A 144,179-nucleotide genomic window follows, 5' to 3' on the forward strand; every position below is an offset into this window, starting at 1 on the left:
CTGCTTATATCAGGCACTTTCCTATCATCCATTTATTTGAATTCTGGCCAATCCAGCCAGGCTGAGTGGGTGGGACTTGGGAGAAGACTGGAGTGGAGCAGGCTTCATTTCGATCTGCCCCCATCCTATAAAGACCAGCTGCACCTGACCACAGTCTGCCGAAGAACATCCTTCCCTTCCCATCCTGTTAAGTGATGCTGTGGGTTTTGTGTGCTATCATTTTCCTTCCTAGGGTACTGTGTTTATTGGCTTTGCTGTGGTTCCACAATGGTTGCCATTTTTGGAGCCAGGAAGGAATTGCCTGGAAACAGATTGGCCCTGTTTGCAGGTTTTGCCTCTCCCCATGGCAATCGTCACAACTTTGGCGAATAAGGGTGGAATCCTGTTAGTCTAACACAGTGTTTCTCAACCAGTGTGCCTCCAGATGTTTTGGGACTACAACTCCCATCATTCCTGACCACTGGTCTTGCTAGCTAGGGATGATGGGAGTTGTAGTCCCAAAACATCTGGAGGCACACTGGTTGAGAAACACTGGTCTAACATCATGTGGGTGATGAAGTGGTGCATCACCCCCACCTCAGAACAGTGTGATATCAGACTGCATTAGAGGGGTCTAGTTAGAGTCTGTCCAAAAGCCAAGGCATGGGGAGATGGGCCATAGAGCTTCCCGCAGCAACTTGGGAGGGCCATCCATGTAGACCTGTGTCTTGCAGAGGACCCATTAATCCTAGGCTCAACTCTGTCATGGGGCTGAGAGGGATATACACCCAATGCCCAAGCCAAATCCAATCTACATCTGGAATCAATAAAGTTGTGGCCAATTTTAAAATCCCAAACTGTTTGCTGTCCAGTTTGTTCACCTTCATAGGTTAACCCTGGTTCCCTGGGGAGTGGCTCCACAAAATGCATGCAGATTATTCAGACAAATACAACAACACTCTTCATATTAATTTAGGGAATAAGAGTCAACTGAAGACAACAGAAAACAAAAATAGACTTACGCAAATCAAGCTTTTATAATGTCAAGTCTGCTGTATTGAGCCAATGGCCCTTCTAGTCCAGCAGCCTATTCTCCCAGTGACTAACAGGATGCCTAGGGGAAGCATTCAAGTGAAGTGAATAAAATGTTTTTGATAAGTTATGGGGAAATCGGTAGTGCCAATGCCTCTTTGGGGAGGGAATTCCAGAACTGAGGTGGCATCACTAAAAAAGCCTTCTGTTCAAGTTCAAGCATAACGAAACTCTACAAAGTATGGAATTCAGAGAGCTTATCCATTTCCACCAGCGTGGCTGAGACTCATTACAAAAGGATTCGGGTGAGGACGCAAAAAGGATAAATGACATTGAATGTAAAGTTGCCTGTCATGGTGACTTGTCTATGCTAGACTACTGCATCACCCATTCGTACTGGGATCAGTGATCAGTCACTGGCTGAAAAACTCAGGAAAATGCATTGGGGAAGTATCTCCCTGAATTCCATGGCAGTGGTTTACAGAATCAGTCCATGTTCCTACTCTACCTTCTTTCTGTCCAGACTGTGAAGAAAAATCTGTGGCCAACTGAAACTAAACCTCTGATCACTAGCGAGCAAATAAATATTAAATATGACTGGGGGCAGAAATCAACCTTTTGCTTACGTTCTTCTTTCACGATGCTTTTATCCTCCTTTTCCTCCCAACTGGAGGAAATGTGATTAAAAGAAGAGATACTGAAAAAGAATTCATAACATAATGAGGGAATGGATAAACCATGGAAAGCTGAACACTGAGATGAACTTTAAAGATTCTTACATCCTTCCCCTCCCCTCCCCAATTATAGTCATCTTAAGTGTTCTTGGCAATCTCTAAAGATAAGAAACATGACCTACTCAGTGTAATGCTGGTTTTTGAGGTGAAAATTGTTGCTTTTATGTGGTGATCTATTTAATTAACATTCCTGGATTATACAATGACAAGAAGGCTGCTGATCCTTTAGAAATTCAAATGAGTAATATGAGCAAAAATAGCACACCTGACTCAGAAAAAAAACACCCAAACTGTTTTACATACCATCCAAGCCCAAAGAGTCCTTGAAAAGCTGGCAGTTTCAGATTCCAGATATTTTGGTAGACTATTAGACAGGATAAAGAATGGAATAATAAGGCTAAGAACATGAATCATGGACACAGCTCCAGTGCTCCCTTCAACACGGATCTTTCAAAATCTAGAATTAAGTAATTTAGTTCAGTGAAAAAATCAGCACTGTTTAAGGCAATAATGCCATTTCTTGAATTAAGGGGATGGTTTTCTTACAGAAAGATTACAACCAAGAATGGTGCACTCCTGCATATTTTTACAAGGTGTTTGTGTGTGTGTGTGTGTGTGTAGTTGTGTGTGTAGTTCTAAACCAGATGCTAGTTATACTAAGGTCTCAATGAACTCAATTAGACTTAAGTTAGTGATGCAATTATTATGCTATTGAATGAACATTTTAGGTATTTTATACTACAGTCATACCCTGTGTTGTGTTAGGTTCATGTTGCATCTTTTCAGCTTGTTAACACGTGTATACTTCCAGGTTTTGCCATGTGCACATGCGCAGAAGCGCTCTATCACACTCCGTGCTTGCACAGAAGCACCGCTCTAGTTGCAGACTTTTCAGGGTGCAAATGGCACCCTGGAATGGATCGTGTCCACAACTAGAGGTACCACTGTAGATTTTACCCATTTGTTCTTGTCCCAGCCATTGTTGACATATAAAGTGAGATAAAATGCCACAGGATATTGTTTTTCTTCCTTCTTCCTCAGAAGAAAAGTGACCCAGGGAAGCAGATATCTTCTGATATCATACTCTTGATTTTCTATTGAGACATTTTACTACCATGAGGTACACTGGAGTTTAGCTTGAGGTATAAAAATGCCCCCCCACCCATTTGTTACTTATCTTTAATGGACCTGAATTACTGATAAACATTGGTAGTAAGTTAAGTTCAGTTTCATCATTTATTATCTCCTGCTCTTTGGCATAAAAGATGGAACCAAAACAACTTGAAACAATCAATTCACAAGTTGAAATGGAAATAGAAAATGCAAAAGCACAATTACAAAATGTACAGGCAGCCTCGTACCTCAGAAACGCCTAAAGGAACACAGTGTAGAAATTAGCACAACTTCTGGGAAAGGCATTCAGCAAAGCTGGTGGTACTACTCAGAACAAATAAAACAAAACAAAACAAAAGCTCTTAAAAAAGTTCTGTTCAGCACTGAATATATCCTCTAATGGGAAAGCTGGTTATGCGGATTAACTCTTAAGGAGATCAGAATCTTATTTTTTTTAAAAAAAGAAAAAGAAAAGAGAGAGTGAAAAACGCTATAGATTTATTATCCTATATACAGTACCTCTACCAGACTCGTTATCTGAATGTACACTTATACAGCGTTACCTCGGGTTACAAACACTTCAGGTTACAGACTCCGCTAACCCGGAAGTAGTACCTCTGGTTAAGAGCTTTGCTTCAGGATGAGAACAGAAATCACGCGGTGGCGGCGGCGCGGCAGCAGGAGGCCCCATTAGTTAAAGTGGTACCTCAGCTTAAGAACACTTTCAGGTTAAGAACGGAACTCCAGAAAAAAAATTAAGTTCTTAACCTGAGGTACCACTGTATAGCCAAAATGTCACCACACAAAAGATGGAGAGGAATCAGCAGGCTTTAGTGAACCTTGAAGTTTGCAGAACAAAATAAATAAATAAAAATAAAGGGGAAACGTCCAAACTGCACAATGATGCCTGAGCATGCTCAGTGCTCATGGAATGTTGACTGTTTTTTGAGGAGTGGTGGTGGAATGGAGCATTCTTGAAAAGGGTATGGCTGAGTGGCTGACACAACTAGCTTTCAACACTCCATTTGGTAACATTTTGTTAGAAGTCCCACTTGTAGCATGCATCCATGCTGAAATTTTCCAAAATCAATACAGTGGTACCTCGGTTTAAGGACACAATTGGTTCCGGAAGTCTGTACTTAACCTGAAGCGAACTTTCCCATTGAAAGTAATGGAAAGTGGATTAATCCGTTCCAGACGGGTCCGCGGAGTACTTAAACTGAAAGTACTCAAACCGAAGCATACTTAAACCGAGGTATGACTGTATATCATTATATATGGCTCTGCTATTTTCTGTGAACTTTCACAGAAACCACTTAAACCCACAGGAAACTATCCTGGAAACATTTAAATTATGCTATGGTACCTTGATTTCTCCCCACACTACCATTTAGAAGAATCACATTTGCAAGAATCATGTGTATTTTAATGTACATTTAAAAGGAGAAAGCAGGAGAGAGAGAGAGAGAGCACAAACACAGAAGGAACATTCTTCCTAAAGCAGTACATTTCTTAACAAACACAAACAGAAATCTTGGCCAAAGTTGTCATCATTGCTTAGTGTGTCTGTTTAAAGTTTGCAAGGAGTTAGACAGATTCTGTCTAATAAGTAAGTTTCCCACTTTGCTAACTCCTTAACCTAGAAAACAATAAGGAAGAAAGCTTTGACAGTTTTCTGGGGGCAAGGCAACTTCCTTTATTGGGGTCATTGCATTCCTTCTGTCTACAACTGTGATGCCCAATTCAAGGAAACAGTAAATTGTTCTCTTGGGAAAACGACTTTTAAGTATATATAGATATGGGAGAAGATGGGGAGCGGTGAGGAAGAATTTTTATTATTTGTTTCAAGGACTGGTAGGTGCGAGACCTGTCAGAATGATATGGAGCCAACCTACATGTACTGAATTAATTTCCAGTGCTCTGTTGTTCTTAGCTGTTTTTGCTTGATAAGTCAACTTGCCCTGCAGTATTCCCTTTTCGTTTAATTTCATTGTTTCCCACTTTAAAATATTACCTATAATTTGTGCTTTTTTCTCATTAGGTCAGAACCAAGTTACCGAGCAATGTTCTTAGTCAATGAGCATATGCAAACCTGGGGAATTTCCCTTTAATTCCAGAGGGGAGTGGCACATGCTCAGTGTGGTGTTTCTGTTGCCATGGTTTACAGGGCAACAGAAACCAAGAGGTAGGAGCAGGGCTGGCCCCAATACATTTTGGCACCTGAGGTAAACTACAAAATGCGCCCACTAGGGAAGGAGGAGTAAGTGAAGATCTATACCTTGGATCTCAAATGCCTTGGCTCCCGAACAAATCGGCTCCAGAAAGATTGAAACCTGTAAGTGAATGTTCTGGTTTTCGAATGTTCTTTTGGAAGCCAAACGTCCGATGGGGCTTCTGCGGCTTCCGATTGGCTGCAGGACCTTCCGGCAGCCAATCAGAAGTTGCACTTTGGTTTTCAAACATTTTGGAAGTCGAACAGACTTCTGGAACAGATTCTGTTTGACTTCCACGGTACGACTGTTTAGAGAACAGAGGGTGGGTGTCAAATCAATCTTACCTGACAACTGAAGTGGGAATTAAAAGATTGTTGCTTTTAATTTTAACACAGTAGAAGTCACACTCTGAATCATGCTGGGCAGGTGCAGAGCCCAGGAGAAGGCAACTTCTGCCATTTCCTCCCTAGGGAAGGCATGGGGAGACAGCCAAGGAGATGGCAGATCTGACTTCCAGCCACTGCTTTCGCCATAGCAGCAGCAGCAGTAGTGGGTGATCTATTTGTTAGAGGTTGAATCTGCTGCCCCCCGAGGTGGTCACCTCACCTTGTCACATGGATCAATCAGCCCTGGTTGAGACCCATAGGGTGGTGGCATGGCAGCAGGGCCTTCTCAGTGGCACCCCTCTGCTTATGGAACACCTCCATCACTGAGATAGGATTACCCTCCATACTGCTGAAGTTTTGGTGCTGCTTAAAGACACATTAATCTTGCCAAGCACTTGGTGATACTGGTCAAGATCAACAGGAAGAGTTCATTGCTTTTGCTATTGTATTTTTAAAAGTGGTTATAAATTTGCTGTCATTTAAATGTATTTTTATGATATTTGTATGTTGTTATAACATTTGTATATTTTTTAATTGTTGTTAGGCATCCTGGGTATTTTAAAAGTGTTGGAAGTTAATTTAGGGATCTTATTTCTTGTTTTATCATTGTATTCTTGCTTTGGCTATTGATGTTACACTTCTTGAAATCCAAAAAGAACAAAGCTGGGTACAAAAATGTTTGATATGAAATAAATCTGAAGGAAAAAAGAGAAACATAAAAGCATAAAGGTTTGCTGTACCAAAAGCACTGCAGTAAAACTAGCTCTGAATATTAAACATTGCATCATATTAAGCATAGCACCATTAGTCATTGCAGTGAGAAAAGAGACTGCTTTTTATTTGTTTTAAAAAATGCCATTTTAAAATCAAGAAATGAGGAAGATAGATTATAAACAGGTCACCAGATGATGGACTGCCCCAGACTTGTCATTTACCATTAAGGCATAGGTAGCTGAAGAAAAGTATCAAAATGCAAAATTTAACAGGAAAAAAAATGGATAATATAAATAAAAATAACTGTGAATGGAAATAAGCTGAAAGTAAAACCCAATAGTCATTAAAAAGATCTCAGAATAAGTCTTAAATTTCTGGAATAAAAACCATCTGAATTTCAAAATCAGAATTTATATTTGATTAAGTTTGCATATCTATGCAAATTGAGGGAAAGCCTCCTTTAAAGTTTAAGACTCCGGAATAAACATCCATAGGATTAGTCTACTTGGCTGCAATCTATGGTTGAACTGCAAAGGGCTGTGTTTTACTAAAACCTTTGCAGCATCTTCTATCTACAGGATGACAGTTGTGTATGGTGGTGTGGTCTTCCCAGTTTTTTATTGCATCCTGTACCAGCTATATTTTGGCTTCGTCTGTTGCTGTAATAAACTGATGATATTTTGTTTTGTACATGCCTATTAGTGGTTAATGCGGCTTGGGACCCTCGTACCTACGGGACCGCCTCTCCTGGTATGCCCCGCGGAGGACCTTAAGGTCCACAGACAACAATATTCTGGAGATCCCAAGCCATATGGTGGCTAGATTGGCCTCTACTAGGGCCAGGGCCTTTTCAGTATTGGCCCCAACTTGGTGGAACGTTCTTTCACAGGAGACCAGGGCCCTGCGGGATTTGTCATCTTTCCGCAGGGCCTGCAAGACAGAGCTATTCCGCCTGGCCTTTGGGTTGGACTTAGTCTGACCCCTGTGTTTTCCTCCCTCATGGCTTGCATTTATGGACTACTTAAAATCAGGCTGCATTTTAAATTTTAATACTGTATTTTAATCTGTATTTTAATCAATTGCTTTTTATGTTTTATTGTAATTTTATTGGTGTGAGCCGTCCTGAGCCCGGTTTTGACTGGGAAGGGTGGGGTATAAATAAAAATGTATTATTATTATTATTATTATTATTATTATTATTATTATTTAGTGCCCATTGGCACTAGCAGGGCAGAAATCAGGGAGTAGGTGAAACCAGACCCAATAAGAAGCAGAACAAGCTAAGTCTAGTTTTGTCCTCCTCATCCTTCCTACAGCGTTCTTCAAGCACAGGACTGATTCTAGGGGGGGGGGAGTTTATGGGTAGCTCCATCTCCTGGACTTGAGATTAAGTAAAAAGGTAAGCAGGTAGGAGTTGGCATGTTGATGCTGGTGACATTCCCCCTAATGAACATTTGAATTACCTATGGGATCAGGCCAGAGGTCCATCTAATTCCAGCATCCTTTTCTTACAGTGACCAACCAGATGCCCATAAGAAGCCCGCAAGCATCACCTGAGCACAACACCATCCTACGCACCTCTGATTCTCAGCATACTACCTAATGGACCAGCCTCCTCTGTGAACTTGTGGGAACAAACAATATTTATATCCAAAGGAAAAGAACACAAACAATATGTATCCAACAGAGAACAGACCCACTGAAATCAACAGGCATAAGTCTGGGACTGATCTGCACATGACTTAGTTGGGTATGTCCTAATTATCACAAAATCAGTAAGGTGTCTCAGAAGGTTTCAAATCAATTCACTTCATTACAATGAGGCAGTTGATAATGAAAAGTAGCAGAAAATATGTTGACAGCATGCCAAACAATGGCTGAGCAGTTTGTCTCATGTCACCCTTTAAATCTTTAAATCTAAGCTCTATGGCAGGCATCCCCAAACTTCGGCCCTCCAGATGTTTTGGACTACAATTCCCATCTTCCCTGACCACTGGTCCTGTTAGTTAGGGATCATGGGAGTTGTAGGCCAAAACATCTGGAGGGCCGCAGTTTGGGGATGCCTGCTCTAAGGCATCATCCACCATCATCCACCATCAATTCCTCTGTCTCCTGCAAGTGGCCAGAAAAACATATATGTCCATGATTCTTCCCATAACATGCTCTGAATGGGCCCATGATCTCTAGTCACCGTTAGTAAATGGAGCAGCCTTGGTAAATGGAATCAGGCAGGATTCAGCCAGCCAGCACAGGTAGAAATGGGTCAGGCAGAAAAGCAAGAGGGAGGTTTTGCCACAATATGTGATTAGGATTCTGCCGCAACTGCAGTCTGAGGCAATCCATAAGATTTGGGTGTCAATTTCATAGCTTAATGCCACTTTTTGTTTCCCTCATCTTGTTCTTCTCTTTTATCCTCTCTAATGGTCAGGAAGAAATAACACAATTAAGTGCATAGATTTAAGTTGTTTGGTCCCTTCTCCTTCTGGAATCAATAGGGCTAAATCAGCATAACTAGTTACAGATGGGGCTGCCAGTCACCCTTTCCCCCCCAAGGAAAGTAATCCAATTTCATGTTGCTGGGGCTTTTTTTCCTATTTCTTTCTGAGGACATACTAACTTTTTAAATTGAACTCCCAGAGTGAATGGATCTGAATCAAAAGAGATTAGCTCCTTCATCTGGTAACATAAATTTTAAAAGCAACCAGGAGCCAAAATGAACAGTGAACTTTGAAAATCCTAAAGCAATTGGAAAACGACAAACTATTCCTGAAAATGTAAGCTCCGCAAAGATTTTCACTTCAACGGTCAAAACTATGTAGTGCAGTTCTCTGGAAAATCTCTTTGGTGAACTGTGGGTGACACAAACAATTCGCGATAGAGGGATTTTGTTTGTTGGTTTGTTTGCTTGCTTTTTGCCCCCACAACTTAACAAGCTCTACTTTTTTTATTTTACTTTATCTCTTTCTCTCTCTGTTGGATACAGTTCAGGAAGATGCTGAATCCATCAGGAAAAAACTGAGTCAGATGGCGGGTATGAAGCAAAAAAGGTGATCTTTTAATCATATGGTACATGGTGGAAAACACCGCCTGTGCGATTTGCTCTGCTTGTTTCATCTTCCAATTAGCAGCTCTGCAAAAAAAAATTTTTAAAAAAATATCAGATACAACCTTGGCTATTACATAATGCACTCTGCTTTACACTTTACTGAAGTGCTGATGTTATACAGACTCCCACACACACACACACCCTGGTCTCTCTGAAAAAATTCAGTGGTACCTCTGGTTAAGAACTTAATTCATTCCCAAGGTCTGTTCTTAACCTGAAACTGTTCTTAACCTGAAGCACCACTTTAGCTAATGGGGCCTCCCACTGCCGCCACGCCACCGCCACACAATTTCTGTTCTCATCCTGAAGCAAAGTTCTTAACCCGAGGTACTATTTCTGGGTTAGCGGAATCTGTAACCTGAAGCGTCTGTAACCCAAGGTACCACTGTAATAGCAGGCATTTAAAATCACATTCTCAAGCTAGTCCCTGTCAGTATTTCAGTTGATGAAGACCCTTGTCCCATTTTGCTCAATGAATAAAAGCACTTGAAACTGACTAGGTTGTACATCAAGATTTCTCAAAGGACATCTAAAGGATAAAATGCACCAGAAAGTTACTGTGACATGGTCTAATTTTTTATATTTAGCAAGCAATGAACATTTGAATAAAAAACCCTTGTTAAAGATAAGAAGACAGCTGCTTCAATCCAGGACTGACCTAATTCAGCATTGTGTTTTCAACAGTGGCCAGTTAGATGCTTCCAGGAACAGCACCATTCCTTACAGCAGGTATGAGAAATGTTTAGCTCTCATGATGTTGCCATACCATCAGCTCCAGAAACCATAGCCAATGGGCCAGGGATCATGGGAGCTGTAGTTTGGCAATTTATGCATACCCTCCAACATTTCTTTGATGAAAATAGGGATGTCCCATTCCGTATTAATAATGATTTATACCCCACCCATCTGACTGGGTTATTTCAGCCACTCTGGGTGGCTTCCAACATATATAAGCATAATGAAACATTTTTTAAAAAACACTCCCTATACAGGGCTGTTTCAGACAGCTCTGGGGTCAGATAACTCCATACCCTCCAACATCCTCCAATGAAAATAGGGACTTCCTACCGTACCTTCCAACATTTCTCTGGTGAAAATAGGAGCGCCCTAAGGAAAAGCGGGACATTTCCAGATCAAATCAGAAATCAGGATGGCTTGTGTAAATCAGGGGCTGTCCCTGGAAAATAGCGACACTTGGAGGGTCTGACGTATGGCAGGCCCAAAGTTGCCCACACTTGCCCTACAGGTAACAGGTGATAGTCAGGAGAATACTTCTGCCTCTGAAGGCATGAGGAGGACTGCTGGATCAGGCCAATGGTCTATTCTGATCACCATTCTGCTTCCAATTAAATATATATATATATGCTGGCAGCAAGACCACTGGATAACTGTGTTTAAGGGCAAACTTTATTATTCCAAACTGGAAGTTTTCAGACCTTTTGCAGCCGATATTAAAGAGCTCTGTTTAGCAAGCAGGTCACTTTTGTAAAATCAGCCTCGTTTTTTTCTAATCACCATCATGATAAAATGGAAGCTAAGGTGTATTTCCATGTTTTGGTCATTGTATGGATCCTTTGTAGATAGTCCTAAATCATTAAGATAAGCCAATTAGGTTAATTAGCCATCTTAGAGCTGTTAGCCAGCTGATGTGAAAGTGCTTAACTAGAAGCTCAGCTAGAGAAGAATAGAAACTCAAGGACTCCACAAACTGAGCAGCTGGGATTAGAATGAGAAATTAATGTGAGATGCAGGTTCATTCTTTGGCATTTCAGTTAGGGCTGAGAATGTCCCAAGTCTGAAATTCTGGAGAGCCACTGCCAGTCAGTGCAGATAATACAAAAGTAGATGGATGAATTGTCTGACTCCGCTTCCTATTTCCCACGTGTCTTCCTATCTTTGTGGTGATAATCTGGTTCTACCAACAGGTAGTAATGGGGTTGCCAGACTCAATAGTGGACAGGCCTTCTGTGCCTTTAATTGCCCTGCTCTCTTTTGAGTCTGGAAACCTTAAAGAGAAACCAGCAGACCCTTTGTTTAATTTCCAAGCAAAGGGTCTGCTGGTTTCTCTTTAAGGTTACCAGACTCAAAAGACAGCAGGGCAATTAAAGGCACAAAAGTCCTGTCCACTATTGAGTCTGGCAACCCTAGGTAGTAATCTGAGTAAATAGATCTGGTGCTACATGGGAGTCAATGAAAACAGAGGCTGAAAATTTACCAGGTATTTTCTGTTGTGCAATTTAAAGGGATGGGGGAAGAATAATTATTTGCCCTTCCCTTAATTGATAAACAGCTGCAATAAAATTTGCAGCCATCTAAGTTCTTATACCCCCTTCATGGATCAATGCCTTGTCGTGGCGAAGGGGCTTGAATAACTCAGAGAAGCTATGAGCTATGCCATGCAGGGCCACCCAAGATGGACAGGTCATAGTGGAGAATTTTGACTAAACGTGATCCACCTGGAGAAGGAACTGGCAAGCCACTCCAGTATCCCTGCCAAGAAAACTCCATGGACAAAGACAACAGGCATATAAAAGTTATGACGCTGGAAGATGAGCCCCTCAGGTCGGAAGGTGTCCAACATGCTACTGAGGAAGAGCGGAGGACAAGTACAAGTAGATTCAGAGCTGATGAAGCGGCTGGGCCAAAGCCGAAAGGACACTCAGTTGCGGATATGCCTGGAAGCGAAAGGAAAGTCCGATGCTGTAAAGAAAAATATTGCATAGGAACCTGGAATGTAAGAACCATGAGTGGAGGTAAGCTGGATGTGGTCAAAAATGAGATGACAAGAATAAATATCGACATCCTGGGCATCAGTGAACTAAAATGGAAGGGAATGGGTGAATTCAGTTCGGGTGACTATCATATCTACTACTGTGGGCAAGAATCCTGTAGCAGAAATGGAGTGGCCCTCATAGTCAACAAAAGAGTGGCAAAAGCTGTAATGGGATGCAATCTCAAAAATGACAGAATGATCTCGATACGAATCCAAGGCAGACCTTTTAACATCACAGTAATCCAAGTTTATGCACCAACTACCGGTGCTGAAGAAAGTGAAATTGACCAATTCTATGAAGACCTACAACAACTTCTAGAAATGACACCAAAGAAGGATGTTCTTCTCATTACAGGGGATTGGAATGCTAAAGTAGGGAATCAAGAGATAAAAGGAACAACTGGCAAGTTTGGCCTTGGAGTTCAAAATGAAGCAGGGCAAAGGCTAATAGAGTTCTGTCAAGAGAACAAGCTGGTCATCACAAACACTCTCTTCCAACAACACAAGAGACGACTCTACACATGGATATCACCAAATGGGCAGCATCGAAATCAGATTGATTATATTCTCTGCAGCCAAAGATGGAGAAGCTCTATACAGTCAGCAAAAACAAGACCTGGAGCTGACTGTAACTCAGATCATCAGCTTCTTATAGCAAAATTCCAGCTTAAACTGAAGAAAGTAGGAAAAACCACTGGGCCAGTAAGATACAATCTGAATCAAATCCCTTATGAATACACACTGGAAGTGAGGAACAGGTTTAAGTATTTAGATTTGGTGGACAGAGTGCCTGAAGAACTGTGGATGGAGGCTCGTAACATTATACAGGAGGCAGCAACAAAAACCATCCCAAGGAAAAGGAAATGCAAGAAAGCAAAATGGCTATCCAACGAGGCCTTACAAATAGAGGAGGAGAGGAGGCAAGCAAAATGCAAGGGAGATAGGGAAAGATACAGGAAACTGAATGCAGATTTCCAAAAAACAGCAAGGAGAGACAAGAGGGTCTTCTTAAATGAGCAATGCAAAGAAATAGAGGAAAACAATAGAATGGGGAAAACCAGAGATCTGTTCAAGAAAATTGGAGATATGAAAGGAACATTTCGTACAAAGATTACCATAATCAAGGACAAAAGTGGTAAGGACCTAACAGAAGCAGAAGACATCAAGAAGAGGTGGCAAGAATACACAGATGAATTATACCAGAAAGATATGGAGGTCTCATACACCCCAGGTAGTGTGGTTGCTGACCTTGAGCCAGACATCTTGGAGAGTGAAGTCAAATGGGCCTTAGAAAGCATTGCTAATAACAAGGCCAGTGGAAGTGATGATATTCCAGCTGAACTATTTAAAATTTTAAAAGATGATGCTGTTAAGGTGCTACACCCAATATGCCAGCAAGTTTGGAAAACTCAGCAATGGCCAGAGGATTGGAGAAGATCAGTCTACATCCCAATTCCAAAGAAGGGCAGTGCCAAAGAATGCTCCAACTACCGCACAATTGCGCTCATTTCACACGCTAGCAAGGTTATGCTTAAAATTCTACAAGGCAGGCTTAGGCAGTATGTGGACCGAGAACTCCCAGAAGTGCAAGCTGGATTTCGAAAGGGCAGAGGAACCAGAGACCAAATAGCAAACATGCGCTGGATTATGGAGAAAGCTAGAGAGTTCCAGAAAAACGTCTACTTCTGCTTCATTGACTATGCAAAAGCCTTTGACTGTGTCGACCACAGCAAACTATGGCAAGTTCTTAAAGAAATGGGAGTGCCTGATCACCTCATCTGTCTCCTGAGAAATCTCTATGTGGGACAAGAAGCTACAGTTAGAACTGGATATGGAACAACTGATTGGTTCAAAATTGGGAAAGGAGTACGACAAGGTTGTATATTGTCTCCCTGCTTATTTAACTTATATGCAGAATTCATCATGCGAAAGGCTGGACTAGATGAATCCCAAACCGGAATTAAGATTGCCGGAAGAAATATCAACAACCTCAGATATGCAGATGACACAACCTTGATGGCAGAAAGCGAGGAGGAATTAAAGAACCTTTTAATGAGGGTGAAAGCGGAGAGCGCAAAATATGGTCTGAAGCTCAACATCAAAAAAACCAAGATCATGGCCACTGGTCCCATCACCTCCTGGCAAATAGAAGGGGAAGAAATGGAGGCAGTGAGAGATTTTACTTTCTTGGGCTCCTTGATCACTGCAGATGGTGACAGCAGTCACGAAATTAAAAGACGCCTGCTTCTTGGGAGAAAAGCAATGACAAACCTAGACAGCATCTTAAAAAGCAGAGACATCACTTTGCCGACAAAGGTCCGTATAGTTAAAGCTATGGTTTTCCCAGTAGTGATGTATGGAAGTGAGAGCTGGACCATAAAGAAGGCTGATCGTCGAAGAATTGATGCTTTTGAATTATGGTGCTGGAGGAGACTCTTGAGAGTCCCATGGACTGCTAGAAGATCAAACCTATCCATTCTTAAGGAAATCAGCCCTGAGTGCTCCCTGGAAGGACAGATCGTGAAGCTGAGGCTCCAATACTTTGGCCACCTCATGAGAAGAGAAGAATCCTTGGAAAAGACCCTGATGTTGGGAAAGATTGAGGGCACTGGGAGAAGGGGACGACAGAGGACAAGATGGTTGGACAGTGTTCTCGAAGCTACGAACATGAGTTTGACCAAACTGCGGGAGGCAGTGCAAGACAGGAGTGCCTGGCGTGCTATGGTCCATGGGGTCACGAAGAGTCGGACACGACTAAACGACTAAACAACAACAACAAAGTTCTTATACATGCAAGCAGCTGACGTTACCACGCTGTAAGTTTCCACAGAGGTGTCCTAGGGCATTAAAGGAAGAGCGCAAATGGTTGGAATAGCCAGAGTGCGGAGGATTGATTGTCAATATAGTTTTATGTGCGTGAAATGGAGTGGTCTTTATTAGAACAGCACAAGAAACATCAAGCTGCAGTAAAAATTATCTTGACAACATGGTTAGCCTCGTGCAGACTGTTATCCAATTCCCAAGGTTGTTGCAATAGGCTCTAGGGAGTCTAAAATTAATTACTCCCATTTCATATTTAACAGAGAGAAAAGAAAAGGAAGACTGGAAACAACAGAATCGTGTCCAAGGAATATGAATGCAGAAAGTGATAATTAAACGGTTCGGCTTTCGTTTGACTCTGTACAGTATAATGTATTTTTGAAGTAGCACTCGCATTCAAAATAGTACAAGGGTTTCACAGTCATCCTAGTACCACCTATAAATGCTATTTATAGTGATTGGTGTGTGTGTTAAAAAAAAGTGTGTTGGGATAGTAGTGATTACTGGTGCACACACAACATGGATTTGGGTGCTGTAATATACGGTTCATAATTTCTAAAGCGCCCATTCCTTCTTCTTCAAGGAAGATGGATTGCCCGGGTTATGTGTACTTGTGCAGATATATGAATCACATTATAATTGATATGTAATAGGCAGCAGACATGTAGCCTGTGCTCCACTGCATATATAAGAATGCCAGTTTCAATAATGCTTGAACTGCCCCTAAGTTGCAAATCAAATTGCTTGTTGCTTCCATACTTTTAGCTAACTTAAAAAGGTTAGGAGGGAGCGAAAGTGAGTTTGGTTTGACATTTGAATAGAGACATTTGAATTCCATGGCAGAGAACTAACCCATTAGGTCATTTTCTTTATTCAAAGGGATCTCTGACTAACACAGTTTGGGCTGATAATTGAGAACAGAAATGTGATTGTGTCCCATCAAACCAGGCTTTATAATCAAGTAAATAATACTCAGAAGTCAGCAGCAGGGAATGATACGGAATGTCGAATCCACTGATATGATGAGTTCAGATATAAATTTGGCAGCAGTCATTTTGAAAAGGCATAAATGTAATTAAGTTTGCCTTAAAAGAAAATTGCATCTACTTTCCAGCGTGCTGAGTACAAAGTCTGGATGATACATGGGAATGGTTGAAGTTCAGAGGTGTTCAAACTGAAGTGAAGCTCAGAGTCATTTTCAGTGAATCTAAAAGTTGTTCTGCAGGATACCAGAGATGCCAAACAGGAAAGAATGAATCACCGTTTGTCATCACTCTTGCATATTATTATTAATATTATTATTCCTTTTATTTTTTCAAAAGTGCTTAGTGTAATCTAAGCCTCCAAATTTCAAGAATCCTTCATGCAGCAGCAAAATGTTTGTCTCATGTAGAATCAAAAGCAAATTTTAAGGTTGAATTCTTGAACGGTTAAAACATTTGAGAACCTTCAAAGGAAATCAAAATGTTGAAAAGAGTGGCAATTTCCCCCAAGGTAGGAGCATACGTTCCTACGTTGTGCAACACCCATTGCACACTAGCCTGGAACCATCTGGTACTAGCCATGAATCCAGATTCAATGTTCTCTGATCGCCAGTGCAGGGGCTGTTGTGCTAGCATAAGAGCAAGAATAATGGCTGTGCCATATGAAATCCAACAGCTGCACTAGTGGAAGTTTATCATGCAACAGGTTTCACAACAGGAAGTATTGGAGCTTACAACAATCAGTTATACAACCAGTAATGAGACCCATGCTGACTTCCTGTGCCTTCTCTTGCACAAGCCATTCTGCTACTGCAGGCATCCTCAACCTAAGCCCTCCAGATGTTTTGAGACTACAATTCCCATCATCCCTGACCACTGGTCCTGTTAGCTAAGGAAGATGGGAGTTGTAGTCCCAAAACATCTGGAGGGCTGAGTTTGGGGGGGTTTGTGCTAGTGCAGCTATGACACCACTAAAGGACTTTTGTTTAGTACCACTTTGAATTACTTCCAGGATATTTGATTATGGGTGTTTTGGGGATCATTTATAGCCATGCATCCCCTTTCATAGATCCTTTCCATTTAAAATTATAGATGCTCGTTAAGGTTCTGGTGTGTGATCAAAACAAGAATCCCTGTGAGATTGTACACTTACTATTATACCCAGTTTAGACATGGAGAAGTGTTAATTCACAAAGAAACTAATTTGAGGTTATTCTATTAATTTACAAGGGCCTTAACAAATTGGGTCCAGGATACCTTAAGGGCCATCTGATTCCTTATATCCCTGTCCAGTGTGGAGGAGTCACGCCTAGTGGTGGCTTAGATGCACAGCTCACCTCTATCAGGAGCCATGTGCTCAATTGTGGGCCCAATTCTGTCAAGCTTTCAGCTGAGATCAGACATGCCCCCTACCCCCCAATTCCTGTTGAACTTCTGGTGCTGAGCAAAGACTTCTTTTATTTATGGTTTTAACTGATTTTACCATTATTGTGCTTGTTTAAATATTACTGTACACTTCTTAGAGACTACTGTGTTAAGCAGTATATAAAATGTTTAAATAAAATAAAATGGAAGCTGAGATAGATAGAACCTCCCCAAGACTGCCTGTTCCATTCACTGGATGAACTCATATACTTGTGCACACACTAGGGGGAAATAAGCCAAGCAACATTTAGAATTACTGTAGGAGGCATACCTTTTATGCCTGCCATGTGCTATAACATACTGAAAAATGTAGCTGTGGTGTGTCTTCTAAATACAGGCGTTAGCACAAGCTGTAAAACTATAAAAAATAATAAGAAGAAACATGTTTTTCCTCAATTAAATTTTTTAAGTGTTTGAAATTGCTATGTGCAGCCATGCAGATGGAAGGGGAGAGAAGATAAATATTGCACTACAGATAGTTAATCTCTAGCTGAAGCATTTTAATAAATTGGAGTTACAAAAAAAATCAGTGCACATCAATTGGTTCCAACCAACTCTTGTTTATCTTCCACCTCTGTCTGTGTTTGATGGATGTTGTTCATGCTCTTTGGTTTACAGTAACAAACAGGTTTTTAATTTTTCTAAACTCCATCTCTCCAGTGCCATTCTGTGATGGATGATCTGACAAAAGGTTCTTCAGTGAAGTCTGAATACTAAATAAATTAGCAGTATTAGAAGTAGCGCATCATTCACCCCTGACTGCTTTCCAGTCATTGCTGCTTTTCTCCTCCTTTACTTGCTTAATCTCTGGTGGTACAACTATCTGCTCAGCACATGACAACGGCCCAACCCATATGCCCTAACAACAGATGGTGTGTATGGCAAATAGGGCACAGAGTGTGCTTGCAATGAGCAAAGAAAGCACTGATCTGACTGCTCTTCCATATGTTCAGATCCCCAAGAAAACTGTGTATGAGCTACATGCAAAATATCATGAAGTTAAACCATGTCTATTATCTCAATCAGATCTCACTGCGGTGTGCTTCATCTGCTGATGAGAAAGAAAGAAATTGGGCTAAATCCAGTTTAATCCAGTTGGAACTTTCGAAACAATGGATGAGTTGTTTGTCCTGTTCCTGGTTGCTGTTGATATTTTGAGACCATGTAAAGTCTTACCATTAAGTACTGGTTCATATAAGTATTTCAGACTTCTGGTCAATCGATTTCATACTTCCATATTATTTATGTCTGCATTATTGACGTAGGATTCATTATGAAATGTGTTGGGCCTAATAAACCTTTTCCTCAGCTCTTTAAGGTCATCTTTATTTTTCTACCTGTGATTGGTGTTGTGATATATGGAATCTGTGCCTTCCCATTTGTTTTTCCTGCCCACTGGAATCAATGGGACAGGCTAGTAATGATTTAAGCCCCATTGATTTCAACTGGAAGTAAGCACAACTAAGTTAGTATGGATACATCTCTTCACTTTTAACCCTGGGCCTTATATTCCTCTCCACAGAGATTTGTCAATATCTACCAGACCCAAGAGCAAGAAACAGTATACCTTGTCCAATGCTTTTTGCTGAATAAGGGCTAGGGAGGAAAGAGAGCTATAAGGAGGATTATCAACAAACAAACCCTTACCCTGGAAAATGAGGCAGAAAACATGAGTGCACAACGGCTAATCCAACATATCAGTCAGGCTTGTTGAGAGCAAGGAAGAACTACCACTAATACAATATAAATCATCTGTGGCTCATCACAGGTCAAGGTTTATAACAAATACCTGAGGAATAAAAACTGCTTGTCTGTGTAACTAAAGCGTTGGTAACTGTGGAAGTTAGCCTGTGTGCTTTTTCTGCTCACCTGTCCTGAGATTTTTCATCAGCTTTGGAGTACAGTGGTACCTCGGTTCGTGAACGCAATCCGTTCCGTGGAGGCGTTCGTTCGCCGAGGCATTCGCTCGCTGAAGGCACGCTTCTGAGCATGCGCGAAGCGCTGATAGAGCTCTTCTGCGCACGCATGCGCTGCACAGATCGTGTCTGCGCATCCGACACCGCGGAACCCGGATTTAAACACTTCCGGGTCTGCGGCGTTTGTAAACGGAGGTTTTCGTAAATGGAGGTAGTTGTAAACCGAGGTTCCACTGTACACCATTCACTCAGGATTCAATGGAATTTCTCCACAACCTTACAAACCTCTCCCATAACCCATATTCAAGTATGAAGAGGCTATCCGTAACACAGGAGCCAGTGCCCACATGTGAAGTTGGTCACTTGTAAATAAGAAGGCGGGCGGAAGTGGAATTGGAGGAACCGAGGATGGTGAGGAGGTACCCCATTTGCCTTGATAGAGTAACCTCCACTGTCTGCATCCTGCCAACTGATGTGACATCAACAGAGCCGGTGCTCATACTTGTGTATCCCTGCACATACGGTAGTCCCCCTTCAGACTGATGTTGGTCACAAGTAGGCTGGGGGACATGGCTGGCATATGCATTTTGAGCAACCCCTCTGGATAATATTCTGGATAGCTTTCATATGGCATATAGTGGCAATGCAATTTTCCTAGAGTCACACCAGCAATAATGGTTTCATATAACAGAATCATTTATATGGGTTGTTGTTATTACCACCACAAAGGCAGTATACAAAACCAACAGTACAATACAACAACAAAATAAGTTGCCACTGTGTTCCTAGGGCCTTCACTATATAGTGGGATGTGTAAGTCGGCTTCATACATGTCACTACGAAGATTATACTATGCAATTAGCACTTCTATTAATACATGGATATATCCAGCCCATATGATACATCCCATTTGCCTGCAGTGTGAATAGGCCGTGGGATGGTGACTTCATCACACAGAGCTCTGTTGGGAGAGATGAATATTTGTATGAGTGTTCTATATTCCCTTTCCCCAGTTGTGCCTCTTGGATGATGTTCTGTTGTGATGTAGCCTGTTTCTGCAGATGATTTGTGAGTGGTACAGCACTACTCTATGGTAGAGTCAGCCCTGGTGTGAATATACCCTCTGTGAGCTAAGAAGGAACAATTGACTGACCCAATCAGTCTATTTCTTTCCCAAGGGTTCTATTGTTACTGATCAGTCTAATAATGAATCAGTGTATATCAAGATTTCTTATACACATTTGCTTAAAGCTAAGTTATGTAGTGAACGGTTCACTCAACTCTAATGATGAACACATGCATACAATTCTTGTTCTCCCCTTCCCTTGTGGCCTAAACTTCTCATTTGTGAAATAGAGCCTGCCATAGCCCTTAAATTGAGTCGAGTCTCCTAGTGCTGCTTTGTAGACTAAAAAGCCAGCAATCACAGCTGGAGCCTTCCTGTATACGATCCACTGCTATTCTTACATTATTATTTTTCTGTATTAAGTCAGGGACTAGGGACATAGTCTCTCAGAACAGTTTAAAGTGCCCCAGTTCAATGGAAAATAATAATACTACACAGGCACATATACCCAACACTTCTCCTCACTGTAATTCCAGAGGGAGAAAATGGTCTGTGTCTCATACTGCAAATACATCACTGTACTGGCAGAAATCATGGCAGGTAGCATCCCTCTGCTCTTTGAGTACCAAAGTAAAACAAGTTTTTATCATCAGCATGGAAAAAGAACTTTATATTTTTTTTAAAAAAAATAAGAAAATAACTGCTGAAAGATTAGCAACAGCCAGATTTTTATATTATTTGTATGTTAATGCTGTATAGGAAAAATGGGATTCCTTTCTTAAACTGGCAGTTGGGTCAGAAAAATGGGGCATTGCCATCAATGGTTGTAATGACATTCAGGGCCAAATGCCACACTAACTAAGAAAGTTGCTCCAAATATCTGACAGCTCAGTGGTTCACATCAGACCCAACATCACCACCTAGCATTCCTGGACAGCTGTCAGGGCCCACAACCAATGATAATACCTGCTGATGAGGCTCTGGGCAGCCACCATCTTAATTTTCCCCACATGCAGTGGCCCTAAACATCATATAATTCTGTGCTAACTGGTGGTCCCCACTGTTTCTTTCTGGTGGAGACCTCCCCACTCTCAAGAGGTTGTGGGGTTACAGAACTGCTAGGACAACACATCCTGGAGCATCTAAGGCAGCAGCTGCAGCCAGCGTCCATCGAATTATACCTTGCTGAATGTCCATTACTGCGCTCCTGAAGTGCACCCTAGGAAACATACTATTGACATGCAGGTGATTTGGTCATAGTTAATCAATCTGAAGGATCAACAGTTCAACATGTCAAGTGGAATTCAACATTGCATTTTTACAAATGTTCCAGCTTTGCAAGCATAGCAGCAGCTTCCCAGACGGAAGCTCCTCCCTGTTGCATGCCATCCTAGGGCTCTCCTGAAACCCTCCAAGCCAATTGTAGGGGGTGCATGGGGGGGGGAGGAAAGCCCCATTGCATAAGTGGAATCCCTTGCATAAGGCCTCCATTCACAGGTTTATTAGGTGAATTCAATCTGTTGATTTGAGACCATTAGTTATTAACATGCCGCAGCAAATGCGACTTTGTAGTCTTCTCTAAAAGTTACTTGGATGGTCATTGGTGGTCACAAAGGAGCATATGCACAACCTTGCACTGTGTGGACTTTCAGTGAATATGGCTGGCCATGGAATGAATTAAAATTATATCTGTCATTAATAGACTCTGGACCAAAAGTGGGGGGGGGGGGTATACAAAGGAAATGATGGTAGATGTTACAAGCCCACACAATAACAAAATCTTGTCCCTCCCACCACATCCTAGTACTTCCTATTGTTCTAAACAAACAGAATGTCACCCTACCTGTTGCTTGTTTCAGACTTAATAAGAACTGTGGTTAAATAACCCATACTGAATCATGGGGCCACATGCATCAATCCTGGGTGCCTCCAACATTTACATCCACACTGGTCTCCACTTCTGACATTCAGATGTTTAGTACAAAGGTAAGAAAAGGTCTTCTAGCCATGCTCAGCTGAACATACAGCAATTGGAAGCCTTTGGTAACCAGGGTTCCTAATCACAGGGGACATTTAACCACCTGTAGCTCAACATAGATAAAAGGCCCCTTCAGACCTTCCAACTGAATGCATGAAGGTCAGAGATGTAGCTGTGAGAAAGGTTGCTGGAAAGCAGGACTAGTCCATGAGCCATACAGTTCTGACAATATCAGTATACGGCTTCATTTTCATTGTAATGTAGAGACTCTGCCTTCAGGCATCAAATCTTTCTCGCCCTCCTTAAAGCCATTGTCTGTAATTTCACCAAGGTTGAACACAAGAGGAGATGTTAATTTTTCCATTGAAACCTCCTCTTAACTGATGGCCAAGATATCCAGTCCTCAAATCAAATATAAGGTGAGAAAATAATGGAGGACTTCAAATTAAGATGATATGAGGACTTCAAAAAAGAACCTCTCACAAGGGCTGGTTATCACAAATCAGCCCTGCTGATAAATCTTTGCTGGCTGGCAGGTAGAATAAAATATTCCTTAACTGGCAGCTACCGGTATGTAAGTGACAGTAGGTGTTTCAACACTTGAAAGTGAGACCATTATACAGAGCTATGCAAAGATGAACAACTATTTGCAATGGCTCTGGAAACTAAATTTCACCATGCTACACCTACAGTCTACCAATCTGCTCATGTAAAAAGATTCTAAAATGTATTTACTTTTAAAGATGAAATTCTAATCTTCTAATAACATAGTAGAACTATACATCTGATCATGATGTTACCCATTTTAATATTCACTTTTTTAAAAAAGCAAGCAAAGGAGATACAAGTGACACAGTGAAGAACAATATCCCCCCCCCCAGATAATCTCTTTAAATAAAAAAAACCCAGATGCTGTCAAAGAAAATAAAATCGAGAAACCTGGAAAATATTTCATGATGTCCTTATCTGTTGAAAGAGTTTCTCTAGGAGGTTGAAAGCTGTGGGAGGGGGGGGGGGAATGATCCCTTAAAGGGACAATGTCATCCCACTTAGATCTGAAACAACCTTGCTCAGCTCAGAGATGGCAGATTGCTGGCACCAGAATCAGCAGGAATGCTGCTGCATTTTAAGTTGCAGGGAAGTGTTACACTTCAAATGAAGTCAGTTTTATTTGAGCAAGTAGAATGGAGAAAGATATAAAAAGCTCAGAGGAAGGGATTTGTTAGATGCCTTTTAGATGTGAGCATTGACAGGCTAGCTTGAAAGGGACTTTGCTTCCTGTAGTCCTGTAGTCCTGTAGGCAATGTCTTTCCATGTAGACTATCAGTAAAAATAGATATTTTTTTTTAGATTGTACAGTTTCAGAATCCATGCTAGGAGGGGGGGGGATGGTCAAACTTATGGAATACTGCAAAAGTGTAACCTATGTAGGACTTCCTCTAAAGCAGGATCCTAATTACAGTATGCCCTGAGTGATTGTTGGTTGTCATAATGCTCTATAGCAGGCATCCCCAAACTTCGGCCCTCCAGATGTTTTGGACTACAATTCCCATCATCCCTGACCACTGGTCCTGTTAGCTAGGGATCATGGGAGTTGTAGGCCAAAACATCTGGAGGGCCGCAGTTTGGGGATGCCTGCTCTATAGAAAAGTGTCTGTGTGAAATGAAGAGGGAGGGAGGCAGAGAGACTCTGAGTATATGCAGAATGCTTTTCTGTCACTTTTCTCTCACTACCAAAATGGATTTGAAGGTTGGCTCTCACCAGCTGACTCTCACTGTGAAAAAAATGAGGCATATTGTATGCTGTAATAAGGGACTGTAAAAGACAGAGGTATAGTCTTATGTTTTACCAGGAACTCAGTTATCCACTTGTGTTACTCTCATTACTTCTGAGCTCCTTCCTCCACTTTTCCAACTATGTTTTGTTCGGTTTTGTAGCCATTTCTGACATTTCCAGGATATGCTTCTATAAGAACACAAGAAGAAGAGTTCCCTCTGGATCAGGCCAAAGGTGCATCCAGCCCAACATCTTGTCCTCACAATGGCCAGCCAGTTTCCTGTAGGAAACCACAAGCAGGATCTGAGTGCAACAGAACTCTCCCCTCTTGTACACCTTAGTTACTAGTGGTCTGTGGCATACTGCCTCCGGCAGTGGAAGCAGGATACAGCCATCATGGCTAATAGCCATTGATAGCCTTATTCTCCATACAGGTAGGTAGCCGTGTTGGTCTGGCCGTAGTCAAAACAATATAAAAAAATTCCTTCCAGTAGCACCTTAGAGATCAACGAAGTTTGTCATTGGTATGAGCTTTCGTGTGCATGCACACTTCTTCAGATATTCTCCATGAATTTGTCTAAGCCCTCTTTAAAGTCATCTAAAGATAGATTAGCACAATCCTCTATGCCTGGTCCACACAGACTCTAAAGCTCACTGGTCTCTTAGCAAAATCCCTACTTTGTTCCTTGAAGCCTTCTCAGACTTCAAAACTTCTATTTTCATGCTGAGAACCCTTGATCTACTTTCTTCCTTAGTTTGCCTTTCTTCAAGTTAACTCTATGCTCCTCAAAAATATCCATGCTTTTGCCAGATGCAGCAATGCATACAAGAAAGACATACATTTCCCCAATATATACACAGAAACATATGCATTCCTATGGCCTATACAGGCTGTTCAGGACAGGAAAGCCCCATTCCATCACAATTGGTATATAGCAGCCATAGGGTGAAATCAGCAATGACATTAATTCCATTACATAGCACTAAGCCTTTGTAGAACCGTGTGCTATATGCCTAAAGCAACGTGTTACTGTGTGGGTTTTAATTTGCATTGCAATGGCCCCAAAGCTGGAAACATTGAACAGCTATTGAAACACCCAGTGTGTCAGCAGTCCCATTTCATTTTGTAGTTAATGTCACAAAAAATGGAATGTTACAATTTATAGGCAGATTTTAGTTTTGACATATTTTGACAAATCGTTGTCATCGTCGGATTTAATAACTGCTATTCTGCTTCCTAGACATAACATTTCATCCATAGTTCCTTCCTGATGTTTTACTGCAACTTCTTTCTTGGCAGAATTAATATCAAATCAAACACGTTTTGTTTCTTAGTTCATTTAGATACAACACCAAACCATGGTTTGACACTAAAATTGAGTCTCATGTCAACATACATTCTGCTGTCTTTCTGCTCTTGCTGAAATGCAGATGCAATTGCCCCAGAAGAACTGTGGCCAGATGACATGCCATCACTCTAGGGCAGGCATGTCAAACATGCGGCCCTCCAGATGTTTTGGACTACAATTCCCATCTTCCCCAACCACTGGTCCTGCTAGCTAGGGATCATGGGAGTTGTAGGCCAAAACATCTGGAGGGCCGCATGTTTGACATGCCTGCTCTAGGGATAGGAGGGAGAAATTCAATTTGCATTTAAAGGCAAAGTTTTCCAAAACAATATATGTACTGAAACAGCTGTGTCTTGAAATTTGCAGTTCTCTGAATTCTGCATTATTTACAGAGTTATTATTTCTGTAAAACAACAACAACAAGCATATTCTACACTAAAAGTTAAAAACATGTAATTAGATATTTGGATGCCCTTGCACAACAAATTCACTTTAAGAAAGGACCTGACTTTTCCTGTTAAGAAAGTGATAGGGAAATGAACTGAAAAATGTGGGAGGAACAATTGATTAATGGGAAGAAGTGTAAACACTATATAAGCAAATCACTATGAGTGTTGATTGCCATATAACCCCAACCTCACCATAACAAATCAGAACAAGTGCTCAATACAGACCAAGCATAGTTCATTGTCCATGCAAGCTTTGTTCAAGCAAATCAGGAGTTTGACATTGCCACAGGGGAATAAGCTGTTCTCTAAATTTGGAGAAATAAATGGAAATCTTGGAATTCAGGATGCATAGAAGCTTAAATGCTGGATCAGGGCATTTCCCTATCCTCCTTCTCTGCTAACAAGCAATCTCTTATCACTCAACTTCACTGTTTTGCAATCTGTGTAGCAGCAAATTTGGAATGAAAGACATGATTCAGCTTAGACCCTACCCCTTCCTTGAATTCAGTTTGTGGGTTTTTTTTGGGAAATCACTTGTCTTTATTTAGCCCACCACTTTCAACAGTGGCAACACAAAAACTTCTGGGAGGCTGACAAGCAGTAAAGAATGAACAAATGTATCCCTTTGTTGCTTGTCTCCAAGATCTTCTCTTCAGAAGGATACTGCCTCTGAACATAGCTGTTACATTTTGCTATTGTTGCTGATAGAAATGGTTACCATAATGGGAGAAAGTATGTTTGGTTGGGTGAAGACAAATCTAGGGATGGTAGGTTTCTGCAGTCATTCTTTATCTGTGTCCTAAGAAGCAGCTGAGGGTGGGGATAGAGGGGTCCTGGAGAGTTAATGAAGTCTGGTATTTGGCGCTTGAGATGTTGTTCAGAAAAAAATGATTGAGAATACATTATGTGGAAGACTCTGACTGGTTTGGAAAAAAAATAGAATTCAGCAAAGCAAGGCAATGTTGTGACCCCAGCTGAGGAGGGACAACAGGGAAGGGGCTGAGTGGGAAGGAAAATGATGGGGTAAATGAGTCAAGGCCACTGGCAGAATTCAAGAGCAGGGCCCATGCTAATCATTTGCTATTGTTAGCCTGCATCATAAAGTGCTTGGCTTCCAGCCCACAGTAAAGCTTTTTGTATCAGAAGCCTTCAACTAGGACAGGGTGATTGTCAGTTTGAACCTGCAGAACCTCCTCCCCCCATTGGAAAATGTTTGTGTGTGTGTGATCTCCTCTAAGAACGTCATAAGATGATTAGTAACCAAACCCTCGGATAGAAGAATCCCTTCTTCCCTTGTCTCCAACTAACACTTTCTAAAAGGGGACAGGGTGCATGAATCTCTCAAATTTGGGTTCTCTCAGTTTCCCATTTTTTAAAGAAGTTCAATTCTCCACGTTTCTGCATCAGATGGTGAGTTATTTACTGTTTTAATCAGGAAAATTTGTCAGCATTTTAGTGCACATATCTCCTAATTTTAACATACTGTATTAGTTTGCAATTTTGCCTCAACTTACCTTTTGCAGGCAAGTTTCCCTAATATAATGCATTTTATTTTATTTTCCCCACTAACTTACACATTTTGCTTGCATCGGTTGGAGAACTATCACAAATTTCAGCAAAGTGTGACTTTTGAATGGTAGCTGTGTTTCATGAGGGTCATCTAGCTCAACCCCTGCAATGCAAGAACCCCACACACGTTGACTGATTTCATCACACACACCCCACAAGATGGAGGGTGCGTTTGTGAAGCAGAGAGCTTCCTGTACTTGTGCAGGTTCCCCACATCTTTTAAGCGTGTGTGTGTGTGTGTGTGTGTGTGTGTGTGTGTGTGCTGCATGCTCATCTCCAGTGTTCTCCTTTTTTAAAAATCCACATTAAGAATGTCTGAAGGGGGATTCAGTGCGTGTGTCTACAATTCTGGTCCACAATTTGGTTCATTCATTTTGCTTCATAACTTTTCCATGGCTGGAGCATCTGCTCTTCATTTGCAATACTATCTGCCCAAAGGGCAACATTATTATTTCTTTACAGTAATAGTCAGAAGCCAGAGGGTAGTGGTCAGGTTTAAAGCATGACAATGCATATCTAAAGCCAGCCATTAATTTGCCTTTGCAAAGTGTCCTTACATCAGTAAGACTACTGTATATTCCAGCGTATAAGACGACTGGGCGTATAAGACGACGCCCAACTTTTCCAGTTAAAATATAGTGTTTGAGATATACTCGCTGTATAAGAAATACAACCCGGCGTATAAGACGACCCCCGACTTTTGAGAAGATTTTCCTGGGTTAAAAAGTAGTCTTATACGCAGGAATATACAGTATATTGAACTTTGTCAAACATCATTACAAAAATTCTGTGATGGGAGGAACTCTTTGACTATTGCACAGAGACCTTCCATGCTTCCTAGTAAGTTAAGGATCTTCAATATATATATATATATTATGATGTCATAAATAGTGTCAGTTATATGCCTGATGTCTTGCTAAGTATTACATCAGTCATGCTGTGCAGCTGGGACTCAACCAAGGTTGTGTGAAAAGCCATTTATCTCGTTTGGAACAGGAGGGCTTCTTTTTTAGAGTCTGGTTTCCCCTCTCTTATTTATACTTAAGACTTAACTTTGTCAGTGAAATAAAGAGCCATGGGGGCAAGATATTTATATGAATGACCTATCTTAACTGAAAAGCAAATCTCAGCCCCAGATATAGCATATGTGCTTCAATGGAAAGACTCTGAATGGATAAGTTATCGCCTCCCTGGTGAAGTGCAACGCAATTGGACATAATGTATTGCCTTTTCTCTGAAGCAAATCTCGCTTACAGATTCTATGTTCAAGACCTGTTTTTGCCTGTAGCAGGGAGTACGGTTGTTAACTGTGTACCATGGGCCTTCAAAAGTATGTTTCCTCCTCTTTGTGAATTGATGCCAAAGATGAAAGTAAAGCCTGTTAGAATGCAAATAATTGAGAGAGATTCTGTGAAGCTGTTATGTTTTGGTGTGTTGTTTAAGGCAGAAGATATATTTTAGATTTCACAAGTTCTATGATGCTATGTGATGCCCCGGAGTCGGAACATTGTAGGAAATGTTGCATTGCTAGATTTATTCAATTGCTCAACTGGTGAGGAGAGAGATAGAGATGCCATGTAATAGGCTCCTCACGATGTGAATCAACTTCATCTCTGAGCTTCATGCTATAACAGGCTGAAAATTCAGCGCAAACTCATCAGGATAATTATTTCTTTTCTTCTTTGTGTGAGAGGAGTGTCCTGCAGGGTGGCCATCTCTAGTGTGATCACTGATTACATTTGTAGTCATCCATGCCTGTGAAACAAGTGTGGCCAATCTATTGCTGTGCTGCGTCATGCAGAGCCCCGGTTCCTGTCCTCAAATTTGTCGCTGGTGCGGTATATAAAAAGGAGAGAAACCCTCATTTCCCCTCCTCACTCCAACTATTTGAATTGCTCCAATTTGTCCTGGTAATGGGCACCAGATGTCAAAGTATAAAAGGAAGCTGGGCCCGGCAAAAAGATTGCCATTTTGACCTTCTATTGAATTCCAGAACTCTTGCCCTTTTTATTTTTGCGGTTTTTTCCTCCCCTGTTCCTTCCAACCAAATCAAGCATGCACAAACATGCTGAATGGAGTGGAAAAAACAGCTTGACTTTGGTGAAAGAAGTCACAAAAGTTTGCCACTTTTCCTGTCAGGGTGACATCTGCCACTGTTTGCTGAGATGTCTTTTGTGGGTTGGGGGGGGGCAGATAAATAAAAAGATTAACCTCAGCAGGCCTGTTTTTCCCCCTTTGCCTTTAGAGCTGTTTTATCCCTCTCTGGAATGGCTTTTGTTTTGGCTTCAGTCTATCCTTTAGGAAAGATGAAGGCTGTGTTTTCGGAACCTGGTTCCCCCGCCTCTAACCACCCTTCTGCTATGGCTAGAGCCTTGACACAATTCCTCTTCTTATACAATGAGCATTTAGTTTATTTACCACTCCATTTGTCTTGGCAAAGCAGGTTTACATCTGTAAAAATGCTCAGCAGAGTAAATCAAAGTGAATACAGCCAGATGCCTGCTAGCATTGATAACAACCCTGCCTCATGATAAAGTCAATCAGCTCCCACACAATTTATGTCTTTTAGCCTTTACACCACATTTCTGGGATAATGGATCTCTGATGTGTGTAAGGAAATCTATGCAGGACTATATATTTCTGTTTGTGGATAGAGATAAGGTTTAGAATAGAAGGATTTTATTATTATTATTATTTCTCAGTTGCTTTTCACATTGTTTCCATTACAACACCTCACTGTAGAGTTTAAATAGGAGAATAATAGTAGAAAATAGTAGAAATAGTAGAATAGTAGAAAATGTTTGAAAACAAAAAGGGTTGTGACCCTTTGGATAAAGGTAAAAGTAAAGGTACCCCTGACCGTTAGGTCCAGTCGTGGCCGACTCTGGGGTTGTGCGCTCATCTCACTCTATAGGCTGAGGGAGCCGGTGTTTGTCCGCAGACAGCTTCTGGGTCATGTGGCCAGCATGACTAAGTCGCTTCTGGCGAACCAGAGCATGAAACACTGTTTACCTTCCCGCCTGAGCGGTACCTATTTATCTACTTGCAGTTGACATGCTTTCAAACTGCTAGGTGGGCAGGAGCTGGGACCAAACAACGGGTGCTCACCCCATTGTGGGGATTCAAACTGCCGACTTTCTGATTGAAAAGCCCTAGGCTCTGTGGTTTAGACCACAGTGCCACCTGTGTCTCTGACCCTTTGGATAGTACCTGGTTAACTGAGCTCATGCTAGGCAGTTGTTGTCTTCAGCAGTTGCATGAAATAAAGTAGTCTGACAATGAGTTTTCATGTTATTAGGTTGTATTTTGCAATGTATCAGGGAAATCTGTCCAAAGAATGTGGCAATGAGCAGCAGCTCAGCCTAAATAGCAATGATAGACAGTGGCTTAACCAAAAAGAATATAGTAGAAGGCTCTATGTGTATCAACAATATTATCAGGAATTTTATAGTGACTGTAGGAATAAAGTAACATAGATATTGCCTTGCTAGATCAGACCAATGATCCAGCATGATATTTTTTTCTATTGATCACACTCCTGTTACTTGTGCAAAAATCCAGCAATCATTATGTAGAAGCTACAAATGAGGTTTGTTTTATTTTTAAAAGCGACCCAGGTGCTATCCATACCCAGCCCCTGGTATGGGGCAGGGTTAGGATGGCACATAGGTTTATGCTAGTCAGTCTCCACTGACAGAGAGATGCAGCACTGGATTTCATCTTCACCCTAGCAACTGGAACGCAGCCATGGCTGCTTCTCCCGCTGACAGTTGCCTGTGGTAGACATGGCAAGAGGGCACTTTGAGTGGGAGTGAGACACCGGAGGCTTTGGAATTGTTGGATCTAAAGTCCCATGGTTCCCCTCAACTACGATTGTCTAGAGCTGTTCTCATGAAAATGACAGAGAAAAGTAATCCCACCTTCCACCCTGGCAAGCACATGCTGGCAAAGCTTTGGACATGGCGGAGAATCTACTGCTTTAAATGTCCCCAAGCCCTCCTTAGGATGGCCTAGAGGCCACCACTCATTGCACTAATAGATTTCATAGTAAATTATGCAGCATGTCAAGAAGTATTTGCTGCATAACCTCCTACCAGTTGTTTGTACTCAAGTCTCATTGGCTGCTGGTCATCATTGGTTTGAATAGGCAACCAGGGATTCCAAAGTAGAATCACTGATAGGTCAAAAAGAAGACTTGTGGGGCAGGGAAGGGAGTGGGTGACTGATGCTCTTTCATGCACAGAACTCAGAGTGAAAATAAGTCTTTTGTTCCTTCTGTATAAATAAAATATTGATTTTTCTGCCTCCTGTTAAGGAGAATGAAAACAACACAGGAAGCCAAGGTTTAAGTTAAAGACAATTGGGCCATGCTCCTTTTTAGCAATTTAAGAAGAATAGCTTACTGTTTGGACATTTCACACAGTAATTGTGATGGCACTTGCACATCCAGTGATACAATTTGGAAGGCTTGTGTTTCTTTGCTTATCTGTATCAATCTATATTGAAATGATTTGTCTGTCTTCTTTTCTTCTGTGTTGTCAAAGAGGCAAGAGTGGCTTTATATGTAACCATCATAGGTATGGTTTACACTTCTTCTATGTGCAGCACAAGGGAATCATCAGATAACTGTCTGGCAAACCCCACTGTCTGTGCAGATCAAAGGCCATTGTGTGGTAGCAGTATTTATCCCACTTTGTTGTGCAGCCTCCTATAGGAAACTTTTTGTAGACTAAGGGCAGTATTCCTGAAATATACTCAGAGTTGCATAGTGATTTCATGCTCTTTATTGCAGCTTGTAAAATAGTGAATGAATCCTCCCCCCCCCAACACTCTGGCTTTATATACATTATTTACACAATAGGTCCCATCTGATTGGCTGATTCTGCTTCCTTCCTGGAGCCTGATTGGGCTGCTCCTGCAGGACAATCAGTTGTTGCATTCTAGGATCCTACCTGCCTATTGTTCTAGGATCCAAACAATTCCCTTGTGGGGCAACCTTTTTAGGATCACATACCAGTTTAGCCAAAGGCGAAAGTAGACAGGGGAAGGGATGTGATAGTTATTCATTTATTTGTATAAAAATATTTATACAAATTTGTACAACCTTAAAGCATAAAACACCACTAAAGCCAACACAGATCATCATTAAAGTGACTGGCTAATAAAATTAAACTGCTGATAAAGCCTGTTGGGAATATGCTATGCTCCAGCCACACAAAAGCCAGAGGTTCTTATGACCTCCCTCCAGACAAGTAACAGACAGTATCACAGTTCCAGGACACATTCCAGCCAGGCAAAAACACTCAAGGATGGTGTGAAGCAGGGCTGGTGTGGGTTGTGGCCTGGGAAGAGTCCCAAGGACTGAGCAGAAAGGCTTGGAGGACTTCATTTTGCTCCAGAGGTTGAGGTGCCCAACCCCTTCTATAAGACCATAACATATTCTAAAAGTAAGAGAAGGGATAAGAATTTCCTGGTTAGCTTTTTTTTTTTTGGTCAATAGGGTGCTGCTGCATATTTTAGATGAGGTTTTGATACTGCAACCATCTCCAGAATTTGGTGATCTCATGAACCCCATTTGCCTTTAGAGGGCTCCTTAACTGCGACATAGAGTAGGGAAGAGACAAAAGCAGAGCCAAGAAGAATGGTAGCACAGATGGAGAGAGATATATTCCCAGTTTCCCACTCTCTTAATATTGCAAGTAGGGACAGGGACAGAAATTCATTTGTTTTCACTTGAAGGTGAATTTATCACAACTTTCCAAAACAGTACCTGAACCAAGACACAGTTGTCTTTCAAAATTCACAATTGCACAAATATTGTGATGCATGAAGGGGAAAGTGTTCATGTAAGCGAATGTATTAGTGAAAATACCACAGAAAATATGTTCATGTTCATATTCATTTCTTGAAGACTCTATCTAGCCCTACCAGCAAACAAAAGAGAATGCCCAACTTGAAAAGATACTTCTGAAGAACTGTAGTTTCCCAAAGAATCAAATAAATCATCACAACTTTTAACCAAACACTGGGGAGGGAGGGAAAGAGCTTTATCAGCTTTATCTTGTAACAATTAACATGACAGAGAAATACCAGAAGGAGGAGAAAAGCTTACTCATTAAAAATAACCCATTAAATCTTCATGAAGATATGTTGTGGAGGAGTCATACATCTTTAGGGATGACATAAAAAATAATCTAATGTGATGCGCAAATTTGCTCTGATATCTCTGATAGTAATTTTTCTTGATGCATAGCACTTTAGGATATTCAATAAGTGGCACTTGGCTATTTATCTTCAAGCCAAAATATGTAAAAGGTGGGGGACGTAGGCAAAATTTCTCATTTAAATCCAATGAACCTGTACTTTAGATTACATCGAGCTCCTGAGCATTCAATTTGTTTTTCACCCAGAAGTATTTCATGCAAATGCACCAGTGTTTACACATTTGCACATTTAAGGGAATGCTTAAGAGCAAATAAATCTTTCTATTTCCAACTTGATATACGGTGGAATCTGTACATAAATAATGGCAGTTCATCGCTGTCTGACAAATCACGTAAGCAGTCAACACATTTGGATACCATTTTCATTTTGGCAGTTGAAAAATGAGGTCCAATGAAGTCGTTGTCAGTTATTGTTTTTATGCACAGCATCATCAGAATATAATAATACAATGGGTGAGATAAAAGAACAGTCAAGTACTCTTGTTCTTAGACAATGGTCAGCCAGATGTCCCAAATATGATTGCAAGGCAGGGCAAAAATGAGCAGACCAGCCTGTGTTCGTCTGGCCTCAGTATCCGACAATGAGAAATGTGCTGGTTTTGATCATGGATGTTTTAATTCTAGGTACCATCAGCTATCAACAGAGCCAGCCTTCATTAATAGACACACACAATGCATATAGAGAGAGCTTTTGAAATCCTTGACTGGGTTTATTTTGCAAGAATATTGACTACCTCTCTGGTATGTTTGAACCTGTGGAAGCTGGATGTATACAAACCATGTGTATACTGCGATCATAGTACTCCATGGGCGGCTGGGAGCAGTTGACACCCCCAAACCATAATTTCAAGATCTCCTTCCCACCCTATCTGGTATTCTTCTTCTTTTTATACTGAGTGTAAATGATCCTGTGATCCTTGGATGAAAGGTGACGTATACATTTATATTCTCATTCTATTGTTGTTAGGAGCTAACATGTTTGCCTTTCAGTGTTTTACATTGTCTCCTCCCTTGGGAAAAATCCTGTGAACCCACATGACAGGGATTCTGTTGATGTAATGAGAAGCTTTTGGCGAAGTGAAGGGTAACTAGCTTCATCTCAGTAAACTCTGGACCCTTATCTTCAGTAGGAAAGCAACCCCTTGGGAAGGAGGTACAACTACAAATGCCCGTTGCCAAATATAATATATTTCCAGACTCCTCTTTGACTACTAGAGATGAATATCTTTGAGCAATTATTTTGTTTCTGCCAATGAAAACAGTTGCCATTTACGAGTAACTTAAATGCACCAGAAGCATATTTCCAATAAAACGCTTAATTTAATAGTGACTTGCTTAGTATAACATGTTCAATCATTAATGTGGAACGTGCCCTAGTGAAAGATGTTTAATGGAGGATTTGTTTTGAGGCTGAAATGCCCAGTAAAATTAATATTGGGAGTATAATTTGGACAACAGCTGAAATGTCTATTTATTTTTGTTCAGGAGCAAAATGTATGCTGGAATCACATCTGGAATACAAAGCATTTTACAGCCAGAGGTAAGATGAATTTGTCCAGTGACATGTTGTGATAACATTAAGTTCAATGGTAAGATTGCCTATTAAAACTTGCTATGTTTCCCTTTTAATTCAGCTACAATTACCAGGGGACAAAATAGATAGCTGAAGTGATAAGGTGGAGCAGAGACGTAAAGGTAAGGCTGATGCTTCTAATTTTCTTTTTAACATTTGTGCTTAAACAGATCATTAATTATGCAATTTTGCTACCTTTGGATTAAAGCACCGCTAATTGTGTGAGAAGAAAAAGTGCCACTGTGAAATTTGTCAAACTGTCATTGTTCATTTTCTGACAGAAACCGACCCTCTTTCCCTCTCCACTGTGGCCTTCACCACCCCACTGTTCGGCTGTCTGGTTTGACAATTGTTCAGCTGTCCACCCGCAGACGCCTCTTTCACTAGCTTTAAATTGAGAGGCAGTCAGTCTTTATAGCAGGAGGGGGCAACTCTAGCTCACCGTACAGGATTTATTCTGATGAATGGCTGCTAGCCATTTCAGTGGGAGAGAGGCATGGAGGCGTGCTTTTGCGGAACTGAAAGGAATCACCATTTCGGCAGTATGGTGCTTATAGTCTCTTAATTTTCCCATTTTCAAAGAAAAAGAAAAAAAAGGAGAAGAAAACTCAACCTTCTAATTGACATCATGAACAGTGATTCACCACTCATTTTACACCAACAACTTTAGCAACAATGCAAAAGGCTGGGGTTTGATTTGGTGTGTGTCCATGCAGTCACAATTAAGAGGAACATGACACTGAGTCACAAGAGCTGTTATCTGCTAATTCGTCAGGCCATTTTATTGGGCCATTGACAGCGCTTTCAGAATGTCGTCTGTAAATTTCCTTCCCCTTAATAGAGTTCTCATTTCCACAGTTTCTTTTGAATTAAAAGATGAATTGTACTATTTAGAAGGTTAATTTAGTCCATACATCAAAAATACACTCGATTGAGGCAGTATAGAACTTCAGACTCCTCACCACAACCCATTCAAGCCGAAGTGTTTATACCAATGACACTTGGTATATCCTTTATTCAGCTGAGAAGACAGCGGCTTATATGCAAACCCTTCAAAATATCCAACATATGGCTAAAAAGGAACAATGTATAAAATAAAAATAATAATCAAGGTATGAGTCCTTGCAATGCCACCAAGAGTGCAGTTTGTGTATAGGAAAATGTCCTGATCCACCGTCAGTTACACAGATTCCTATGGCTAATGGGATATGCCATTCCTAAACCCAACTTGTTCTAAGTGCCTCTCCAGACAGGTGTTTCAGTGCAAAATGTTCTTAACACAATAATAGTGCATCAGTGGTGGATTTTTTCTGCTTTAGTTTCTGTGATGCTTCTTTAGTGCTACAAAATTATTGCTGTCTGAAGGGACTGTTCCACATCAAAAGCAGGACAAAAAATAAACTGAACAAATTGGGCTGCTTCCAAATGTTGCAAATGCAAGCAAGGCAGATCCTGTTGATTGTTGCACACCCTTTAATCTATTTATTAGGAAGTTCTGTACGGAAAAGGGAAAACTCTGATGCTAAATCTCCACTGTCTTATGGCTATAATCATTTGTTAGAAAGGCTTCAGGAATAAACTCTGAGGAAAAATCTGTACCCACGGTCTTGCAGGACACCTTGGGGAGAAGAAAAGGCTAAGGAGTAAAGACTACACAAATTCAGCCAAGATGGTGCCAAATGTATTGCTTTCCTTTCCTTTGGACCACATCCGTGAGGCTGAGTGTGCGGTCTTGTCATCTGAGCAGCCCAGGACCTCCATACACACTGCCCGGGTTTGTGCCCTGGAGTGGTTACTTGAGGTGGCACTGCAGTCTAAACCACTGAGCCTCTTGGGCTTGCCGATCAGAAGGTCGGTGGTTCAAATCCCCGTGACAGGGTGAGCTCCTGTTGCTCGGTCCCAGCTCCTGGCAACCTAGCAGTTCGAAAGCATGCCAGACAGTGCAAGTAGATAAATAGGTACCACTCCAGCGGGAAGGTAAAAGGTGTTTCTGTGCTCTGCTCTGCTTTCAGTGTTCCGTTGTGCCAGAAGCCAGGGGTGTAGCAAGGGGGGAGCGGAGGTGGCGGCCTGCTTCTAGCTCTGTCTTTTGGGGGGCAGTGCGAGCAGTGCCACTGGCATCCCACTACGTAGCGTGCATGCTCCGCATTGCTAAGTAGCGACGCATGCGTCGTACGTAGTGACGCTGTGCATGTGCGCTACATAGCGACGCCCTGCCCCCAGGTGCGCTTCATGTTTGCCGCTCTGGGTGCCCGAGTGGCTTCCTACGCCAGTGCCAAAAGCGGCTTAGTCATGATGGCTACATGCCCTGGAAAACTGTCCGTGGACAAACACTGGCTCCCTTGGCCTGTAAAGCGAGATGAGCACCGCAACCCCAGAGTCGTCTGTGACTGGACTTAACTGTCAGGGGTCCTTTACCTTTGCCTTTACCTTATTGCAGCAAAAACAATGTGAGAGGCAGCAGTTATGAGTTACCAATCTCTGCAGTGCCAACAGTTTGACTTCACCCTCTTGAGACAATGGATGGCAACAAAAGTTCTACAGCAGAACTCATTGCTGGATTATGATCCTTACCATATTGAAATGGGGATGACTGTAACCCTTTGCAATTATTTAACCACTAGAAAGATAGAGCAAATTGCTATACCCAAAAGTGTAATGGTCCATTTGACCTAGTAATATGAGTTCCAGTAGCATGAGTTGATTGACATTGGGTGATGAAAACCAAAAGCTTTGCAAAGCACCCATGGGTGCCCCAGTGTCCATGCACCTGTAGCTTCTGCTGCAGCAGCTCCCTCCAACGATGGAGTGGATTGGAGCTCCAGACTCAGCTTCCTCCTTGAAGGCAGGAGGCAAAGGGCAGCCATATAACTCAGGCAGCCTAGTGGTTTGAAAAAACGTCATTGCTTTGATGGTTTGCTTTATCGAGTGCTATTAGAAACCACTTTGATCACCCAGTGGTGAAAAATGGCTTACAAATGGTGGAATAAATAATGGGTTGTTATCTAGTGCTGCAGTTCAGCTGCACAGCAGACTTCCACTTGCATCATGGTACTTTCCCCTTGTTTCTCATGGAACCTCCCAGGCAATCTCAAAATCTGCTCCAGATGGTTGGGAGACTTAGGTAAATTTTGGGGAGGAGAGGGAAGGGAAGTCTTGTAGCATGAGTGAAGCACTGCTCATGCCACATTAGATAAAGTCCAATATAAATAATATTAAATAAGTCAAAGTTTCATATGAATAAACTCAATTTAATTTCTATTTCTTTGAATTTATAACCTGCTTTGCACCACAAAGTCCCAGGAAAGGGCAAGTACTGTTCCACAATACAGTTTTAAAATAATAAAATAACAGTTGTCATCATAGTTAAGATGGTAACCAGCACCACAACACTGCAGGAAGGGTGCTCTACAAGACGGTCTATCTCCACAGGACCCTTCAAAAGTGGCCCAGCCCAGGCACAGAATTACTTCCTCAGTAAAAACCTGAGCTGTTTTTGACGAGTTTCTGGTTTTGAAATCACAAACTGCCTTTCCTCATTTTGATTTCTGGGCTGGCTCTTCCAGGAAACATCACTATGAACAAAGATAATTAAAATGTAGAGACATGTTTTCTTCCATTCTTGCATTTTATTTATTGCACCACACATCAGTGCAACTCTATCTAGTCTTAATAGTACAATCTACAATTGAATTAAACTGTAATACTTATATATATAAGCTACTGGGATTTTTATCCTAAGCACATTTTGTGGAATTATGTCCAGCTGATTTCACTAGGAAGTTAAATGCTAAATGAATTTTAGGAATGTCGAGGAATTTAATGCCCCAGAATTGAGTCAGAAGGCTCCTTTTAGCTCAAGTAATGAGAAGATGTGATAGTGTATGAATGAAGGGGGGCAATAGTGACCTTCTTTCTATTCTTTACTGTGTGAACTGAATTTAGCCGGTCAAAGCCATACATTGTATATGACGTTTTTACAGCCATTCTAGAAATAGTCTTCTGGGGCTGAGCTACTTTTCACATCCTCTTATTTTAAACAAACTAAGCTATTTCAGCACTCATCAGGCACTCTCCTTCAGAGGCTCCTATGAGATATTTCACAGCAAATGCATTATTGTCACTGAAGAGACTGTTTTGACAGTGATGTCTGAACGTTTATTTACTTGCTGGTTTGAAGCAAGTCTTCCCCCTTCCCTCAAAACAACAGAAATGAATTTCCTGAAAGATGGCATGGCTGAATAGCTGGAACCATGACCAGATACACTCCTTAGTGTGGCATTTGCAGGTGTTTACCCGAACACTCTTAAACTGTATTTGTGGGCATACAGGCCCCCTCTCCGAGTTCTCATGCACATTGACTTGCACTGAAACCTTCCTTGTGTCGAGAGTGAGTTCCAGTTGTGAAAAAGGCAAATTCCAAGCTAAGGATAATAAAAAAAGAGGAAAGAAATAGGGGCTGGGTTGGTTAACCAGTTTGCATGCCTCCCCTCTCAGTCACAGTGCAGGATGCAGCCGGTGCGATCACTTATTAACACTAGTTGGGTAAGATATATAAGCTAGCAGGTACTATATTTGCAAATGACTGCTTCTGGTCTAACAATCTGCTTGCACTGCTAATACCTTCCAAAAATGTCTTAATTTGCTTGTTAAAGCATAATTATAACCTACTGTACCTTTAGGCACCTTTGGAGTTTGAAATTCTACCATTTTGCTTGTTATTTTGCTTAGTGGTCAAGCTGTTCTAGCAATTGCCTGGCCCAGGCTGACACCCAAATGGTGTTTCCATCTGGCCAGTGGGTAGCTGGTTCCAGAAATGATTGACCTTGCTGCTGGGCTTGCCAACACTTGATCTAACTGGGACTTTGCTGTTTTGCCTCTAGGATAATTTCTTTTCCTCTTGTCTGCTGGGTAAGCTAGTTCTTCAGCTGGCGTCTCGCCAAGCTAACCCAGTTGCAGCTTTTCCATCTGGTTTATTCTTGGAAACATCAACTGATGTTGCTTCTCAATTATAACTCTTTCATTCTCAGCCCTTTTTACATATATCCTCCGTCTACTGTGCACTGCCTTAATCCCTTCCTAAATGCAGAGCCTGAGCCTTGTGATATAACCTCCTGTGCTCCACACCTGTAGCTCTCCGTAATGTTCTGCTTTCTTTATCTTCATTGCCACACTTTCCTTGCGCTGTGCACATCATTTTTATTCCTTTCCATTCCACAACAGACCTACTTAGAGTACAGAGGCAGCTAGTTCTATACTGCAATGCATTAAGAGATGCTGTGGGATAGTGATAAAGTCTTTGGCAACAAACGACTGAATTGATGTGATAGTTTGCAATGTATGTGTACATTCCATATGCTGATAATTTTCAAACTGTATTTAATGTGGTTTTCAATATGAATAACAAAGATTTACATTAACAGAGCAAATGATGAAATATAAACTTTGTTTCTTTTTGTAAAAAGAAAACCCAAGCTTAAAGAATATATGGTCAAATCCACACCATATAATTAAATACCATTTAATGCACATGTAAAACATGTGGGGTCCCATGAACTGTAATTTGTCCCTTACAGAGCTATAATTCCCAGCACCCAGTTACCACAATTATCATTATTTTTTGGTGGGGGGAGCCATATGCATTGAATGACTTTTAAATGTATGGTGTGGATGTGGCCTATTCATTGCAGCTGTACACGTTCAGAACTGGGGGAGTGGGAAGAGGGTGAGGGGCAAAGGGGAAAGTAAGAGCAACGATTAGAGCAGAGAGTCCTATTGCATATATTAATATTGTGCAACATGAAGCAACTGGATGCAGAAAAGCTGACTCCTTTTGGAATAAAATTGTCCAGACCCATAAATATGATTCAGAACTTTACTAACCAGAACATCTTCAAAACAGGTAGAAAACAATCAGTGATACACCCAGAAAGTTGTATAAAGCATAAGCATAACCAGGCATAAGTTCTTCTTCTTAAATGTATAACGTAATTATGATCCGGGCTAAAATCAAAGCTCTGTCTGTTCCAAAGCTTACATTAGCAGCTCCTGGAGAGGATAATTTTCACATCCTTTTCTCACTGTGACTGGGGAATCAAAAGGCCAAAATGTAGTTCTCTTTCAAATGGAAAATTTGCAATGGAATACCTTAATCATGTGATCTAAGGTTAAACACCCATGTGAAGGCTAGCAGACAACATTAACAGTTAATTATCAACTCAGCTCGAAGCTCAGAGACCTCTTTCTAGCTTAGAAAACTCTAATGAAATTTCCCAATGTTAAACCCTTAGCAACATACACAATGTCATTCTCCATTTCAGTGTGCAATTAAACAATTATACAAGTTCTCCCAGAAGTAGGCTTGAAACCCAAGAGAGGTTTTTTTTTTTTTACCTTCAACAGAAGAGTTAATAAACAGAAAGGAAAACCATATGGCCTCAAATGAGTCTGATTTAGGAAGCTCCTTAAATAGCAAAACATTCTGGTTAACTTTTCAGAGAGTGCAATCTGTCAAATGTGATTATGATAGTTGCTGATGGAGAAATTTTATGGGGATAAAATTAAGTAATAAAAAGTTTGTAATGGTCCGTGTTTTGTGAATTGAGATGAAAGATCAGTTACGCTGAAACACACACCCTTGGATAGGTGTGATTTGTCATTATTATCATCAACATCATCATTAGTGTAGATCCCACTCTTACACTAAAAGTCCACAGAACCATGTGCAACATAATTACAAAATAAAAAAAATCAAATGCAACAACCAATTTTGAAAAGCAATAACAAAGGACATAACACAATCAACACTTACAAATGAAACAAAGCAAAAGCTTAACAGCAGCCAGGGTAAATGGTATTACACATTAAAATTGGGAGCAATAATATGAGGTGCTAACACATTAAAAGCCCATTGAAATTAAAGTGTTGCCTAGCAAAAGAAATAAAAAGAGGGACTCTGACAAACCTTGATTGGGGGGACATTTCATGAGGATCAGCACTACCATTTAAAAGCCCCTATTTCACATGCCAGGTGCCAAGAACAAGTGTTAACTTCTGAAGCCTAATTTGAAATGTACCTCTTATAACGATAACTTTAGTGAATGCTTACACACTGTTTAGGCATACCTTCCCATGTTGTGAAGGTTTGTCAGAAGCCTTAGTGTTTTTGTGCTTCTGTAATAAGACACAATGAGGTGACTGTCCTGGTGTGTGGAATGTCCTTTTCCATTGCTCCTTTCTCCTGTCCCACAGCTAAAATCCAAATGGCACACCCTGCCCAGCTGTTTTTAACCAAATAATAATAATAATAATAATAATAATAATAATAATAAACATTGGGAGATATCACCACCAACTTCCCATGTCACATTTAATTCCACCCTGATACAGCACAGCATCTTTTCCACAAGTATCTGTGATTAAAGTCACAAACATAAATTTGGCCTTGTTTTATGAGGGAACTGGCAAAGGGCTTTCCTGGTGATTGCTTGAAACAGTTTTGTGCTGATCCAAGCTCTTGCATGCATCTCGTACTGTAAAGTACAAAATGCATCTTGTACTGTAAAGTACAAGAGCTAAATTTCATTGCACACTGCATTCTATACAGTTCATATATTACAAAATTTTGCTAAAAGCTATCAGGCCACCCGGCGGTGTCAAATTCATTAGCTTTCTCCTTCTCTTTTCTCATGACCAGTATTGCACCATTGAGTGAATTTTTGTCACTATGTTCTTTTCCAAGAAAACTAAATTGAAATAATAGATGGAGTAAAGACCAAAAGTGTATCAGAAATAACTAATTTCTGCAGTCCACTGAAAGGTCAAGCAGTTCCTTGTCATACTCCACATCTAGCAACACGATTCTACTGTGATATTTTCCAAAGAGGGAGCCATGGTAGTCTGTTGAAGAAAAACAGCAAAGAATCTTGTATAACCTTAAAATAATACATTTGTGCATCAGACATAGGCAATGCATCTGATGAAGCAGACTCGAGCTCACAAAGCTTATGCCATAGTAAATTTCTTTCTTTCTAAGTTGCCACAAGGATCTTTGTTGTTTTTAAATATTTGTGGTTGTCCATGTGTTTAGTGCTACTAGTAAAAGCTATAGGCAATCAGTTGTGCAGTACATTTTTCTTCCTTTATATTTTATTGGATTTCAGTGACATGCTCATTCTAGTTACAGGTAGGCAGCCGTGTTGGTCTGCCGTAGTTGAAACAAAATAAAAAAAAATCCTTCCAGTAGCACCTTAGAGACCAACTCAGTTTGTAATTGGTAAGAGCTTTCGTGTGCTTGCACACTTCTTCAGATACAGCACTACTATAAAAATACAGGATGGACGTATAGACACCACCTTAAACTATAAACCAATTGACTGACAAACATATATACATGCTTCTAGCTACCATCCCAAGCACACCAAACAATCCATCGTATACAACCAGGCCCTACATTACAGCCACATCTGTTCCAACTCTACAGACAGAGACTCTCACCTAAGAGATCTACAGCAAACCTTTTTAGAACTAAAATATCCACCTGATGAAGTTAAACAACAGATCAACAGAGTCAGACTGATACCGAGAGAGAACTGGCTGCAAAACAGACCCAAAACAGAAAATAACAGAACACCACTAGTAATCACATACAGCTTCCAAGTTAAAACAGTAGAATGCATCTTCAGAGATCTATAACCTCTCCTAGACAATGACAGTTCTCTTTCTCAAGCTCTAGGAGGAAGACCTTTCATTGCCTACAGACAGCCACCCAATCTTAAACAACTCCTCAACCACAATAATACAACCACCAGACTTAACATCGACACTGGTACCAGAGCCTGCAATAAACCCAGATGCCAACTTTGCTGCCACATACACCTGGGCAACACCATTACTGGCCCCCAACAACATCAAACATACCATCTCAGAACTATTTAATTGCTCATCTTCTAACATTGTGTATGCCATCAATTCCCAACAGTGCCCTTCAGCTCTTTATATTGGACAAATGGGCCAACCCTACGCCAAAAGATAAATGGACATAAATCTGACATCAGGAATCACAAGACAGAGAAACCAGTAGGAGAACACTTCAGTCTCCCAGGACATTCTATACAAGATCTCAAAGTAGCTGTCCGAAAAGAGAAGTTGCTGAATTGCAACTTATTACCAAACTTAAAACCATGGAGAGACCTGGTCTGAATAGAAAATTGGATTCTTATCTCATTATACATGATTAAGCTATTTTTAGCTATCTCACCCCTTGCCTAATTGCAGTCGTTAACAGTTGTCAACAGGTTTACCACATCTATTAGCCAATCACCCATTCCTACCACTCTTCTGAGTAATACCCCTCCCCACCCTCTCACTATATATAAGGGTCTGGAGACTTCTGTTTCAGTGTATCTGAAGAAGTGTGCATGCACACGGAAGCTCATACCAATGACAAACTTAGTTGGTCTCTAAGCTGCTAGTGGGAGGATTTATTTTTATTTTTATTTTACTACGGCAGACCACCTCGGCTACCTACCTGTAACTATCCCTTACTTCATATTACTTTTGTAGCTACTGTAAAATGATCAATTGTTTTCTTAACATCTATGTGGAGGGTATGTCTATTTCATTTGCAAAATACTCACACAGAAAATGACTCTTCTCTTTAACACATCTGGTACTTGCCAATAAGTTCTTTTTCCAGAAGAGAGAGAGAAAGAGAAAGAAAGAAAATCCGTTTTCATTTTGCTCACTACATCCGTCTTGCATCATTTCAATGCTGGGTTCAGCCTGAACATCAGAGAAGCATTATGATGTTTTGCACAAAAGAGTCTATGTTTTACTAGGAACACCCAAAATAGCAAGCAGTAAGCAGTGACATACTGTGAGTTTTCAAATCCCAAAGCATAAGTGCCTTTTACTGGCAGGAAATTGTTTCTTCCAAAAGCTTTCAGAAGGCTCTGAAGTCAAAAGAACTTCTCCTTTCTTTCATCAGACGTTTAAGCCATTTTTTTTGTATTATTCATTCTTCAAAAGCTAGGAAGGCCTGGTGCCGCACAGGTAAGTTTTCAATACCTTTTTTTTTATTTAAAAAAGAAAGAAATATTTGTACTTGTTTTAATAAAAGAATAAAATCTAAAATGACTTCAAATGGGAGTTTTGGAAAGACCAGTGCTCCAGTTCTGAATACGTTTACTTGGAAGTGACATCTTTTGATTGAGGTGGACACTTTACACTTCAAGAAATGTATTTTGGATCAGAGTGGAAATCTTGTTATTATTGTTTACAACAATAGTGGCTGACAATCATACTGCTATTTATTTTCTCTCCAAGCAACCTGGTAAACTCGGTTACACAGAGAAGTAGTGCTTTGTCTACAGGGATGCACCAAGGTGGAGCCAGATGTGTTATACTCAAAGTTGTACATATATTTCTTTGGCCTCATTGTCATTTGAAATCTATGAAGTGTTTTTAGGTTTTGGAAGCAGCATTGAAAAATCTTCAAAACAACTTTGAAGCAAATACAGTAATGGGATGAAAAATAACCACATTTCATGATCATATCATCATTATCACAGCAATAAAATAAATGGATTCTTTTCTGCTGAGGAGAGATAGAGAATGGGACTGTTCTGTAATTTCTCCAATATAAATATCTTATTTTGTGCAAACTTGTTCAGATATTCTTTTAAAAGTTTGGTAAATGTTGAATATGACACCAACAATGCAATCCTAAGTATATTTCCAACTGATTTCAGAGGGAAATAGTTTCTAGTCATTGAGTGTGTGTTTAGGATTAGTTTTCCTTAACTAAAGCTGCAGTCCTAAGAAAATCAAATCAGAAGTCCATTCCAATGAGGGAAGTTTCTACTTTTGTGCCAAAGAATGGTTAAAGCATTTATCTATCTCTGCTCATAGAAGGCACCAAAAATTGATCAAAAATGCATGGAAACAATAGACTTGTGTCTTTTCATTTAGAAGATCTTCATTTGATTTTGTAGTACTGCAGAGTGTACAGTTCCCTGATTCCTTCAGAAACAGTTTCATAACTAATTTGTTCCATAATTCAGCAGCTTACTACAACAGCGGTCAACCTCAGCAATTCACATTTCTCTTTCATTTTGGTTTATAGTTTCATACAACATGTTCAGGTAGCCAAGACCTCCATGACAAATTGCTATGACTTTCTTGAACTGCAGATTTGAAATTGTAGTATGCCATGAAAATATTACCACTAACACTTTCCTTTAGGAAAGAGCTATTGAAAATGCTACCCAAATTAAAGCTACAGGGATAGTTCTGGATTTATTTATATGCAAAAGTTTGGTATTTTTGCATGGGAGGAGGCAGAACTGTAACAGCAGAAAAAGTTATATGTGTATACAGAATGACTGGAAGTCTATAAATTAATGCAAATATGGCTCTAGAGTAAAGAAATATACTTATCTTGGAATATTTTTAAAAATGAAAATCAGTTTTTGATCATGCTGATTATACTGTTCAGTTTATTTTAAAAATGTATTTTCATCTACAGCATTATAATACAGCATTATGAGCAAAGAATCTGTTTTAATAATTTAATTTTAAAAAAATTGTGATGGAAAAACTGCAGCTATAGTTTGAAGTTCATTGTATATTTTAAATGGTTTAACAAGGAGCAGTTGTTGTTTTCAAATATGCCTTTTGCTGTCTTTTCTTGAACTTGTAGATAAATTGAATAGACTGAGAAGTTCAATAAAAGACTAACCTTATACTGAAGACAAGTGGAACATTAAAACCTTGAAGACAAAGACATAATTCAGCCAAAGTTCAATGTGTTCCATTTGTTTCAATGAGGGAGAGAACTAAGCAAGTGGTAATTTTGATGGATTTTAGTTAACCCAAATAGCACAAATAACTGAAACTCTTCAAAATAGGTGGCAGGAAGCCACTGTGAATGGAGTTATAGGCCAAAATTCAGCTTAACCCTGGCCATACAAACAGAATGTTTCACCCTAAAATGCTAGCTCTTGACTCTACACCCACACACAAATTGTTTTCCTTTAAATTTTGAAAGATGAAGGGTTTTTATTTTATCTCTTTGACACTGTGAGATTATTTCAGCTACAGTATGTTTTTAGGTAGGTTGAAAATAGATTCCTGTTTCTCAAGGTGTCTAAAGCGGAAGAAATGGTCATAGCTCCATCAAACAAAATTACTTTTACTTTGAGAAAGATGAAAACACCAGCAGTTAAAAAACCAACAACTTTTCCTCTCTTGAAATTTCTTTTCTGGTTGAAAACTCTTCTCCATTTTAAAGCATGGTGGGTGCTGTGTTTTATTTTAAAAGGATACTGACAATTTCTGTATTTAAACACTTCAAGTAAAGCATACAACTTTTGTACCATTTGAGATAACCGATTTGGAGCTGAATTGTGTCCTAATTTTACCAATGAGCTGATGAAAGATAGAAAGAAAAGAACTGTATGTAGCTCTTGCATATTTCTGAAGACTAATTTACACATTCATGAACAGAGCTTGTTTTTCTCATCACTTGAATGCTCAGTTATTGAAGCAGGTTCACATATGCATGTTTGCTTCTTAATTACTACAACATCACATATTGACATGCCCAAATACCTCTATTCTCAATGCACATCGATCAAGGGAGGGAAAGCTCTGTATTGCATGCGTATGTTATTATATCTGTCCATAGCTCCCACATACGTAGCTGTATGAGTGGGAGACATTGATAAATGTTCAAATTATCATGCATAAACTGAGAGCAGAACCTAACATCATTTCAGTCATCTTGGATCCCTAGCTCCTGAAAAGGAATTATGAATGGCCCACTGCAAATGTAAAGCCAAAGACAGAATAATTTTGCTTCACATAATGCTGAATGCACAGTGTCTTACAATGGCGTTAGTTCTCACAATCAGCCACACAATGAAGTGTGTATATAGCAATGAAGTGCCAAGAAATTAAGCTGTTGTATACAAGGCTACCAAATCTTGCTGGCCATAAACGAATTTATAGACCTATATGTGTGAACTAGCTCAAAATGATTAGATGTCAGTATAAGAATATTCCATTGTACCTCTCTTGCATTTACCAGACAAATGAGGCACATATTGGCCACACCCTCAAGCACAAATAGGCCTGCCTGCTGCATCCATTGCTGCTGTGGTCATATATCTGTCTCAGGGGACAATAGAAGAGTGTTCCTTTGGGGTAAAGTCAAACTGCTGGTGAATTACAGCAGCTGCTGTGGCTGTAGAGACCGATATGGGGGAGGCATGTGGTGTTGCAGGGTGGGGCAGATGAAGGTGTCTGATTTTGCTGCTACAGGTGCATCTCTGCGCTTCTCCCAACAGTCATTCCTCCTCTGATCACTGCTGTGGATACATGACCTGACTGTCTGTCTCCAGGCACTGCGACCATCCGCAAGGAATTCCCACATGGCAAGGATAATGTTGTCAGCATTCATTTCACATAGACAGCTTTGTAATGCAGAGAGCTGGTCTGTCAATGGGCCTGGTGCCTGAAGCCAGCACCCTGGAGAGCACATGCTGGGAATGTGCGCTTGGGGGAGTACATCTTTGTTTTGAGACCCTGTCGTGACATGTTTGACATGGCCATTCATTGACAGCCATCCCTTCAGCTGAAGTGTGAAGGGCTGTACTGTACACTGAGAGCCAGTGTGGTGTAGTGGTTAAGAGCAGTAGACTCGGGTTCACGTCTCTGCTCCTCCACATGCAGCTGCTGGGTGACCTTGGGCTAGTCACACTTCTTTGAAGTCTCTCAGCCCCACCCACCTCACAGGGTGTCTGTTGTGGGGGAGGAGGGGAAAGGAGATTGTTAGCCGCTTTGAGACTCCTTTGGGTAGTGATAAAATGGGATATTAAATCCAAACTACTCCTCCTCCTCCTCCTCCTCTTCTGTACAGATGTAGATGTGCAGGCCTTTACTAAACCAATGATAGCTGCGTTAGAGGATGCTTCTGAGTGTACATATGTACTCTTCACTCTTCCACAGGGCATGTGGCCTGGATATGGCATTGGGAACAAATATGTGACCAGGCAGAGTATTGTGGGCAGGCTTTCTGCATCAGCCACACATGTTTCAGGCATCAAGTGATCGATGTGTTTGTATGAATCAGTCCTCAGACAAGACATTTTTACATTCCTTCCATTGGCTACAGGCAGTCATGTCTTATATTAGGGCTAATCCACAAGGGCACAGAGGGTATGACTGGTTTATTTTCTTTGTTACCTGTCTTTCTAATTCACTTTAGTGAGTGGGTTGATTTCTGGATTATGATGGCTTTGCCATCAGTCAACCACTTTTTTGAGAGTTCCTTGTGTCATGCCTAATTAGAAGAAGTCCTTACATGACCTGTTTGCTGTCCCAACCCCTTTACTTAGTTCCATACATTGATATACTAAAGGCCAACATGTGATATACTAAAGGCCAACATGAAGCTTTTGCTGGAAAACAAGAGAAATTGATGTTCAAGCAAACACATCTTTGATAGTTTACTCTATGTGATAGATAGGGAATCTAGGTATGCACCTGAGTTGTGAGATTAACAGTGCAATCCAAATTTAAGATCTGCTTCAATGAGCAAGTTTGGAATAGGCAGATATTGGTCTGTCCTGGCTCAAGTCATCTTGGCTGAACTGGATCTATGCTGGTGGAACTTAAGCCAACAAAATTTATGCCATTGTAAATTCCCTAATGTTATGCATTAACAAGGTTTTTGTGCCAAGCGCTCTTCAGCTGACACCATTGCTGGTGCCACTGAGTTAGAGAAAGTCTTCTTGTAATTAAATTAGTAGACGATACTCCTCAAGCAGAGAATGGCTGATAAAATTACAGTATGTGGAAAACCCAACAAGACTTAGAATAACAGCATCAGAAAACAAACCAAAAACTGACCAATGCTGTTGTACAGAAAGCAAAAAAAACCATACTCAGAGAACTGAACGCAAAGTGTGCTTACTAGTGGTTCCTCGTCATCCCAGAAATAAGTGACAAGTGGGGTAGCACAGGATTCTGTCCTGGGGCCATTGTTGTTTAACGTATTTATAAGCAACATATTTATAAGGAATTGAGGGGATCAAATTTGCAGATGACACTAAACTGGGAGAGGGTAGCCAATGCCACAGAAAACAGAACCAGGATACAAGATGAATTTAGCAGATTAGAGAACTTCCCCTAAACTAACAAAATGAATTTCAATAGAAGCAAATGCAAGGTTTTGCACTTAGGCAGGAAGAACCAGCTGCATAAATATAAGATGGGGACACCTGGATTGCCAGTGGTACATATGAAAAGGATCTAGGGGTGTTAGTAGACGACAAGTTGCACATGAATCAGCAGTGTAATGCAGCAGCAAAAAAGCAAATGCTATTCTAGGCTGCACCAACAGGAGTATAGTGTCCTGCTCAAGGGAAGTCATAGTCCAACTCTATTCTGCCTTGGTCAGACCTGGAGTACTGGGGCCAGTTTTGAGTACCACAATTTAAGAATGATATTGACAACTTGCAACATGTGCAGAGGAGGGTGACCATGATGATCAAGGGTCTGGAATGGTTGATGGAGTTGGATATGTTTAGCTTGGAAAAGAGAAGGCTAAGCAGAGCTCTGATAGGCATCTTCAAATATACAAGGGGCTGTTGCATGGAAGATGGAGGAAGCTTGTTTTCTTCTGCTGCAGATGTAGATTCAAAACCAATGGCTTGAAGTTGCAGGAAAGGAGATTCTGACTCAACGTCAGGAAGAACTTTCTGATTGTAAGAGGTATTTCAATTAAGATTTGTGGAAAATTTGTTGTTATAATTTGAAAATTCAATAAAAATTATTTTTTTAAAGAAGTAAGAGGTATTTGACAGTGGAACAGACTCCTTCGTAAGGTGATAGACTCTCCGTCCTTAGGGGCTTTAAAGCAGAGGTTGAGTGCTCATCTGTCATGGATGCTTTAGTTGAGATTCCTGCAATGCAGGGGTTGGACTAGATGATTCTCTGTGTCCCTTCCAACTCTACAGTTCTATGATTCTATGACGGTTCCTGTTGCTAGTGGTGTGAGAGTGGAATAGAGAATACTGCTGTTAAATGTAAGTTCTAAATTTATTTAAATCACATTTAATGGTGGAAAACATTTATCACAGTATTGCTTTATTATGCAATTTGCATTTTTATATAAGTTTAAAAATGAATTTTCACATGGTTAAAAGTGCTTGTTTGAATTCCTTCCCTACCAGTGAAAATTCATTTTTAAAAGCACTGAAAGTAAGGGGCATGGTGGTGGCAAACAGGATCCTATACTTCTGTGGTGCCCTTACAATTTCCAGATTTCTGTGCCATAGTAACTCCTCTGTAAGACTGCCCCCAACCCCATCTGGCATCTATCAAATGTTAGCTAGGGCAACCAACGAGGGCATGGGACTCCTCTGGATGACCTATTTCCTAAGCCAGGGGTCAGCAAACTTTTTCAGCAGGGGGCCGGTCCACTGTTCCTCAGACCTTGTGGGCGGCCAGATTATATTTTTTGGGGAAAAAAGAGAACGAATTCCTATGCCCCACAAATAACCCAGAGATGCATTTTAAATAAAAGGACACATTCTACTCATGTAAAAACACACTGATTCCCAGACCATCTGTTGGCTGGATTTAGAAGGTGATTGGGCCAGATTCGGCTCCTGGGCCTTAGTTTGCCTACCCAAGCATTCACCCTCGTTTGTTTGCCCAAAGCTCACAGGAGGAGTAGACTACAGAAGTGAGCATTCATTTCTATTTGTTTGTTTATTTTGCAGGTAGATTATAGGGTAATGAGCATTCATCCAGATTTGATTGTGGGGTGGTTATGCCTCTTTGTATCGATCCTTTGTTGCCTCCACACTTTTCAATGCATTTGATGACCACTTTCCTAACCACAAAACGTCTGGGCTTCTATTTTCTTAATGGGCTTGTTGTGCCAGGGTGACAGAGCGCTTTTGTACACTTTAATTAAGTAAACCCAAATTTCCAGTATGCACTTGAATTGTTTCTGCAGAATACTGGCAATCTGAAGGCTACCATAGCAATTGTTTTTCTAGTGCCTTGCCTCTGAGATTTCCAGCTCCTTGTGGAGATGCTGTGCTGGATCAAATGTAGTTTTAGATGTACACAATGTGCATATAGTCCCACAAAGTGAGTCCCAAATGTATCCAATGAAGCTTAGCTCTCTGTATGTTTTTATGACCACAGTCCCGGTCTTCTCCAGCAAAGCATTTAAGCTTTCTTAATTTCTCTGATCTTTAATGAGCATTCTTTCACATATTTTTGACTGAGCTCATCTTCATCTTTCTGAGCACTGCAATATATACATGCGTCATCAATTAGATAGTTCAAAAGCATCTTATTCTCTGTCATTAACGTATTTGTGTGTGTACACACAGAAAGCTGAGCAATCAGCACAGTTTATATCTGCTTAGCATTTCCAAAAGCTCCTGATGGGTTTCAGGGGTCACTTTCTTTAGGAAAATGACCAAGTATTTCAGCTATCTAATGATGTGGCATTTGAATCCAATTCAATTTCTATGTTAAATGTGTTGTAAGGAACCATTAAGTGGTCTGTTAAGGATTCTCCTCTATTCAGAGCGGCACACATGCTGTGTGCCCAGGGGCGGGGCTAGCTGCCTACAGGGGTGGCGTTAGCCACCCACCTACCCGCCCACGGGGGCAGGGTGAGCATCTAAGGGGGCGCCGCCCACGGTTAGCATCCCAGGGGGGGAGGCGTGGCGATGTCACCCCCTTCAGGGATGACACCCAGGGTAAACTGCACCCACTGCACCCTTCCTCCGCCAGTGCCTCTATTTATATTTGTTTACCATCTCCCACCCCCCCATTTTCCAAATGGCATCTTGCCATATCATATAGAAACCTATGCATCTGCATATTATTTAATATTTGACCTGGGACCCTTAATGACTTCAATTATAACAGACAAAACTATTCTCATTTGCTTTCCAGTCAATTGTAGAAAATGTGAGAACAACAGCTTCTGCCAGGGAAAAGTTTAGTTCCCCCCCAACATAAAATTTCAAGTTCCAGATTGAGATGAATGCCATTGTATTTTCTTCCTTGTATAAGAGAGAGAGAGAGAGAGAGAGAGAGAGAGAGAGAGAGAGAGAGAGAGAGAGAGAGAGAGAGAGAGATTAAAAGCTGAATGAAATAGAATGAATATTTCAATTGACTTTTTATCTTAATGTTTATACTTCTATATCAGGCATCCCCAAACTGCGGACCTCCAGATGTTTTGGCCTACAACTCCCATGATCTCTAGCTAACAGGACCAGTGGTCAGGGATGATGGGAATTGTAGTCCAAAACATCTGGAGGGCTGAAGTTTGGGGGTGCCTGATCTATATCATCGATCTATATTTTATCTATTTATCTATTTATATTTTATCTATTTATCTAATTAATGACTGGTTTTTTGTAATTTTAATTTTGAAGCTCATATGCATGCACTAATTTCCCTTCTTGTTCATGGAGCAATAAAATGGTCACAACAGATTGCTCTTACCTAAACTATAAGTCTGTATAAAGCACTGCCTTCTTTCATAAACTCAGGGTTAAATCTACATTGTTCCAAACTACCTTGGCATTCAACTCAATTTAAGGCTATTCTGAATGCAAGTATAATTGGTTCCCACTAATAATATTTTATTTTTGTTCTATCCTTCTTTGTTCTCTTCTGTAGAAAATAGCATAAAACTATTACCGAGCTATTTAAGTGTGAGCCATACTTAAAACAGAAAACAATATAACAAAACACATAAAAGACAATGTCTCCTAAAATTTACCATGAACAACACAAATAGCACTGCAAAGTATAGTGTTTTGATGTGTTACATAGCAATCATAAAGCTACTAGTCTTGGGTTAGTTCCACTTGACTTATGAGAAACAGTCCAGTACATACCTTACACCAGGATTGAAGAATTGGAAAACCAAGCATTTGATAAAACATTGTCAGAAATTATTATTTGCTATATAAATAAATAAAACCAAACCAAACAAATGCAGGCAGATACAATCTGTTCAGGCAGGCAAGAAATCTCCTCTGTCTACCTCTGAACCAAACCACCGCAGATGAATTCCATCACTCACACAGGTGTGCTCATAGGCAAACAGCATCTTCCACTAAAGACTTAGAATGGCAATGTTCACAGGAGCACCTAGATTTAATCTGAAGCCTCAATTGATGCAAGGTCTCCCAACCTTTGACAGGGTAGGTTTGTGGGGAGGTCTTACAGAATGGTCCAACAGAAACTGAGATAAGCTCCTCCAGGCCAATTCTGAATTAAGGACCAAGGATCAAATCTAATTCAGTCTAAATTGCATGTTTGGAGTTAGGGCCATTACAAAATGAATCCATGGGAGCTTGCCTGATCCTACTAGGGAGAATCAATGGGCTGATTGTGACCAAGCTTTGAGTTATTTTATTCTGCTTATTCTAGTGATTATGATTTGTTATTACAAGCCAAATAGAGTCAGAGATCTAAATTTAAAATAACAGACCCTCCAAGTGTCCCTATTTTTCAGGGACATTCCTGATTTGATCCCAGAATGTCCTACTTTTCCATAGGACATCCCTATTTTCACTGGAGAAATGTTGGAGGATATGGAATTATCTGACCCCTGAGCTGTCTGAAAGCAGCCCTGTAGAGGATATTTTTTTTAAAATGCTTAATGTTTTATCATGTTTTTATATATGTTGGAAGTTGCCCAGAGTGGCTAGGACAACTCAGTAAGATGTGTGGGGTATGAATAGTAAAATTATTGTTATTGAATGGGACATCCCTATGTTCATTGGAGAACTGTTGGAGGGTATGAAATAAATGAAAGACATCAGTGAGCAGGAATATGAGTTGGACTGCAGGGTTCTTCAACAGTTGTCTCCAGATGTTGCCCATCATCCCTGACCAGTTTAGTCAATAGTGAGAGATTATAGGAGTCTATCAGCATTAGGAAACCAATGCTCGAAGATCACTCCTGGAGGTGCATCATACTTTTGTAATGGGGACACCGCCACATCTACTGACTTTATTGATTATATTAGCCCTGGGTTGAAACTTGCTCTACATTTCTCAGAAGCTTTCTTTTGCTGCAAAAGAGGCTTCCATTTGTCCTCATCATTTGCAGGCCATTTGGGAATTCCTTAATAATTTCCATGTGGGGTGGGGATGAGCTTACTTTATCACAGGCATAGGCAAACTCAGCCCTCCAGATGTTTTGGGACTAAAACTCCCATCATCCCTAGCTAACAGGACCAGTGGTCAGGGATGATGGGAATTGTAGTCCCAAAACATTTGAAGGGCCGAGTTTGCCTATGTCTGCTTTATCATAAGTTAGTGATGGGTGGTATGTGTATAAAACAGGGATGTATGGGAAGGCCTAATCCCTGTAATATTATTGTTATGGACAGGGGAATGATCAGTCACTACGAAAGTGTGATTAACCATAAACCTTTATATCAGGCATCCCAAACTGCGGCCCTCCAGATGTTTTGGCCTACAACTCCCATGATCCCTAACTAACAGGACCAGTGGTCAGGGATGATGGGAATTGTAGTCCCAAAACATCTGGCGTTTGGGGATGCCTGCTTTATATTATAATGGATGACAGGATTGCCTGGCGTGCTCTGGTCCATGGGGTAACGAAGAGTCGGACACGACTAAACAACAAGTTCAATTATATGGGCATTCCCATTCTTTAAAGTTATTTGAGAATATTTCTATTTAGATCTATTAACATTCTACCAAATGACGAATTGTACTCTTTTTCTAGTCCTTTTACATCTATGCCTAGGGAAGCATTTCTTTCTTTCTTTCTTTCTTTCTTTCTTTCTTTCTTTCTTTCTTTCTTTCTTTCTTTCTTTCTGCAAGAGAATTGTTACTCTTCCCTTTCCCTTTCTAGCTTTATCATTATGTGTAAAGTGATATGTGCTCAACTAGAGCTCATTATATTTATTTAGTTATTTGTTTTACTAACAAAATCAGTGTTGCTTGCAAGAATTACCATACAATGCTTATCAATCCCTCACCTAGGCGAGAACTTGGTCATCAGGCTTTATTTGCACTTTCCTTGTTTCCAGAAGCCAAGTCCAAGGTTGGGTGTTTGTCTGAGCCACGAAAATACCATTATTTTCTGTTATTTAGTTCTGACACTTTCCTTCCAGATATCGCATTGTATAATTCAGACTTTTTTACATCATACACATTTCAACATCAGAGAATAAAATGCATCAAAATAAATGGGACATTTCATGACACACGAATGTGATGCATCAAGTATTTTTCAGGCAAATTTACCTCTGTGTCATACCACTTTTTCATTTATTTGGTCTCCAAAAATTGTATTTGTGAACTGAAGCAGAGAGAATCGGGTTACATAGCCTCATTAGCATTAAAAACTGGAAGCACCAGCATTAGCCTTGCTGTTATTGCCCTTTCCAACCTTTTTTCTTTCTATGTGCAGAGTTTCAAAGTGAGAATGTCTACTGTGTGAAAAGGGTTTGTGGAAGGGGTTGGTTAATTATAAACATAAAGCCATAATGAATGAAAAATGTACTGTGTTCTCCAGCTCTGCCAGATAGAAAAGAGAGAGTTCTGAATTGTTTTTTTCCGGTTCATCTATCATGACTTCTTGATTGCCTGTCAAACTCCAACCTCTATCCCAGCCAGCACAGAGCAATCAAAATGTTAACCCTTTTAAAGAACAGAAATCTATTTAGGATTTATTAATATTTTAATCCTGCAAATGCAGTGGCTCCATGAGCATCAAATTTGTTTTAAAAATGCTAAAATCTCTGGAATTAAGAACACGGGCTGGTAGGCAACCAGTTTATTGTGTGAGTGGAAGAACTTCCCCTTGTGCAATGGGACTTCTGTGTCTACCCCAGGCATAGGCAAACTTGGCCCTCCAGCTGTTTTGGGACTACAACTCCCATCATCCCTGACCACTGGCCCTGTTAGCTAGGGATGATGGTAGTTGTAGTCCCAAAACATCTGGAGGGCCGAGTTTGCCTATGTCTGCTCTTGTTGTTGTTGTTGTTTAGTCGTTTAGTCGTGTCCGACTCTTCGTGACCCCATGGACCATAGCACGCCAGGCACTCCTGTCTTCCACTGCCTCCCGCAGTTTGGTCAAACTCATGTTCGTAGCTTCGAGAACACTGTCCAACCATCTTGTCCTCTGTCGTCCCCTTCTCCTAGTGCCCTCAATCTTTCCCAACATCAGGGTCTTTTCCAAGGATTCTTCTCTTCTCATGAGGTGGCCAAAGTATTGGAGCCTCAGCTTCACGATCTGTCCTTCCAGGGAGCACTCAGGGCTGATTTCCTTAAGAATGGATAGGTTTGATCTTCTAGCAGTCCATGGGACTCTCAAGAGTCTCCTCCAGCACCATAATTCAAAAGCATCAATTCTTCGGCGATCAGCCTTCTTTATGGTCCAGCTCTCACTTCCATACATCACTACTGGGAAAACCATAGCTTTAACTATACGGACCTTTGTCGGCAAGGTGATGTCTCTGCTTTTTAAGATGCTGTCTAGGTTTGTCATTGCTTTTCTCCCAAGAAGCAGGCGTCTTTTAATTTCGTGACTGCTGTCACCATCTGCAGTGATCAAGGAGCCCAAGAAAGTAAAATCTCTCACTGCCTCCATTTCTTCCCCTTCTATTTGCCAGGAGGTGATGGGACCGGTGGCCATGATCTTGGTTTTTTTGATGTTGAGCTTCAGACCATATTTTGCGCTCTCCTCTTTCACCCTCATTAAAAGGTTCTTTAATTCCTCCTCGCTTTCTGCCATCAAGGTTGTGTCATCTGCATATCTGAGGTTGTTGATATTTCTTCCGGCAATCTTAATTCCGGCTTGGGATTCATCTAGTCCAGCCTTTCGCACGATGAATTCTGCATATAAGTTAAATAAGCAGGGAGACAATATACAACCTTGTCGTACTCCTTTCCCAATTTTGAACCAATCAGTTGTTCCATATCCAGTTCTAACTGTAGCTTCTTGTCCCACATAGAGATTTCTCAGGAGACAGATGAGGTGATCAGGCACTCCCATTTCTTTAAGAACTTGCCATAGTTTGCTGTGGTCGACACAGTCAAAGGCTTTTGCATAGTCAATGAAGCAGAAGTAGACGTTTTTCTGGAACTCTCTAGCTTTCTCCATAATCCAGCGCATGTTTGCTATTTGGTCTCTGGTTCCTCTGCCCTTTCGAAATCCAGCTTGCACTTCTGGGAGTTCTCGGTCCACATACTGCCTAAGCCTGCCTTGTATAATTTTGAGCATAACCTTGCTAGCGTGTGAAATGAGCGCAATTGTGCGGTAGTTGGAGCATTCTTTGGCACTGCCCTTCTTTGGAATTGGGATGTAGACTGATCTTCTCCAATCCTCTGGCCATTGCTGAGTTTTCCAAACTTGCTGGCATATTGGGTGTAGCACCTTAACAGCATCATCTTTTAAAATTTTAAATAGTTCAGCTGGAATATCATCATTTTCACTGGCCTTGTTATTAGCAGTGCTTTCTAAGGCCCATTTGACTTCACTCTCCAAGATGTCTGGCTCAAGGTCAGCAACCACACTACCTGGGGTGTACGAGACCTCCATATCTTTCTGGTATAATTCCTCTGTGTATTCTTGCCACCTCTTCTTGATGTCTTCTGCTTCTGTTAGGTCCTTACCACTTTTGTCCTTGATTATGGTAATCTTTGTACGAAATGTTCCTTTCATATCTCCAATTTTCTTGAACAGATCTCTGGTTTTCCCCATTCTATTGTTTTCCTCTATTTCTTTGCATTGCTCATTTAAGAAGACCCTCTTGTCTCTCCTTCGCCACGACAAGGCATTGATCCATGAAGGGGATGTCTGCTCTACCCCCTCCTAAATCTGTTCTTTGGGTTCCCACTGCCTTCCAAAGGAGATCTAAGGATGGTGCAGAGCATGTGGGAGAAGTCCTGTTGCACAAGGGGATGCTGTTCCACCTCTCCAGTTATTTAGTTTAATACCATCCAATATGGAAGCAACCTAGTGAAAGGAATCATAATACTTACAATGGTAAACCTTTGGCCTGGCTGGCTGGGATCTATGAGTCAAGGGAATATAAGCCGCAGCCGCAAATAAACCACACCTTTAAAATTAAAGAAAGGGAAAAAAAAGACAATACCTGAATACAGTGGTACCTCGGTGTGCGACCGCCTCAGGGAGCGACCGCTTCGGTTTCGACCACCGTGGACTCGGCAGTGTTTACATCCGGGTTCCGCGGCGCTCGGATGCGCAGAAGCTATCTGTGCAGTGCGTGCATGTGCAGAAGCGCTCTATCGGCGCTTCGCACATGCACAGAAGCGTGCCTCAGGGAGCGACAAACTTGGGGAGCGACCGGCTTCCCGGAACCAATTGTGGTTGCAAACTGAGGTACTACTGCATAAGCCTCTCGGCAGGTGTGTCTGTCTGAGGTTCTTTCTCATGCACGCTCTTGATAGCCCTCCAGGCCGGTTCCTCCTCGCAAGCAGCACAGGCACATGCTCTCCCACCGCCACCATCATCGCTCCTGCTCCTGCCTTGGCTTCTTGGCTTCCCTATCAGCTCAAGGCGTCCTGGCGCTACTGGAGAGAAAGACTGAGGGAGGGGGATATGGAGGAGTCCACTGCCGAAGAGAGAAGCGGGAGCGCTCCCCAAAGAGGAGAGCAAACTTGGGCCGCTCGTGAGGGGAGGTTTCTCTCTCCCCTCACATACAAAGCCCGCCTTGCCCCACTCACTTGTGGCCCCACTTCTCAGCTCCTTCCCCACCACCCTGTACCTCACAGGCTGCTGTGGTTTGACCACAGCAATTTTTGTAAGGTCACAAATTTAAGCCACACTTTAACTTTTCCCTGTCATAATTTGGAAGGAAAAAAAGTATGGCTTATATTCGGGCCAATACGGTATTAATCAAGTTCATACAAGAGTTCATTCACTAATGCTAACTTTTTCACTCCCTGCCCATTTCATTTTGTGTGTGTTTCTTTATGCATATCCTGATTTACTTCTTGTTTTGTAACAACACAGTGTCTCTAATTCTATTCATCCTTGTGATTGTATATCAAGTGGCACAGGGCAATCAGTATATTCTTTACTACATACAAAGAATGGATTTTATCATTGAGGGAAAGAGGCAGAAACACTTAGCATTGTTTCATAAAAAATACGTTATATATGCCTATACACATTGAGAGAGTTATCAAGGGGGTGGGGAAGCAAATTCAAATGCAGCATGGATTTTTAAAGCAATGTTAGTATCATGACCCCCATAGACTCTCTCCGTGTCTCTTGTGGAAACTTTCAAGGACTCTCATTGTTCTTATTCCATTGCATATGGACTCTGGCCAGCTCAGCAGATTTATAGAGAAGTAGAAACATCTCTCTCTTTCCTTTTCCTTCTGGGCTGCAGAAGGAAGAGGACCCCAGACTGAAAGCCCCAGACCCCTGCTGTTCCCAAGGGCCTGTATTGAGATATGTACCCTGAATAAGCATGGTAAGATGTGGTATTGCAAGCCAATGAAATAAGGGTGGGATGCAAGTATTTCCCCATCTCTCTGTCTCTTTGCCACTCATATATTTACACAGTGGTACTTTGGTTTACGGACTTAATCCATTCCGGAAGTCTGTTCTTAAACCAAAACCATTCTTAAACTGAGGTGTGCTTTCCCTAATGAGGCCTCCCACCACCGGTGCCTTTCCACCTTTCGGATTCTGTTCTTAGACTGAGGTAAAATTCTCCAACTGGGACACTATTTCCGGTTTGGTGGAGTTTGTAAACCGAATTGTTCTTAAACCAGACTGTTCTTAAACCAAGGTACCACTGTAAACAATAATTCAAGAAAACATGTAGGTAGCCGTGTTGGTCTGAGTCAAAGCAAAATAATAATAATAAAATCCTTCAGTAGCACCTTAAAGACCAACTAAGTTTTTATTTTGGTATGAGGTTTCGTGTGCATGCACACTTCTTCAGATACACTGAAACAGAAGAGCCAGACCCTTATGTATATTCAGAGGGTGGTGGGGGTGGGTGGGAATGGGTGATGGAAAGGATAAATGGACATAAATCTGACATCAGGAACCACAAGACAGAGAAACCAGTAGGAGAACACTTCAATCTCCCAGGACATTCTATACAAGATCTCAAAGCAGCTGTTTTATTACAGAAAAATTTCAGGAACAGACTGGAAAGAGAAGTTGCTGAACTGGAACTCATTACCAAGCTTAAAACCATGGAGCCACCTGGGATGAACAAAGACATAGTATTCTTATCTCATTATGCATTCTCAAGCTTTCTTTAGTGCCTCAGCCCTTGCTTTCCCCCCGCAGGACCTATTGCAGTCATCAGCAGTCGTTAACAGCCACCAACAGGTTTACCACTCCTATCATCCCATCACCCATTCCCACCCACCCCCACCACCCTCTGTATATACATAAGGGTCTGACTCTTCTGTTTCAAGTGTATCTGAAGAAGTGTGCATGCACACGAAAGCTCATACCAAAATAAAAACTTAGTTGGTCTTTAAGGTGCTACTGAAGGATTTTTTTTTTATTTTGCTTCAAGAAAACATGTAAATGTATCACAGGTACCACAGTTCATAAACATACAAGCACAATATCATATTGAAGTAGCCAAGGGGAGCAAAGCTCATTCTCATTCATGACTGTTGGAACATAAGACAACCTCTCTGGCATGGAGGGTGATGGTTTTACATTATGTTCGTTTACAGAGTTGATAAATGGAAACCAAATTTTGTCAGACTTCTTATGTTTTACCATTCCCTTTACTCTATGATGACAGCTTAAGTGTTCATAAAGTGCTATGTCCCACACTCAACACCCCTCTTAGAAGGCCCATTTTGGGTTTTTCAGCTTGAGCAACTTCTAGCAATACAATGTTTGAGAGGAATGACATTTGTGATGGATTGTGGGGTTTGTTGAACTATCCACTGGAAAGAGTGCTAGCAGGGGGTCAGAGAGAAGGGGCTAGGTTGACGTTTGAGGGAATGTAAGGTATCTGACCCCCAAACCATCACTACCCGTCTATTGCCATCTGCTCCCTACCATTTTTAAAATTTTTATTTATATTTTTTGCCAATAAGCTGAATTCACAGAAGGAAAGGAAAATCCTTCCTAAACCCAATATAGGGTGGAATTGTATCCTGCCCACTCCACCACTCTGATAATCACTGATAAGGCTAAGTGATATCAAATACACCCAAATGGCTCTAGCATTTCTGAACAACCGTGGCTGAATATCTTTTCAAAGGGAAGAAGCAATTCAAAACAGCTAAGAAAATAATGCCCATGTAAATAAATCTGCATAAGGATGCAAACCATATTCAGCACCCTGATTAAATCATGAATAGTGATGAGGAAGTACCAAGGGACAGTGGAATCTTGGCATTCTTCCAGCAGTTAATAACTGCATTGCCATTCAGGAGCAGTCAGAAATAGTATTGCTCTAGTCTCCGAGAGTCAAATGCCTTGACTTGGAACTAAGAAAATGATTAGTGATGTTGACAAAATTCATAATTGCCTGGTTTGCTGCACAAATTTGTCCAGCTCAAAGTGCTCAGCTGCATTAGGAATTGCAGGTTTCTATTTTTTTTTCCAGGATGTTGTTTTCTGACTTGGAATGTTAAATGAGGTTCTGAACAGGGTTTGCCTGTTAACAACTTACTCTTGTTAACAGCTGTGAGCAACAACAACAACAACAACAACAACAACAACAACAACATTTATACCCCACCCATCTGGCTGGGTTTCCCGAGCCACTCTAGGCAGCATCCAACAAAATATTAAAAATACAATAAAATATCAAACATTAAAAACTTCCCTAAACAGGGCTGCCTTCAGATGTCTTCTAAAAGTCAGATAGTTGTTTATTGCCTTGACATCTGATGGGAGGGTGTTCCACAGGGTGGGTGCCACTACCAAGAAGGCCCTCTGCCTGGCTCCCTGTAACTTCACTTCTCACCAGAAGGCCCTCAGAGATGGACCTCAGTGTCCAGGCTGAATGATGGGGGTGGAGACACTTACTCAGGTATACTGGGCCGAGGCCGTTTAGGGCAGGCACAGGCAAACTCAGCCCTCCAGGTGTTTTGGGACCACAACTCCCATGATCCTGAGCTAACAGGACTAGTGGTCAGGGATGATGGGAATTGTAGTCCCAAAACATCTGGAGGGCCAAGTTTGCCTATGCTTTAAAGGTCAGCACCAACACTTTGAATTGTGCTCAGAAATGAGAGACATGATGAAACCACCTGACTGCTAGGGCTGAGTTAAGCCATGTTGTTGCTGGAGGCAATGAACAAGATAGCCCCCTCTCCCCTAATTCTCATGCACAGAAGTTGACTGGACTAGCAGCTAAATCTTTCTCCAGCACTAGCAAAGAAAGTGTCATCTGCTGCACCTGAGGAAAGCCTGCTGATTGCAAAACAGGACGTGTAGCACACACAACACTTCCTCTTCCACACAACACACATGCAACAAATTCACTTAGAAAATAAAATGGATTTTTAAAATATATATTTTGCAGTTTGAAAAATGACAGGGAAATGCTTTGAAAAAATGTGGGTTGGACAAATGATTAGCTGGAAGTCAGGTCAAGACCTTACAAGCAAATCAGGATGAATGATTATTGCCATAAAATCACCCGATCAACTAATAAGTATGAATGCTCTGTAAAAACAGGACATAGTCTAACCACTGAATCACCTTTTTGCAAGCAAAACAGAATGAATGCTGGGTGAACTTGTCATTGGATGGAGTCCTTATTCTGGGCGTGACTCACATTCTAGTTACTTGGAACAACTAAGTCTGTCAGAGTTCATTTTATCTCATATTATTGGGACAAATATGCTTAGCAAGAGCAAATTCCCATGGTAGGAACACCTGACTCTCAACATTAACTCATTATAAAAAATAATAATAGTAAGGGCAACAGAAGCAAAGATTGGCATGCACTCCCATTTTATAAGTCCCAGCACAATGACTCTGTACATATATTTGTTCAATTGAGTACAAGGACTGAGATACATAAATAAAACACATTTGCCACAGTTATTAAATACCTTCAAAATGAATGCAATTTGGCATAATATCCAATTTTCAGATAAATATTCCACCCCTACACCCTTTCCCTGCTTAGCTTAGTGGTTGCATTCAGATGCAATTTGACTGGAAAAGAATTTTGCTGTGTTCAAGCGTAATCTGCATGGAAGAGAAAGTGAAAATTATTCATGAACCAAACAAGCACACTTCTAAATCAGAAGCATAATCAAATACATTAAGCTTCCCCCCCCCCCCGATTTGAATGGCTGCTAACAAAAGCAGTGTAAACCAGGAGGGATTTGGCCCTGAACACTTCCCTAGGTAGAAAGCTGCGTTTATAAGGTCTGTGCATAAGCTCCTTTGTGTAGCTTTTGTGAGGCACTGCATCAGTCACAGTGCTGACTTGGCAAGCCAATGTTGTAAGCATCCCATTTCTTCAAAACTGGTGTTTAAACATTAGCGATGGCATTCAACTCGGTTTTCCTCATAGCAGACATGTTGAAAATAATGATTATGACTAAGTTGAGTGCCAGTTCCCCAACTGCAGCATTAATATTCCCATTTTTACTCCTAGGACAGATGCACATTATACAAGTAAAGAGTATCCAACACACTTTTATAACACATGACTTCCCCTCCCCAAATCCTGGGAATTGTAGTTTGATACGGATGCTGGGAATATTAGCTATAGCCACAGTTCTCAAGATTCTTTAGGAGAAGCCAAGTGTATGTGTATTGAATGCACTGCAGACGTATGGTAGGATTTGTCCTTACTCTCTTGTCTGTGATTTGTTTACACTGAACTTAATACCTCCCTACTTGTACGCAATCAAAACATGTGTGACTGCTGACATGCATGCCATTTTTGGTGTTGAAAGGGGGAGAGGCGGTGCAGAGACAGAACAGGCGCCACAGCAATGAAGGACTTCTCTGAGATCTTACCCACCTCACCTGTTTCCCATGGTGCAGAGGAGAACAATGGCATGTTGTTAGACTCCAGTAGCCCAAGCACACATGACCAATGGTTAGGGTTGATAGAAGGCCATATGCTTCCCATCCCTGTTTTAGCATCTCTCTGTTGGAAGCTAGGCTGTGTACACACTGCAACCCTAAAGCACATTCAAAGTGCATTATTCTCTCCTTCAAAAGAATTCTGTACACTGTAGTTCACCCTTCACAAAGTTACAATTCCCAGTAAACCTTAACAAACAAGAGTGCCCAGAATTCTGTGAGATAAAGAATGTGCTTCAGATGGCAAAAACGTGTACAGCGTTGAGTGAATGTATCTTCCTCATTCCAGAACTGAAGCGCCACCACTGAAAGGCCTTTATTTCTGATCAGCACAGAAGGTGAGATTACTGAAGTACAGGGTTATGTATTCCACGTAGCTGCCAAGTCTCCCAGTGAAAAATGTGGGATCAGCAGCGGCGCGGCACTGGAAGTCGCTTCTACGCATGTCTGGACATGCGTAGAAGCAACTTCCGGTGCTGGTGCTGCCCAATTTCTGGTGCCCATACATGGGTAGTGCAGCACTGGGAGTCGCTTCTATGCATGTCTGGACATGCGTAGAAGCAACTTCTGGTGCCGCACTACCCATGTCTGGGCACCGGAAACCAGGCGGTGCCAGGACCTAAAATGGAGCCTCCCTGGCAGGTAGGAAATCCGGGGGATTTACGGGATTTTTTCCAATCCAGGCTGCTAGCGGGAATGGTTTAAAATACGGGGGTTTCCCGTGAAAAACGGGAGACTTGGCAGCTATGTTATTCCAGGCAAGTGTCAACTGTGTGCTGCGCAGTCATGCAATGTGCCTTAATCAAATGAGCATAAGCACTAGAGATTACCCAGAATGACATGAGAGTGAGCATAAAGGAACCAGGTAATTCAAAGTGGTGCAGGTATGGGGAGCCTACACAATACCCATCATCTCTGTCCATTGACCAGGTTTGTTAGAGCTGATGGGAGTTCATCAATATATGGAAGGCCAAAGGTTTCTCATTCCTGGTGTAGTGCAATATGGTAGATAAACCCTTACAGAATTGCAGTCAGCAGGTTTCCTTCTGCCAACCCCCATTTTAATACTAAATTGCTCAATAGTCTTGTGAAATTTTCAGCTGAAGTGAAGCACTTTGTAGTGTGATGTCTCTCATCTCTCTTGGAACTAGCTGTAGGGTCTTGTAGTTATAGGGCAAAGCTGAAGAATCACATCAACATAAGAAATACCTTACTTTTTTGTAAACTACTTTGAGTTTTGTTTTTGTGTTTTACGATTAAGCGGCATATAATTTTTTGTAAAATAAATATATTTTTCCTGCTGTGATGAAGCATCTTCCTTCTCTTAAAAAAAGATTTTTATAAAAAAAAATAGAGCTTGATCACAAAACCAGTAGTCTTGAAACTACTTGCTTCTGATGATATTAATGATTTGTGCAACCATCTTCTGTAATTTAATGAACAGCAGCAGCAGCAGCAGCAGCAACAACAACAACCCTTTTAGTCTGCCAAATTGTGTTAAAGGTTCACCGAGGCTCTAAAATGCTAGCAAACTGCAGCAGGGTTTTGGGTTAATAGATTGTTATTTAGAAAATATAAATATAGTATATTATCCTATATTGTGGTTGGTTCATGTTTCAGGACTACTGGGGGGTGGATGGCTGTCAGCTACAGAGAGGTGGACCAGATTTATCTGCTCAGTGGAATAGACCCACCATGCATCTGAAATGCAAGCTAAAAGTACATTTATTTATTTATTTATTTATTTTATAAAAAATACTTTATTGATTGATTGATGCTCAAGGTGACATACATGGTTCTCCTCCTTCCCATGTTATCTTTTCAACAGCTCTGTGAGGTAGGTTGGGCTAAGAGATGGTGACTGCTTCAGGATCACCCAGTGACATATGTGGCTGAAAGGGGATTTGAACCCTGTTATCTCAGGTCATACTCCAACAATCTTAACCACTATACCATATTGGCCCTCTTTATAAATTGTATTTTTAATAAAATTAAAACCATGTTTTGTGTCGGTATGAAATTGGCAATAAAACGGCTAGCACATTTTCAAAGCTAAGCAGGGTCTGGTATGGTTTCAGATTGGATGGGTACCATGTGTTGAGATTTTCTGCATTGCAGGGAGTTGGATTAGATTACTATGGGGGTTCCTTCCAACTCTATGATTCTATGGTCCAGCCAAATATCATTCATGCTGATTTTCTGTTCCAAATGTCTGTGCTATTTTAGTTGATACATTGGATTTATTGTTGATGGAGTGGTGTTTTGTGATGGGGGTGCTCTGTACTTATGGACGAGAAATCCTCCCCCTCCCCAGTTCATTCATGATGTTTTTCTCAAGTCTGATTTGAAGTTGGTGACCCCTACATAATTGTCCATGGCAAGCCATGTACGTAGAAACACAAGAAGCTGTATTATATTGAGTCAGACCATGTCACTCAGTACTGTCTACAATTTCAGGCAAGGAAATCCCTTGTCCTACCTGGAGATTCTAGGGATTGAACCTGGGACCTTCTGTGGTAGGTGCTCCATCACTAAGTGATGGCCCCTCGCCAAAATCAGAACAATGGGGAAATCCTAATGCATCATTTCTAATGAAGATCAGGTAATCCAGAACTAAATAAAAGTAAAAGTCCAGGCATGAATTTGATTGGGAAGAATTTCAACAGTATCTCTGAAAGGTGAGAAAAGGTTCTGCACATTCAGTTTACTGTACAGTAGTTGGCTAGGTTAAGCCTTAGTTTAACTCAATATGTGCCTCATATTTATCAGTGATACATGACACAGATGCTAGTTAGAGACTGTACATGTTCCTCTACTGACGGCTATCTGCTGAGTACCTTCCTTGTGGGATACTTATTTTAGAAAGGTAATGTCATATTGGGTATGCTTATTAAGCTGATAGTGATGTCTGTATCATGTGTCACCAGTGTGCCCTAACAAGCTTCCTTTCACATTGTTCTTTTCCACTGCGAGGACACACTTCGAATTGGTTGTGCAAAGGAATCGTTGCCAAAAGCAGGGGATCAAAATTTCTGCTAATTTATAGCATATATATGTATCAAATCAGGATTCAGGATTCAAAACTGTCTGCTGGCCTGAGGAGAAAATGGAATTATTATATTGTGAAATGGCTCAAATGATACAGTGAGTGCCAATTGTCACTCAGGTTTGATCAAATTCCTTTCTTTCACAGAGTGCAAAAGTAGGATGGATTCAAATCTTTGTAAGTGGTTTGCCAGCTTGAGCTAAAGAGAAGGAGAAATAGTTCAGGACAAATTTATTCCTTATGCTTTGTAAGATTAACTCAGTCAGAAATAAGTAAATATATTTGGTAAATAAGTTGGGTTGAGGCCTGTCAAGATTTCCCCCTATGGTTTTGTGTATGATGTGAGCTTAAGCATAAATATTTTTGTATTGCAGCTTTCCTTGGGCTTTGAGTAACCTTTTCCCTGTACAGTCTCTAACATACATTTATATAGGAAGATATAAGAGAACATTTCCATAGCTGTTGCCTACTTTAAATAGGCACTGCAGGTCTCAGTTAGTTGAGATTTAAATGCTATTGTCAGCCAGAAGGAAGGGATATGGTCCTCAAGTCAGATGCCTTTTACATGGGTCAACTGTATGTTGTCAATACAGAAGAAGCTAATGCCTAGGGCAGGCATTCCCAAACTCGGCCCTCCAGCTGTTTTGGGACTACAACTCCCATCATCCCTAGCTAACAGGACCGGTGGTCAGGGGTGATGGGAATTGTAGCCCCCAAGCAGCTGGACACCCAAGTTTGGGGATGTCTGCCCTAGGGTATACTTGTGTTAAGTGGCAGAGGTGCAATATGAAATGAAGCAATTGGATTGTTGACATAAATGTCCTGATCTGTAGTGATGCCCACCACCATGGATAGGCCCAAGCAAGGATAAGGCCAGTAGTTCCAGTGTCCCACCAGACAAGAAAATGAAACAAAGCAAGATTTGAGAGTGGCCTAGGTGTGGACTTTAGCACCACAGCAAAACATGCAAGTTGCCTCAATGGTGTCCTGAAGCAACTGAGCTTTATAGCCTAGACTAGTTATCCATTGATTGAAGGCCTCAAACCCTGAATGCTGTATCTGTCAGTTGAGGCGCAATGCAACCATTTGCCTTTTCTAGGCCCTGTGATTTCAAGCTCTGAGGATTTCAGAGGATGCCTTTAGAAGGGCTCTGCCAGGTCTAGCCTAGGGAAGCCTGTATTCATGCAAGCTTGTAGCTCCTGGAACAAACACGCATGCAGCCCACAAACACACTTTGTAAATGGGGAGCAGACAGGTTTGCTGCAGGTAGACATGGCAGATCTTTCCTTCTAAGAACTGTAAAACTCTAAATGCCTACCACTGTTAGATTTAGCTGTTTTTCTTAATAAAATAAAAACTTGTGAGTGGATGGGTATTATGAAATATTTTATTTACATCATGGAAGGTGGGAAGCCGTGCTCAGTCATTTGAAGCGTTGCCTCCGATGCCCAGGTTTATTAACCTTGTCTATAAAGAAACCACTCAGAACAAATGCTGATTGTGTACATCTTCCAAAAATGCTTGGCTCACCAAGTGCATCGTTTGCATCATCAATTTATCATTCATGCATTTTAAACCAGGAACTTGCGGGTCACATTTTCCTTTTGTCAGATGAACTGATAGCATGAAAGGACATAAAAAGGTTAAAAAGAAAAACAGAGAAAGAAGTGCTGTATCATTTGTTAGGGAGCTAGTCTTTTCCACATGCTAGTTTCTTCCTCTCAAAAGTCTCTTCCTCTCAAATCACACGAGATGTTGTTATGTTTTCATAAAAAAGACTTGCTGAGATTCTATCATGTTCCTGAAACTCGGGGTGCATATACACACATAAAAAGCACATGACTTCCCCCAAAGAATCCCAGAAATTATTATTTGTTAAGATGCAATTGTAGCACTGTGAGAGGTAAGCTATAGTTCCCATGATTTTTTGAGGGAAGACATGTGAAAATGAAGTTCATCCTAATTCTGCGATACTTTGTTTCTGAGGAGGCGAAAAGATCCTGAAAACCATGTGACTCACACATAGGGCTGTGGGGAGGATCTCATTCTGTTTGCACTTTAATGAGAAACAGCTACTACCACCTTAGGGTAGAGGTGAATTTGCCACAACCCAACTTCCCTGGGAAGAAGACTCAGAATGGCTTTGCCCTTGGAAGGAGTTGGGGAAGGGTCCAAAAATGCATGCATTAATGAAAAAACCAAAACAGAAATGTGCCTGGGTAAAAATTACTTGCAAAAATATGTGTTAAAAAAAACCCAATACAAAACTATTTATTAGGAGAAATTGACTAATTCACTAATGTTGTGGGTTGTTGTTTTTCTCTCTCAAAACAGATTAAAAAATTTGATGAAAATGTGGAGAACTGAATTTAAGATCAGAAAAATGAGGACATGAAATTAGAAGGTACATCCATCTTTACTCAAACATGTGGGTAATAGGCTTCACATGTTTCTGGTATAAAGAGGGTAATTGTGGTAGCAGGGACTACATGGCTCCCTCCACTGACATCATTGCGCCCATCATAACCTCTGCCAATAGGGAGCCTGCTCTTTGCCTGAAGTCTCCTTGCCCATTGTTGAACCCTAAAGGACCAAGGTTCTAAATCATGTATTATTTCTGCTGAATAAGTTATGGTGAATACAGTGACTGAAAAATCAGGAGCAGTGGGAGGCATGTGGATGTGGAGACAGGACTTCACAGCTCCTGCCTTCATGTTTAGTCTCTTCCCATGAGCAACACATAAATGAGACTTCTGAAGTATTTCTTTTCAGAACAGAGAATGTGTATTCCGACCACAATTTTTAGGGTGCCTGTTTCTTGTTGCACTCATTAGAATCAGCAAAAAATGCTTCGTTCATATCCTAGGCACCTGCATTTCAAAATGAATTTTGGGTAGGTAGAATGTGACAATGGAATCTACTTAAAACATAATGGCTTGGTTGCACAATAGGCATTACCAGGCTTAATACGTAAGGTGAATTAACTGAAAGATTATTTTCCTTTATGTGGCAAATGTGTCTGTGTGGCGTTTACACATTTCCCAAACAAAGAAAGGCAGGGGGAGGTTGACTTTATGCTTTTTGTGTTTCTAATCAAAAACCTGTGGCTTTATTCTACTTCCTTTCTTTCAAGAGGAGAAAGTCTTTCTAATGGCGAAAATTGAGCCTTCAGTTTGACGGAGAATCAATATTTGTTCTGCTTTGTAAGAGTTACTTTTTGTCTTCCCACAGATGCATATTGATTGAAAAGGAAATTTCAGCATGCATTGTTACAAATGGCTCTCACTCGCACTGACCCTGGCTCAGCTTGGGCCCTGTTTTCCCTGTACGCACAAGTGTAACACCAATGACTTGGAGCAAGCATTTGTGAGACGTCGGAGAGTGAAACATGGTGGGGTTCGGAGCCTGCTGGTTGTACAGGAAGAACTGATGTTAACACATCCTTTGAAATCAGGCCAGGTACAGTAACTCTTTCTGTGGGAGGTTTAACATCTCACTGAGGTGTTGATTAGTACCTGCTTTCTTTTCTAATTCTTCCCTCAATCTGGCCTTGTGAAAGAACAGTCTCCTTGAAGCCTTTCTTCTGAGATGCGCAGCAATATACACCAATGCCCAAAGAATAAGCGCCATCTTTGCCCTTCTCATACGGTTTAAAGATCTGCTCCATATTTTCAAAGCTGTTTTAGCATCAAAGAATCTGAAAGATCTCCTGACCAGGTTTTACTTGGGACCGGAGCCTCTTTCTGTGCATGTGCTGGACCTGGTCAGAGAGCCATGTAAGGTTCTGTGTTAGGACTGTCAAATAGGCAGGATCATCCACAGGTCAGAATGACAACTCAGGATTCAGTGTGCAGCCAGCTTTTTCATTCAGAAAAGGAAAGCACAGCAGAGTTCACTGAGGCTCAACTGCCCTAGTTGAAGACGTCGTTGGGGCTGGCATCTGCCCCCTCCTTCCCTTTTTAGCCCTTTGCCTCTGGACTCCTCCCAAGCAGACATAAACTATGGTGAGGAGGAGGGACCCCTCCTCTGGGCCTATCTCACCTGTTGCTCAGCAATGTGCAAGGCTCTTCGTGATCTTGGTGTCAGTGGAGGAGGAGAGGCCACTGTAGAAGGCTGGCATCTCCCACCACTCTTCATTATCCAGCCGGTCCTTCAACAGTTTGACACTAAAGTTGGTATAAATAACTTAAAACCATATTTGGTTTAGGCCACTTCTCAGCATTTCCCTGGCTCCTTGAAGGACCGTACAAACTCAGAATTGAATTCCCTATGGGCTGAGGTATCCAATCATAGTAGTATAACTTGAGGATTGGTATGTACATATTTCTGGACTTTTATCTGGGCTGTTACAGCACAGGGAAATGCACTGTGCAATTAAAAAATAGTATCATGCTGTATTGACAAAAGTGTTTTGAAATTCCCTTCCATCTTCCGAAAAGAAAGAAAGGACTCATTTATCAACATCTGGCAACTTGCTTAGGCTTTTTTTTTTTTTTTTTGCATTGCATCAGAACAGACACACTGAGCAGCAATGCAGCTTACCAACACTATTTAGATTGATATTCTCTTACATTAAGTGGCATTTGATTTACCCCTCATTAATTTTTAATGAAGCAGATTAATACTAAATCCTTTTTACCAGTAAGAAAGCACCGGGAACCGGCACAGTTCATTATGTTAACGTGACTTGGGCACAATAAGCAATTATTTTTCACCCTGTTTGAAAATGCATATGATGCCCGGTAATTTTCTTAATGATTCTTTCCTCTTCTTCTTTATTGCTGTTATTTAGTTACTTAAAAAACAAAACCCAAATCAAAACAAGAGAAGAAAAACACACAACGGCAAAGCCATTTTTAATTTCTCCATCTTGCATCCTTTTCCTGTAAGGCAACTTTTGAGCTGAATGAATGGCAAAAAAAAGTTTAACCACTAATTAACGGGCACTAAAATTTAATTGGGCCCAAAGGATGAAGTGCTCAAAATTCATTAATTACTTTTTACAGCTTTTCAAAGCAAAAACTCTGGAAGTATGATGTCTCATTTCAAAAGGAGACAACAAGACAATCCCTTTATATTCTGTGCATCTGCAAATATGGGTCACTTTTTTTAACAGAAAGGTCACAAAAATGTGATCAGCTTTCAGAAAGTTTGCTTTTTAAAACAAAACCAAAAGAGCAATATGAAAAAGCAAATATGGATTTTAATTTGCAGGCTGTAATGCGATGCAAAGGGCCTCTGTTTATAGGAAGCATTTCCCGGGTACCTTTGCCCCTCCTTTCTGTCATCAATGCAATTAGAAACTGCTTCTGAAGTTTCTCCTTAAATATATAAGCCTAAAAAAGTTGTATTGAGGCCTCATGTGCACTGTGCATTCAAAGCAGTATTATAGCGCTTCAAACAGAGATGCCTTCCTCCAAAGATTCATGGGAATTGTAGTTTGCTGATGGTGCTGAGAGTTGTTAGGAGACCACTGTTCCTCTTACACAGGGGTCCCCAAACTTACCCGGCTTTGGGCCGGTTGCCCGCCACGCCGATTGCGTGGTGGACCGGAGGGTGGGGGAGTGCACGCGGGGGCGTGGGAATGCACGGCTGTGTGCACCCATGCACATGTTCAAATGCTATTTCTGGCACACTCCCGACCTGGAAAGCACAGGAAATAGCTTGTGCGCATGTGCAGAAGCCTCCTCCGACCTGGAAGTACACCGCAAATGATGCCTGCGCGTGCACACAAGCTATTTCTGTCGCTTTTCTGGGTCAGAAGTCGGCAGCCACGCCACACCTTGCTGGTAAGAGCAGGCGGCGGCAGCGGGCGGGGGGGGTCCCCGGGGGCTGCATAAAAGAGCCTCGGGGGCCGTATGTGGCCCCCGGGCCATAGTCTGGGGACCCCTGCTCTTACAGTTCCTAGAATTCCATGGGAAGAGCGATTGATTTAATCAAGATGGCTGGTGTTTCTCAACTTTGGGAACTGAAGTTGAATATATAAAGATTGTTTGATATATATTTGGATTTTCATTAGCACCTCATATCATTTGAATTTTCATTAGCACCTCATATCATTTAAATTTGTCATATCTGATGAACTTGCCTTTTTTCACTGATGCCATACTAAGGAGAAGATTTCACCATGCTAATATAGATAATGATGGATACCATATCCAAATACTTGTCATTTGGTCTTCACAAGAATTATCAATCAATCAATTACTGTAATTAATCACACTCCAAATCACCATTTCAAGATTATTTACAATAAAAACAACCAAAACAGCAAATAAGTTTAAAACAAAACTAAAATTGTACAAAATAGACATTTGTGACAAAGACCCATTTATTCAGCTGTTAAAGTCTGTCAGATCAAAAATGCCTTTAGTTGTTTCCAGAAAGTTCTTTCCAGATATTTGGGCACCTTTTGTATCTCAACTGCTAAATCATGGGACATTCGTGAAATTCTGCAACTGTTTCTATTACAAGGAGAAAATTCTGCTAATTACGAAAATAAATTGTGCAGACTCCATTTGCTTTGCAATCAGAATGACATACTACAATCTCATTCAATTTGGTATGAATCAATACATTAAAGGGATTGCTGACCTTATTGGGGGAAACTGACTTGACATTAAATTTGATAAGGTTTGCTTGTTTGAATCCTATCTGGAGATCAGCTTGTTACTCATTATTCTTGCAGCTGAAATCTGATGTAGATAAACAAGACAATTCCCTGGCTGATAATGGACCACATTTCTTGGATGAGCCCTATGAAGCTACTGTTCCCGAAATGTCTATAAGAGGTGCTGTGTGTTGTACTTTAACCTTGTATTGATTCTACATGTGTTTGTGTTTATGAAGTAGGCTGCTGCAGCTAGATTATTTCATATTTCTAAAAAAAATCCAAATTTGAAAAGATTCTGGACTTTAAATATGTGCAAACCAATGTGGTTTCTCTAAACCAGCATTTCTAATCATCACATCCCTCTCATTCCTATAAGCCTCGTTCCATGCCCAATGAGCATGGGATGCCTTTGCCCAGCAATGCTGTGGCCCATAGATTGCAGCAAAATACTGGGCAAAGTTACATAAAAATACCAAATGAGAACACAAAACACAATAAAACAAGCAAACCCTCCTCCCACAAACATATTTAAAAGGCCATACAATCTTTTATCAACCAAAGGCCAGGTTATGGAGTAACAATATGTAATGAAAGGGCCAGAAGAGTAAATTCCACAAATGGGGAGCCACTGCAGAAAAGGCTCTTTGCCACATAAGCTTCCCACAGCCAAATCAGAACAAATGCTCAAAAAGAGTGGACACTGTATAACCCTTGAGTAAGCAAATCAGTACATTGTACGAGTCTTTAATCGTACATTGTCTGTATGAGTCTTTAATCTCTGATTTGGTTTTATTTTTCTGTTTTCTCCATCGGAACATCTCTTTTGGACTAGTTTGCTTCCTGAGATCTAAATTGTAGCTTGTCTAGATCACACCCTTCTTTTTTTGGGGGGGGGTTGCAAAAGGATAGGAGATATACTAATTTAAATCTGGTTTAACTGGTTAAATTAAGTTTGAACTTCTTTTTTAAGCGCTTCCTTCCTAGCACTCAGTTGCTATCTCACATTCACACAGTCTCTTCAGGACTCTTCAAATTATATAGCTTCTCCAGCAAAATATTTAGCTCTAATTGAGCTTCAAGAATCAATATCTGTATTAACATGATTGCACATTAATTTATTATTTAGTACACTTTCTTACTTCCCCACTATAGACAGCATTTACATTTTCTTCAGGTTTTAAATACATGTGTTATACTAAATTAAAGTGTAACAGGAAATAGAGTGGTACCTCAGTTTTCGAACGCAATCCATTCTGGAAGACCATTCGAATTCTAAAACATTCAGAAACTGAAAACTCAATAACTGACAGCTAGGCCTTAGGATCTTGCACTCAGTGGAAGCTGCGTGGCATGTTCAACCTTCGAGGTGTATTCGAAAACCAAAGCATTTACTTTTGGGTTTACGGCGTTCGAAAACTCTTCCACAAATACAATGCTATGATCTCTGTCCCCACCCCCTGCTAGTTGGTACTTTCCATGAGTGTAATTCATATAGTTTAAATGTCTATAGACACAATGCATTTATAAAAATGAGCAAGATTTGAGTGCAGTGGTCATACTTTATATTTCAGTGGGTTTAAGATCTGATTTAAAAATTTATCCATATAGTTTTTCTGCAATTTCCATGATATTCTTATTTATACCACTGTCTAGCAGCAAATTCAGGACATATTTTATTATCGCATTCTTATTCCATTCATGGGATCCATGGTTCTCTCCTTCCATCAACTCTGACAGGTTGTTGTACTGTACCAAAGTCACCCAGTGAGTGATAGTAACATTCCAGTTTAAACACTGTAGCCTGATAGTCACACATGAAATTGCTGTATTTTTGAAATTGCTGTATTATGTTGCCACATTACTAGCATTTTCCTGAATGGCCTTATGAGTCTGCAAAAAAGCTGAATATCCATCTGGTTATTGTAATGCAGATTTCAGAATTGTTCTTCTCGTATTACCTCAGGAGCATATAAACATATGTAAGTAGCAATCCAGTTTATGTGCCATATGTCTAGCCTCATGAGCTATTCAGTGCCTCATAGGCCATTCAAACAAATCACATGATTAAAGCCACACAAAAATAAGGTTATAATAGTGGGTGTTATCTAAGGATTATCTTCTTAGTAGTGACTTCCTTTTTACTTAAACCAAGTCACAGCCAAAATATGCTAGGAATGGGGAAACTGCAGCCTTCCTGAAGTTATTTGACTCCAATTCCCATCAGCCCCAAACAGCATGGCCATTGGTCAGTGATGATGAAAGTTGTAGTCCAACAACCTCTGAAGGCCCACAGGGTAGACATAAATGACTTAAATGATGTGGTCCCACAGAAGATTCCAACCAGATAAATTTAATACTCAGTGCTGCTTTCTTAAGTAATAGTATACAAATAAGTTTGCAGGTGAGATACAACACAGAAGCCATTAGTTTGGGACATTTCTTTTTATGCCATGAAAGCAGCCAGATTCCCTATCAACATATTTACAGATAATGTTACAGCTTTATATAGGCATCTAAAAGTCCTCAGGGTGCTGCTGACTAATTTATCCGAGAAACATGCCGTTGTAGTGGAATGTCTTGGGATAAGATGTGATAATGTGATTCTATGATAGAAAGTGGCTGGAGGTCTTGCGTGCCCCAAGAGAGGTCGATTTGTATTTGTATTTAGGAGTTAGGAAAGAAATGAGTTAGACATAAACACTGCATTATAAAATGAGAAGCTCTGACGAATATTTCCTTCATGGGTATAATCTTATGAAAGGCCTGTGGGGATGGTGTCAGATTTAGATCTAGGATATTGCCAGCTCCCAACCAGAGACAAAATTGTCTTCTCTAGATGGATTGCACTATCTGTTATTCAGTGGAAAATGCTCATTACCAACCTCAAGGATATAAAAAGCTATCAGAATCCTGTTGTGTGTCTTGCCTACATTGCTTGTTTTGAGTTTATTTCTTTTAAGCCGCACCACAGGCATTAAATTAAGGACTGATGCAGTGCTCCTGGTTTGGTGGTGCCGTTGTTTTTAATATGGAGTCCTTTATTAGCTCTTAAACCTGTAGCCAGTGGAAAATTAAGAGAGCATCTCGCATATGTACGTACACATGTGTGTGAAAAACAAAGTGTAAAACAGGAATGGGAGAACTGTGGCTCTCAATATTTTGCTGGACTTCAGCTCCCTTCAACCACAGCCAGCATAGTCAAAGGCCAGGAATGATAGGAATTGTAGCTGAGCAACATCTAGAGGGCCACAGGTCCCATGTTGTTGTTGTTTAGTCGTTTAGTCGTGTCCGACTCTTCGTGACCCCATACTCCTGCTTTAAAGGTATGGCCAATTAAAAACAACTGCAGTGGTTGCCAGCTCATTTCTGGACTGAATTTAAGGTGTTCAAATTAGTGCTTAAAGCCCTAAATGACTGAGGCCCTGAATAGCTGAAGACCATGTCATTCCCTACAGACCCCTTGGTGTTCAGATCAGCATAGGCAGGCTTTCTCAAACTTGGCCCTCCAGATGTTTTGAGACTACAATTCCCATCATCCCTGACCACTGGTTCTGCTAGTTAAGGATCATGGGAGTTGTAGGCCAAAACATCTGGAGGGCTGAGTTTGAGGAAGCCTGGCATAGGGAATACTCTTGGCTGTCCGACCACCCTCAGAAGCTTGGGGGGTGGCCCTGGGGAGGGCATTTTCTGTGGCAGCCCCTATAATGTGGAACTCCCTTCTCAAACAGGTGCATCTTCATTGCACAACTTTTGGTGGATGTGCCTCTTTAGACTGGTTTTTGAGATGTCTATTTTGAGAGGGACTTAAAGCTGCTGAGCCCTGGCTGACGCAAGGCTCAGCCAGGAAAGCCCAAGATCTACCAAATCCAAACTCTAATCCAGCCAGATCATGGGTCTGGATTACATTACTTACCTTACTTAAATTCCACAGAAATGTATAGGATTGTGCTGTCGGTGGAGTTTTGTTTCCATTTGTCCAAAGGCCATAGTAGAAATCTAAAATAATGCAATACATAAAATGGTTAGTTTACACATTGTTACCATGGGCAAAATGCAATCCAAAAGTAGCTGTCCTTGCAGTGATATGGGAGGCATTCACAGTAAAAATTCAGTAAAAAGCAGGACAAGATTTAGATTCTGCTAGGCTTTGCAATCTCATAAAAAATGAGACAGGCAGGTTTTCAGGTAAATAATTCCAAAAGCTGAGTGTCTCTGTAAAGAGATCCACTATACTTCGGTAAAAAAAGGGTCACACACAAAAGAGGATTTCATCTACACTTTAAAGGAATATGGTATTTATTTATATATGGAATAAAGCATGTAAACTAACCCTAACCCTCACTTTCAGTAACAGGATCTTGAAAAGAAAGTATCTTTATGTTGCCTAGATGTCTATATACATATAGAAACATTAACAAACATTGAGTAACTTTTTTACATGGCTAGCTATAGTAAAAAAGCCTTTCACTCAACACTTCCACAGGTACTTCGGTGATTCAGGTTACAGCTATAGCTCCAACAGGGGCCCGCCTGCTTTACAGTATCCCTTCTGAACAACCCTATTTTTCTGTGGAGCCAACAACAGGTATTGCTGGTTATGGATATAAGACTCTTGAGTATCAGTAATGCACAACATGGGTGTGAAGAACCTGTATAACCAATAATTTCCCTTTGATGTTATATCTGTATTTGTATTGAATTAAAAGAACTGGGTTAGATCCAGATTTCATTTAAGATTAAATGCACATAATGGAGCTGCAGGAAGATGCTGCCTTTTCCCCATGGTGGCCCCTGCTCCCATGCTCCACTGAGGACTGGGGACCCTGCAAAGATAATCTCACTCCTTATATACCAAATTGATCACTTTGCTCTGCTTGTGAGGGGCCCCTGCAGATATTATCTTTCAGGAGGTCCATTCCGCACAATGTAGGCATCGGGTCTTAAGTTGTGTGATCACTGCCCTTTGGAATCCCCTCCAGGTGCCATCTCTGTTGCCCTTTCAGTGCCTACTCTGTACTCAGATTGTGGTGACAAAGATGAAGGTGGGAGGAAGGATGACTCTTCTTCTTCTTCTTCTTCTTCTTCTTCTTCTTCTTCTTCTTCTTCTTCTTCTTCTTCTTCTTCTTCTTCTTCTTCTTCTTCTTCTTCATGGGACTTTGTGCATTTGTCCCAGCTGTAACAAGCTTCCATATACGAATTGCTCTTAAAAACACACAGCTGGGTACATTTTTAAGAGCAATTCATATAGAACAGGCATCCCCAAACTTCGGCCCTCCAGATGTTTTGGACTACAATTCCCATCATGCCTGACCACTGGTCCTGTGGTCATGGGAGTTGTAGGCCAAAACATCTGGAGAGTTGCAGTTTGGGGATGCCTGATATATGCCTGATATAGAAGCACAGCTTCTAAAACAACAGATACTAACCCTGATTGCTTTGATTGCACTTCTCACCAGCTGCAGGTAGAGAGTGACTGTTTTTTCCCCAAACAGGCAACTGGGCTCTTAGAACAGGGAAGGAAAAACTTGTGGTACTGCAGATGTTATTGGATTCCAGCTCCCATCAACACAAGTCTATGTGTTTGGGGATGATGGGTGTTGTAGTTTAATAATCTCGGAGGGGGGAGATTACAGGTCATAGTACTAATTCAGCAGTACCTTCAGATTTCAAAACAGCTGGGGCTATCAGAATACCCTTTCTTTTTGTACATACAAAGGCAGAGCCAGAGGCTATCCAATCATGGAAACCCTCTGTGCATGCAAAGTGTCCTTTATAGACTGGGGCAATGGTATGATAAAATATTCTCATGCGTTGGGGTGAGAAAAATAGTTTGAACTTTAAGACTCCAGGGCTGTACATGCTAGCCAGCCTGCAGGTCTCATTGGCATCTAACTGTGCTGTAAATATTGTATGTTTTGCAGGGGTAGTAAGAACGGCTTATCCAATGGACAGAGAAACACAGGATCAGTGCTTTGTTGTCATTCAAGCCAGAGTTGGTGAAGCAGGTGTCCCTACAGCTACCACAACTGTAACTATCAACCTCTCTGATGTTAATGACAATCCTCCTCGATTTCAGCAGAGTGAGTAAAATGTCTCCTGGTTCAATTAAAAAAAAATGTTGGGAGCAAATTATTATTATATAAACATAGTCCCTATGTTTAAATAGCTATCAAAAATAAAAGCATTGAGCAACCTGTAAAGAAAACACAGTCAGAAAACTGCAACTGTTTCTTCTTTAGTTGTATGACCATCACCAATGTAAGCAGCTTCTTCATTTGAACAAAGAGTTCTCCCAATAGTCACCCTGTGAAAATGTTTAGAGTGTACATGGAGAATCCTGAAAAAATATTTTTCTTCACTGTTGCTTTAGTGTCATGTACCTCTCCGCTATGTCTTCCCCTTCCCTGAATGATCCAACCAAACAGGGATTGCCTAATACATTTGATTATGTAAGAATACCACAGAGCCACTTAGATTTGACTGCATCACAAAGGCAATTCAGAATAAGGTCCAGGAGCATCGCTTTAACCTTCAATGGGTGTTAGAGAGAGAACCATGCTACAAATATTATTATTTTTCCATATTGGTACAGTGATACCTCGGGTTACGTATGCTTCAGGTTACAGACACTTCAGGTTACAGACTCTGCTAACTCAGAAATAGAACCTTGGGTTAAGAATTTTGCTTCAGGATGAGAACAGAAATTGTGTTCTGGCAGCGCGGCGGCAGCAGGAGCCCTCATTAGCTAAAGTGGTGTCTCAGGTTAAGAACAGTTTCAGGTTAATAACGGACCTCCAGAATGAAATAAGTTCTTAACCCGAGGTACCACTGTATTTCCCATTGCTGAAAGAGGAAGCATCTCTTTTGGGAGGAGGTAAAACTCACACAAAACATGTTCCCTGCCATTTTGTCTCAGCCTCATCACTTTCTCTACAGATATTTAAAATAGAAAGAAACTCTTACTTTGAACACCTAATACAATTTCCACCTCTCTTGGGGATAGCAGCCTATATTTTTGTAACTACTGTTGATATACCGACAAGGATAAAATGAGGTTTTGCTAAGGACAAAAATCCTCTGAGGACCAACTAATTAAGTGATAAATATAAACTGAGTAACTTGGGACCAACACATCTCAGTCCAATCTAGCAGGCAAGGCATAGCACACCTTGGGTTTTTAATAACAGAAAACCTGTAATTTATAGTTTTCACTACTTGGATTCTCTAAAAGCTTATCAGGTGTTCCTCAGTAAAAAAAAAACCACAGTCATGACAAAATGTGTTTCCCTAAAAGACAGGCAGCCTGCAATTTTCTCTCCTCTCCTACAATGCTGCAAACACTTTTCTCATGTGCAGGGTGGTGCTGAGTATAATTTAGGGTGCACTTTCAGTTCAAGTAGACAATGGTGAGATCCAGCAGTCCTGATCAGTACAGTGAATGGTGTGCACATGTAATGACATTTCCTTCAAACCTTCTCCACAGTTTCCTCAAAAGACAAAGTGGTCTGGAATAAGTCACAGAAGGTGGAATGTTTGCTTTAAACTTTAATTTTAGTGGGTGCTAGGTTGCTCCTTTGCAATGAAAGCACAAGGAAAAATATGCTAGACATGACCTCTCCCAGTGTTTTCCTGTAGAGTTTACACAAGAACACATCATTAGAGAATGTAGAATGCATTGCTTTCAATACGAAACAACCCAAAACTGCTTAGGGACAGTTTCTGGATGCTCAGCTAATGAAATATATTGCAAAGCATCGTACATATTTCCAGTCTCCCTTAAAAATGAAGTCAGTCTTGGATGTTTCAATCACAATTAGTTGTATTTTTTCATCTCCCCTCTTTGAAATTGGTTGTTGGACAATTGATATCTCATTGTTCAATGGAGTTTTTTGTATTGCACACAAGCATGTAAGCGAACTTATAAACAACTGGAATGTTGAATTGGCTCATGAATGTTGAAACGCATGAATGGATGGTCCAAGTCAAGGCTGCCAAGCTTAACAAAAGAAAATGAGCCCATGACATAAGCTCCCCAGCCCCCAAACCATACATCTTGTGTAACAGGACAATTTTCAGAATATAAAGTGGTCTAGATTTAGTTGTTATGTTCGTGATCAAGATTGCGTTGGCAACTTCCTCTGATATTTGGCTGTTTTTTTAAGAGCGTTATGAAATGTATGCATCTGAGGCAGCTCCTGTGGGCAGCATCCTAGGCACAATCAAGGCAGATGACACTGACCTGGGAGAGAATGCAGCCATGGACTATGTAATAGAAGGAGACACTCCTCACATTGTTCGCATCATTACTAACAATGAGACTCAAGAAGGAACTGTCATATTAAACAAGGTGAGACGTCAGCCATTACTTGACAAAGAAATATCACGGAAATCATCGAAACAGACAGGATTAAGTATGTTTGCTTGTTATAGCCTTGTGTTGTTGGTCATGATGAAATATCAATGCAATATAAAGGGCTGTTTTGAAGAAGAAAATCTTATCTCAGACGTATGCCACACTCTGGCATGATCCAGGATAGAGTGGCTGTATGCAGAAAAGTATGGCCCTAGACCCACACAAATTCATGAGACCAAACATGGGACAAAGGCATTTTAATTAATACAACACCTTGCAGGAACTACAAACCAAATTAACCACATTCAGAAACACTGGTCAGCTGAGAATTTTGCCAATGGTAGGGAAGCAGCCCTCCAGACCCCCTGGGCATGTGATACAGCTGAAGGTTACGGTTCCCCAGCAAAGGATGAGGAGGAAACAATGCATTTTTTGCTGGGAGAGCCTTGAGTATGAGCTCACCATGTGTACCCAGGCCCTGTTGCCCAGTGTTCATCCAGAATATGTATGTCAGGTATACAGGGCACCTCCCCAATCCCAGCACACCTAAAACACTGGTGGATCCCTAAGATAATGCCTGAGTACACCTAAGGTTTTTTTCCTCAGCTTCCTCACATGCCCAGGCTCAATGCTCCATGATCAGCTAATCTATGCCACTCGCCAGACTGCCAGCCAAATTATTCCCGAAAAGAAGGACACCAAGAACTCTGGCCAGGAATTTCAATGTTAGGAATAAATCCTACTCGTGAGTTACAGTCAAATAAGGTATGAATTCACCATGAATTCTAAGTTGTAACACTTATTTCAAGCTACATATACTCTAGTGAATTTGAAGCTAGTTTCTTGTTTGTATTTATTTGTTCTGTTCAAGTCTGTTCTGATAGTCATACCAGAATACATACCTTATTTGACTGTAACTCACGAGTAGGATTTATTCCTAACATTGAAATTTCTGGCCAGAGTTCTTGGTGTCCTTCTTTTCTGTGTATCTACAACTAGAACTCCGATTTATTTAAAGCCAAATTATTCCCAGCAGTGTGGAGTAGGCAAACAAGGAGGTACCTTAAGGGGCAATAAAGGACTCCCCCCCCCCCAAAAAAAATCATGCTCAGCTTCTTATAAAAGGCACCTAGCCAAAACCCACACTCCATATAGGGAGGGAGCATACAACAAAATGCAAAGAGGAAGAGCTCAGGGGAGGAGCAGATTCATAAAGCCAGGCTCCAACCCAATGACTGATCATCAAAAACACCAGGAAACTAAAGGAGTAAACTTAATAGTAAAAGCAAAGAGAGGTAAGGCAAAGATGAACCATTAATATGTTTATTGTCTTTAATTCTACACTTATTATTGGTTTCCTAATGCTGAATGGAAAATATTTTACTTCCCCCCTTCCTTTTCTTACGTACAGATATTGGATTATGAGAATCAAAGCATATATAATATGAAAGTGAAAGGTTTCAACAGGCACATAGATGAGCGCTTCCTGAAAGATGGGCCATTTGAAGACACAACTTATCTTAGGATCAGAGTGAAGGATGTTGATGAGCCTCCCATTTTCACGTTAGATGAATTTGTGATGGAGATTGATGAAGGTGATCTGAATGATTCATTTGTAGGAGTTGTGAGTTCCAGAGATCCAGACAGTGTCAACAGTTCAATCAGGTGTGGCTTCAAGAGATACATCTACAGCTGAGATTGTAATAGATTCTTGAATAACACTGAAGACAACAGCTCAAATCTAGACCTGTATGTGCCGTCTGAGAGGTGTATGGCACTCCCCCATTAATTTCAGTTGAGGCTCTCCTGTTTGTGTTTAAAATGGTGCATTTATGGAGCTTTGTTTCCCTTAAATACGATGGCAAAGCCTTGCAACAGGGGGACCTTTGTGTGCAAATCCAAACTCTGCACATTCATTGTTTAGTTGCACATTTGCTGTTTGGAAAGAACTGCTGATTTATAAATATAACTGCTTTTATAGTTTGTGAAGTAAAGTGAATCCTGGAAAAGAAAATGGAGTTATTAAACAATACAAACATTTTGAAACAGAGTTACTTCTCATGTTTTCTTGGCTGCCACGAATCTGATAAAAATTACTTATTTGGACAGGTATTTTGGGATGCATGATTTCTTTCAATAGCAGCTGCTTTTCATGGCTTATCTAATCAGGAGTGGCACATCCCATTTTGCCAATTTAGGTAAAATGAGAAGTGCTGCCCTGCCCCCCCCCCACTGGCAGAGAAGCACCAGCAGCAGCGCCACTGATTTCGAAAAGATCTCACCCAAATATCATGAGATCTCATGCACTCTGCAAAATCTCATTGTAGGGGTCCCTATCATGGGATCTGTGGGCACCAGTTTACCTGTCAGCATTTCCAATAGTATCTGCAAAAGATCTCAGTAAATATTTCCTCAAAAATCCACAATATATGAGATTGTTTGCTGTTCCTGCTCAGTTCCTGTTTGCACTGGCCCAGCCTCTGTGCCAATGAACATGTCATCTGAACAGAGGAGAAGTCCAAATAATTCATCTCAGTGACGGAGATGAATTGTGGTGGCTGGTGTAGGTGCCTTTTCTTCATTGATGAGGGGCATGCCCACACCATTTTATGGTCTTGTTCCATTTTATGGTCTTGCTCCAGTAAGAGCTGTTTGACAGTGGAATTTGCTGCCAAGGAGTGTGGTGGAGTCTCCTTCTTTGGAGGTCTTTAAGCAGAGGCTTGACAGCCATCTGTCAGGAATGCTTTGATGGTGTTTCCTGCATGGCAGGGGGTTGGACTGGATAGCCCTTGTGGTCTCTTCCAATTCTATGATTCCATTTTTTCTGTTGTTTTAGTTGTGGCAACCATTATGCCATGTCCCCATGGTAGCCATTTTGTGTTACGCTTTGCCCTCTCTGCAAGCATTTTCTCAAAATGTCAAATGACCCCACATTTGGTGACACCTGCTTTAAAGTAAGCCATTTTTTTAAAACAAAAAAATGATCTTTGAGTGCCCCCTTTCCAAGGGTACAGAAAAAAATATCCAGGTTTTTTGTGTTTTGTTTTTGGAGGGGGTGCTGGAATACTGTAGGGAAGCTAAGAAGGTGGTCTTTTAAGTAGGAAAACCTTATTCTGTCTTACAAAACAGTTTGTGAAAAGCAAGCCCAAAGGTGTTTTCCCTCACTTCCTGGCAACGCTATTTTCTGACCTTTTCTTTTTATTTTAGAGAATTGGGATACATCCTATCAAAGGGGCTCTTTTCAGCTCTTCCTCCTTTGCTCTGCTTCTTTGACACGGCATCAAGCCAACCATGATGAAATAAATGTACGGTTATATCCCAACTAAGTTGCCAGTGTTACTCATTTCACAAGTGGCACTTTGCTGTTTCTTTTGAATGGAGTCACTCACCTGCTGTGAGTCTGCCTGCACAATAAGAATGAATAATGCATTTTAGATTCGGTTCACATTAATATAGGTCTGAGGCATATTTAGTTTCATAGAAAGAAGCGCTTTGATCTTGGTAGCAGTGAATTTTAAATGTTTATCAGTGTACATTTTTCATGGTTTCTGAGCAGCTGGGGAACACATCCATATTCATATCTACACCACTCTCTTTTCTTCACTGACAATAGCTTATATAGCCTTGTTTCAGAAGTACCATTTTTGTTCAGTTCTTAAGAAAGTCTCCATCTCCCCCTTCCCTACTTTGATGTGCAGGTATTCTATTGTCCACAGCAAGCATTTAAAGGGATTTTTCAGCATCAATGCACACAATGGAACAATCAGTATAACCAAACCTCTGGACCGAGAGATAGCGGCTTGGCACAACATAACCGTTTCAGCCACAGAATCAAGTGAGTAAGACTTTAAGGAACCCTCTGCTTGAGCGATGGCATGAGTTCCTTGCAATTATCTTCAGGATATCTCTTCTTTCTGAACTGGGAAAATAAGCTACTTTTTCATAATTTCACCATTGCTACCATTATGTAGCAGTGCTAAAATGATGAGTTGGAAGCCAAATAATGTTTGAGCTTCCAAGTCTTGGACTCTCATGAAATATTATACCATTTTAAAAAAAAGAAAATAATGGAAACTAAAACAGTTTTAAGTTACACTGAAGCATATAAAACTGCTGTCTTGGTACAAGATCTTATGTTAAATTAGACCCCAGTTAATTTCACAGCAGATTTTTTGACTGGTATGAAATTAGCCAGGGTTTAATTTAACACCAGTCTGAAACCTGTGTCTCAAATTAATTGTGAAAGCAGGGCTTTAATCAGCTAGACTGCCATACAGTTGCAATTAAATCAGGAAAGCATTCCTTATATAGATATCACCTGTCAGTTTTGTCTCAAAATCAAATGCAAATTGCCTCGTTTGTGCGCTCACTTACAGGTCACCTTGCCTTTGGGAAGTAATTCCAAAAAATCAAAAATGTAAATCTGGAACAGTGTGCCAGAAACTTAGTGCCTAGCAATAAAAAGAGTAAATGAAAACCACAAGGGAACAATTTCAGATAACTTGAGATTGTCTTGTCAAAAAGATGAGCTGTGGGCTTTTCATTATAAAGGATAATGCACACACAAATTAAATCATACCAAAATAAAAATTACTTACAGTATGGAAAAACTATACATTTTTTAAAAAAAGAATCCTAATAGATTTTAAACTGAGTTCAGTTTAACTCAAATAATATAGCCTATTTTTTCCCTTCCATCTTGCAACATTCCACGAGAAATTCATTTTCACTTTTGTCTGTTTCCTTTAAAGAAACAACACAGAATGACAATAAAGAGATCTTATTCATGTAATATCCTGAATAATACTCAGTAGTCTGCATTATCTGTCTCTACATATCTCCCATCTTTTTCTGAAATCAATAATTCTCACAAAATTCCAATTTTAGAAAGTCTTGGATCACTGTATACAATGGTTTGTAGACGCTGAAAATCAGAATAGATTTAGGGAGCAATCCTATGCACAAGAAAAGCGAGCCAACGTAGATTAAGCTGGCATAAATTTACACTAGATCCAGACCCCCATTCAGCAGTGTGCTGTTGCTGTAGCTGCTGCTCTGCTAAGCTTAGCAGAGGTGGGAGCCTTTCAGATAATGTTCTGTGCTGGGTTGCTAGGTCTTGTGACTGAGCTGAATGGGCTTAGGTTGCAGCCTAAATCCTCCCTTTCTGACCCCACCCTGTCATGCCCTTGGCTGGAACATCCCTTTTGGGGGACGTACTGAGTCCTGAATAGAATGAGCAAGTTACAGTGGTGTATATTTGGCTAAACCAGGGTTGGGGACTTAACGGTAGCTGAACCACTGCATGCTAAACTGCTCCTCCCAGAGAATCTTGCTACAGGATTGCCCCCTTAGTTACAGAAATCTCTAATAAGTACAGTTTCCCAATCCATTGCTGACCAGGAAAGCTACAGATTACTGGGCAAAGCCTGGTTGTCTGAAACTATCTAGAGATAAACTATCCAGAAAGAAGTTCTATACCTGTATGCTAGCTTTTATTTTGTTGTTCATCTGGGAAGTGATAGTTGCCATACTAATTTGGTCAATATAAAAAAAATGCATTACATAAGATGGAAAAATCTAGTTTGACATCTTTGTTCTCCAGAGGTTTTTCAAAAAACATTGAATTAATTTCTGTAACCCTACCCTCATTTCTTAAAAGCAAGTCAAGTTAGTTGTTATCAAACAGTGGCACAGCTAATTGGGGAGAAGAAGAAAATTCCTCTTTGGAACAGCAGGTGTTATGATAAAAGAGCCTAAAACATTTTGTTCCAAACAACAGAACAGAACTATTTGGCATTATTTGTTTGTCAAAAAAATGTCACAAAGGCCTTTATTCAAAATATGGATTTCATTTTTGCTTGTAATTTTATTCATTATAAATTTTATTCATTTATTCATTATAGCAGATTTCCATTGGCATGACTGACCTTGCCAATACGTCCAAGTTTTACAACCAGTTCCTGCAATCCCTTTCCTCTTTTCAACCTAAGGGAAAATCAACCTTTTCTGCTTTTTCTAAGCAATGATATGTTGACTTGTGGAACAATATCCAAAGACTAAGAAAATCCCAAGAATAAATAAAACTGTTGAAGATAGTCAATGGAGAGAATTTTAGATTTCATTTACTTGCACAAGTAAAGACAAAAAGTGGCTTCATCAAGTACTTATTGAAAATTAAGCTGATTTAAGTGTGGGACTGCAATACTCATACCTGTCTTAAGCAAAAGATTCATTTGTTCAAAAGCATTTAAAATTAGCATATCTTCTGTAAAAGAATTGCTAGAAAGAAGGAAAGTAAGAAAGCAAATTCCTTCCTTCAGTGGTTCTGGTTTTCAGTAATTCTCTTTCGCATTTGTCCATATCTCAGTTACTGCTTACTCAGTTCACTTACCTACAACATTTGTCTTAAGTCACATCAGGGAATATTTGTTTGGGGTCTTTATTCTTTAATGGCTCTTTCGCATACACAATTTGCCGCTTGTGCTGATCAAAGGAGGAACTTGCCTAAATGAACCTGCCACATGCTCTAGAATGTTGTATGTGACCCAGTCACAGGTAGTCATGGAATGCTAAGCGGTTTACCCCTATTGAAGACTCTATCAGCACAGTGGGTAACGCTATGCAAAATGACTATTATTTGTGGCATATACTAACATGCAACAGTCATATTATTTGTTCTGGAAATCAAAGGCACAGTATGTCTCACAGGAGATGTGTTCTTTTTTTTACAATAGTCACGTCTTCTAGAGCTGAACAAAGCATTCTAATGACAAAATCATATGTCATACTACAGTGTCGCACAGTAGACTATGAGCTGCCAATTTTGCCTTTTATTTATACTTACTTTTGTTTCCTTTGCTTCAGTGAACCCCAAACAAATATCGAAAGTGAACGTTTATATACATGTCCGTGATGTTAACGAACATGCGCCAGAATTTTCGGATTACTATGAGACATATGTGTGTGAAAATGCAGGTTCTGGACAGGTAAGATGAAAAAATCTTGTTGATCTCTTTTCCTCCCTGCTGAGATCTGCCAGTGCTCATCCTTTCTTGGCTGCCCGAAATTGTGTAAGATTTTCTTATTTGGACAGGTACTCTGGGATGAATGATTTCTTTCAGTGGCAGCTGATTCTAGTGGTTCATCTCATTGGAGTACATTGCATCTCCTCATCTGCATTGCTTTCTGTTTCACTTTTGTTATCACTGTGGGTGTTTGTTGACTGCTTCTTTGGAAGGCCATGAGAAAAAAAATCAGCCATATGATCCTGGGTTTTTAATCAGTGCTTGGCATCCCTTTAGATCAGGCATCCCCAAACTGCGGCCCTCCAGATGTTTTGGCCTACAAAGTGCTTTATATCATCTAATATAAAGCGGGTTGTGGTAGGGCTGTTAAGAAATTTAATATAGGGTTTGGGCTAGGGCCATGCTGAGTAATGGGGACGTGGTTATTTAAATGCATGTATTGGGATTGGTGGAGGGGGCCCCCATTTAAGCTTGTGTCCTCCATTTGCTGATCACTTTTGCCTTGGCGTTCAATCTCCCTCCCACCTGCCGCTTTCTTTTGCAGGTTTTAGCCTGACATTGCTTTGCCTCTCTAGGGGTCGCCTGTATTCAGGGGCCCAGTAGGAATTTTTCCAATTGGCTGATTGGCTTTGCCTCTTGGTTTTCGCCTACTGCGCTAGCAAATTGTCACAACTTGTTAGGTTGGCAGTTAGGCTTTTGGTTGTTGAATCGGTTGGAAGAGGGGTGTGGCATTCAGATGCCTACCCCCCCCCCACCTTTGTTGCTCCACATAGAAGTATTCCATTAAAGGAATCCCGGGGCTTACGCTCTTGTCCTTACATCCCCGCCACAGGCGGGAATGGAGGGGCCAATTATAAGAGTATGAATGTTTTTCTAACATTCTTGGAAAAAGAGAGGAGTGAATGCCTGGCCTCAGCTACCTTCTCTCCCAGGGGTGTTCACTTGACTTCCCTTTAGGAAGTTGGAGCTGGTACTGTCCAAGCGGACAGTGGTGAATCCTGTCCCAAGTGGACAGATGAAGTGAGTCCTGCCCCAAGAGGGCAGATGATGTGAGTCCTGTCCTAAGGGGACAGATGATTGAGTCCTGTCCCAAGTGGACAGATGAGTTGAGTCCTGTCCACAATGGACAGATGGAGACGGTCCTTCTTAGGGAAGGACGAATGGTTAACCAAAAGCCTAAACTAACACTCGGATTAAAATTGTATTTAAATAAAGTTGTTTCATTGTCCACTGTTGAAACTGGAACTTATATATTGGGACAGGTATGCAAATTTTGAAGAAGAAACGGAACTGGTAAAACTGTGAAATGCGACAAAAACAGAAACAACTGACTCAGGATTCGATCTGCATTGTCCTCTTACTTTCTACCTGCTTCATTCCTTGTCCTCTCAGTGCCAGGCTTCCATAATGCTTGTTTGTGTTGTTAATGAAAGCTGTAGTCCTTTTCTTTCTGTGTGTCTGTCGGCCTCCCTCCTCTCGCATTCTCTGCTGCAAGCACAGTATTACTGTGCAGGGTTCAAAGTTGCGGTTGACATTCATCAGCTGTGAAACTGAAATATAATGTCATGACTCATTTTAATCAGATACAGTTGATGAGAATTGTTCACATCCACCATCACCGGCTACCATTCCAATTACTGTCACTGAATCCAAGAGTACCCTAGACTACTCACCAGATATCTAGAGGAAGTTGAATCTAATCACTAACATGAATCCTCCTATTTTCTATATACCGCCTGCTTATGATTCACTCAAACTTAGGACTAGCTACACAGGATGTTAAAGGGGTGGCTTGCAGAAATGTCAGGGGTTTTTTAAAAATTGGAATTGGAATCAGGATTCAGACCACAGTACATAGAAAGTGGAGGTTTAACCCTTCTATTTTGACCAGAATCCTGGGGGGAAAGTCCACTATTCAGTGGTTTAAACTTTTAAGATGAGCCAGTCACTTTTATGATCTATATCAGTTATTTATCTCCTTTTGTTAATCCTGGTGCATGCCACCTTGGGATTTTTTTTTAATGAAACGTGGTATACACAGTAAATATTTTGATTTAAACGCATAATGTCCCATGTACTAGTCCTGTACTCCAGCTTCTATTGGCTCACCAGCTGTATCCAGACTACATCTGGGTCAGACATTTAAAGAAAGAAGTAAGAGCAGTACATTAAACACATACCACTTAACAGCCTCATGTTTATCTTGACTACAAAGAGGGACATGATAAGATCTCTCAAATGCCTGTTAGCTTCCACGGAAACATCACCAGCATCTCATAATAACCCATGGTATTGAAAGGTGATGTACAATGAGCAGGGAATATGTATTGATCACTCTAGAAGGGCACAAATCTCATACGAGTGCCATAGTGATGAAAACAAGAATTGTGGGGGGCCTAGAAACCAATAACAATGCTATTCAGGTGAATCATAAATGCCAAGGTCACCACACAATACATCAACTTTGCCAGTCACGCAGCAGGTGGGCCAGAAAACTGCAGGTTATAGACTGTCTAGTGTTCTCCCTTTTAAAAGGGTAGCACGTATATTTTCAGTCACTGTGCCAGTTTCTTTCAAGCAAATCATCTCCTAGTGTTTAAATAATGTGAAATTGGGCCTTATGAAAAGCCAGGATCTCGTCCCATTTCACGTATGCTCTTCCTGACCAATTTATGAAGAGGAGAAATACAGTGGTACCTCAGTTTAAGTACACAATTGGTTCTGGAAGTCTGTACTTAACCTGAAGCGTACTTAACCTGAAGCGAACTTTCCCATTGAAAGTATTGGAAAGTGGATTAATCTGTTCCAGACGGGTCCGCGGAGTACTTAAACTGAAAGTACTCAAACTGAAGCATACTTAAACCAAGGTATGACTGTAATGTGAACTGGGCCTTCATAGGTTGTGTGCTCAGATAGAGGGTTTGTTTCACACTGGAGACTAATTCCCTAGTGACTCACACCCAGTGGCAACTGATGTGCACTAGACCTGTTGGGACTTCTAAGAGGTCATGTGGTGTGGCAAGTGAGAGGGCACAGGGGCATAGGCAGCTCCTCAGCTTGCAAATATATTCCAGACACTTAAGGTTTAGCTGCTTATAAATAGGCAGCACCTAACCATACTGAAAAATGTCATATATATTTTCAGTATTGTTCTCTGCTGGGGGAAAAAAGTTGTGTAACCTCCACCTGTTCTGGTTCTTCTCCTTTCCTTCTTCTTTGCAGAGAAACTGTGGAGACTTAAAACATTGTAGTTTCATCAATACTCAGCACCTAAATGAGCAGTTGTATAGGGAAATTTGCTGGGGTAAGCAAGGTTAAGATTCAGTGGGTGTCTGGTTGAGTCGGGAGGTGCTGGAAATTTAGTTTGGTCAGACTAAGCCCTGGTTGCCCTACCTAATGGAACAGGATCTACTGATATTTCTCCAACAATATCTCAGCACTGATCCTGACCAAATATATGAACCAGGGCTAAGATTACATAAAGCCCTCTACATAGTTACCTTAAAAGTAAAAAGGGATTCTATGCTAATGTGGCTTACATCTGTTCAATCCAATGTAAGAGAGTCCATTTGTAAAATTCCCAATAAAAATCACATCCATAGAAATTTTCTTTAGTATTTATCTATACTAAATTTCTTTAGTATTTAGTATTTATCAAGATTCTGGGGAGAAAGCTGCATTTAGTAGAGTGATTGTATCCTCTTTTTGCCTTTATTTTGACTTTTGAGTGCTCTTGAACTTTTTGATTTACCCTCTGGAAATGGGTCTCTCTCTATATGTAAGTCCTTGGGACTATCATATGAAAACATAACTTGGTAATAAAAACTAAATGTAAAAGGAGATTGATTTTTCCATAACTCTATCCATCATGCTTACCAGACACTTTAAATAGATTTCCATTATACTTTTCATGTCAGTGCTCTACACCTTCCACAAACCCAGGCACAGGCTACACAATAGCTGGCTTTTTCTTACACAAACCAAGTCCAGTGGACTCCTAGCGTTGGATTCATTGGTCTGTAAAACACTTAAAAACAGGACGTGCATGAAAGGAACTCAATAAAATGAAAGTCTAATCCTTTGATAGCCATCAGATGTAACAGAGTAATACCAGTAAATTGTGTGTTACATTTACATGAATTTACACTGCCTCTCTTCAGCTTTCAGAACAAACTATAAAAGCTGGGCAATATGATCAGATTAAAACCTGACAAAACAAAGATCTTTTTTAATTAGCTGCACACTGTAATTTAACTGATTTATTATTCCCTGTCATTTCTACAGTTCTTAAAGTGCAAAGTAATTATGCCATTCACCTACACAACACACACACACACACACACACACACACACACACACACACACACACACACATGTAAGACTCCCATTTTATAAATTATGCTGGTTGCTACATTTCTCATTTGATAGATGCAGGGTTTAGGCTGACAGAATGTCTTTCCCAAGTCCTTGTGCAGCAGAACTTTGAATTTACATCCATACAACCTGTAGAGCATTTATCGCTTATAAACTGCTCCTAAGGTTCAAACTCCATGCAGCGGTCCCAAACTTGGAACTGCTTTAAGTGGCGGAATGTGTGATTTAAAGTACCAAGCAGAGAAATGGGTGAGACAGAGTGAATAAATATGCACACCAAACACACCATTTTACTATGTAGTTTCCTTTCCCAAGTTATTTTTTTTTCTAGTAAAATGTCTCATATCTGACTAGAGCTAGGGTAAAAATGACTTAGGGGTGGACTAAATTATCACTTGCCCTTTCCTTTAACATGATCAAGGTAGATTTGAGTTTGCTGTTATTTGGAGACACTTGTCTTTGGCTCTCTAGTCCATTCTGGGATAAGACTTGCTGCAGTAAAGCATAAATGTTCAGGACAGAGCAGTTGTCAGATTGCAAATAAATCCTATTGCTTTTAGTTGTGCTTACTTCCAAACAAGGGTGCCAGAATAGGAGCAATATATCCAGCAATAGAAAAGGGGACCAAATTTATCTTAGATGCTACAGCAGAATTAATCTGACTCAGTCAGAATTACCACAACCTGGTTCTGACCTAAAGAAGATTGAAACATCCTGCTTCAAATGTATTTGTAGACAAGTAAGTAAGCAAGCCGAACAACATTTCTTATTGTGTATTATATGTAGGGCTGAGCCAGAAGGGAGTCTCTCTCTCTCTCTCTCTCTCTCTCTCTCACACACACACACACACACACACACACACACACAACTTTGCTAGAAGTGGAAGAAGTAATACACTTTCATCATTTGTTCAGGATAAATAAATAAAGTCTCATTTTTGATCCCTGATAGTTTGTGATCCCTGATTGTTTAGGATTGTGCAAATGATTTGTACAGTGAGCATTGCTTAAATGACCTTCATTTGCCCTTGGGGATGTCAGACAATAACCCAAAATGGTTGGCTGCCTAGTATTTTGGCATTCAATACATGATCCCAGATGGCTTGGATTACTTGCAATGGAATGAAATGGGGGAGGGGGGGAAGAAGATATGGGCAGCAAATAAGCTGCAAAGTGGAATGCTGAGGTGAATGTTTTGATTAGCCAATAAAAAAGGAACACAGATTATGTGGGGCATTGGTCCTCAAACCATGACTTTCAAGCTGAGAACGAAACACGAGGGACATCTGGAAACTTCAATTAGTTCAGAGTGCAAAACAAGAACATTTTTAGGAGCATCTGCTTTGCATTGCTTGTGCCATCTTGATCCTATTGCATTGTTGTTGTTGTTGTTGTTGTTGTTGTTGTTGTTGTTGTTGTTACCAGTCACATTTTCTAACTATTTGATTTCAGGGCCAATTTAAGCATTATGTTATTGCTCTTTAAAGCCCCCAATGGTTTGTAAGCCATTTGCGTGCCCAGGCAGAGACCCCCTGACCCCATGCGACACCCGGGTGGAATAATGACTCATGACAATGTGTTATGGGATTAAAATTGGCCACAATGTAGGAAGACCTTGGCTTAGGCATTGGGCGTTTATCCCTCCCAGTCCCCGTCCAGGCATCTGGGGCACATCAGGGTTAACCAATCTGTCTGGGGACTGGGCTGGCTTTGGAAGACATATGTTTAAGCAGAGAACCTGCACCCCACTTCACTGCAACACAGGGGAGTATACTGGCAACCTTTCAGCGTATGGCCAGTGACTCCCCTCAACACAACCCTTTAACAGGGAACCCTGGGACCGCCGCCGCAGGGGGAAAGGTGTGTGTCACCGCTTCAACCCCCACCCCATTTAGGGAAGATAGACTAAAGGATTCTGGCCAAGGCCTAAAATGGCCAAAGTTGTGACGTTTTGCTACGGGGAAGGCGAAACCTGCCAATGCAGGGGAAATTCCTTCCCGGTCCTTTAACAGCAACCATTGTAGACTGCAGCAGCACCCGCATACCTATAAAGAAGAAGTCAACCTGCAATAAAAGGTCTAAACGAAGGGAGGATAGGGCGGGTGAAGCTCTGGAGCTGACTGAGAGCTCCCAGGTAGGCTCCACCCCCTTTTTTGCTTAACCCTTAGTTGGTCTGCTCCCCGGCTCCACCTCCCAAGTTGAACTGAGGTTTGCGACTTGGGGAGGTGGTCCAGGAGTGCTCTGCCAGGAGTCACATAGGATCAGGGGTACTGCGCCCGGGCACACAAAGGGCGCCCTCTGTTTGATGTGGAGAGCGGTCATTATTGGAAGAACTGCTTACATCCATATGTACCTGACTGAACTTGTTCATCACCATATGTTGCCAGTTTACTAGTGAAAGTGATTCAGTTCGTAAGTAACATGGATCAAGTCTTCTTCATGGTGGCTCTGTTTTGCCAGAGTGCCCTCCACTCTCTCCATTGCCTTCTATGGTTTTCGTAAAGACTTTTAAAAAAATTCAGTTTGCATTGGGATGATTTTGTAACTGTTGGATCTAATAACTGGTTTATCTGCTGCCGTATTTTAATCATTGTTACTGCTATTTCAGATCTTGAACTTTTATGTACAGTATTGTATTTTTTAAAACCCAGCTTGAAAACAGTATTCAGTGTTCACACACCCTTGAAGAGCATGGCATCCAATGGTTTTTTATTTCTTTATTTATAAAAGCATTTATATATTACCCTCTCAAAAATATCAGGGTGGTGCATATCAGTACACAAATCTTAAAAAAAACACCTTCAGAAGTAGTACAGAAAAATCATTAAAATGAGTGGCTACTCAATAATTCTTTTAATAACCAACACAACAAGAAAATAATAATAACAATAATACTGTAGTAGTATCTCCCTGCTATGGACATTACTGTTGCTTTGCATGAAGGAAGAATAATATTTTTTGCTGAGGGTGAGGTACTGTGTTTACTTGTATGTCTCTGAAATAATACTGTCCTCTCCAATACATATTTATTCTGGCACAAATACCTGCAATTTGAGTATCATCTGCGAATTGACTTTGATGCACCAATTTACTTGACCATTTACTTATTAGCTCGTAAAGTGGATGAATGTGTATTTTGCACTTTGAAACAGAGATAGCAAGGCAATACATATTTACCCAGCACTTAGCATAAAATAAAATAGTCAGCAATTAGAGTCAAAGTGAAAGCTACTTACTTGACATTAGTTCTCTATAAAAGAGAGATAATGCTGCAAATGCCAGGAAGAATAACAGCTTGAATATAATTCAAATTAGGTTTTTTTAAATATAAAACTAGGGAGGCATTCTGTAGAAATTTAAACAATATTGATAATCTATATGTAGTGGATCAAGAAAAAAAAGAAACTTTAAGTGAAAAGTGTTGGAAAACGTCAGCAGAGACCAGTTTTTGTTTTTTGTTTTACATGCACTTCTAGACCATGACAAATTTCATCCCTAATTGTGAAATTAGTTCCTGGGGATGCTTATTAAACCTTTCATGCTACCTTGTAGGGGCAATTTTGTAGTTAAGTGCTTAGATTTCTCAAATATAACTCGTAATCAGAGTAAGCCACCTATTGAAGTCCATTAACATGGCTAACTTGGTCCATTAATTCAATGGGTCTTTTCTTAGTAAAACTTAATTGGTAACCATCCTGCTTGGCAGGGGGTGTTTCGTGCTTGGCAGGGGGTTGGACTAGATGGCCCTTGTGGTCCCTTCCAACTCTATGATTATATGATTCTACCTGCTTCTGGAATACCTGAATATCTCCCTATATCAGCCCACCTGTGCTTTACGATCAATGGAGGGGAATCTTTGCATTCCACTGATAGGGGTGGTTTGTTGTGTGGTGTGGTGTGGTGTTTTTGTGTGCATTTTGTTTGTGTTTTAACCTAAAGTATATATTCTGTACACATTTTTTGTATGTTCTTTGAGCTGTGAAGTATAATGCAAAATTTGAAGTGCAAGAAAACTGCAGTTTGAGCCTGAGATGTGAATCAGGTAAAAATCTTCAAGTCAAATGAAATCCTTGAACATCACTAACCATCCTTGGAAAGAAAAATGAAGTGTGTTTGAAGCTCCCATGTAATACTAATGAAAAGGAGACAGCTCAGATGAACATGGCTTTTTCCAATGAAAATCAGCCACTGACAAATAAGCAAAACAGACCCTGGGAGAGACAGAAGGAATAAGAGGTCAAAGCTTGACCATGCAAGGATGAAGACAAGGATGAAGACAAGGGGCGCCTGCACCACACATGCCCACAGCATCTCCCCTGCAATTTTTGCCTTCCAATGAGATGGCATAATGCCTAAGAAGGCTTCAAGTTCCTGTTGCAGTAGCGCACAGCTTCTCTTCCCAGTTTGGAAATTCATTTTGTGTGGTAGCTACTGATTTTATCTTTACCTTTGGCTCCAGTGCTGAGAAAGAAAGTGGGAAATGAAAGGTGGGGAAGTGAGAGGATCACCCACTGAAAAATGTATGTGTAAGGCTGGAGAATGATTTTTCTCTCAATACCCACAAAGTTTATATATATTCTTTTCTCCTTCCCTTCCAACTGGTAGAGAAGGTTAGTAGTGTTAAGGATGGAATGGGGAAGAAATTGGATTACTCATTTGAAGTGAAGGCCAGATTAGCTACAAGTTGTGATGGGAAAGAGATTCAATTGAGTTTGCATTTTAACACAGACATACCTGGCACCACCTTCCCAGGTAGGGTGCCAGGGGTCTCCGCCTACCCCAGCCTAGTGTCCAGTTCTGCCTGGGGAGGTGTTGCCAAGGGATGGCCAGGTAAGGGGAGGGACTTTCTAGCTCACTCAATAGAATTTGAATCTGACCTCCAAGCACCAGTTGGTTCCAAGAGCTTTTCCCACCCTCCACACCCTCATTCAAGTTTCTTTTGCAGGTTAACCTTTTCCCACAGGTACACAGGCGCTGCTACATCAAGTTCGCTGTTGAAGGGCTGGAAATGAATTTTCCTGCATTGGCAGGTTTTGCTTTTCCCATAGCAATATGTCACAACTTGGTGGTGTCAGGCCTTGGGTGGAATTCTTTGGTGATTTCCTAGAGGGAGGGGCGTGAGGCGTCTTTATTCCGCTCAGGGGGTCACTCGGGGGTTTGGGGGACTCCGCCTGTCTGCGCAAATGTGTGCAGACATACATATATAATGTGCACAAAGTAGCATATATTTCTGGAAAATATATACTGCATGCTAAAATGTTCATATTAGAAATGCACACTAAAATGCTGGCTTTTTTTTAATGAAGACTCCTTTAAAAAAAGAAATACATTGTGCCTGGCTGCATAAATGTGGCAGCCTGATCCCAAGACTGGAAAAATATGAAACTGAAAGAAACTGTGGTTGCCCATTTTCTCTATCCCTTGCCACAATAATTTCAAGGCCCTCTGGTTGTATCAGGCAGACTTCAAGCTGTAAAGATTCAGTTTGCTTTCAAGGTTTTTAGGAGGCAGAGCTGCTTTCCACTCAAAGGCTGACCCAAGGCACCTTGCTGCTGCCTTAGGTTGAGCATTAAAGTCCTCATCCCCGAGTCAAGATGCGGAATACCCAAGGCCAGTCAACTTACGCTGAAAGCTCCCCACCCTCTATGGCAGTACAAATATAATCATGATAAAGGCTGTAACCAACAATTTGTTCCCCATTCATGACATTCAATGCAGCTGCCTGAAGCAGTTGCTTCACTATGTCTAATGCTAGGGCTGACCCTTCTCTAAAGCCTGGATTTTTACTCAAACCAATTTCCTTTTTAAACAATGACCAGGCAAGTTCCCCAGTTAGTAGTCTTCCCCAATGACTTGTAGATTATTACAGTTTTCAGATTAATGAGCCTTGATATAACACAATTCTTGGCAATTAGATTTCAGCACAATCAATAAACCAACCAATGCAAGCTTTCTGAAGCAATATCCAAAACCTTTGTTTTAACATAAAGCATGAAGTCATATTAGACCCTGATCCAGAAACAATTAGTGCACTGTTTTCATTTTTTTTAAAAAAAGGAGATGATGGTTTAACTAGTGAACTACCGTCTATCAGGTAGTTTTGGACCAAAGTAGAAATGATGTCGGAGATCATTGTTTTAAATTTGCACTCCTCTGGCTCTTGTGAGACAATTCTCTAACCAAATAAATATGTACAAAAATGCATATATTCAGGGGAAATTATTCACAAAACCCCATATATTACAGAAAATAATATACCATGCATGTTAGAGGAAATTGCTTGTAAAAATGTATTTGCCAGGCAAAATTGCTTACAGAAATGTGCACAGGAAAAAATTGCATTGAAATGCTGGTGAATTTTCAAGAGGATTTTTTAAAAATGCAAACTGATGCAGAAAAATTGAGTCTTGAAAAATGAGAAACTGGGTGGGGTGGATGACACTGACAGATGCTCCATTCTTAAACCACATCCACTATTGTTTCTGAAGGGGAAGAGGGAGCAAGGGGAGTTTGCCTACCCAACCTGTCCATGAGTATTCTGCCAGCATAGAGTTGTATCTAAGGCACAGGAGCTGCTGCTGCTGCTTGAAGAGGCAGCTGACAACTTGTGGTAGTCAGAGGACCTGCTGTTGCAATCCTGTTATGATTAGATCAGTAACTCAGGGTGTCATAGGTGTAATGTGCAACAGTTTGTTTTTATGTCAGGTTGATGCAGAAGTTTGCATCTCATCCTAAGGACTAAAGCAGCAGATGATAGAATCAGGCCGTTATCGATGAAAATAAACATTTAAAAAGCATTTATTAAAAAAAACCTCTATTAGCCCATCATTGCATTGAACTATGGTTGTGCCATAATCACAAAGTAATTTCTGTGGCTGTCTGTTGGCTTCTCTGACCCTGTACTTGGCAAGGCTGGGTTTTTAAGCCCCAATTAGCCATTAAACAGCATTTTAGAAGACTTACCCTCTTAATGAAAGAAATGAACTGGTAGTGCATTGAAATGGCAAGATAATGTGGAGCTGAAATAGCAAGATAAAGAATGTTGTCCCTGATAATGTACGATTTGCCCAATAGTATCAACCGATAATGGTAACAAATATTGACTCTTAGCAAGCAGAACAACTGTTCATTATAACAACTGCAACATGGCTTGTTTATTTGAGGTGATGGAATCAATGATTTCTGAATGCAAAGATGCTAATTTTGACTCTGTTCTCCTGCAAATGACAATCTGGTTCAATAGGTTTGGAAATTTGGGCTATTTTGTTTCTTTGAAAACACAACCAAGTGTTCCCATAATCAATCTGTTACTATCTCAAAGAATCAACAATTCAGCACATGAACTTGTCACAATCTTGCGGTCACGGCAACTATAATACATCACTTGAGTGATGCCTATGATGTTTGTGGGCTGGAAGGAAATAGGTTTTTGTATTGAAGGATGTGTTCAAATATAGAATGATATACTTTTCACCTTGAAGAACAAAGGAAGGGCAAAATACTTTATACATTATTCTTTTTTTTTCCTTATGGAAACTTTATTTAACCTTTGCATTTTCAATTCCAGAAGCCATTTGCATTAGCCCACGACTTTAGTGCTTATCTCCTCCCAATCAATACAAAATCAAGTGGCATAATTGTAGGACATTAGAAAATCAACAAGCTCAACAGGCTTGTGTTAAGTGATGTGTATTTGCTGCTGCAGCTAATACATTTCCTGCCCTTCAGAGACAAGGCAGGGGGATTTCGACCTTACTAATTGAATGGAATGTCTTGCACGCAATTTTGTTGCATTGCTTTCAAAGGCAGCCAATAATATTTGGTGCTGAGCATATTGTTTGCCATTGTTTGCTTTCAGGTTATTCAGACCATCAGTGCAGTGGACAAAGACCATTCTGTGGAGGATCATCATTTCTTCTACTATTTGAATGAGGAGGCCACAAACAGCTCTGGTTTTGCAGTCAAAGATAATCAAAGTAGGTATTGTGGGCACAGCCTTTGAAATATTTCTGTAAAGAATGAATGCTCAATTTGCCACTTTAATTATGAAACTATCACTAGACCTGTTCAGACATTCACCTTCATGTGTTCTCAGAAAATGTGGAGGGAGGAACTGGTTGTGCATATCCTGTTTGTGCTCCCTGCAGTCTTAGATCTTGAATCTAAAGATGGAATTTCCATGTGTTCATTTGAAAGAACTTAGAAAGCTATTAGTATCCTCTATGCAGCTGGAATCCCTGAGCAATTGTGGTTCCTTTTCACACAGAAAATTCTAAACATGTTCAGCTGAATGTGCAAAGTTTCTCCATGCTGACCTTCCCACTCAGTGCACTATAATCGAGGGTGGAGATTTTTTTCACATGTGGACACTGGGGGTGGGGGCAGTGCATGTTGTCCTCTCTCCATATGTTCTGAGAACTCTTGAAAGCTAACATCTGAGCAAGTCTACTGTTTATCCAGTTAATAGTACAAATTGCAGTGCATATCTGAAAACCACTGTGGGCCACACAATGGCTTAATTTGCAGGATTTAGAATGCCAAGCTCGACTCATAGCTCAGCTATGAACATCTGTTGATGATGTCATTCTCTCTTATTACCTCACAGGAATATGAATGAGATTAACTTGCTGTCTGTAAATTTATTCTCGATATGGCCAGATAGTTATCAATATCCAATGAATACATCCCACATACATAATTATCAGGCTTTTATCCTAGCGTTTAGAACCTGGACTGGTGTCTTCATCTAAAATAAATCTGCAGCATACTCTCACAGTTAATCATTTCAAAGTTGCCAGGAACAGTCCCTTTCCATCATCCTGGTTTGGGTTTTAAAAGGTAAAGGGATCCCTGACCACTAGGTCCAGTAGCGGACGACTCTGGGGTTGCGGCGCTCATCTCGCTTTACTGGCTGAGGGAGCCGGTGTACAGCTTCCGGGTCATGTGGCCAGCATGACTAAGCCGCTTCTGATGAACCAGAGCAGCGCACACAAATGCCGTTTACCTTCCTGCCTATTTATCTACTTGCATTTCATGCTTTTGAACTGCAAGTTTGGCGGGAGCTGAGACTGAGCAACGGGAGCTCACCCCGTCGTGGGAATTCGAACCGCTGACCTTCTGATTGGCAAGCCCTAGGCTCTGTGGTTTAACCCAAAGTGCCACCCACGTCCCACCGGGTTTTGGTTTTACACCTGGATAATCAAGTGGTGTCTATGGTTTGCTGTCCCTTTGGTCAGCTGAGGCTGCTGCACCAACAGTGCACATACCTTAGGAAATTAAACCTCGTCTTGGTAACACATGCCTTAGTTGCATCTAGGTTATGCACTCCACATAGTACTACCTCTGTAGCTGATGGTGAATACTAGCAAATCGGGTCACTTTGCACAAATATATCTGCACTATGTACCAATTTGCTCACAGGTGCACTTCATAGAGGTGGTGTTTACCGTTAAAGTCCTAAATAGCTTAGGCCCAAGACAATTTAGGGAGCATCTCCTCCCTTATTATCCTGCCCACTTCATTTGATTAGAAAAAGTGTTTCCTATGGTCAAGGCATAGTCGATGAGGATACGGGATACAGCCTTCTCCAGACTGGTCCCATAATATGGAAAACCAATGAAGTGTAGTGAAATACTGTCCCACCCCACACTTGCTGCTTTTTGCAAGGCATCAAAGACGGTTTTGTTCTAGCAGTCTTTTGAAATAGGCAACACTTTTATTATTTATTTTTATTTATTTATTTTTAAAAATGATGACACTGTATCTTTGGGTTTTTTATGAAATTTTAATTTTTATATGTTACAAACTGTCCTGAGAAGAATTGTGCATAAACATACTAAAAACAACACCCACATATACATACATTAAAATGAATAAGGATGTTTGTTATCATTGGCCATTTCATTTGTTGAATAGAATAGCTATAGAGCAGGCATCCCCAAACTTCAGCCCTCCGGATGTTTTGGACTACAATTCCCATCTTCCCTGACCACTGGTCCTGTTAGCTAGGGATCATGGGAGTTGTAGGTCAAAACATCTGGAGGGCTGCAGTTTGGGGATGCCTGCTATAGAGTGATGGAGCCATTTCCTCTTTTAAAATGTATTTTTACTGAGCTTTTATAAAACACACTACCAAAGACAGCATACTCAACAGTCAGGCACACATTCCACAAGACAGAAATCTTAAATACTTGTCATCAGGCCAGGAAAAGATTGCTTTAAGAATTCCGCTATGTCTGCTGTTTTTGAAACCCTTATTAGGCAGTGATCTCATGATGTCATCCCCTCCCCAATTTAGCTATTTATAATTTAGCTGCAGCTAATAAGCAAAAATTAAACTGGCATGCTTCGCTTTTATCTAATTATAAGAATGCAAATAAAATAACTCATAAATCAAATAAAATATTCTATTTAAGGTGCAGGAAGTTGATTAGTTATTGCTTCCAAGATTTTTCACTTCCTGAATTCCTCCACCAAATGTGGAAGAAATTAGGTTTGTATTTATGGCATATCTATCATTTATCTTCTGACAAATTAATTACACCTCTTTCCCGTAGTTTAATGATAAGATGTAGTGCTGTTTTTGCTGAATGGGACATACCGGTAGATCCCTACAAGCATTTCTACTATCATATTCGGTCTCCTCTTTTTCTTACTGTGTAGCTTGAGAACATTATCAGAGTTCTGCTGGATCAGAGCAAAGGCACATCCAGTCAAACATTCTGCTCGCAGGTGGCAACTATATGCCTATAGGAAGCCTGAAAGCAGGACCTGAGTAAAGTAGTGTTCTTCTCACTTGTGATTCCTAGGAACTGATACTCAGAGGCATATTGCCTCAAACAGTGGAGACAGAACACAGCCAACATGGCTGGTAACCATTGATAGCCTCCAACTCTACGAATTTGTCTACAGTTCTTTTAAAGCAATCCAAGTTGGTGGCTATCACTACCTTTTGGAGGAGCTAATGCAATGGTTTAACTATGCATTATATAAAGGAGTACTTTCTTTTGTCTGTCTTGAATCTTCCAACATTCAGCTTCAATGGGTGACCCTGAGTTCTACGAGAAGGAGAAAACCTCCTCTCTGCCTGCTCTCCACACCATTACCTTAAGCCAGGCATCCCCAAACTGCAGCCCTCCAGATGTTTTGGGACTACAACCCCCACCACCCCTAGCTAACAGGACCAGTGGTCAGGGATGATGGGAATTGTAGTCCAAAACATCTGGAGGGCCGAAGTTTGGGGATGCCTGCCTTAAGCCTTCCATACCCTGCTTGATCTTACCCTCTGCAAGTCTCCTATCAAGGGTGGATACATTTGCCCCAACCCAGGGACAGAATATTTTGTCCCTAATAACATTTGTGTTTACCGTAATTCTTGCCAGCTGTAGTCACCTAAGTCTGTGTAATCTCATGGATGTAAAGGACTACAGCCAGAGGCATATAGAAATTGTAAGTCCTGCCAGAGTCACTTACATCACTGTTCCTGGTGTAAAAAAAACAAAACAAAAAAACTTATGCAGCACTTACTCAAATAATCAACTATCTGGGCAGTTGTAGCAGATTGTTAGGAATTGTTGACTTCTGATGGGGGGGAGACGACTAAGGACTAAACCAAAGGTGATGCTGAATTTCATGAGGTTTCTCCCCAAGGGTCCTTCCTTGCAGCAAAAAAAAAAGCTGCATTCTGACTTAGAAAGCCTATAGAGAAGTAGCAAGGCAGATTGCAGCCTCTTCTACAGCAATATAGTCCAGGGCACTGGGAGACTGCACACAGTTCATTAGCAACATCTTTAGCTTGGTTCTGGTGGGGTTGGTGGGAATGGTAGGATTGCTTGTAGAAAGTAAGGATAGTATGAAGAGAGGGAGGAGATGTTCCTCATCTCATCGTACTAAGAGTCAACCAATAGAATTGATTCAAAAGCAATGAAATGTGCAGAATCAATGGTGAAATGAGGCACTATGGCTACTAGCTTTGACAGCATTGCAAAAGGAGAAGGATAAGGATAAGGTGAGCAGTAGCTGTTAGCCAGGACAAGTGGGCTCTATAACAAAATGTTGCAGAGTGGAGCACTCCTGTTCTATAAAGGTCAGCCTTGCCCAACCCAGTGTTCTCCACATGTTTTGGACTACAATTTCCATCATGCCCAGCCAGCATAGCCAATAGTAAGGAATGACGGGGATTGTAATCAAACAACGCCTGGAGGGCACATGGTTGGGGAGGCTGATGTAGATGATATTTAAGTAGAACTTCCAAGTTCAGGGACAGTAAATCACTGAGGGTGGCCTATTGCCATCATGCACTTCTTGATTGATCCTGATACATATGGACTGGCTACTGTTGAAAACAGGAAGCTGGATTTGGTGGTAGGATACTACGGTAAATTCCTTCTCTCTTGTGCAGAGCACCGCTGGCAGATTCTTATTCCAGCAGCTCTTTCACAGATCTGCAGATATAGTGCTCTGAAATAATAATAATAAAAAACCTCAGAACAAAATCTCAAAAGCCAATTTTATCTCTTAATAATTGCTTTCTAAATATGGCAGATTGTAGGAGTAATAACTTTCCCATTATCTCTTAAACTGCCAAACACTGGTAGTATTAGAAAAGGGAAGAGCATGCAAGGGAGAGAGCAGGTTTTTAAAATGAAGTGAAGATTTAATATTAATAAAAGCTTCTACTTTGTATTTAGTTCTGCTAAAACACAGTTAAAGACAAAGGCACAGTTCACAATTATTTAACTTTGTTTCTTGTTCCCCCATTACACTGTTTTCATCGATAGGCAGATGACATCATATGAATGACTTTTCTGTGCTGCGATGTTATGCAGCATTTGTATTGATCCCTTAGGCTGAGAAAGAATCGTAAAGGGGGGACACCAATCGAAACTAATCTGAGGGGAAAACCTAAGTTCAACAGCTGATGAAATTGCAGGAAAGGAGACCACTTAAAGGCAGCCTTCTGAGACTTAGAAGAAGAGCTATTTCAAATTCAACTAAAGTATACATTGCTCATATTGACTTTGCTAATTATTTGAATGTTCTGGCTAGGTGAATAAATCAATACAGCTAACTTTTGGAAAGTTCACTGTATTCTGAATAAGAAATTGCTTGGTTCAGACTCTGCCTGGCCCACAAAATATGTGGCCTTAGACTAACCACTGCCTCTCAGCCTCACACCACCCACGTGCATAGAATACGAGCCTACCTTATTGAGTTAGTACTGCAAGGGTTGCTGAGATTTTGTAGGGATGATGATGATGATAGCGGTGCATCTGAATTATTCAGATTTTAGCCAATGTGCATCATAATCCTAAACACACTTATGAGGAGGCAAGCTCTACTGATCTCAGTGGGACTAAGTTGTCCCCTTAGCATCATGATTTCCAACTTTGCCTCTTTATCTGCACAAAATATGGCACAGTGTTTCTCATAAATAAGATATTCTAACTGAACGTGAATTGTTGGACTTGGAGACCCATAAGCAGTGTCATAAAACAAAATCATCTTTTTGTTCTTGTTTTTTAAGACAATACAGCTAGAATTATCACCACACGAGGTGGATTTCATCGTCGAGAACAGTTTATTTTTACCTTACCAATCCTAATTGCTGACAACGGAAGTCCACCCCTCACCGGCACAAACACTTTGACCGTCACTGTGTGCGACTGTGACCACGAACCTAGTCTCCAGTCATGCAGATATGGAGCAATGCTCTTCTCAATGGGCATCAGTGTACAAGCTTTAGTTGCTGTTGTAGCTTGCCTACTAATAATATTAGGTAAGAAAAACAATACTTTGTTCATTTCATATTACGTCATCTTGGCCATAACATTTCATATTATGTCTTCTTGGTTTTGTTGATTTGTTTGAATCGATGGACTACACCCATTTTTTTAGACAGAGGACCATACAGTGATACCTCAGGTTTTGAATGTCTCCATTGATGAACATTTCAGTTTTTGAACGCTGTAAACGTGGAAGTAAATGCTTCAGTTTTCAAACATGCCTCAAAAGTCGAGCATGCCATGCAGCTTCCGCTGAGTTCAAGATCCTGAGGCCCAGCTGTCGGCTATAGAATTTTCAGTTTTCAAATGTTTCAGAACTCAAATGTTCTTTTGGAACAGATTATGTTCCAAAACTGAGGTACCCCTGTATTCACTTCTGGGCAATCTCCTTAGAGCAAGATGCCAGTGGTTGACAAGGCCAGGGGCAACATAGCACAGAGGAATGAATGTAACTTTTATTGTTGTATAGTAGGCTAGTTTCTACACACATCACAGAAAAACATCCTCACTATCCTTGTCCAGACAAGGAAGAGACATGGTTAGAGTTAAAGAATGCATTATAGGTAGACAAAAACAGCTGGTGTACAAAGTAGCACCAGTGAGGGTGGGGCCTGATGAGATAACCCATAGCCTGGGGAGAGTTCCAAGGTCCAGATAAAGGTGCCTGAAGGACTACACTTGACTCCCAGCCCTGAGTTTCTCCAACCCTAATTTTCAACACCTTCATGGTGATCATATCCTGGACACAATCTGTGCTTTTGTATCTGTGATAGTACTCACTGGCACAGGGGGCCACCATCTCTTTCCTTTGCTACCAATGACAACGATTTTGTGCTGGTGCTTATAGCACTTTTATCAAGATATGAGTACCTCATTTCTTTTAACTAAAAAGCACCAGACACAAAACCCCATTTACTCATAGACCCCATTTATCTATCCCAGTTCCATGCACATATATGTGATCATAATACTACCATGCTCATGATTCACGCTCTTCCTATCTCACCCATGAAAGAGTCTATAAAATTAGTCACATTGTAGTAGCATCAAGATTAATAAAAATTGTGTGTGTGTGTGTGTGTGTGTGTGTGTGTGTGTGTGTGTGTGAATTTCTCAAGTATTTCATCAGCACCACACTTTTATTTGTTTGCTTGGCAGTTTTTATTCTAGCAATTGTGGCCTTGAAGCAGCAGACAAAGCAATCTCTATTTCAAAAGAAAGGAGGAGAAGCATTCAGAGAAAACATTGTGAAGTATGACGACGAAGGCGGCGGGGAGCAGGACACGGAAGCTTTTGATATTTCGGCCCTGAGGAACCAAACTGTCCTCAGAGAACACAAACCTCGAAGAAATATCACAACACAGATCCAGAGCCTTTACAGGCAATCTCTGCAGGTTGGCCCCGAGAGTGCTGTTTTCCGGGAATTCATTACAATGAAGTTAGAAGAAGCCAACTCTGATCCCGATGTTCCCCCTTATGATTCCCTTCAGATATATGCTTTTGAAGGCACTGGCTCAATAGCTGGATCTCTTAGCTCTCTGGGATCAAGTTCTTCTGAACAGGATGAAAGTTATGACTATGTTCCTGAACTGGGATCCCGCTTCAAGCATTTAAGAAGCAGCCGGGGCTCTGCAAAGAGGGCAAAGCCATAGGCCACGGGTGTCAAACACAAGGCCTGGGGGCCAAATCTGGCCCGCCAGACCTCGTCATGTGGCCCGCCGAGCGCCCCAGCCAGCGGGACCCAGCAGCGGGACCTTGCTGCTGAAGCGCCGCGCCGACAAAGCGCCAACAAACAGCTGGGGCCGGGGGGGGGGGGTAGAAAGGCGGCCGGGGCAGTGCTGCACGGAAAGTCCCGAGCCTCCGTGACGCAGTAGTGTTCTGTAGCACTTTGAATCCTCCTCCTCCTGCCACGGCTCGGCACCTGGAAACAGCTGTTGCTGCTCCTGCTGCTGCTGAAGCACAGACAAAGCACCCAGCAGCGCCGCGTGGAGGAGGAGGAGGAGGATTCAAAGTGCTACAGAGCACTGCTGCGTTCGAGAGGCTCGGGACTCTCCGCACGGCGCTGCCGGGCACCGACCCGGCAAGCCTCCTCCTCCTCCTCCTCCTCCTCCTCTTGCCTCACCTCCTCCTCCTCCTGCCACGGCTCAGCCTCACGAACGTGCAACTCTGAGGGTTTACGCATTTCTCCTAAAACGGTGCCTCACGCTGCACGGGAAATGCTTTTTGCCCCTGGGTCCCTTCGCACTCTTTTCTGGCGCTGAGTCAAGGCGGCGAGCCCCCCTTCCCTTTCTTTCTTCCTCTCTCTCGTTCTTATTCTTTCTTTCCCTCTCCTTCCTTCCTTCTTTATCTCTGTCTTCTCTCCCTCTTTCTTTTTCTTTCCTTCTTTATTCCTTCTTTCCTACTCTTCTTTCTCTCACCTCTTTCCTTCCTCTCTCCCTCCTGCTCCCTCTTTTCTTTCTTTCTTTCTTCCTTACTTCCTTCCTTTATTCCTTCTGTCCTTCCCATCTTTCTTCCTCTCCCTCATTCTTATTCTTTCTTTCCCTCTACTTCCTTCCTTATTTCTCCCTTTCCGTCTTCCCTCCCTCTTTCTTTTTCTTTCCTTCTTTATTCCCTTCCTTATTTCCTACTCTTCTTTCTCTCCCCTCTTTCCTTCCTTCCTCTCTCCTTCCCACTCCCTCTTTTCTTCTTCCCTCCCTCCCCTCCCTTCCCCTCCCTCTCCCTCTCCTCAGAAACATAGGATGCTGCTTTATACTTCTGGCCCTTAAACCCTGGAACCAGGAGAGCAGCTCCAGTGAGTCAACCTCAGCCTGTCCCTTTGGTGAAGGGTGGTGGCTCACTGGCAGAACATCTGTCCTGCATGCAGAAGGACCCAGCATCTCCAGGTACTAGTAGATCTGCAAAGGTCCTGCATAAAACCCTAGCGAGCCTCCACCACCCAGTGCAGTTACCAAAAATCATTTTTCAATAAATTGTACAATAATTGTACATTTGAATATCTACTTGCCATTATTCTGACTATGTTTCTGCTTTCAGAGCTAGTTATTACTTATATTATTACAAAAAACAGTAAGAATTGAATGCAGTGACAATAATTTATGATAATAAAGAGTGGACACATAGTCCTACAGATACAACCGGCCCTTTGAGGGTGACCAAACTGCTGATGCGGCCCCCAATGAATTTGAGTTTGACACCCCTGCCATAGGCACTGCTAATTGTGACATTATGGGAAAGTCCAGCAGACATGACTGTGGCAATAGTTACAAAAGAAAGTGGGAAATATCAACACAGATGGCAAAGCCAAGCGGTTTTGAAATACAGCACAAGTCTTATTATTTAAATTGTATTTTTGGCATATGCTTGTTAGAAATATATTTGTGTACAGGCAGCATCATACAAAAATGATGCTAGAATAAAAGGCTATCCACCTTCCCTTCAAAAATGGAAGATTTTGAGATAAGCAAATTGTGTGGCAAGGCCCCCAAACCAGCCCCTCATTAGAATAAAATCCACACTGACACAAATTTCGGTTTAAGGTTATTGGGCAAAATTTTAGGCCACAACTTTATTGATTACAGAAATGTGAGTGGTATTGGCTTAAGCATTGGCAAAGGACTATATCGGACTCCTGCCCCCTTTGCAGGAAGTCAGTAAGGGTAAACCACCCAAAGAGGAAGCCACATCGGGGGGAACCTGCCTGTAGCTCCCCTCAGTATCCCCAGAGGCCTGACATGGCTCTAGCCCATCAAGCAGACTTCAGTCAGGATCCAGGCCCTGGATTCCTTTAATGGAATACCTTTGGTCAATGGAGAGGCAGGCGATGGCTGACCTCCCCTCCCCCACAAATCAATGAACCAATGCCTAACCACAAAACCTTACAAAGTTGTGACGATTGCTAAGAGGTAGGCAAAAACCAAGTGGCTAGTGCCAATCTGCCAAATGGAAAAATGCCTACCTGGCCCCCAGCCCAAGACAGGTGACCAATGAAAATCCAAAGCAAGGCCAGAGGACATCTAAAATAAAGGGCGGGTGGGCGGGTGTTCGGCAGCGTGAAGCAGGTGCCTGACATGCGTCACACTGCCACTTTTATATCCCCCCACAAAAGTGATTGGCTAAGCGATCGGGGTGCTACTCTGGCATGATGGCATTACTCCACCCATGCTGGGGGGGGGAGGAACTGGCCTGGGGGCCTGCCCGCAACCAGGGCCATCCTTAAAGATGATCCCACTTGTGAGTTGGTGCATCTGTCGCTTAGACACCATTTTCTGTGTACAGGGATATTGCATTCGAAAAAAACATCCTTGCTTAAAATGATCATCTCAGATTATCAGTATGATCTATTTTTTCTTCTTCAGAAAAAGACATTCAACATTATAAGTACAGAAAAACTTAGAAATATTCTTTCAATATTCTGTGCAGCTTAAGCTTTTCAACTATTTACAAAGTTCTGTTGGCTACAATTTAATAATCACAATCAAAAATGTATATGCATTTCATACAGTATGGAATTTTGTACAGTTTATAGTGAATACAGAAACACCTGAAATCTTGGAGAGAGAGGGGGAAAAAACCCAATGTGTTTCACTGCCAATTCTAGAATTATCTAGAGAAATTTGAAACTCAGTTGCGATAGTCATTTTATTTTTTCACATTTTCCTCTCTCTGAGCCTTTCACCTACATTTTCTCAGACAAATTAATAAGTGCACATAATTTGCGATTTGTCTTTGTTGTGGCTGTACATATACTTTAGACTCTCAGCAAAAGTATTTATTTTGAAATATGAAATTGAAATAAATCTAATTTATCTGTGTTAAAACATAGATCTCTGTAACAGCCGATATCTACCGTATTCATAATTAAGTGTGACTTCTTGTTAAACTCCTAATTAATTTTCTCACTGGCAGAACCTGAAAAAGTAAAAATATAGCAGGTTCAAGTGTGAATCAATATTCAACTTAACTATGGTAATCAAGCATGTTGCATAAAACAAAATACTATTCACATCTGGGCATTTTCCCTTTTTATTAAGAGCTTAAAAAATGACTGATTTCCCAGCACAGATTTATTATTTTTTTATTATGGAATATAAAATTAGCTGCAGCACTCAATTTTATTGTCACAGTATTAAGGATCTTTAAAATGCTAAGCTGGTGGACATAAAACTTTATGTATAACATTAGATAATAAGATAGTAAAACACTTTAATGTTAATCCAGCTCTTCAGAAAATGATCCCATTCCATTTCATCTTTCAGGAATAGAGTCAGTCTTCCAAATTAAATTCCCCTGCTGTATTTTTGTTTGCACAATCTACAGCCAGTATAAAATTGGCTCAGAACTATTATTCTCTGTCACTTTATCCATCTGGCTGATCAGCACAAAATGTAGTGATCTAAAAGCCATCAAATGCATTCAAATGGCATCCGGTGCACAGAGAGCCTTGCCTCTTATTTATTTACCATGTTTCTATTAGGTGTTTATTTTATGGCCTCCGCGTCGTGTAATCAATTGAAACATTTCAATACCCGAAAGCTGGCATTGTGATAAGGAAAACGAGTCCATCAGCTACTTTGTTTTTAAGAACAAAAACAAAAGAAATGCCAGACAGGAAATCTCAAATGAATTACCATTGAGGCAAAAATGGAGACGCAAAAAGCAAACGGAATTGCAAATACTAGTGTTTGTACTATTATACTTGCTTGTTAGACAGAAACCGAAACCTGAAGAGTATAGACTAAGTGGAAAGCTGCTGGTAAAGGGACAATTTGCCTGCCATCTTAACTATAGTGTATTAGAATTGGTAAGAGACAATATTGGTAATTTAATTCAATCTTTATTTAAAACAAAACAACCTGCACTTAAAGCGTCTCTGACAGTTTTGTACCCAGGCTTCCTCTGCAAATCCTCCACAGCCCCTTTCAGCCAATCTTGAGTTTCTTAGGGCCAAAATTAGTTGTTTTGTGACTGGACCTCACCAAGTAATGTTCTAGAACTTTCCTAAAGGCTGTGTAGGGTTTTGTTTTGTTTTTCTCTTTTGCAGGGGGTAGAGGATAATGAATATTCATGTGCAGGTGGAGACAGAGAGAGAGAGAGAGAGAGAGAGAGAGAGAGAGAGAGAGAGAGAGAGAGATCTTTCCACCCATATAATTTCTTCTCCTGAAAAGCATATGAAGGGAGCAAGAGAAATGAGCTTTTATGCATCCCTCTTTTTGACTAACAATGGTGTGAGGAAGTCATTTGGATAAGGAAAGTATTGAACTCCCCTTCCCCATACTGTAGTCCTGATCTAAATCCTTTTCTCAGTAGTTCCTATTTGAATAATAGAACGGCATAGGTCCAGTCATATGTCACCTCCGTCAGGGGTGAATAGCCTCTGACCCTCAGGTATGTCCAACTGGTCTGATGAAGAAAAAAAATCTCAACAACTTTGGCTCATCCTTCCTAAAAATAGCTCAGCAATTTTGATGAAGCCTCCCCCCCCCCAAAAAAAGCTCAACAGCTATGAAGAATCCTCCCCCCAAAAAAGCTTAGGGAGTAGATCACAGTCTCTTGGAAGCTGGACGTGGCTGTTTGATTACAGCTTCCATGATAACTGACCGTCAGTCATGCTGGTTAGGGCTGATGGGAGTTGGAGTACAACAAAATCTGGATAGCCTCAGTTAGCCACCTCTGCTGTCCATAATAACTACTGCAGTCCCCAGACAGGACAGTTCACCAGCAACATTAGGTCAATTCACCCAGCCTGGAGATACCGGGACTAAAGAGGTAAGTTTAAGTATTGGGTAGCCACAAACTCAATCTTTTCCCCACAATGAAAGTTGCTTAAATGGTTTCAGGGATTTCTTACTCTCTCAGCCTAATCTACTTTATTTGGTTGTTATAATAATGAAATGAAATTACGTGTGTGCGTGCACACACACACACACACATATCCCTGGCTTGAGGACATTTTCTGTGCTGTCTTAGAAAGCCAGAATGTAGGACATAACGGCATGTGTACACCTTCTGCCTTTAGGGATCTGATGAAATATGAAATTCAGTGGATTTGATATTTGAAAGCACAGGCTATGCTGCTCTCCCTTTAGCTGGAGGATATAGAGTAACAGCACACAAACCCCCATATAACATGGTACTTTGAGTTTTCAGGGCATGCTTCCTCTTTTATGTGGAGGTGTCAAAGTAAAAGCAATGGACACTACAGTTTGAGAGTTTCCTCACTACACTTCGTTAAATTACTTTTATGTGGTGTAGCACCAAGGAGTTCCTGAAGTTTTACAGATCTCCTTAAAAGTGAAGAATGAAACTTCATCTCGGAGATACATAACTGGGAGTGAATGTGGCTATGAAAACTAAATATAGTTATTCCATGTGTTCATTGGCAGAGACACCCAGGGATACCTGTGAGCACAAATGATAATCACCCACATTCCTCTCTCTTAAGTAAAGGAGGCTTTTTTCTTCTTTCTTATAACAATGAGAGATCCATCTGTCTGTCGACACACCCCAAACCACTGTAAAAGTAAGACACAATTATTTCACTAAGAATATATCAGGTTACATTGTCATCCCACTTGATGTCCACATATTCAGTGAAATAGCTGAGACTGAGTGTATACAGTCTATATGTATGCATACAATCTAAATATTGAGGCCCTCCAGTTGATAAAAATCCAGCACGGTCAAAATTCCTGATCACATGTAGCCTCTGTACAATTACAGCTCTATGTGCATAGCTAACCCCTTTCAGACTAGGGAATGGATGAATAAATCTGCTTTCAATACATTTTCAATGCTTTTTCTGTGCCAATTGTGATTTATATAGATATAGATATATAAAAGTCCATATGAAAAAGTCCATATGAAAACATGTATTTTAATGATATGTTTTCTCAAAGAAAATTATTTCTAAATGTGTTTTATCAAAAACTGAATTAAAAAATGTGTATATACTAAGAGAGAGAGAGAGAGAAGAGAGAGAAACAGAGAAACAGAGAAACAGAGAAACTGTGATTGAAATGCAATGTTTGGGAAGGACAAAAGCCAGTGGATAACTAATTCAATTTTATACATTAATCCAGGTGGCTCGAATCAGCTCACTTGATATCAAAATTCACAAAGAATCCAGTTCCACAAACATTCCTATTTCAGATGTCCTATTAAACACTCATTTTCTAACACAAGCTCTAGTACTTCTGTTCTCATGAACTGCACTTGCTGGATGCACAATTAACAAACCAGTTGTTTGCCATTAATATTGAATTGCAGGGCAGTCTTGAGCAGGTTGGCCGCCCTGGCACTGAGGGGCGGAGATCACTCCGGCGCTCCCGCCCTCGCAGGGTGCAGCATGGTTTCCGTGCGTCTTTGCCGCGTGGCGCCCAGCCTACCGGCCCGGCGGCCTGGCGCACCGCGCCACCGGGGGTCTACCTAGAGCCGGCCCTGTTGAATTGGTTATGTTATTTAAAGGCAGTACAGCTCAATGTAGCCACAGAGACTAGGGCTGCATTCAGACATGGGGTTTATTGTGTTATTTTAACAGATACAAACTGTCCCAATTGCTAATGTTCCCTTTACACAGCAGCACCCATTGCATTATACAGCTGTGGCTCTTTGACTGTTATACCACCATCTGAACAAACACAAACCCCTGTGTTGCAAAATGTGACAATCTGCAAAAATGCAAATGCAACATGCTGGCTAATAACTGTTAGTAAATATATAATTGGTATGATGTCATTCAAAATATACGAACAAGCCACTTCAAAATAATATATATATTATACAACACATCTCACAAAATATACAAGCAACTGCAAGTTGTTATATGTATCAGAGTCAAACAAAGGTTCAAACAACCAATGAATAGCGAGGAACGCCAAACCTTCTCTCAAAGGAAGACAAAAATCTCACAAAAGTCTCAACAGGACAGTGCATCTGAAATAGTTCAACTGCTTCAGAATAAAGTCTTCATCAGCTAGAAATGGAATTGCTAGCAATGAATGACAGCAAAATTGAGCAACCTGTATGTAAGATATACAGTAGAACAAAATATATAAAGAGGTAATGGTAAAGGTAAAGGGACCCCTGACTATTAGGTCCAGTCGTGGATGACTGGGGTTGCGGCGCTCATCTTGCTTTACTGGCCGAGGGAGCCAGAGTACAGCTTCCGGGTCATGTGGCCAGCATGACTAAGCCGCTTCTGGTGAACCAGGGCAGTGCACAGAAATGGTGTTTACCTTCCCGCCAGAGCAGTACCTATTTATCTACTTGCATTGCTTGCTTTCGAATTGCTAGGTTGGCAGGAGGAGGACTGAACAATGGGAGCTCACTCCGTCACAGGGATTCAAACTGCCGACATTCTGATCGGCAAGCCCTAGGCTCTGTGGTTTAACCCACAGCGCCACCTGTATCCCTATATAAAGAGGTACATACCGAATAATTATCAATGAAATAAACATACTAGTGAAGATCATACTAGTGGATCACTGGATAATGTAGCTGAGACCTTTGTGAGACGATTACATATTTACTAACAGTTATTAGCCAGTGTGTTGTGTTTGCATTTTTGTAGATTGTTATGTCACCATGGCATGCTAAATTTCATCTGAGAAATGTTGGTATAGTTGTTGTTTAGTCATTTAGTCGTGTCCGACTCTTTGTGACCCCATGACCACAGCACGCCAGGCACTCCTGTCTTGCACTGCCTCCCGCAGTTTGGTCAAACTCATGTTCGTAGCCTCGAGAACACTGTCCAACCATCTTGTCCTCTGACGTCCCCTTCTCCAAGTGCCCTCAATCTTTCCCAACATCAGGGTCTTTTCCAAGGATTCTTCTCCTCTTTGGTATAGTAGGATGTCCCTATTTTTATTGGAAAAATGTTGGAAGGTGTGTAGCACAACAATTACCATCATCAGACGGTTGCTGTTCTCCTTCCCGCTCCAGACATGCACACTTCTGTTGCCCCATGATTCACTACATGCCAACAAGATGTAAGCACTTGGTGTTTGATAAATATAATGAAGCAGTTCTTGATAAATACAGAGTGGATCCTCAATAAGGTGGCAGCAGATGTCCCTCATTTTTCCTAAATTGTCTGCCTGACACCAAATGAGTCATGCTTCATATTTATGAAGGAACAGGCGCTTCAAGACATCACAGATTCAGCCAGAGTAATACTACACTAAAGAAAGGAGGCGCCTATAATTTTAATGGTATTTGAAAGTATACAAATTGTACTAGATAACTAGCAGTTTATATGAAGGCTAATGAAAGACTAGCACAGAAGAAGAAGAAGAAGAAGAAGAAGAAGAAGAAGAAGAAGAAGAAGAAGAAGAAGAAGAAGAAGAAGAAGAAGAAGAAGAAGAAGAAGAAGAAGATAAACAGTCAAAGCCTCAAGGTAAATTAGTCAGCAGCCAGATACTCCATATTCTTGACAATTATACCTACCTAGTTTGTCAAGAGAATTGGAAAGTAACTGAAGGATCATAAATAAAGGAATATGATAAACTTCAACACATCAAATGGAGGGAAATGTTCCCTGGGGCAAAAAACAGGATCCACGTTGTTTATAACACCTACATTAATGATCAGGAAGAGGAGATAAACAGCATTTTAATGGCATTTGCCAATGATAAAAATGGGATATATTGCAACACTAGGGAGAGCTGAGATAAGCTACAAAATGAAATAAAATATATAGTCTGGAAATAAGGCTGGAAATATTGACAAAATTGGGGTGAGGGGAGAGAGAAGGATTCCCTTGGAGAAATACAAGTTGCCATATACAGTATACATAGTAAATGTGAGAAGGAAACTGAAAAACACTATATTTAACAGGCAAAGAAAAAAGAAATAGTGCTTTATCTTTGTTTTAATTTTTCCTCCACCTAAACTCTACTTGTATATTTGTTTTTTTAAAAGGATATATAACACCATAAGAGCCCAGCGGCCCTCTCCTGACAAAGGATTCCCAACCTGAGGAAAGGCTGTCTTTGAATTTCATATTATGTAGGCTACCTGATGCTTTATTCAAGTGTCTTTGCATAGTGGTTTTGTGAAATTCATTTACATTGCTGGCTGATTTTTTTTAATTATTTGGATTGGCAATACAGCCTTTCTAATGCATTTTATATGTGAAGGAAAAGTAGCAGAGAACTATGTCAATAAAAAAGGAATGTGTGCTAGAAATAAAAGTTCATCATTATGCATTAACATCATTTATGATAGGAAACCTCTGCCTTTGGAAAGCAAAGTGAAATGGCTTCTGCCAACATTAAACACTGACAAAGAGTGAATATTGCATCTCCACAAAGCAAATGGTCAAAGCAGGACAAGAAATGAACACATTTAAAGACACCCCCTAAAAGGATGTGTGTGTTCTGTAGATACATTTCATTTCCGTTTGCATCTCATCATATTTGCAGATAAAAAGCTGCAATTTGCACAAGGAGTCGCTGTTGTTTCTCTAATTATTAACACATGAATGGTGATACAGAGCTTTTCCTTGTTGCTGAAGACACCATTGTCAATTTACCAACCTGCAGAAAAGGATACCTTCAGGGAATCCTTTTCATATTATTTTCCCTTAGGGAAAAAGAAACTGCACACACACCCCTGCCCCCAAAAAATCTCTTTAAAAATGCAGCTCCTAACCCAAGTCAGTAAAACTTGCATGTTCCTGCTAGATCCACCTCTTGCCTGGAGCAAGGAAGTTGCAGCCCTGGATATGTTGAACTACAATTTCCATCATTCTGGACTTTTGGCCATTATGTCTGGAACAGAAGGCAGTTAGAGTTCCCATGTCCTCTTTAGATCATAGTGAGCCTTTAGAGCTGCTCCATCCTTTCATTACTATTTTATTATATCCTAAACTAATAAAAGTATATGTGGAAAGAAGCAATGCTTAAGGATGTTTGAGTGTTATGTAGGAAGATAGTGCACTATCGTTTTGAAATTTGCATCTATTTGCATGGGAGTTAGGTTTCATTCCCCCCTCCCCCTTTCAAATTCTAGAGATTGGGGAGTGAAACTTGAATATCTCTGGCATCAAGAGCAAAAGGGCAGTCATTCTCCCAGGACAGTTACTAGAAAATTCTAGTTCTATACCAACATCCATCCTCCAATTTCTCAAAAGTGTTCTTGCCCTTCCGTTTTTCTCATTCTCATGGCACTTCATAATTTCATAATTCATAATTTCTTTCAGTGTTGGGTTTTGAGTTGGCCTTATCACTATAAGGTGGCCTAGAGAGATGATTTGTTGAACTAAAGGAAGGCCATTTGAAAACATCCAACATCCACCTTGAAAATAAAAATAAATATGGCAAAACACCTATGATAATTTATCTACCTTTTGATAATTTTCAAATACATTTTATTGTCTTATTAAGTGAAAGGGGAATGGCTGAGTAGGAAAAGGAGAAATGTTCAGCATAGCCCCAGAAAAAACAGACTATCTTTGGTAAATATGGATATTTGGTCGATATAATATCATCCAGGCCCAGTGGTTACCACCTCTCTGAAGCTGGAAATGTGTGCCTCTCTGATTGCAATGAGTCAGGCTTCCACAAACAGTGCACATGTCTAAAGGTAAAGGGACCCCTGACCATTAGGTCCAATCGCAGACAACTCTGGGGTTGTGGCGCTCATCTCGCTTTACTGGCCGAGTGAGCCAGTGTACAGCTTCCAGGTCGTGTGGCCAGCATGACTAAGCCACTTCTGGAGGACCTGAGCAGCGCATGGAAACACCGTTTACCTTGCCGCCAGAGTGGTACCTATTTATCTACTTGCACTTTATAGCCAGGCCCTACGTTACAACCGCATCTGTTCCAACTCTACAGACAGAGAATCTCACCTAAGAGATTGACAGCAAACCTTTTTCGAACTAAAATATCCACCTGATGAAGTTAAACAACAGATCAACAGAGCCAGACTGATACCTAGAGAGAACCTGCTGCAAGACAGACCCAAAAAAGAAAATAACAGAACACCACTAGTTATCACATACAGCTCCCAAGTTAAAACAGTACAACGGATCATCAGAAATCTACAACCTCTCCTAGACAATGACAGCTCTCTTTCTCAAGCTCTGGGAGGAAGACCTTTCATTGCCTACAGACAGCCACCCAATCTGAAACAACTCCTCACCCATAATAATACAACCACCAGACTTAACATGGACACTGGTACCAGAGCCTGCAGTAAACCCAGATGCCAACTTTGCTGCCACATACACCCGGACAACACCATTACTCGCCCCAACAACATCCAACATACCATCTCAGGACTATTTAATTCAGGCATCCCCAAACTTCGGCCCTCCAGATGTTTTGGACTACAATTCCCATCTTCCCCGACCACTGGTCATGTTAGCGAGGGATCATGGGAGTTGTAGACCAAAACATCCGGAGGGCTGCAGTTTGGGGATGCCTGATTTACTTGTTCATCCTCTAACATTGTGTATGCCATCAAATGCCAGCAGTGCCCTTCAGCTCTCTATATTGGACAAATAGGCCAAACCCTATGCCAAAGGATAAATGGACATAAATCTGACATCAGGAATTACAAGACAGAGAAACCAGTAGGAGAACACTTCAATCTCCCAGGACATTCTATACAAGCTCTCAAGGTAGCTGTCTTACTACAAAAGAATTTCAGAAATAGACTGGAAAGAGAAGTTGCTGAATTGCAACTTATCACCAAGCTTAAAACCATGGAGGGACGTTGGATTCTTATCTCATTATACACGATAAAGCGATCTTCAGTAATCTCACCCCTTGCTTTTTTCATGCAAGACCATTTGCAGTCGTTTACAGTCGTCAACAGCTATCAGTCAGTCAATCACCCATACCCCTCCCCACCCTTTCTCTACATATAAGCATGCACACGAAAGCTCATACCAAAATAAAAAACTTAGTTGGTCTTTAAGGTGCTTCTGGAAGGAATTTTTTTTATTTTGTTTTGACTACGTCAGACCAACATGGCTACCTACCTGTTACTTGCACTTTGACGTGCTTTTGAACTGCTGGGTTGGCAGGAGCTGGGACCAAGCAATGGGAGCTCACCCCGTCGCAGGGATTCAAACCGCTGACCTTCTGATCGGCAAGCCCTAAGCTCTGTGGTTTAACCCACAGTGCCATCCACATTTCTCTATTTGCAGTGAGTCAGGCTTCCACAAACAATGCAAACCCTGCACACGTCTACTCAGTAACAAATCCCACTCAGGTCAATGAGGTTTACTTCCCTGGAAGTGTCTACAGAATTGCAGCCTAAATCTAGCAGGATGCTTTGTTACCCTATGGTCCACACAACACAAGATACAGTTTTCCGGAAAAAGATGAAAGAAGTTAATAAGCCATGTCATTAAATGTGGAATACCTCTATCGTCATTCCAGCAGTTTTCTCCAAACTGCTAGATTAGTGTAAAGCAACTGCAGTGAGCTTTGAAATGTGTTTTTTTTTAAACCCAAAAAGTATTTTAAGAATTGCTGTCCTTGCAGTAATTTTAGTTGCTGACAAGAATAGTTTTGCCATCTTTTTAAGCAGTGCCTTTACTAAGGGCGTTAGGAACGAGTGCTTAGTGAGAATTACTGCACAAGCAGCTTTCACTAAGCACATGATTATATAGATCCTTTCATGCTCCTGCATTAGGTTAAATTCTGATTACTGTGTTTCTTGCCTTTCTTTTCAGCTTAAAGTGGTTTTTGTGGGTCCAAGCCTGAACATGTAAAGCACAGAAGTGCTACAGTGGAGCCTTCTGTGCAGATCACAGAGCTTATTGGGGGAAATCCTGATATCCAGTCACAGCTTCATATTGTGATTAACTTTTCAGTGGCAGTCAGATAGAGTATTTCATAAAGGGCTTTAATAAACTTATGTCTGTTAGAGGAGCGCTTCAACTGAAAAGATTGCGATTTCTGGATTTTCTCTCACATAATGCATTCAGGTTTCTCTGAAATCCAAAGAATTTGCAGCTTTTCTGTCTAAAAAATAATGAAGGGAAATGCCTAAGGTCTAAATTCTACTCACCTGACTAGTTCTATCACAGTCACCATTATGCTGCTGCTAGTACTACATATGCTGACTTCTGAGCCAAATGACCCAAGAAAAATCCCACTTTTCCTGGTAGCTGTCCCTGGTGAGCTACTGTGTAGGTATTATTTATTTGTGGTTTATTTATTCCTAACCTCCCTTTCAGAGCACAGCTCTCCCAAGGTGGTTAAGAAGGATTTTTTAAAATAATAATAATAATAATAATAAATAAATAAATAAATAAATAAATAACAAACATAAAACCACATAAACCACATCAAACAAACATAGCTCTTTAAAAAATAAAGTTCATGGCTCTTTTAGAAGACAATGTCAACATTCTTTTAAAAGTCAGTATGTGAGCATTTACCTGAGGAGGAAACTCTGTAGCTGTGAGAGCACTGTCAAAAATGTTGTGCTGTCATTGTTCCTTTCTAAATAATTCCTAAATTATTGGGGTATTTCATAGAATCATAGAGTTGGAAGGGCCATCCAGTCCAACCCCCTGCCAAGGATGAGTTAACCAAGACCACTGAGTAACTAGATTGAAAATTAATTGATGTTTCTGCATTTACTTCTCATTTGGTGTCATACAACCTATGGGAGTTTTTTTTTTTTTAAGACACACACTTCAGGGCATTACATCAGAAGGTGCAAGGATAGGTCATCCTTGCATTCATTGATAGCCTTGCATTCATCACCCTCCCCAATAGATCAAGGGATCAAGGCAAATGTGGTGTTTGGGAATCAAAATATGATGTAAGCAAATGACATTCCTAAAATAAAAATTTTTTCAGGTGTGGCATTCTAGTTTCACTTAGTCAAATATGTCACTAAGGGAGGCAATATTGTGGCAAGATCAGCTGGGCTTGGCCAATGTTAAGGCCAAGCCGCTGCTCAGCTGAAGATGAACTAGCATAAATTGCTCATCCTGCCTCAGCTGGGGCTCAGTCCCACAAAGGAGGGGGCAGGTCCAGAGGGGGGTACGTAGGACCGAGTTCAGCTCTGTCACAAGACCTAGCAACCCAGCAAAAAATACTATTATAAAAGGTTGTCCCCCCTGCTTCTACCAGGCAGAACAGCAACAGCAGCTGTGCAGCTGAGTAGTGTTTTGATCTGGTGTAACTTCACGCCTACTTAACTTAACAGCAGTATGCTTTATGCCATCTTCTTGTGCATAAGATTGCTCCCTAAGTTTACCACAACAACTCCGCAATATGTGTACCTTGTATATAGACTATGTAGAATACAGGTTCTTTTGCATATTTTTAATGCAGTGGGAAACTAGAAATGTGTAATTGCTATGGCTGAAATTCAGAAGAAAGCCATGATAAGTTAGAAGATTTACTACCTGATCAGTGTAGGTAAAGGTAAAGGGACCCCTGACCATTAGGTCCAGTCGTGACCGACTCTGGGGTTGCGGCGCTCATCTTGCATTATTGGCTGAGGGAGCCAGCGTACGGCTTCTAGGTCATGTGGCCAGCATGACAACGCCGCTTCTGGCGAACCAGAGCAGCACACGGAAACACTGTTTACCTTCCCGCTGTAGCGGTACCTATTTATCTACTTGCACTTTGAGGTGCTTTCGAACTGCTAAGTTGGCAGGAGATCAGTGTAGGTACGGCACATTAAAGATAGCAAAATTCATTACAGTAGCTTTGAAAAAGTGCTTGGATTTGAATGAATCTACTTAAGGTTGCAGTTGTAAAATGTCTAGCAGGAATTCACTGTCTCCCCCGGATATAAGTGCAACAAATGTGAACCAGGCTGCTCACTTGCATTTTAATTCACTGTAGTTCTATATCTTTTAGTCTGTATGATTCGGGATTAATGTCACAGTGAAGCTAAAGGTGAGTGGACATTTTCATTGAAATTGTGTGGTGGTTAGTTGCTAAAATAGAATAAAATCTGCTGTTATATAGAATAGAAGCCATATATGTATATTTTATTAGTACTCCAGGCTTTAATGTTTTGGATTTTCCCAAAGGGATCAGATAAACAAAGCCATACAGCAAAAACACTACAACTAGGCAGTTCTGCAGCCAATATGCTATAAACAGAACTAGATCCAAGTCAAGCAACATTAGCACAGGTGGGCCCATAGCACTAAGACCTGTTACCATGAAGATTTCTGAGCTGCACTGTTCTTTCAGGGCCACAGACTAGCTAAGGAAATCATCCATCACTTATGTCCACCTATAAAGTACAAAGAAGAATTTGTTCTGAGGACCCAGAAACAGACATTTTCAAGGTTAAAAACTGTGCAGAATGAAAATCTTGAGAACTGGCTTTTAGCAGACTTTATCCATTAGTTATGGTGACTGCTTAGATGCACCTTAAATGGCCTACACATAATAGAATTCAGTTTCCATGATATTGGAAGCTGGCCAGAGTGGCTGGGGCAACCCAGTCAGATGGGTGGCATAGAAAAATTAATTAATAGTAGTAGTTGTACTATATAGAAAGGCAATGTGGGAAAGCAATCTCAAAGTTAAACTGTATTAGCAACCTGTGAGTCGGTGAGACTAGATGAGATCGAATGCAAATATTTCAGACTTACTTGACTTGCAGCAGTAGCTGACTCTTGCTTCCCCCATGCCATTACATCATGCCGCAGCGTCAATATTTTTAAGTAGCACTAATGCACTCATTTCTGTTAATTAATTGTAAGCATACATGGGTAACCTTGAACATTATTTCATTGTTGGGCCCCATTCTTTCTTAATTTCCCACAATGGCAGCTTGTATGTCTTTGAAATAACCTAGATCTGTTGCGTGCAGCTACATTTCTTCTCTAATTTCCCCCACTGCAACAGTTTATTTGACTGAACATTTCCAGTAGGGTAATTAGCATGTACAAGACTATTTATAAGACACAAATCTTATTTGTGTACTGGCCAGTGGCCACTGCTAACATTTCCCAAGGGGGGAAGCATGCAAACCTGCTTGCTCCTCTGAGCATGTTTCATAGTTGAAGCGTTCTGTAAAAACCAACAAAACACATCCAAAATGGATCTGAAAAGGCATTGCTTTTCTTTTCCATGTACTTCTGCCTAAACATGACGGGGTGAGAGCCTTTAAACTGGCCATCGGGGGATGGTTTTCTTCATCTGTCTTGCCCTACACTTCAAGCCCTAGGAGTCTCTGGAAGGGAGTTTCAGCTTTTGGTGAATGGTGAAGATTCAACTGCTTACCCTGGCTTTTGACACTTGAGCTGTATATTTTTAGAACCCACCTTATTTCTGTGATTGTAACCTGTCCCAAAACCTTAGAGCAGGCATCCCCAAACTGCGGCCCTCCAGATGTTTTGGCCTACAACTCCCATGATCCCTAGCTAAGAGGACCAGTGGTCAGGGATGATGGGAATTGTAGTCCAAAACATCTGGAGGGCTGAAGTTTGAGTTTGGGGGTGCCTGCCTTAGAGTGAAGGGGAGGCAAATTAGGAATACATTTGCACTGTGCTATTAGTGTGTGTGTGTGTGTGTGTGTGTGTGTGTGTGTGTGTGAGAGAGAGAGAGAGAGAGAGAGAGAGAGAGAGAGAGAGAGAGAGAGAGAGAGAGAGAGAATATGGTTATCTGTAGAGGTAGCTGTTTTGAGAGGAAGCATGACATTGAAAGCTAATGTAGATTTGCTCATAGCTGCCAAGTTTTCCCTTTTCTCGCGAGGAAGCCTATTCAGCATAAGGGAAAATCCCTTAAAAAAAGGGATAACTTGGCAGCTATGGATTTGCTATGGATTCTTTCTAAATAGAACTATATATAATCTCTCATTCGGTTATAACTTCACTAATTTCTTAAAATACTGGGACCCTGTTTGACATCCCAGCAAAGATATGCAGAGTCACGCAGGGAACAAGATAGTACAAAGATGGTAACAGCAAGGTAAGTAGATCAAGGATACATGCCATAATGTATTTTCTGCCATCCTGCCTCTCAAGTCTATAAACCTGCAGAAAGTTCATTAATAGTATTTTTATTGCGACATAAAGAACATAAAAAGTGAATGAAGTGAGACTCAGAAGGAAAGGGAAAGAAATAGAGAGTGGAAGTAGGGGGTAGAGAGAGAGAGAAGATAATATTAACACTCTGGGACGAAATATTCAGCTACCTGTTATTTCCTCTACCTAGTAAGAGATACACATATCTCTTAACACTCCAGATCCCTCTGAAAGCCTTGGACAAACTTGGAGAGACAGTGTGGCATAGTGGTTAGTGTGTAGGACTGGGAGACTAGAATCTCTAGTCAGCCATTAAGCTCACTGGATGACCTTAGGCCAGTGACTGCCTCTCGGCCTGGCCTACCTCATAAGGTTGTTGTGAGGATTAAATGAGGAAGGGGAGAACCAAGTATGCTACCATAAAAACCAGTCTTCTCAAGAAGAATGAAACAAGCTTATTTTGTTTAAAGGACTCCGGTAGAAAAACCATGTACCGGTAGGTTAATTGCAAACTTAGCTTAATCTTCAAGACACTTGGATCAGAAGTGGTGATAGGGCATTACAGGAGAAATGACCCAATAATGTCAGATTTGTGTTTTTATTATATTGTTTGATTCAGGCCGTTTCAAGTGGCATTGTTCAAATGTATGGTGGTACAGTATTAGATTTGCAGTCCCCAAAAGATACAGGAACATAGGAAACTGCCTAGTGAATCAGACCATTGATTCATCTAGCAGTGGCTCTCCAGGGTTTCAAACAAGCAAACCTACCTGGAAATAAAAAAAAAATCCTTCCAGTAGCACCTTAGAGACCAATTAAGTTTGTCATAGATATGAGCTTTCGTGTGTATGCACACTTCTTCAGATACACCGAAACAGAAGTCACCAGACCCTTATATATAGTGAGAGGGTGGGGAGGGGTATTACTCAGAAGGGTGGTGGGAATGGGTGATTGGCTGATAGGAGTGGTAAACCTGTTAACAACTGTTAACGACTGCAATTGGTCTTGCAGGAAAAAGCAAAGGGTTGAGATGGCTAAAGAAAGCTTTGTCATGTAGAATGAGATAAGAATCCAATGTCCTTATTCAGACCAGGTGTCTTTACCAAGCTTAAAACCATGGAGAGATCTGGTCTGAATAAGGACATTGAGCATACAATAAGGATCAAGTTCCAGATCCCAAGATGTCAGCAACAGAGTTCTCAAAAGTTTCAACTGAAAAATATCAAAACCACAAAGAAACAAACCTCTGCCCCTCACACTGAATAAAACTGCTCAGTTTTATCTATGGTTGGTTTTATTCTGTTTTTATTTATGTTTTTAAAAGTTTTGTTGTCATTTTTGCATTTTGTATCATGGATCCTAAATCACTTTGGTATGCCTCATGGGAAGCTATTAGTAGTACTAGTATTTAATAATAATAATAATAATAATAATAATAATAATAATAATACTACTTTATATTTTTTCCTAATTTCATTTTATGTAAACTGCTCAGACTCATATTTAAACTGCACAGACTCAAACGTAAGGTCATGTTCAGCTATAGTGGAAAAAGCTATCCAGACCTCAAACCACCCCCTTCTTAGTCAATGCATCATGGCAATTTGTACCCTGGAAAGGAAAGTGCATTTCATAACAGTGGCTTCTGAGAATGGCAAAGTAATAACTGTTTTCAAACACTGATAAAGTGGCTATTTTATTTGTGTGTCCCTGACAAGTGACCTCAAAACTAGGAAGTATAATCATTCAAGTTTTTATCCTGATCTATAATCATTCTGAGTTGGGTGTTTTCCCCATTTCATAACCTACTGCCAAACACAGCCAACACTCTTGCTTACTACCAGTCTAATGAAAAGAAGAAGAAGAAATTACAGGGTTTATGTCCATATAATGATGGCTGAAAAGACTACTGGAAAACCATTATTTTCAAAATCCTGCAATCATCGCAGCTCATCATAATTCTTATTAATCTTGAATGTTCTTTCTGTTTATTATATTTTCTTTTTCAGCTTGTGTTCCCCCTTTTTAAGACGTAGTCATAATATAAGACGTAGCAGGATTTTCAAGCATTTGAGAAATATAAGCCACACCCCGAAAATAAGCCATACCTAAGACGGCCCTGGATAGAGCTCCTGAGGGTGGCCAGCCTCGCTATCGCCACCTCCGCTACTGCTGCCACCCCGCACACTCTTCGTCCCCCTGTTGTTGTTTTAGTTAGTTTCTCCCCGCTGCAGCGTCTCCCGGGTCCCGCATGCTGAAGCGCGGGCAGATAAAGGTTCGCTCCGCATAGGATCGGCCTGCCGCGGCTGCAGACCGGAGCACCGAGCCAGCGGCCTAGCCTCTTTCTCTTTTTTTGCCCAGCTGAGGAGGCCTGCAGCCCCGCCGCCAGAATCGGCGGCTGCAGGGCGGAGCGCTCCGCAGCGCCGAGCGCTGGGAGAGCCTTGCAGCGGGCGGAGCGCCGAGCCAACAGCCTGGCCTCTTCCTGCCCCAGCCGAGGTGGTCTGCCGCCCCGCCGTCAGAATCGGCGGCTGCAGAGCGGAGCGCTCCGCAGCGCCGAGTGCGCGGAGCGCCGAGCCAGCGGCCTGGCCTCTTCCTGGCCCGGCCGAGGAGACCTGCCGCCCCGCCATTGGAATCGGCGGCTGCAGGGCGGAGCGCTCCGCAGCGCCGAGCGCTCGGAGCGTCCTGCAGCGGGCGGAGCGCCGAGCCAGCGGCCTGGCCTCTTCCTGGCCCGGCCAAGGAGACCTGCCGCCCCGCCGCTGGAATCGGCGGCTGCAGGGCGGAGCGCTCCGCAGCGCCGAGCGCTCGGAGCGTCCTGCAGCGGGCGGAGCGCCGAGCCAACAGCCTGGCCTCTTCCTGCCCCAGCCGAGGTGGTCTGCCGCCCCGCCGTCAGAATCGGCGGCTGCAGAGCGGAGCGCTCCGCAGCGCCGAGTGCGCGGAGCGCTCCGCAGCGCCGAGTGCGCGGAGCGCCCTGCAGCTGGCGGAGCGCCGAGCCAGCGGCCTGGCCTCTTCCTGGCCCGGCCGAGGAGACCTGCCACCCCGCCATTGGAATCGGCGGCTGCAGGGCGGAGCGCTCTGCAGGGCGGAGCGCTCTGCAGCGCCGAGCGCTCGGAGCGTCTTGCAGCGGGCGGAGCGCCGAGCCAGCGGCCTGGCCTCTTCCTGGCCCGGCCAAGGAGACCTGCCGCCCCGCCGCTGGAATCGGCGGCTGCAGGGCGGAGCGCTCCGCAGCGCCGAGCGCCCGGCAGCGCTGGGCAGAGCAAAGAGCCAGCGACCTGTCACCTCGGTGCCTGGAACCTGCTGCTGCTGCGCAGAGCGCCCAGCAGCACCATGCAGAGCACCCAGCAGCACCCCGAGCCCTCGGCCCGGCCCGGCCAAGGAGGCCTTAAGGTACCATAAAAACATAATTAAAAAATTAAGACATCCCCTGAAAATAAGACACCGTGTGTTTTTTTGATGAAAAAATGTTATAAGACGGTGTCTTAAAAAAGGGGAAACACGGTATTAAAGCCCCAAATAATCAATCTTTTCTTTGTCATTGCTTATTTATGTGTAACTTTGTGTATTTATTTTTTCCTTTATCAAATGCACAACTCTGTCAATTTTTCTATGCAGTTTCTCTCTCTGGATGATTGCATTTTTGTCTTCTCACCTAGAACTGGAAGGCAACCGCAACAATGCAGTACTAAAGAGATCTACTCAGAAGTAAGCTCTGTTTAATTCAGTGGGGTTTACTCCCAAGTAAGTGGGGTTAGGCTTGCAGCCCAAACTGGAAATCCTATGTATATCTATTTGGGAGTAAGCCCCACTGAAATTATTGGGACTTGCTTCTGTGTAGACATGTATACGGTTGTACTGTAAATTGTTGAAATACCTTGTCTGTATAATTCAAGCTAAAGTAATAATATTTGCAATTATCCATATTATTGCCTTAGGAATTTAAAAAATATTCTTGGTTAATTCATTTTTCTTGCTCATATTATGAGTAAAATAATGATGATGGGGAAAGATATTTGCAATGATCTTTCATTTCTCATTCTGTTCTATATTTCATCAAGAATCAAATACGTATATGCTTTCCAAGATGCAAAGTATTTTTCTCCAGTAGAGAAAATACACTGTGGTTCAGTGTGCTGGGAATTTTAATGGAATAAGGAGTTTTAGCCTGACTTAACATCAAAGCAACATCACACACAAATCTCTGCTAGGAGTTTTGCCCTTGCTCCTACCATCATCACCTTCCACAGGTCGCTTTGAATTGTTGTTGTTTAGTCGTTTAGTCATGTCCGACTCTTCGTGACCCCATGGACCAGAGCACTCCTGTCTTCCAATGCCTCCCGCAGCTTGGTCAAACTCATGTTCATAGCTTCGAGAACACTGTCCAGCCATCTCGTCCTCTGTCGTTCCCTTCTCCTTGTGGCCTCAATCTTTCCCAGCATCAGGGTCTTTTCCAGGGAGTCTTCTCTTCTCATGAGGTGGCCAAAGTATTGGAGCCTCAGCTTATGGATCTGTCCTTCCAGTGAGCACTCAGGGCTGATTTCCTTCAGAATGGATAGGTTTGATCTTCTTGCAGTCCATGGGACTCTCAAGAGTCTCCTCCAGCATCATAATTCAAAAGCATCAATTCTTCGGTGATCAGCTCTCACTTCCATACATCACTACTGGGGAAACCATAGCTTTAACTATACTGGTAACTCTTTGAATTACCAGTAATAAAAAGGCAGGCTTTCTTAGGGGATGGCATGGAAAAGTTGGAAGTGAACCAAAAATTTGTGGATGATGTTGAACATAAAAACAGACAAATTATTTCATAGCAAATCAGGAATTTCAGAGAAAAAGGTGCTTATACAATGCTGAGCAGAGGCTCAACTGGCATATTCACTCTAGCATATTCACAGTCACACATTATCCGCTGTTCAAAATGAGTTCTGGAAAAGTTGCTTGGGGGACATAGCTACAGAACTTGACAGAAACCAATCCCTGTCACATACGTGTCATTAAGAGCAGCAAATGTGAAGGCGATCTGGCTGCGACATCTGTCACTCCATTGATCGCCAGGGTTGATTTGGCTGATCTGGCTGGCTAGGCGGGTATCCCCTTCCTCCCTCCCCGCTCCATGTGCGTCCCTTCCGAAGCTGTGTGCTCGGTGTAAGAGGACGACCACCCCAGATAGAAGGATGACCGTTCTTTGGTCAAAGGTATACGATAGCTGCGCTCCCCTGCTAGAACCTCCAAACAAGCTCAAGAGCAGCAAATTGATGCCAGCAAAAAAGCAAGATGCACGTTTATGACAAAATAAAGAAATACAGTGGGTGGATGCAAAAGTAGGTTATGGTTTATTTCAGGCTGATAGAAATGAGAAGGAGGTGGGATTTTGTTACGCTATAGATCTGTTGAGAAAACGAAGCGCTGTGGGCCATAGACTGCAGCAAAACACTAGGCAAGGAGCTCAGGGGCATTTTGCCTTGAGTGCTTCCCACCCTCCCACCCACTCTCCGTTTAGAGCCTTCACCGATCACTTTTGGGTTGCTGGTTGACAAGCCAGAAAGGAATGTTGTCTCTCAGCATGATAGACACTTGGTTCTGGGGGTTTCTCACCTTCCCCTCAGTGAAATTATGGCCTTCCTTTGTTAAGCAGAAGTACATTGTAAGAGGGCAGAAATGGCATTGGGCAGGACCAACATAGTATGCGGGGAGAGCTAAGGGGCAGGTTGACCATGGCACCTCACAAGCTTGGGTTGGGGTATCTGCCTGGTTGGAATCTGCACCCTGGTCCCCCAATGAGAGCTTTGCTTCCTTGGCTTGCACCACAACAAGGTTCCACACTGGCTGACTCCCATGGAATAGATTTGGGGTGGTCCAAACCCAACAGATCCATTCTATCAATATGTGGTTGTGGAATGATGAACTGATCCTGGTCACAATGCCATACCAACCCTTATCATGACTGTTGCTGTCAATAACAATATGGCCTGATTTATTCCATCACCGTTGTACAGGTAGCTTTTACATACTATCACATTAGTTTGGAACTTGCCACTCACTTTTTACCTAGGATCCATACAATATTATTGCTAGCCCATTATTTTCTAGAGGTCTCTACCGGTATATTGCTCTTTCAGATTTTTTTCAAACCTGTTGTGTTCTCTCCCTCCCTCTCTCCCTCTCCCTCTCCCTCCTTCTCTCTCTCTCCCCCCCCCCCTCTCTCTGTAATACAATGCAGTGTCAGTGCCAGATATCCAGTATGGACTGGCAAAGATATATAGAGACCTCTCAGGTCTAATGAGCCTTTAATTAAAAGGTTCCTCCAGTTTCTCTCCCTTTTATTGCTTCTAGTTGAGGATAATGTGATACTACTAGTGAATAACCTTTGAATTGCCCTGTGACTAGCTTCCAAATTATTCTTTAATGAGAGTCACTGGGGGGAAAGTACCTTAATTACAGGTTGCTTCTCTTCCCACCCCCACCCCACCCTTATTTCCCATTTGTTATTGTGAAATCACTCAGTTTTGCTATAAAGGTAAAACAGATGAGAAGAAACCAGTAGGTGCTATGTGGAACCAGGGTTTCAATTTCGCTCCCAGTTGACTATGAGAAAACACTCCTTCAGCAGTGTTGAAAAGTTGCTATTGGAGGAGCAATCATACATATAACTTGTGAAAAGGAAGTTCCTAAGCTGGTGGGTGAAGTTGACATTGCAAGCACTTTATAAAGGAGTGAGACCTCTTGCTGAAGGTTAGAAGGTTATTTTATTTGTTTGTTTAGACCATTTCCATTCTAAAAATATTAAAGCAGTAAACAGCAGACTAACATAACAACAAATGCTGTAGAAATATATTCATGCAAAGTATTAATAAATAAATAAGCCAGTATAAATGCCTTCTTCTGACACACCATTGCTCAGTCTCCTAGCTCTCACCTACTGTAGGATTCCATCCATCTACCCTGGCCTTCAACTAGGGCTCAGACAAACTCACATTTCACCTCCAAACTCTCATAACAAAGATGGTTCCTGGAACCTAGTCCACACTTGTTTTGATGGGCAGGCCCCTCAGCCTTCCTACAGCTATGTACCATTCAGCATTTAATTAGCTGCACTGTGCACACCCAGTTACAGATTATCACAAGTCTGGTGAGTTTCCCAGGTGTAGATGCTTCACTGTCCAATGGTAGGGCTTGCTTTGACAGGCAGGCACCAAGGTCGATGGATCTTCCTCATCCTCTTTATTATAGAAGGAGAGGAGCAGGTTAGAGAGGACCTTTCTGTATCTCCAAGGCTTGTCCAGCTTCAAAAAAGCAAGGAAAGAGGGGACTGCAAAATAGATTAAATTCTTTGCAGATTATTTTCTCATAAGGTAAAGGTGTTGAGAATGCAAGAGGGATGTCACAGACCAGTATACAGTGGTACCTTGGAAGTCAAATGGAATCCATTCAGGAAGTCCGTTCGACTTCCAAAACATTCAGGGAACAAGGCGTGTCTTCCAACTGGCTGCAAGAAGCTCCTGCAGCCAATCGGAAGCCGCGACGGATGCTCGGGTTCCAAAGAACATTTGCAGACTGGAACAATCACTTCCAGGTTTGCGACATTCAAAATGTTTGACTTGCAAGGTGTTCAACTTCTGAGGTATGACTGTACCACAATAATTCCTAAAGAGATCCTTGGCTAGCAGAATGGATACAATATACTTTAGCTTCTTGTGAGATAATGTCAATGTTTTTGTTTAAAGCACTTAACTAAATTAAAAATGGGAGGGATAAATATGAAAGTACAGAAGGAGAAGGAGATAGGGAAATGGTGTGTGTGTGTGTGTGTGTGTGTGTGTGTGTGTGTGTGTGTGTGTGATATTTTAGTAATCTAGTTATTGTAAGACATCAGGTATATAACCTACAACTATATAAGTTAATCTATGAGAAGGTGCTGATGAATTATTTTTAGCTTGTCACCATGGGCACAGTAACATGTTGCAAGGACACAATTGTGGTGGTAGGTGTGACTAGAAAAAGAATAATCTAACAGCAGTAAAAAGTGGTAGACTAGCAAAAGTAGTTTCACTAACAATAAAGTTTACTTGGAAGCAAGTGACTGTGTTCAATGGGGCTTCCTTGTAGTGAAGTTCTTAGTGCTGCACTGTAAATTAGATAAGTGCCTGACATTTTATTGGAACGTGATGACGATGTTTTAAAGAGGCTGGTCAGTTTTAGCGTTTAATTTCTTACTGCTGAGAAACTTTCCCATCATATTGCACTCTTGGCATGAAAGGCCACATCTTGCATCAACCATATTCAATAATGTGGCTCTGAACTTTGAGCTGTGATTTGATACAGCAGTATCTTTCCTCAACCTTATTACCTAACACTTACCAGCCTGTCCACTCTTGGCTGATAATGAGCCTGCTTCCTTTCATGCCTATCAGCATGCTTTTGTGTTAGCTACAGCAGTAAATTACCTAAAATAACTCTTTTCTTGATAATAATAACAATCCTATTGACCTCCTACTATGAAGAATGACATTAACTGTTCTCATTCTTTAGCCTGGCTTGCTTGGAAGACATTGTACTGTCTGCTCTCAGAACACATGAAAATTCACATCCTTTAATGTTTTCCCCCTCATCTCGACCAGAAAAAAAAAAAGACCTTAAAATATTTCAGTCAGGGAGACCTGACTGGCTATTCTTCTAAAATGGCTATTTTTCTAAAATGGAAGATAATAGATGACAACCTTTCTGTGTGTAATTGTCCTGTAGAGCTGTCAAGAGAGAAATTATTAGGGGATAAGCATCTGGTTGGCTCCTGTGAGAACAGGATGCTGGACTAGATGGGTCATTGGCCTGATCCAGCCAGTGGAAACACAGTTTGAGCAGTAAGAGCAATCAGTATTTTCAGACTCCTGTCTCTTCAAATGGAAGTAGTCAATAGGAGCAGATCGCTATCCCCCCAAATCCTGCATTTACTTATGTTCTGAATAGTTGTATGAAATAATTCACTGTTGCCTCTCAGCACTTTGGAGCACTAAAAAATAAAATAAAAGAATGGAGGGTTGGTTTGTCTGTATTCCTCCTTTGCCACCAGTTGGCACCTCATTCTTTCAGCTGCTAGACAGGGACAATTATTGCCACTAATTTCCAATGCTGACAAACCAGCATCATTTCAAAGCAGGAAATGCAGAAACTCTCACCCCCTCTGGCCACTGCTCCAATCTGTCAATTATAAAATTTCATCCAAGAAAGCTTCTGTATGCCAACTTGATTTTGTGTATGTGTCAGAAAACTAGTATGGGATAGAAAAATAACAGTAAGACAAATGTGGATGAGAATGCCAGATACCTATGGACATTTTATAAGTTTCTGCATCTGCTTTTACTTGGAACACTCCTTTCCAGTTATATAGTACTATTCTAATGAAAGCCAAGCATATGTGGTAGAATTTTATGATTGCTTTAATTACTGAGTTAAATAGCGATGGCTAGCCTCCCCCACACAGCAGCCATGGTACACTGTGAATTCTTTTCTCCCTCCGCGTTTTTAAAAGGTGTATCAACAGTGTTTTTCATTTATTTATTTATCTTTATAAACACAGTGTGAGAACATTTGAAAATACAATTCTCAGCATGCCAAATGATATATTTAGCCTTTGGTGAACCCTGATAAAACTATAATGAAATATAACTTTCTACCTTTGATACAGTTTTTTTTTTGTATCTCTTGTTAGTCTCCCTTTTGACCAAGTCTCTGTGAAGTTGTTGTTTCAATGTTTCCACAAGAGAAATTTTCTTGTATCCTTTTCCCATAGGAGTCCTTCAGTGCTCTGGCTTTAGCCCCCACCCCACCCCATTCTGACCTATGTGCATAAGTGTTATGGTGTATCAGCACTGTGCCAGTGGATTTCTGCTTGCACAATGCAGCTTTCCCTTTCTCTCCTCTTCCTGGGTGCCCCCCATATCTGCACCAAAGGGTACCCCAAACCTCTGGAGAAGATTTTGAAGGCAAGTGGGTGGCTGCAGGTGGCAGGAGAGTCTAGGCCAGGCATCCCCAAACTGCGACCCTGATGTTGGGAAAGATTGAGGGCACTAGGAGAAGGGGACGACAGAGGACAAGATGGTTGGACAGTGTTCTCGAAGCTACGAACATGAGTTTGACCAAACTGCGGGAGGCAGTGCAAGACAGGAGTGCCTGGCGTGCTCTGGTCCATGGGGTCACGAAGAGTCGGACACGACTAAACGACTAAACAACAACAACCTATCTCCTCTACTGCGGCAGTCTGATGGAATGGCTGCCCCAGGTGAAGGTCAAAGGAGAGGAGCCCTCATAAAGCTGGCCTGTTGCAGCAGAGCCGATGGAGCAAGCTATACTTCCCAGCATTCCCACATTTGTGTATTATCTCCCTTGTTTTAGTCAAGAAAATAAAGCTTATTTCACATCTCCCATCATTTTTTTGTAAAACGAAAACCTATAATTCCTCCCCACCCAACTTAGGATCATGGAGTTGAAAGGGACCCTGAAGATCATCTATCAAATATACAGCGGATCGAACCTGCAACCTTGGCATTGTGAGCACCACACTCTAACCAGCTGAGCTATCCAGCCTTTTACATGGACAAAGTGTGCTATACACAAGAACACAGAATAGTTCATGGGCAAATAATGTCATTTTTTCAAGGGCAGAGAAATATATCAGAAGCAAAAAAAAAACCACCCATGTGTATTTAAAGAGGAAATGGCCCGTCTCATTACTACATGGAACCATAGTCCTATTATTGTCACAGTTCGGGAAATTTCTGTATTCTTAATAAGAACATTTAACATATGTCTGTCCCATTGGTAGTGCTGTGGGTTTCCACAGTGTCCTAGATATGTCACCCTTGTCTAGAATGCTGTGAACCTCTCTTTGTTAATCTGAATTAATGAGCAGCTGATGTCCAGCTGGACTGGAAAGAATAATAACCTTCCATAGGTAAGGATAATTGGTGCACCTATAGAGCATATTCCAAGTAACAGTTATCAAGCTTAAGGAGTTACATCCCCCCCCACTCCCCAATAGATATTAGCAGCTCTAACAAGTCGTTAAGAAAATGCAAAGCCTTTTTGTGCCATTAGACAGCTCTTATTATTCCATGTGCTACAAGATCTCTGGTGCATTGGTTTTAGCCATAATTCAAGGTGCTGAATTATAAAGGCCTATGAGATTCTGTTCAGTCTCTCTAATTCTGCTTGCCTGGGAGCAAGGACTATTTATAAATACAACCACTAACTTAGGTAAGTGAGCCAATCTTATACTTGTTTCAGACTATTGTAGAGAAAAGAAAGAATTAGATGAAACTTAAGACTGAGCTTTGGTTGATCTGGACTTAAGGTCTTTTCCAATAAACCATAAGCCATTGATCATGATAGTTTCATGCAATCTAAATAAATTCTTATTTAACAATCTAAAGTTCAATGATAAAAGCATCAAGGTCATAAGATCACGAGGCATAATACATATCATAATAACACACACACACACACACACACACACACACACACACACACACACAACACACACAATTTAAAAGGCCATAGATTGTTTAGTTAGCTAAAGGCCAGGGATAAGAGGAATGTTTTAGTCTGCCACCTAAAGATATGTAATGGAGGTGCCAGGTGAGCCTCCCCAGGGAGAGCATTTCACAAGCAAGGAGCCACCACAGAAAAAGGCCCATTTTTGTGTTGCCTCCAGCCCTCTGGCAGAGAAGGCACATGAGATGGGCCTCAGATGATGATCAGGGTTGGTTCATGGAAGATAAGGCAATTGATGGCTACTAGTCACAATAGTTATATTACTTCCAGTAGTCATGGCAGTAAGCTTCTGAAGACCAGTTGCTGGTGATAACAAGTGGGAAAGTGCTATTGAGATTGGGGGCTTTCCATGGGCATCCGGCTGGCCACTATGAGCTCAGAAAGCTGGACTAGATACATCCTGGGTCTGTCTGAGTGTGATCTCTTTGTTGTTGTTGTTTAGTCGTTTAGTCATGTCCGACTCTTCGTGACCCCATGGACCATAGCACACCAGGCACTCCTGTCTTCCATTTCCTCCCGCAGTTTGGTCAGGCTCCAATACTTTGGCCACCTCATGAGAAGAGAAGAATCCTTTGGAAAGACCCTGATGTTGGGAAAGATTGAGGGCACTAGGAGAAGGGGACGACAGAGGACAAGATGGTTGGACAGTGTTCTCGAAGCTACGAACATGAGTTTGACCAAACTGCAGGAGGCAGTGGAAGACAGGAGTGCCTGGCGTGCTATGGTCCATGGGGTCACGAAGAGTCGGACACGACTAAACGACTAAACAACAACAACAATGTTTGTAGCTTCAAGAACACTGACCAGCCATCTCATCCTCTGTCGTCCCCTTCTCCTTGTGCCCTCCATCTTTCCCAACATCAGGGTCTTTTCCAGGGAGTCTTCTCTTCTCATGAGGTGGCCAAAGTATTGGAGCCTCAGCTTCAGGATCTGTCCTTCCAGTGAGCACTCAGTGATCTCTTATGTTTATTATAATGGTGAACTATTTCTATTAGAAAAATATAGCTGTTCCTTATTCTGACAGCATATCAACACAGCACTTTACTCAAAATAAGCTTCCCTCCATTCTAATACTTTGGTCTGACTAATCAAGTACTCTGTTTGTAACCTAATATAATCTCATGTTGACAGTGTGAGAAACCATTTTTCACCCTGCAGTAGCCACAGGGCAGAGAGCAATTTATAAATCTATATCCACCTCAGCCAATGCCATTCCATCATCTCCCAGTTATCTAACTTTACTCCCAGGACTGTATCGGTCTTCCTTGCCTGAACTATTTTCCTTTATTTCTGATGTTGAAATTAAGGGCATTGTTTACATAAAAATCCTTTAAAGCAACCATCAATCTCTAATATAAATTATACATGTATGGGATTGCATGGCTTGTTAAAGCATTTTTCTTCAGGCAGTCTGTAAAAAAAAAGTATGTTATATTGACCGAGGCTCAAGTTCTAAAACATTTGCCAAATAAAAGTGAAATAAATATATGACTATTACAGATAATAGTTAATCAGAATGGCTGATGAAAAGTTAATGGCCAAATTGTGTTCCTGAAACATTTGAAAATTGCTATTAAACTCTTGATATTTGAATAGTGCTGTCTCAAGCTTGTGTCAAAAGGGCCAATTGTCCTGATATTTAAGAAGGGTTAGTTTGGGAAATACAAATTAAGAATTTGTGTAGTTAAGCTATTTTTTAGTCTGATGGCAGAAAGAGAAATAATAAATCAATGATAACTAACGGCTACAAATGTAGTAAATCAATATTCCCCCTCCTCCTGGGTTTCAGCGAGAAAAATAATAATGGATGTTAAAACAATGTATTTGGCTTCATTCATGAGTCCTTTTCTTTGGGTCTTTTTTATATTTCAGTGCTGAATTAATTCAGAATGCCTGAGGAATATTGAATATTAAATTCTATTATATTTTGTTTTCATTTGGGACAAAACTTGTTTATATTTTACCTACGTAACTTAGAAATATTTACCAACGACTTTATTTTCAATATGCATAGCCTTTTAAATAAATAAAATTACTTTTTTGCAAAACAGAAAATGAAATAGAGGTAGGCTTTAAAAACTAATAAGAAATACCTGCAGTATTAAAAGTTTGAAAATATTTTGGTTAAGGTTACTGAAAAGATTGTTTATAATGAGCTCAGCTACGACAATAATATCTAAACACATACAGGTTTGTTGGTATTACATAACAGTTCAAAACACTAAATACATATTTTAATTCTTTACAAAGGACTAGCAACCTCACACCCAGCATTGCTCAGGAATTCTAAGAAACCCCCCCCCCCCAAATCAGTGTAGTTTTGAAAGGTTCTGCTGGCCATCTTGGTTCAAAATGGCATCCTGCAAAGAGGACATGGGGATTTTAATACAAGTACAGCCTTAGACCCTGTAGGATATAGGGTTGTCAGACTCAATAGTGGACAGGACTTCTGTGCCTTTAATTGCCCTGCTCTCTTTTGAGTCTGGAAACCTTAAAGAGAAACCAGCAGACCCTTTGTTTAATTTCCAAGCAAAGGGTCTGCTGGTTTCTCTTTAAGGTTTCCAGACTCAAAAGAGAGCAGGGCAATTAAAGGCACAGAAGTCCTGTCCTCTATTGAGTGGCAACCCTAGTAGGATACTGTTTCGAAACTTGTGTTCAGCATCTTTTCTGTCTGCTGGGCAAACAATTATGGGGCCAACACCTCCCCTCTTGCATGCTAACAAACAAAGCATTAAGAATTTGCATTTAGATTAGCTTAGATTTAGTTCTAGCATTGCTTCGCTAGAACATTCTGTAGCAAATACTATTTTATTTTTAGGATATCAAAAATAATTATGCCGCTTCTATCTCTTGGCATCATTTTCTTGGCATTATTTAATTTATTCCGAGAAGTAAGTTTTCTTCTTGCTTACCTAGAACAAGGTTTCTGAAGAACCACCTCCTCTCATATGAACCTCCACAGCTATCTTCACCAGGACCTGCTCTGTGAAGATGAGGCCTTTTTCTTATAGTAGCATCAAGCTATGGTATCTCATCAGAAATAAGCTTGCTTTGCTACTTACAGTGTAGCTTTCTTTTAAAACAAGTTAAATGCAAAACATTCTTTTTCATTTTCAAGGTAGAAAAGTTATAACATTCACAATGGTCCATAGAGTGGCCATAGCACCAGGAAAAGTGTCTGATCATATCAAATTTCATGAAGGTACTTTGCTTTTATTTTAACTCTTCTTAATGCAGTCAAGATAACTTCCAGAAAGTTGATGAAATTGTACTTCTTGTCTTTTCTTCTCACATAATTATAATTGATTTTTATGTTCTGGAACACTTTTACTTTTTAAAGCATAGTCTACAGAGGCTTGTTAAGAAAACATAAAATCTAATGTCATCTGCGTTTCCTTCCTCCCTGTCAAAGCATAAAGTTCAAAGCTCTTGAAGTAATTGTAATGAGAGACATTGATATCCATATTGAAAATGTCATCAGGATTGTTGATATCTGTTATAAAAATGCACAATAAAATCACAGCTTAATTGAATAAGCAAAAAAAAATTCTTTGTTTGAAATGCTGCGGCAGCCTTTTGTGATTTATCATAATCTATTCACAATTAGTTTTACAATACCTACTGAAATCTCCCAAGACTTTATAGATTTAATGTGAGCTATGGTAATATGAAAACTATCACTTTACAGATGCATTTGGAGGCCTTGATCTCACAAAGGTAGTAAACCTGTGTCTGGACTGCTTCATTTCAGAGTGAAGCTGATTTAATGTGGCTTGGTTTCTTTGTTTTTCAAAAAGCCATCACACACATAGAACTTCAGTAAAACTAGGCCTGAATCAACCTTCAAGCCTGCGTGGTGGGATGGAAGAGGAATGGAAACCTCCCTGGGGCACAGAAAGATGAAACACCTTGTGGTTAATGTTTCTGCCAGTAGTTGCCTCAGCTCCTTGAGAGGATCACCTACAAGGAATAGGGCTGATCTCAGGCTGGGAAAGGTATCCTGATGGGGATGGAGTCAAAATGTAGCCATCGTGTTAATGAGCAATACCCACATTGAGACAATTATTTTTTATTACCTTGCAGATAGAGATGTGACGAAGTATACTGTTCATCCCATATATTATCTCATGTCTGCATCCTAGTGTGCAGAAAAAGTAAGGGCCATAAACAATGTCTCTCAAACAGGGTTGCCAGACTCAATAGAGGACAGGACTTCTGTGCCTTTAATTGCCCTGCTCTCTTTTGAGTCTGGAAACCTTAAAGAGAAACCAGCAGACCCTTTGCTTGGAAATTAAACAAAGCAACAGCAAAATGTGGCTTTGCAAAATCATAATTAGGTACATCTAGGAAGACATGTCAGCAAGGCAGAGAGGCATGATTTGATACAAAACTACTCATCCAGATCCTCACAGATAGTCAAAATGGAAATAACTGTCATCACCATTTATAGCCACAAATTCTGTGAAGCTGGGATAAATGGAGGGGCATATTAGTTCCTGATAAATTTAGGTTGCATCCTCTTTCCTGCAGGGATTCCTTTGCAGACATACAGCCTTGCCATACATATCAGAGAGCATGCAAGGAAACAGAACTACAGCCAAAGTTGTGTTAAATTCAAATCTGAGTGCTAGGAAAACCCCAGTACAGGGATGACTGAGAGGGGAGGCATCTTCCTTTTATGAAAGTAAAGAGTCATGGGCGTCACAACAACATTTATACAGAAAAAAGTAATGGCTTCTATGTTATATGTCTTCAGTCTAATGCACACTGACTTTGAGCCTTACCTTCTAGAAGACATGGACTGCACAGGTCTAGATAAAAATATGTCCATCAGTTGCTTCCCTCAAGTATCTGAACTTCTTTATATATTACTATAGGGATGGGCCAGTGAAGTACACAATGAAAAGTTTGGTCACTGAACACATACTAGAGTCGTATTGCAATACTCTACTACAAACTGGCTCAGTGTGAGAACCTTAGATTTTTAACCTTACTGTGGTGTTTGGAATGGCCAATTTACTTGCTTCATATGATCTCAAAGAGAGACTGAGCACATGCTGAGACAGTGCCTCAAATAAATACACAGTGCCCAAACTGCCCTGCCTTATAAACCATCACAGCAATTTGAAAATCAATTTTATGTTTGACAGAGAGCCAATGTAGCTCCCTCAGGATACTTGCAACATGCTGAGGCCACT

The 144,179-nt window shown here is 41.1% G+C and overlaps 1 protein-coding gene and 1 long non-coding RNA gene across 6 annotated transcripts; both read left to right on the top strand.

Annotated features, from left to right (window-relative positions):
• The first annotated feature begins 4,994 nt into the window (after positions 1-4,994).
• Positions 4,995-18,595, top strand: LOC132592586 (uncharacterized). 2 transcript variants are annotated; one of them, XR_015951435.1, is made up of 6 exons: positions 4,995-5,193; positions 7,686-7,921; positions 9,155-9,218; positions 9,962-10,006; positions 15,134-15,209; positions 18,305-18,595. It is a non-coding gene; the product is annotated as an uncharacterized LOC132592586 (long non-coding RNA). The 2 variants fall into 2 exon arrangements; XR_009558093.2 differs by lacking the exon at positions 18,305-18,595 and having other exon boundaries at positions 15,134-15,267.
• An 8,591-nt stretch (positions 18,596-27,186) lies between these two features.
• LOC118090306 (cadherin-19) lies at positions 27,187-113,308 on the top strand. 4 transcript variants are annotated; one of them, XM_088675297.1, is made up of 16 exons: positions 27,187-27,223; positions 35,092-35,146; positions 35,241-35,301; positions 70,663-70,732; positions 71,560-71,787; positions 75,017-75,119; positions 79,425-79,526; positions 80,863-81,021; positions 83,104-83,288; positions 84,706-84,959; positions 86,993-87,129; positions 90,159-90,280; positions 102,551-102,668; positions 108,218-108,469; positions 109,635-110,128; positions 111,682-113,308. In XM_088675297.1, the coding sequence occupies exons 5-15, from the start codon at positions 71,590-71,592 to the stop codon at positions 110,126-110,128; spliced, it is 2,124 nt and encodes a 707-aa protein (XP_088531423.1). In that variant the 5' UTR covers positions 27,187-27,223; positions 35,092-35,146; positions 35,241-35,301; positions 70,663-70,732; positions 71,560-71,589; the 3' UTR covers positions 111,682-113,308. The 4 variants fall into 4 exon arrangements, with proteins under 4 accessions (XP_088531423.1, XP_060133904.1, XP_088531424.1 ...); XM_060277921.2 differs by lacking the exons at positions 27,187-27,223; positions 35,092-35,146; positions 35,241-35,301 and adding an exon at positions 44,575-45,229; XM_060277922.2 differs by lacking the exons at positions 27,187-27,223; positions 35,092-35,146; positions 35,241-35,301 and adding an exon at positions 60,633-60,711.
• Positions 113,309-144,179: the final 30,871 nt, after the last annotated feature.

The sequence above is a fragment of the Zootoca vivipara genome, chromosome 8 (genome assembly GCF_965207765.1).
Source record: "Zootoca vivipara chromosome 8, rZooViv2.hap1.1, whole genome shotgun sequence".
NCBI classification, from domain to species: domain Eukaryota; kingdom Metazoa; phylum Chordata; class Lepidosauria; order Squamata; family Lacertidae; genus Zootoca; species Zootoca vivipara.

Coding starts and splice junctions, on each gene's coding strand:
- LOC118090306 (XM_088675297.1), top strand. CDS start 71,590: ATGCATTGTTACAAATGGCTCTCACTCGCACTGACCCTGGCTCAGCTT. Junction 84,960..86,992: donor AGTGTCAACAGTTCAATCAG/GTGTGGCTTCAA, acceptor TTTGATGTGCAG/GTATTCTATTGTCCACAGCA. Junction 90,281..102,550: donor AAAATGCAGGTTCTGGACAG/GTAAGATGAAAA, acceptor GTTTGCTTTCAG/GTTATTCAGACCATCAGTGC.